Source organism: Pteronotus mesoamericanus, unplaced genomic scaffold (genome assembly GCF_021234165.1).
Source record: "Pteronotus mesoamericanus isolate MK-2021 breed Mesoamerican mustached bat unplaced genomic scaffold, CSHL_Meso_final scaffold_36, whole genome shotgun sequence".
Lineage (NCBI taxonomy): Eukaryota > Metazoa > Chordata > Mammalia > Chiroptera > Mormoopidae > Pteronotus > Pteronotus mesoamericanus.
The window spans coordinates 16,620,642-16,764,820 of NW_026555313.1; the positions used below are offsets into that span (position 1 = coordinate 16,620,642).

Genomic DNA, 144,179 nt, shown 5'->3' on the forward strand with positions numbered 1-144,179 from the left:
GACCTGACATGTTTTCAAATATAAAACCCAAGTGTTGGGAAAAGATAGGGAAAAGCTACATATGTCTAAGAGCCAGAAAGAACGGTAGGAAAAGCAGTGATATTTTTATTTATTCAGAGTGAGCAATGGGTTTACACAGTGCAGGAAAGAAATTACGTAAGGCAGGGTGGATTTAGTTCCAGTAGGAAGGAGCGGTCCTATATCTTTCTGACAGGTGTTGTGTGTGGGCATGTGTGTGTGAGAGTGAGGGGGAATAGGTGGTGGGTGCATGAGAAATGAAAGACGGGAAATAATACTTACTAGCTACCATATTCCAGTTCCAGATACTACTGAGAACTTTACATTATCTCACTTAATCTATACAACTATTGTATGAAGTAGCTATTCCTTTCTTTGTTTAAAAAATTTTTGAATTTACTGAGGTGACATTTGTTTGCAAAACCTCACAGGTTTCAAGTGTACAACTTAACAAAACATTTTTTGAGTACTGCATGCGCCCACCACCCAAAGCAGTCTCTTTTGGTCCTCTTGTCCCCACTTTGCCCACCTTCCCCTCTCCCCAGTCCCCCTTTCCCTCTGGCTATCACCACACTGTTGTCTGTGTCTATGTGTCTTTTTGCTAAGACCTTCCCCTTCTTTCATCCAGTTTCCCCTCCCCCACCCCTCTGACAGCTGACAGTCTGTTTCATGTGTCCATGCCAAAAATGAGCCTCAGAGAGATGAGTCCAAAGTACACAAGAGATGTGAACTTTGGCTATGGGACAAGATTCAAACAAGGCTGCATGTCTCCAGAACTCATTCATCTCATTTCGTCACATTACACTGCCTCTTGAAGTATCCACATTATATTTTCAGGAGGCAAAATATAAGGAAGCAAGAACAAACAAGTTTAGAAAACAAAGGGGTGTGACTCAGTCCTTCATTTTCTTAAACCTGAAAAGGCCTGAGACAACTGCTCAGGGATGATGAAACAAAGCTGTTTTTAGGTACATTATGTTCTATATTAATTATTATTTTTGATTTTATTAAAAAGTTGAAGAATTTCAACTTTGTTAAAAGAAAGCTTACAGATAAGATAGCAACACATGATCAAGTCTATTTTTTCTAAGACGCAGATATGGACAAAAAAGTGGCCACATGCTAAACCTGACAGGCTCAGTGGAGGCTTGCATAGCAGGCCCTACAAATGAAGAGACCAAAAGTAAGCACACAGGACGGGGGGAAGATAAAAATTCCTAACTAAAAGCAAGTCATGGTGGATAGTAATGTCCTAGGTCTTTAGCTTCCTTGACAAAGGTCACTTGTTACCTTAACTGAGCTTGTCTATTGTCTTTTTGAATCTAAGATAACATACGGTGGACTGTCAGATAATCCCCTTTTTTCCGGACCCCTCAGAGTACACCTACTGCAACAGAGCACAAGATCACAGGAGCCTTCGTTGTTATGTTGTTCCCTGCATACCATCTCTACGTGCTGTAAATGTTGTTAACTGTTAACCGTTCTAACCCAGCAATGTAAAAGAAGTATGTGTCTCTGTTTTGTTCTTTATCCAGTCTCAGAGGTGTCCATGTTTTGCTTTCTTCCGCCTCCCTAATTTACCACCAATGAGTTTTATGTAACTCTCTTACACCTTTTCCTTTGGGTCTAATGTATAAAATAAAGTGTAAAACTGCCTTTCTCTGGAGCGTGTTCTCAATGCTTTGATTTTGCTTCCCAGCAATTGTCATTAGTTTGGCTCAAATAAACTAATAAAAATTATCTATAACTTTGTATGTTTCTTATGTTGACATAGGCCTGTGGTAAACTGATTTTAGCTTCTAGCTGATTAAAAATGATCATATTATATAATTAAGAGAAAAAGGGTATAACAATCTGATTAATATGAACCTAGTTTCATATTTCTTAAAAAAGTACTCTCTCTGTCTGTTAAGATCTTGTTAAAATTGGCTCAAACACTCATTCTATGAATTGAAAAAAAGTCCAATGTTCTTAAAAGTTTCTTCAGATTCCTGAGACTCAGGGCGACCTTTAGTTTTAAACTCCTGCTTTCTCCAACAGTGATTATTCCGATATCCAAAGCATGTCACTCTTCTGTTCACACTGACTCAGATGTGAAATTCAGCTATTTCACCTAATTTCCACAAAAAACAAGTTACAAGGCACATAAGTGCTGTGTGTTCAGCAGACTGTATTAAAGGTTTATGGACATGGAGACATTTACATTAAAGTAATGTAAATAGTTTTACATTTAACTTCAATTCTAAGACATGCAACTTTTCACATTTTAATATCTCTGAAGTAAAACTGCACCTTATAATTGAAGATATCCCATAGTTTAGTTGGCAATGTCTTCTTTTTCTTAGTGGTACATAAAGTAATGGTATATTTTACAATCAATAGCATCTTAAATTCAATAAAAAGAAGATTCTACTTCTCTAGTTTTAAAAAGTCCTCTGGTAATTTCTACTACTTAAGCTCTACCTTCTTGCCATGGTGGCTTGATCCAGGCTGGTGTCACTTTGCTTCAGCCCACTTCTGATTCTAGCACTTAAGTGCTGCAGACAGCTCCATACCAGCTCATGCTAACAATATTACCTTGAGTGTACTGTGTTATTTTTCTCTTTGCTGCAGATAAATCTGCCTGGCCAAGCATAACACAGAATCAGCTCAGAATGACCCTATCTTTTTTTTTTTTTTTTTTTAACAAAACAATAGAGCAAAACTGAAAGTCCTGCAGGTGAAGCTTGCGCAGAGGAGAGAACTTTGACCCCTAGTTGCTCCTAGAACAAAAGTCTTGCCCTCCCTGCCCCAGAGAACTAAAAGAGTTGAATATAACCTGATGTTGAACACAAGAACCCCTTCATAGGTGATGGGTCCTTGCCCAGGAAGATCTGGTGCTAACGCCCCTTCACTGTAAATGACCAAGCTCAAAGGTTCTCCAAATAAAACCTGCCCACCAGCAATTCCACCTACCTGTTCTCCCAGCCCCTTAAAAACCTGCCTGAACCCTGGAAAAGGGAGTTTGGGCTTCTGAGCATTAGCTTCCCATTCTCCTGGGTGGCACCATTCATAATGAAATTGCCAATCTTTCTCCACTACAATTCTCAGTGTCTGGTGTTTGACTCTACTAGTGCTGGGTGAACAAACTCCTTCTGTTTGGTAACACAAACATAGCTCAGGAGTGTGGGGCTAGGGACAATGTTCAATTAATGGGTGTCAGGAGCTGGTGGGTAAGTGTTCTTGCTTCCCTTGCTCCAGGGGGATGATTTGGGGGCATTCTTTATGCTTCTCAGGAGGTTCTGGACAAATCGGGCCCACAGTGACAGCCTTGATAACATACCTTGTACTAGGTTTTGCACCTTCCCTTTCTCACTCTCCTGGCTTCTCACTCCTGCTCTCCGGGATCACCTCTCAAACAAAGGACCTGCACACAAATCCTTGTTTCAGACTCTGGTGTGGTTTGATTGATTGACTGATTGTTTTTGATTTTTTGATGGGAGCAACTCAAGCTAGAACTCCTTTTGTGCTTTCCCTTCTCAGAGCCCCGTCTTTCTAATCAGGACCATCAGTTCTTTCCATTTCTTACATCCAGATTCAGCTCCGGCTCTCCCTTTTCATATCCAGGATTTCAACTGCCGCTTTGAAAGGTATACAAGATTTTGTCTAGGACAAGAAGTAAAGGGTGTCTTAATTTTTCAGCCTAAATTCCTATACAAAGAAAAACTATAAGGACCTACACTAAAATGTCAAAAATGGTTGTCTTAAGATAGAAGGGTGGGTGGTTTAATTTTTCTTCTTTTGTTCTGTTAAAAAAAGAGAGGCAATGGTCTCAAATGGAGTCATTTGTGCTAAGCCCATGTCACTACACCAAGACAACACCTAAATTGCAGTTCCAGCATCTCCCAGTCCATCTGGAGTTTCTTGGTCAGCAGTAGTGAGGTCACCCACCTGACAGACCCAAAGAAAGGTGAGGTAACCTGCTTTCTTAGTTTCTGCTCACTCCTGCCTATAGGAACCTCCAGTTTTGTACAGCTTCTCAGAGCTCCTACTTGCTAGATGGGATGGTGCCTGATTCATGAATCACTAAGTTAAGCCAATTGGATACTCAAATTTACTCAATTGAATTTTGTTTTTTAACAGTTCCTTTGTATTTTCTAAAATTTTTATGATGAATATGTCGATTTTGTAGTAGGGAAGAAAAGATAAAAGTTAATATAAAAATTGATCAAACTGACTCTTTTCTTTTTAAAATAACTTTAGGCATAATTTATATACCATAAGTTTGCCCATTTTAAGTATACAATTTAATGGTATTTAGTAAATTTACCTGGTTGTGCAACAATTACCATATCCAGTTTTAGAGCATTTTCTTTTCTCCAAGAAGATCTTTCATATCTGTTTACAATTAATCCCCATTGTCATCACAACCCTAGGCAAACATGAACCCACTTTTCTGCAGATTTTCCTTTTCTAGGCATTTCATATAAATAGAATCATGTAATACATAATCTTTTGTGTTTAGTTTCTTTTATTTAGCATCTTTTTAAAGTTGGTTCACATTATAACAAGTATTTGTATTTTATACTGTTTTACTGGTATTGGTGTTCCATTATGGATATAGCACATTTTGTTTATCTCTTCACCAGCTGATGGGCTCTTTCCACTTTTTGGCTATTAATAATAATGCTGACATGAACATTACTGTATGGATCTTTGTGTGAACATGGTTTATTTCTCTTGAATTGGTATGTAGGAATGGAATTGCTGGCTCATGGGAAAAATTTATATTTAACTTTCTAAGAAACTGAAAATCTTTTCCAAAGTGGCTGCACTTTTTCACACCCCCTGTTTCTTAACATTTTTGCTACTTGTTATTGTCTGTCTTTATGATCATAACCATCCTGGTGGCTAGGAAGTGGTAACTCATTGTGGTTTTAATTTGCATTTCTCCAAGGACTAATGCTGTTCATCTTTTCATGAGCCATATACTTGCTTATGTATATGCTTATGTGCTTATGAGCCATTTGTACATCTTTTTGAGACATGTCTATTCAAATCTTTTGCCTATTTAAAAACTGAATTGTCTGCTTATTGAGTTGTAGAAGTTCTTTGTATATTCTGGATACAATTTTTTTTTTTTTTGGCCATATATGTGATTGACAAACATTTTCTCCAGTCTGTGTCTTGTCTCTTCCTTTTCTTAATGATGTCTTTTGCATGCAAAGTTGTTTCTAAAAAATTTTTAATTTTGAAATAATTAAGGATATAGGAAGTTGCAAAGATAGAGAAGTCCTATGTACCTTTCACTCCCAAATTTTGCATTTTGATTAAGTCCAATTTATCAATTTTTTCTTCTATGGACCACACTTCTTGGTTTGGCCTAAAAAAAATCTTTGCCTAACCCAAGGTCTGTCATGTGGTGCGTGGAGGGAGCGCCGCCGCGCGCAGCTCATCCCTGGACCAGACTGGTCAACAACTGCCGTCGGGGTATGGAGCATGTCGCGGGGAGCTGGGAGCTCCGGGATCTGAGCGTTACCCTCGGGGGCCAGCGGAGGTGGGAGCAGGGACTCTGAACCCTGTAGAGCCTGTCCCAGGGGTGTCACAGATCGGGGGGGGGGGGGGGGGGGCGATAAACAAGAGTCGTTGCAAACACATCTCTGTTTGCCAGGAGAAGGGACATGGCACATCCCCCTAGTGGGGAAGGCCCCCGAGTCCCTTTGGTTCAAAGGCTTTTATTGAAAAGGTTATCAATGGGGCCAGGTAACAGGAATGCACAGGTTATCTCATTACATCCATATGTTAATGTTTACAGAGAATAGGTGATGCTTTGAAGAAAACAAGTGGCAGGAACACACCAATTTACATGGGTCCCAGAGGATACTAGTAAACAAGAGAGAAGACTAAACAGGAGAGTGTAAGAAACATAAGAGTGCCCAAGAGTACATGGTTAGGGTCTGTGAATAATGTAAATTTCCTTCCCAGCAAGAGCTGGCTAGAGCTTCCCAGGAAAAAACAAAGCATACTTTAAAGAATTTACTTTTAGGTCTGATTTCCCTGGGAACTGCCAGATCTGGTTTAGGACTGTCTCTGGTATTGTTTTGAGCCTGAGTCAGGTGAGGGGAGGGAGCCGCCAAGAGACAAGGAGACTGCTTTCAGATAGAATGAGGACTCAGGCCATGTCCAAGCCAAGCTAAGGGGTGCAGGCCTTTTTGCCCTTTCTCAGTGTCCCCCAATTTCTTGTCTGCCTCCCATACCAGCCAATGTCTGGCTTAGGTTGCCCCTTCCATCGAGGGGTCTTACCTGTCATCAATAAGCGACCATTACAAGGGCCAGGGGCAGAGGTTATATCTCCTCAGGGGCCTATTTCTCCAAGGCCTTTCTGATTACTTACAGCCTTGGGGCCCTCCCGCTTGTCAGTGGGGGTTACAGTTTCTGAAACCAGACAAGGTATTTCCCAACAAATGTCTTGACATTTTCTCCTGTTTTATTCTTAAAGTATAATAGCTTTAGTTTACATTAATGTCTCTGATCCATTTTGAATTAATTTTTGTATAGTGTTAGGTAAAGTTTTACGTTCATATTTTTGGAATGTGGATATCCAATTGTCCCGCACCATTTGTTGAAAACCCTCCTCTTTATCTGTCTTTGTCAAAAATCAACTGGCCATAAATGTAAGGATTTATTTCTGTACTCAAAAATCTATTCTATTGATCCATTTATGCTTATGTCAGTACCAAATGGTTCTGAGAATTTATATAAAATTTTAGGACTAGGAAATGAAAGTTTTCCAACTTTGTTCTTTTTCAGAAAGTTTTGGCTATTCTGTGTCTTCTGAATTTTCATGTACATTTTAGGTACAGTTCATCAATTTCTGCAAAAAATCCTGCTGGAACTTTGATGGAGATTGAATCAAATATATAGATCACTTTGGGGAGAGCTGTTGTCTTAACGATGTTGAGTCTTCCAATCAATGAATGTGAAATGTCTCTCCACTTACTTAGATCATATTTAGTTTCCCTCAGCAATGTTTTAAAAATTTTATTTTACCAATTTTGCCCTTATTCGGTTAAATTTATATCTTTTTTAGAACTATTGTGAGTGAAATTAATTGTACATTCTCAAATATAGAAATACAGTTTATTTCCATATATTAATCTTGTATTCTGCAACCTTGCTGATTTTCTTTCATTTTAATTGGGGTTTGTGGGCATGTGCACACATGTGTCTATTCAGATCTTCTACATAAAGAACCATGTTGTCTTCAAATAAGAACAGTTTAACTTCTTTTTTTCTAATCTAGATGCTTTTTCCTTTTCTTATGATTGTACTGGCTAGAACCTCCAGTACATTGAGTAGAAGATGCGAGAGATGACATTCTTGAATTATTTTCTGACCATTAAGTATGATGTTAACAGTAGGTTTTTCACACATGCCCTTTATCACATTGAGAAAGTTCTCTTTCAAGTTTGTTGAGAATTTTTACTATGAATTTGCTTTTGTCAGATGCTTTTCTGAATCTACTGGGATGATTGTGTGGTTTTTATCCTTTATTAATACAATATGTTACATTAATTGATTTTGGAATATTAAGGCATTTGCATTTCTGGATTGAATGCTACTTGCTCAGAGTATATAATCCTTTTTATATGTTGCTAGATTCAGGATCAATCTGAATTTTAAAGATATCTTGACTTTGGAAGAAATGCAGAAATTAGTCAACTGAAGTGGTCTCTTTACAAACTCTTGATGGCATATATTTTTTAATCCTCATCTGAGGATATGTTTATTGATTTTAGTGAGAGAGAAAAGGAGAGGGAGAGAAGTAAACATCAATGTGAGAGAGAAACATTATTTACTTGCCTCCTGTAGACGCCCCAACTGGGGATTGAACCTGCAACCTAAGTATGGGCTTACTTAGCAGCCGGGGAACAAACCTGCATGCTTCTGGTGTATGGGGTGATGCCCTGTCCAACTGAGCCACTCAGACGTGGCAAAATCTCAATGGTTATAATGATATTCTTAACAATTAGAAAATTCAAATATCAATATCTTTCAACATAATCCAAAATATTCAAAACACTTCTATTGAGTATGATCTATGTTCCAATCAACAATGTAGAATGTGTTTTCAAACTATGCACTTTTTTTACATTATGCAAATATTTTATTCATGTGGATAAGGGGGAGTCAATTCAATTTTTTGAAAGCTTATCATTCATTTCTTAGTAGTATCTTTTGAGATGATTGTACATTTTATTTCATCCCTACAATTATAGGTTCAAACTCTCCACAAAACTCAGGAAGTTCAAGCTATACAATTTTAATATCTAGTTCTTGTTTTGAACAGTGAATATTACAGATTCATCTCCATATTCATCGTTCTCTTTCAAAATGAGTTTGAAAAGATCATTCTCCTTTGTACAAGCTAGAAAGTGCCCTTTGTACAATGAAGACTCAAATTTTATCTTATTGCGATGTCCTGGAACACTTCTCATAAAGAATATGATGTCATTTACTTCATCTTTGATATAATCAGGAGGAATCATTTCCTGTAGAGAAAAAATTATTAATTTTTAGTGCTCTAGCAATTAGAATATATGCAGTTTATTTTGAAGTATATTACTGCACAGAACTAAAGAAGTTTGTATTATCATGAGTTAAGATTAAAAAAATCTCTGAGTATAAAAATATTGATCTCTCCCTCTTAATTCCTAATCTCCTTTTCTCCTTGTCCATTTGGCTTTTCCCACCAAGATATGCACATTCAGGTCTAGGTCTCTAGCTTTTCCCAATTTATTAATCTTACAGCTTCCTTCTCTCTTCTCCCCTTGAGTGAAGTTCCTATCTGCTGAAGATGGAGTTGGTTCTAGCAAAGACTACAGCCTTTCTGGGCTAATGTCAGTTCCTGTTTTATCCAGCCATTCAGAACTGAAGACACTGATGCCCTCCACCCACAGGCCTAGGCCAACTCTAGTTTGTGAGCCAACTGTGAGAGAGGCAGAAGTGGCACGAATCTTAGCTGCTTCCTTCCTTCTGTGGAGGCTGGAACTGAAACTTACTGTAAACAGACCCACTACAGCTATTCTGGGGCTAAGTCCTTGATTCCTCTATAACCTTGCCATAGTGGCTTAGTCGGCAGCCTTTGACTTTTCCTTACCAAGCACTCCACTTCCATAGTAGTCCTGAATTTCTATTCTGAAAGTATTCTATTGGCTGGGTTCTGCCCTGAAGGACCAAATTCTTATTTAAAAATTTTTTTTGATTGATTTGAGGGAGAAGGAGAGGAAGGAGGAGGGAGAGACAGAGAAACATTGATTTGTTGTTACACATATTTACACATTCATTGGTTGATTCTTGCATGTGCCCTGACCAGGGACTGAACCCACAACCTTTGTATATTGGGACGATGCTCTAACCAGCTGAGCTACTTGGCCAGGGCAAGGCTAAATTCTGATTTCTGTATCTTTCAGGCACAAAATAGGGTTTTCTCAAGAATGGTGAGATCACTTGAAACTATAATCTTGCTGGTCACCTAACTCACAGTACTGCCTACATTTTTTTTATTTTCGTATCATACCTATTTTCAAGAGGGATTAGAAAATTCAAGGACCAACAAAGGTCTTTTCCATGTTTATTCTGGAACCAGTAGACATTTGAACTTAATTTTGACCCCATGGTAGCAAAAATTCTCATGAACCTAACTAAGGACTGATGGAGAGATCACCAGATCTAAAATATTAATAGCATTCCAGTTTCATTCTACAATACCTGAAAGAAGTTTGGGTACTTCCAAACTTCTCAATCAATTATGGAATTTATAGTCATAAATCTTAACCTTTGCCTTGTTAGAGAGAGACAATCCTGTTAGTTCAAACCTAGCATGAAAAGTTGTAGTTGAAAGTGGGGGTATGGGTAGGCGTTTAAGAAAAGGGGCAAGGAAATCCCAGGGCAGTAGCTTTCCTTGGTTTTGGTGTTGTTTATTCTTAGCCATTATAGGGAAGGTGCACAGTAAATGGATGTGGAAACAGCCTTACATAAAGAAACTTGAGTGCTCCAAGGACTGGGGGATTGTTTACATCAGGAGGGGCTGAATATCAATCCAGGGAAAGTTAGGCTTGACCTAATATCTGGTTTGTTTTCCTTTTTGCCTCCTTCCAAGTTTATTAGCAAGTTTGAAAGAATCTAGACCATGCCTGGATGTATATACAAGAAATAGATATTAACAGCAACTAACTCATTGAAGAAATCTCCGTTGGTGTCATGAAGGTTCTTACCCAAGAAAATAGAGGTAACCATAAGCTCTAGGACTTAATAGCTAGTAATCAACACAGAAAGGTGAGCACATTATGGCAGCCAGTTGTGTTTTATTATCTAGTAGAATTTTGTCTAAATTTATAATCACTGCTAAGATCCTTATTAGTGGGGGAAAAACAAATTAAAGAGCACGAGCTAAAACTAGCCCTTTCTCTCCCTCCCTCCCTTCCTCCAACTAATATATACTGAGTTCCTTTTGGAAGCAGATTTGCTACGAAGCTAATGAAGTTGAAATGTCAGAGCATCCTCACCCCCCACATGCAGAGGTCTCTTCTAAAGAGCCTTCTTTTCTTACTCTAAATAAATTGTCAATTTAACACCTTTGGTAATTTTACATTCTCTTTCTTTAAAAGGCCTGCCCAAATTATGTAAGCTTCAGGATCCCCTGACCCTGGATTTGCCCAAATTCCTACTATATGTCAAGCATTATTTCCATTTCTTTTAACAATCCCCAGATTCTCTCAGTAATAACCCACTTATAGTTCAGGCTTATCCCTGGTTCTGAATCTGCCTCTGCAGCTGAACTAGTTTTCCTTTACTCCACATGGCTTGAGCTTGGCCATCTCCCTCCTTCCCCTCTGATTTTGTTGCTAAGTAACAACATGCTTAATCCTCTCCACCCAGCAGGTCAATCCTCAGGCCTGGAAAGCCATTATGATAACTAAGCTTCCTGCTTGCCAGGACAGAGAATGGGGACTCTAAATTGTCACCCAAAAGGGTGGCACTTTGATTAGGAGGTGATGGCTAAGGGATTTGTTTGGAGGCTATATTTGTGCCATACGGATTGCTTTTACTTGGATTTTAGAGAGGCTTTTTCCTCCCTCCCAAGTTGCCCCTTTGCATGTCCACTAAGGTCATACTCTAAACTTCAGTTCCCACAGCAGAATTTTACTGGCAAATCCCCACTCAGAAACTCTTTAAGAGAAAAAACAAAAATGGAGAATAGATTAAAAAAAAAAAAGCAGTGACCAGAAATAATTTATACCTGGCTTTGAGATATACTATTGCTTTTACAGCTAATCGAGTTAATTTTATCCACTTAGATTTACATTTAAAAGAACATACATTAACTGAAAGATGAAGGATGAAACTGAGAAACAGGAACAAAAAATTAAGGGTTAAAATATTATCATAATTCACAAAGTACGTAGAGGGTTTGCAGAAGGATAATTAGCTTCATTTTAAGCCATGCAATTCTTAAATAAATATAATAATTCATATATGTCTTCTATATCATTATTTATTATAGAGTGATTATTCAGAAGAGCCAGGTTATGAAACAAAGGTTGTACATCTTCTTCCCTATGGCAGACTTAGAAAAAAAGCATGATGTTACAATAGATTAAAGAGCTGGACAATTTTTAATAACTATTATAAAGGTTCTTGGCTTTTTGCCATCCTTGTTCTAGACAAAAAGGTGAACTGAGGATATTTAGGTTTTATAATTTTCCACATAAATATGACTAAAACAAATTTAAGTTCAGTCTTACCTTAAAGGAAATAATTTTGTTCTTACAGGACAGAGTATACATTTTATTACACTTCACAGAGATGGATACTGCCAGGCCTCTAGGGATGCTGTCTTTATACATATACATGATAATTTCAGTCCGGGGTGCATTACCTGCAATAAACATTAATAAATGAGAACACTAGTTATAAGAACTTTTGCAAATCAATATTTATGAAAATTAGCCAAAGGATAATCCTTAGTAGGCCCATTACTAATTCCACACTCTGAGATTCAGCCTGTTAGCTGGAGACTATACACATCTGTTCATATATTCCTTAAAACACATTCAAATATGTGTTACAACACAAAAGCAGCAAATTTTGAGTGCTTAAGAGATATTCTGAATTCTAAAAGGTTGTCTTTTACTTTTAAATGCTAAACAGAATATTAAAAATCTCTTAAGGTTAAAAAGTTAGGATTTTTTATTGTATTTTTTTTCTATTGCCATTTAGTCCCCTTACATCCCTCCTACCCTGAAATCACCACAGTTATCCATGGCCATGAGTCCTTTTTGCTTTTTGCTCAATCCCCCTGCCCTCCTCTGACCCACTTAGCTGTCATCCTGCTCTCTGAGTCTGTCTCTATTTTGCTTGTTAGTTCAGCTTGTTCATTGGATTCCACTATGACTGAAATTATATGGTATTTTTCTTTCTCTGGCTGGCTTATTTCACTTAGTATGGATGGATCTGGAGAACATTTTGCTAAGTAGTTTTCAAGAGTGCATATTCACTGTATCAACTCTGCCTAAACTCTGATATTTGAATTATACCTTGGAAAGCACAGTAAATTTACTCATTTTCTAAGGCTCTCTAAATTTCCGGTGGAAGACAGACTTATTTGAAATGCTTGTGTGTTTGTTTTTAATTCTGAGTTTTGAAAGTGCTATCAGCAACTTCAACTATAAGCAGCAGGTATTAAGGATCCAACTCTATAGAGATCTTACACAGTTAATGCAATTGCAATGAAGGAATTGGTGATTCAAATGTAGGCCCAGAGTCACGTGACCCCTACCCATAGCTTCCAAAACATTTTTAAAATTAAATCAATTGGGGCAACATCGGTTAACCACATTACATAAATTTCAGGCATACAATTTTTTAATATAATATCCGTACACTCTATTTTGTGCCCACTGCCTGAAACGCAGTTTCCTTCTGTCACCACAATTTTGATCCCCTTTACCATCTTTGTCCTCCTCCCATACCATGGCAATGCCTTTATTGTTTCAATTTTTCATGCCAACTAAAATATTCGGATGTCTATAAAGTTTCTTGTAAGTGAAATTATTATGACTTCCATGACTTTTCATTTCAGGACTAGGGCTATAATAGAAAAATGTAAGTGGTCAAATGGAATAAGAAGTAGTTTGTCATTTCTATGTTTGTAAACATATTTAAAAAAAATACCAGCGCTCTCAGCATCAGTCATATCTTCAAACAGAGGTTGGCCTTCCCGGGAAATGAAGAGAACTTGGTTGTTTATATTTCGTATGACTGACAATCTAGGTTCAAGCTTGCCAAAGAAATCTGATTCCAGGTTTTCTAGAATAAACATTAAATCTCATTAAAAAATAAGTTTTTTTCTAAGTTTACAAATAGGTATATTATATATTTCAGTTTTCAATAACTACTGATCACAATCTTCTGCTACAGAAGCAGCTGAGGTAGTTACACAATGTATTTTAATCTACTTCCAAGGGCACACCCTGTTTCTTGTTATCACCCAGAACTACTCTACCTCTGAAATTTTAAATTCAAATATCCTACTTTCTGATCAAAATCTCCTATCCTAGTTGTTTTATACTTTCTTACACTTAACTGAATCCTCCTTATTCTAAAAATGCATTTCCTCCTTATCTAACTGTCCTGTCTTCCCTTCATTCTCTATGCAGTTTGGACCTTTATTGTTCATCATTTTATTTATACTTTCGCTCATCTTCCGGTCCTAACTCATTTGTTCATTTGTCTTTCTACTACAAAACCCCAAACCTGGCTGCTCAGTAAACAATTATACAATTGCGCAAACTGGTGCCATTACAAACACAATTGTCAATACTTTTTTTTTTTTTTTTACAGTTCAGCACCCTCTTCTGAGCCCATAGCTATAATATCAAACCTTCTTTACTCTCCTCAGAATCTCTACATCATTGTCTTTGCTTTCATTTTCAATAAATGATTTTCTGTTACTCTACTTATAAATTTAAGTCTGCCACCACCAGTTATTTCCTTTATCCCTCTTGTCCTAAGGGAGAATATAAAAAAGGTGTCCCTTCTGGTATTCAAGGCCAACCCAATCTGTGCTCTGATGTAGCTTCTCTGGAAATCTTTTTTTTTAAAGATGCGATTAAAAAAAAAGATTTTATTTATTTATTTATTTATTTATTTATTTATTTATTTTAGAGAGGGTGGAAGGGAGGGAGAAAGAGAAGGAAAGAACATCAATGTGTTGTTGCCCCTCAAGCACCCGCCACTGGAGACCTGGCCTGCAACCTAGGCATGTGCCCTGACTGGGAATCAAACCGCAGGCCGGCACTCAATCCACTGAGCCACACCAGCCAGGGAGCTTCTCTGGAAATCTTGATTTACCAATCATCCCTTCTCAATAGAACCCAGAAATTCTATTTTCTTCATTTTTTCCCTAAAGAAACAATAAAAAAAGACTTCTGATCAAGATGGTGGCATACGTAATCATGGTTGCTGCCTCACACAACTACATCAAAACAACTAAAATATAGAACAACCGTCACTCAGAACTATGGAATTAAACCGTCACTATGGAATTAAAGGAATGACATCCATCCAGACTGGTAGGAGGGGCAGAGGCATGGAAAAGACCGGTCCCACATTCACATGTGATGGATAAAAATTAGGGAGGGATATCTCGGGGGTGAGGAGTCCCAACCCCATACCAGGCCCCCTAACCTAGGGATCCAGTGCCAGGAAAATAAGTCCCTACAACTGCTGGCTGCAAAAATCCTGTAGGTTTTGAGTCAGTGGAAGAAACTTCTGGAGTCCTAAGCAGTTCCTATTAAAGGATCCACACATGGACTTAAACAGATACACTCCCTCTGAGCTACAGCACCACCAGTCTAGCAGCTTGAAAAGCACCAGTAGCATACAGAGAGGAGCTGAAGCTGCTGGCATCAAAGCAGGAGCTGAGATTTTCTCCTAGACAGAAAGCGGGGCAGAGGCCATTATCACTTTTCTGAGCTTTCCCTCCAACAGAGCCACAGAGCTGGCAGCAGGTGCCATATCTGAGACTCCATCAACCTGGCTAACACTGTTTGCCCTGCCTGGAGGTCCCCTGAGACTCCATTCCACCCAACTTATGGGCCCGCCCAAACTGTTAACTGTGAATTTTCCATATGAATGGCTGGGCTTGGTTCATGCTTCACAACTTCCTAAATTCTATCAAACAAGTAACAGCTAAGTGGCCCCAGGCCTGACATTAGCAGCAGCCAGTCTAGGTTCGAAACTTGGCTTTGCTTGGGAATCTCCAAGTGCAGCACAAGTAGCAGCCATCTCAGATTGCTTTATAGCTCATGTAGGGTGGCCCTGGGCAGAACACAGGTGCAGGCTGATGTTGGCCTGTATCGTCTGGGAAACCCCAGAGCCTGTGTACCCAGTGAACAGCTACAGACCACTTTTTGCCACCACCACCTTGCCCCTGCACAGCTCATCTTCCACAGAGGGTGGAGGTTGGTGGTCAGTGGTCACAGCTAGTCCTTGCTGCTGACTGGTTTGGGTAAATCCCTCCCATTGACCTACTAACAGCAGCCAAGCTCAACTACAAGAGGAGGGTATACTCAGCCCACATGAAGGGCACACATTGAGTACCCAAGTTGGGTCATACGGGAGGCTGTGTCATTGGACCCTACAGGACACCTACTACATTAGGGCACACTACCAATCAGGGAGTCATAGCAGCTCTACCTAATACATAGAAACAAACACAGGGAGGCTGCCAAAATAAGGAGACAAACAAATATGGCCCAAGTGAAAGAACATGTCAAAACTCCAGAAAAAGAACTAAACAAAATGGAGATAAGTAATCTATCAGATGCAGGGTTCAAAACACTGGTTACGAGGATGCTCAAGGAACTTAGTGAGGACCTCAACAGCAGAAAAATTATCCAGTCAGCAATGAAGGATATGCTAATTGAAATAAAGAACAATTTATAGGGAAACAACAGTAGAATGGATGAAGCCAAGAATCAGGTCAATGATTTGGAACATAAGGAAGCAAAAAACAATAAATCATAACAACAAGAAGAAAAAAGAATCCAAAAAAACACAAGGATAGTGTAAGCAGTTTCTGGGACAACTTCAAGCATTCCAACATTCACATCATAGGGGTGCCAGAAGCAGAAGAGAAAGAGCAAGAAATTGGAAATCTATTTGAAAAAATAATGAAAGAAACCTTCCCTAATTTCCTGAAGGAAATGGACATGCAAGTCCAGGAAGCACAGAGAGTCCCAAACAAGATGGACACAAAGAGTCCCACTCCAAGACACATCATAATTAAAATGTCAAAGCTTAAAGATAAAGGGAGAATCTTAAAAGCAGCAAGAGAGAAGCAGTTAGTTATTTACAGGGGAGTTCCCGTAAGACTGTCAGCAGATTTCTCAAAAGAAACTTTGCAGGCTAGAAGAGATTGACAAGAAATATTCAAAGTTATGAAAAGCAGAGATCTACAGCCAAGATCACTCTACCCAGCAAAGCTATCATTTAGAATCAAAGGAGAGATAAAGAGCCCCAGAGAAGCAAAAACCAAAGGAGTTCATCATCATCAAGCCATTATTATATGAAATATTAAAGGGACTTATTTAAGAAAAAGAATGAAATCAAAACTATGAACAATAAAATGGCAATGAATACACATCTATCAACAATTGAATCTAAAAAGCAAACTAAGCAAACAAAAAGAACAAACAGAATTATGGATACGGGGAGCATTTTGGTGGGTGTCAGATGAGAGTGGGGCGTGGAAGAATGGGTGAAGAGGTGAGGATATTAAGCAGTACAAATAGATAGTTACAGAATAGCCATGGGCATGTAAAGTACAATATAGGAGATGGAGTAGCCAAAGAACTTACATGGATGACCCATGGACATGAACAATGGTGTGGGAGTTGCCTGAGGGAGTGGGGGTTGCTGTGTGGAGGGGGGCTAAGTGGGAAAAACTGGGACAACTGTAACACTGTAATCAATAAAATATAATTTAAAAAATAAAAAAAGAAACAATCAGAAAAATGTGTAAAGATTTCTCTACAAGAATGCTTATGGGAGCACTGTTGATAACAACAAACTGGAAACAATTGAAATATTTATAAATTGGGGTTGATCAAATAAATTTTGATACACTGTTACTATGGAATATCATGAATTTAATATAACTGTAATTATTCATTGCCATGGAAGGATGTCCATGTGTATAAACTAGAAAAAGCTTAGTTATAGCATTACACACACACATTCACAGGGGTAGGAAAAAGTAGGTTTATAGTTGTAATACAAATAAATAATATACTAATTAATAAATAGCAATACAAGAATAAGCTGTGTTTTATGTGCCCCCTACTGTAAACTTACTTTTGCCCACATATATACCTACAGTATAGAAATATTACATCAAAATGGTAGTAATGATTATTTCTAGTTTATTTGCATGTTTTTATTTTTCTTTATGTTCTTATCTTCATTGCCTGAATTATTTATATAACAAACACATTATTTTTATAATCAAAAAAACACAAAGCTCTTTTCATTCTGAGATTTAAAACTCCTCCATCAATCATATCCTATTCAATAGCTAGCCTTGTTTCTCCTTTTAATAGTGGAGCTTCTAGCAAAACTGTATCATTTCCTTATTTCATTCACTCTTCTTCTCACTGCAATCTGTCTTTGCCTCCATTTCTACCAAAATTCTCTCACCAAGAGCAACAAACTCCTTATTGCTAAATGTAATAGTTGCTTTCCTACCCTTGATTTTTAAGCCTGCAAAATTTAACACAGTGCCTATTACCTGTACCTTCACCTTGAAAAACTCTCTTGGGATTCTAAGACATTCTTTTGATTATTCTTCTTCCTCCTAAGTTACTCTCTGTTATTTATTAACTTCTTTTTCTACTGCATCCTCAAACATAAATATTCCTCTGAGTTTAGTCCTTGGCTTTCACTTTTTCAATCTACACATTTCCTCCGATTTGTCTTTTTATTCATGTAGCTTCAGATGTCATTTCTATACATAAGCCTCTTATAGCTGTATCTCTAGCCCAAATTTTCATCCTGAGCTCAGGACACTTATGTCCAAGAGCCTACTGGACATTTCCACTAGGATGCCCTCAGACAAGATACAAAACTAAATTCAACATCTATCTTCCTTCTTGCTCTGTACACCACTTCACCCTGCTCTTCTTTTGTTACCTATTTTCACTGAGTGGTACAAATCACCTAAGTGAGAAAACATAGGCATCATCTTTCTCTCTATCCCCTTCTAAGTCCAACCCCAAAATACTTGATTCTTTCAAGTATTTCTAAAATCTATTCACAGCCCTTCATCGACACCCAGCTGTGCCTGCCTTAATTTATGTTCCCAAAATTTCTTATAGGGACTACAATAGCTTCTTAATCGGCACCCTGATTCCTTTAAGAATCTGGGCATCTGTCTTTTGCCCCCTGGCTTATTTCGCTTAGCATAATGAAAGACAAATACCATATGACCTCACCTATAAGTGGAACCTAACCAACAAAACAAAAATGCAAGGAAAATAAGACCAGCAACACTGAAAGGAAAAAGAAACCAACAGAGACAAGAGGGAAGGAGGGAGGGGTGGGTGGGGGGAAAAGAAGGGAAGGAGCAAGTCAATGTACATATAGCAAGGACTCATGGACAAAACCAAAGTGGGGAAGGATTGAGGGAGGGAGAGAGGGGAGGGGGCAGGGGAAAGTGGTGGGGGGAAGTCAGAGACAAATGCATTTGGAAAAATAAATAAAATAATTTTTAAAAAAAGAAAGAAGAGAGAGAGACATCGATTTGTCCCCCGCCCCCCATTTATGCATTCATTGGTTTTTCTTAAAAAAGAAAAAAAAAAAAGAATCTGGGCATCTGTTAGAGGATCACAGGCTCGATTATAGCCATGATCCTCCCTGAATACCAGAACAGCAAGGGCTGGGTACACCCACTTCTTAAGAAGACTTAATGACTCATGCTCATAGTTCTTGCTTGCTCCAACCTTCCCCACCTTCTCTACTTTGAAAAATTTTCTTTCCCTGGGAACTTCCCAGGCTTCTTCCCAAAGCATTTTTGAGAGAGAGGGTTGAATTAGATGTTCTTGATTTTGGACTACAATTCTCATGTTTCAACCCCCTTTTCCTATGTACTCTGGAGAAGCCATGATGTTTTGCTAACCTCAAAATCCGTGTAACAAGCAATGTCTGTTTTGTAGTTTCTAAGAGCTGGAGAATTTGCTAAAGTGTAGAGAAGCAATTTTTTAAAAGATTTTATTTATTTATTTTTAGAGAGTAGAGATGGGAGGGAGAAAAAAGGGTAGGGAGACACTGATGTGCGAAAGAAACATCGATTGGTTGCATCTCACACGTGCCCTGACCAGGGACTGAACCCACAACCCAGGCATGTGCTCTGACCAGGAACTGAAACGGTGACTTTTTGCTTTGCAGGATGATGCCCAATCAACTGAGCCACACCAGTCAGGGCTAGAGAAGCAATTTTGCTAGAGGTTCTCTTTTGTATCCTTTATGATCAGCTTTATTCCAAGGCTGTGCTATTGGATCCATATTCCTTTGAAGGAAGATTAGCTTCTCATATTTGGTACCAGTTTCTCTCAGCTGAATGGTGATATGGATGTTTCTGTGGGATGCTTACTCAAGTAGCTATTTTTACTTTTGCAAAGAAAGAGAAATAAATTTATACTTTACCATCATCTTCGGCTAAAGGGAAAAAGAAGAGAAACAAAACATGTTGAATTCTGATTTGAACTCAGACTCTCCTCTCACCCTACCATTTATTACTCTCTTCTGCCACTCCCCGATCTTTAATCCCTGCCTTACTGGTGATGGCCTTTGTTGGTGTCCTCATCAGAAATATTACATAATCAAGAATGTCCCATAAAATGAAGCTCACTAGACTTAGTGTGTTCTCTGGTAAGTTAGTTATGAAACCTAAATCCAGGGTTTATAAATAAAAATTTGCAGCTAAAAAGAAATTTTATAAAGTGATAGATTTCACTCTTAAATTTATTGCTTCAATGGAAGGTTGCCTCAGGATTTTCTTTGAAGCTTTCAAATGAAGCCAAATAGCCTATGGAAGACTAATCATAAGAATCTGTTGTATTTGTCAAATATATTTACATTATATGGTATAGCTAACTCACAGAGCTCTAGGTTTAAGGTATCTCTCATATAATTTGCCAATTTGCTTTGGGAAATTGTATTCTCTGAATATACCTTATTTTGTGGAATTTTCATGATGTGCACTTGCTGCCACCTTGTAAGTGGGCTACTGCTAATGAAAGTGCAGGCATGTGGTGGAACAAGGTGCTGGAGCCTTGGATATATTATGGTTAATTTCTAGAAGCCCAATACTTTTTTCCTCCAGAGAATATCATTAGCATTACAGTGGAATTTGATGACAGTAAGGAGTCACTTAATAGTTCATCTCACAGCACTTCTTTCTAGCTGAATACATTTATCTGATCCCTGTATTTGGCCTATTGCTTCAGACTTACCTACAAAGTAAAGTGTGTTGTCAATAAATTTCATTTCCACAAAGTTGATGCAATTGTCTTCTACTGTTTCAGCAGCCATCTCTATTCCTAAAGAAAGTAAAGAGTCATCTGTTAAAAGATAGTGATTTTTCCTCTTACACAAAAGGAATCTTTTCTCCTTACTGTCTTGTACTACCTCCAAACTCAGAGGTCAGCAAACCCAGTATGCTGACGAACGCTGTGGACATTTTATAAATGTCAGGAGTCTTCATCTTATGAATATACAGGTTCAAACATTCTCTTGCAAACCATCAGATACTTGGAATCTAGAAAGCATTTTCTCATTAAACAATGTTACAAAGGGTGGGCAAATGACCCATTATTGAGTTGAATTATTGCCCTATTATTGAACTGAATTATATTATCAATATAAATATAAGATGCCAGAAACACACCTAATCCTGTCCTTTAACTACGGATTGGTTCTACCTTTCAACCAATGGATTCCTGTGCATGAGAAAGCAAAGGTTTGTTATTAAAGTGCTAAAGATGAGGTAATCATAAAAATGGTGCTTCCACCTGGGAGTGGGGGTAATTGGGAGGAGGCTGAGGGGCTCTGGCATCTGAGGCACTCCATCTCCTTGAGCAGCGGCAGTTTTTTAAATCTGGAATCTGATTGTTATGCCTTTTATACAAGTAATACATAAGTGCAGTATTTCTGTTAAGAAATGAAATAACACAGGATTTGGAAATGCCAAAAATCCTTCATTTGGCTTTTCTCCTCTGCCCCAGCCGCCCCACCCCTCTCCAATATGGTAGGGATACTTTTAGATCTTTGGCCATGGAACAGGTGTTCTAAATCTGGGAAATTTGTGAACTTAGATGGGAAAAAATTACATACAGGTGGAGCAAAAGTAGGTTTACAATTGTTCATATGGAACATAATACAGTAATTATTATTAAAAATAATATAAGAATAAACTCTGTTTCATGTAGTCACAACTATAAACCTACTCTTGTCACACTCTGTATTTATTTTTTCCAACTTCTAATTAAAATTTAGCAATTCCTTTCATTATATTATAGGAAACAAACCACAGTATTATTATAATAGTAGTAACTGTCACTAATAGGAATATAGATTTTCTATTATGTTGTAGTGGTTGCAGAGATCTTGGAATACATGGTTTAAACTCATTCCTACTTAGAAATATATGGAAGTTATTAGTCTCACCAGTAGATCTTGTTATTTAATGTGTTAATAAAGAAGTACACATGTACTATATCAAAATTTGTTTTAAAATTTTGTTTGACAATGTTATTTTAATATAATGAGTTTCCTTTATATTCCTAGGTATTTAATTTTATGTAGGTAAAAACATGATCTGAGAAGAGGTCCACAGACTATCAGATTGCCCATGGGGGTCTATGCCACATGAATGATTAAGAAGCCCTACTCTAGAGTTCAAGAGTACCTTGAATCCCTGAGGGTAGTTATGGTTGGGGCTCCAAAGAAGGTGGTTGAGTCACAATTGTCATTGGTGTATACAGGGGCACTTATAAGTTTATGCTTATAGGTAGACAACTGATCCAAATTTTTCTAGCATAGTCTGCTAAGGCCAAATATATATGGTAGAGGAATCAGGAAATTAAAACCCAGTTGCAAAAACTTAATCCAAATGAAGCTAACCCAAAATACTTGTTAGTTGGTAGATATTTAACAGTTATATCTAGGTGCAGTTGCTTACACACATACAAATGTGGATAGATATTAAATTGTAGATATATAATATATAAGCATATATGTATAAAAATTGGTGAAATAATCTCTAGGGTGGTCTTCACTACAAACTTTAATATTATGTAATGCACAGATATTTTATGAAAGTAATTTATCTGAAAAGTGCTAAGTAGTATGTGTAAGATTTGGATAAAATTAATAGTATTTACTACAGTATTTGGTTAGTCAATGAGTGAATGGATTTAGAGAACAAAAATTATCTTAAAAATAATAATAATATAATAATACACAATATTTGAATTCATTCATCTATTCATTGTTGAGTATCAACTATGTATTAGGCTTGGGTCTAGAAAGCTGACAAAACATACATGCTGGAGACTTAGTTTCTACCTTTCAAGTACTCAGAATTTAGTGAGAGAAACAAATATATAAACAACCACAAAGTGGTATGATAAATGTTGTAATAATTGGATTTACAAGAGATCCTCTCTGCCTGGTGGTGTTGAAGAAGGCTTCTTAGAGGACAAGATGATTGTGCTGCCTTGAAAGAGAGGCAGGCATTTTCAAGGCCAGGGGGAGGGCATTCCACAAGGAGAGAACAATGTGAGCAAAAGCTGGGAAGCAGGGAGCCTGAGATAACAAGGCTTGTTTGGAGCTTCATGATTTTTACCATAATTAAAGCAAATGCAGTCACATTTTACAGGAAGAATGCGTTTTTGAAGATCTCACCATAGTTCAAGATTAACTTTTCCTTGGGAATAAATATAAAAGTATATGAGGAGATATCTTTGGAGTCCATAAATCTACAACAACCAAAGTGTTTTCTTCCTTTTCTTTGAATCTTCTCAGCATTATTACTAATGTTTTGCACAGTGTTCTCTCTACATAGCCAATCATCATGATACTCTGGCCTTTTTAATATTGTTTACTTGCATCTAAATTTTGTACCACTTTATTTCTTTGTATTTCAGCATAAGCAGTAATAATACCCCTTAACATTTTGATAATATCATTTTCATATATAAACATATTTTAAATTATAATAGTAGTGAATGTTAAAAAATTAACTGCACAATACCTGTATGTCTCACTAATTTCTGAGATATTTAAAGAATAGCTTTGCTTACATAATACTGACATGGAAGCAGAAAATTCTACCAAGCATAAGAGACACTTCCATGTGGCAATAGTGTTATAGTGCACAACTCACTTGGCCTACTACTTTGAAATTATGTCATTTTAGATGAACTAATTTGGATCACATATTTCCACTTTGCCTATAAAGTGTGACTATTATTTTTATATTACATCAGTCTGATTCTGCCTAATTTAAGTCACAGAAAATGCAAGTTGCAATGAAATTTGGTTTGACAAAAGCTTGTAAAGAACAGTCAGGTTATAAAGACCTGTTTAGGCTAAGGAGTTTGAAACTTTTTTCTGAAAAAGTACTGTCCTACTTTAAGTAGGAGAAAAGTGTGGTCAAATTTATGTTTTAAAAAGTCAATAATCTGGCAACAGTGTAGAGAATAGATTTGATGGGGCAAGACTGCACAGAGGCCAGAAAACAACCTTAGAAGCAACTTTAACAGTTAAGAAAGACAAACGAACCAAAACAGTTAAGGAAAGAGTTGATGAGTCTATACAAGCTAAGGTGGTAGCTGCAGGGATGAAAGGGAGAGGGTACATCCAAGAGAGATTCAACAGCAGGATTTTTTAGTTGATTGGCAGTCGGTCAAGTGGAAGAAGGAGGAACTGAGGATGACTTCAAAGTTTTCTACTTGAGGAATTTGAGTGTTACATCATTAAACAGAGAATGATGGACTGGAGTGGAAAATAATTAGTTTAGTTCTGCAAAACTAATAGAGAAATGTCACAGAAGTCAAGGGAGAAAGGAGCATCAAGGAAGGGCTGCTTGAAATCAGATACTGCAGAGCCCAAACTTAGGTACAAGCTTAAACTTGCTCATTGAATTTGACAATTACGAAGTTTTGGTATCCATAGAACAATTTGGGGAAAGTGGAGGTAGCAAAAGGCAGGTTAACAAAGATCTAGGACAATAGGGGATGGGGAAAAAGTATAGACAGTAAATACAAACTATTCTTTCAGCAAGTTTGACTGAAACTAAAACTAACTAAACTAAAGAGAGACAGTGGTTGTTATCGGAGGAAACATGACTTGCAAATTTCAATTTCTGGCTCTAATTCACAGTTCCAACTGTAAGATATATTGTACTAATGGATTACTTTCCCAAACATGCCCAAATGACCTGTTCAAAACTAAAACCTGGAAGTCCTTCTTGACTCCTTTGGCTATTTTTTCTCTGTCTCATAACTCAGAAATGTCTTTATTATTTGGTATAACCTCTCCATCTCCACCAGCACTGTTTTAAATCAAGCCCTCATCATTCCTGGCATCTTCTACTTTAATACTCTTCTCACTTTTCTTGCTTCTAGACTCTCCCCCACTACATACTGTTGCCAGAGTTATATTCCACCCCTCCGACTAGCACTTCCTCTGCTTTTTATTTCCCCCCTGCCAAACCCTTCTTCATCCTTTAAGTCCCAGCTCAAACGTCTCCTCTAGGAAAACTTCCCTGACTCCTACATTTCTAGCCAATCATTCCCTTCTTAGTGCCTACCTCCCCCAACTCTCCCCACTTCAGTCTTCTGAAATAGATTTTACATTGAATTAAAATTATTTTGATGACAAGTAATTCTGGCCAGCTTTAAAGTGAATTTCTTTAAGACAATTTGTCCTTTATAAAATATCTTCAACACCTGAAAAGAACTTATACACAGTAAATAAATAAATGCTTGCTATAACAAAACTTGTCATCATGACAACAATGTGTAAAGAGCTGGTAGAGTTCTGTCCTAAAACTTTCACTCCATCTTAAAGCCAATGAGAAAAAGAAAATAGGAGTAAGTCTGAAAACATATTTTAAAAAAATAGAGTAATTCCTCTAATATTTTTCCTCTTCTTTTTTTCCCTAGTAGTTTCTCTTTACTTGATATGTTTATTTTGAATTTTTTCTTCTCCTACCACTCTTTCTGTTAAGTCTTAATACATCTATGATTACAAGTATCATGTCCTCTTCCTTTTCCTTCCTCCAATTTTCCTTTTCCTTTCTCACCTGTATTCCTTTGCTTTCTTAACTCTAATCTTGAAAAATTACAGTTTCCATTGGATAAAAATACTTAAAAATATTTCTCATAAGATACTCAGGTTATTGACTTTAAAAAAAAAGTCATAAACCATCTCGGAAAGATCCTTCTAAGAATATGCTGGGACAATTGGCTCTCTGAAACAAACAAACAAGAAAGTTATAGTTAATTCAAGCCTTGGAAACTAGCTAGAGGTTAATGGATGGTAGAAAATCATGATGGAAATGAGGCCACATGCATTCCAAACTTGTCTGGCACTAGTCATTTAACTCTGAGGGTCTCAATTTTCTCATCTGGATAAGCAGGGAGTTGAATGATCAATCTTTAAGGTTTTTTCTAGCACAAACATTCTTTAATTCTAGATTCTAGATAAGGTTGCAAGGAAAGAACCATTTATTTGTGGCAGCACATTTAAGAAGCATGTAAGAGCACACATATGATTGAAATTGAAATAAGTTTTCATCCTCCAAGGGTAATGTCCAATTAGGCCAATTAACATGACTCAGTCCAGTCAAATGCCTGAGTAACCACTTCCTCATAATTGTGAAATGATATGTATTTATTGAATATTTAGTACATAGCCAACATTGTTAAGCTAGTAGGAGTTTAAAACCATGCTATTAGGTTAAGAGTAAAAATGCCTCAAACTTGAAAAGCAACTATAATTATGTTTAACCTTGCTGTGGAATTCCAATTCTGTGGAATAATATGGGATTAAATGAGGCAGCATATTACCTGAAATCAGATATGTAGTTACCTTGACAGCAGTAAGATTCAAATCCCAACCTTTCAGTTCTATAAATTATTTTGTCTTAGAAAATGTTGCCATCTTATTAATGTATGTATGTGGGTGTGGTGTGGTGCAGGTGTGGGTAGAATAAGACCTAGGTAAAGATCTAGATAAATAATGATTAATAAAAGATACATAATTAACTGCTAAATACACACTAAAAGCCAAAAGCCAAAACAGAACTGATATAGTTGAAATGGCCTTGTTTGGAATGAAAATTAAATTTAATCTTAAAGAATGTTTAAAGTTAAACACATTTATGTAGTAATAAAAACAACATGGGGGGCTGGACTGAGTGGGGCCATATTTTTTATTGTCTCAGAACAATCCTGCTGCCTGCACTGAACATAAAGTAGGGTCGGGTTAAATTAGGGAGAGCTTTGCAAGTCATGTACAAGCATTTGATTTTAACCTCACAGGCAATAAAAAAGCAGGTTACTGAGCTGACAGTACATTATGAAAAAAATTAGAGACATTTTGTGAAATTACTGTAAGAATTCATGTGGAAATTCAAGTAAGAATTCATAGTATTCATATGAGGATTATATGAATAAATCACAATTAAAGAGAAATTTTAAAGATTTAGTAGAACTTGAAATAGCTGGATATTGACTGTCCATCATAGCAATGTCAGAAGACTTAAATTTCTCTCAATCACTTTTCTAGCTTGTTTACCTCTAATCACCATGCTTAGGTTTCCAAATAAAGAGGAAATATATTTCTTACCTGTGCTCAATAGTTTCCTAGAAGAAAAAGTGATCTGGAAAGTTTGAGGTCTTTTTTTCTTTTCCTGAGGCTGTGGAGAAGGTGACAGCCTCTTCAGCAGCCAAAGCAGGAATGCAAAAAAAAGCTTTGGAAATCAGAACTCCTAGCTGTCGGAAGGAGGAAGAGAACTGGAGGAGGAGACTGTTCTTGGGCCCGCCTTCAGCCATAAGCTCTTTCTTAAGGCAATAGACTTTAAACAAATTGTCAGAAAATATGGGTATTTCTTTAATGCAAAATCAGTATTTTAATGAAATAATTTCTTCTGTAAATGTTGGAATTCTGACTATCCAAAGTTTGTACCTCTTTCAGAAGTACATCCAAGCAACTTTTAAAAGAGCACCGACTTGCTCAATTAAAATCATCTTTCTTACATTAATCTATTCTACTTACACTTCAGGACAAAACTTTCTTATCTAACAGCGCTGAATAATTAGCCTTATTAAAGTAATTAATATAATGTGATTATACACCTAAAACATAACTTTCAAAAAGCAGAGTACAAATATCACAGCCAAAAATAATTAGAAGAAAACAAAGTTTTTAGACAATTTTCTCTTGAATATATGCTAAATTGTACTACCTTGCTAGCAAGGTAATTAGTAAGGTGACTTTTGGTTTTTGTTTTTTTGCTGGTACAGAGACTGGAGGGGAACAGACAGGTTCTGGAGTTAGGAAACACAATACTTACTTTAGCAACTTGCTGAAATTTTCTTGTTTTGTTTATAACGAGTGTTTTCATTTTATAAGGTCATAAAAATATCACGACCACAGTAGTGATTACAAAGGAAGTCTGTGGTAGGATGGCTGGAAGTGCTTGGTATGATGACTATCAGAAGTAAAAAACAGCACATTTAAGAAGCATGTAAGAGCACACATATGATTGAAATTGAAATAAGTTTTCATTCTCCAACGGTAATGTCCAATCAGGCCAATTAACATGAAAGTATGACAAGCAGTCAAACAATGATCAGTAGCAGAGGACCAAACAAATTAATTTTAAATGGCCTTTTGCTAATTATTTTTCTTTAGCTATAAAGATGTAGAATGCATAACTTAACCCATTTCTTAGTCTTGTGACACAATTTTTTCTTTGATATTGAGTAACCCAAATGTCTCTGTCCTGCCTACTTCATAGGGATATTTGTGAAGATTAAATGAGATGATGATAGCCCTTTTAATTTTTTTAAAAAGATTTTATTTATTTATTTTTAGAGAGAGAGGAAGGAAGAGAGACAGGGAGAGAAATATTGATGAGTGAGAGTGACTCTTGCATGTCCCCAACAGGGGACCTAGCCTGAAAACCAGGCATGTGCCCTGACTGGGAATTGAACCTGTAACCTTTTCGTTTGTGGGACAATGGCCAAACCACTGACCCAAACCAGTCAGGGCTCCTGGAAATATTTTAAGAACTGGATAACTACCTGTGAAGCCTGGGAGGGCAATTAGATCAGTATTTTTCACTCTTTGGGATTTAATGACCATAAAAATAATAACAATAATGGTAATAATGAAGACTAGATAAACACTGAGTGGATAATTTTATATTTTACTAGGGACATTAAAAATCTAAAAATCTTTATACTTTCATTTCATGAAAAGATACTTTAACACCAAAAAAATTAAGAAATAATATCAGAATAAATGACATTTTAAAAAAAGCGAATACATTAGCTTTATGGGATTTTCATTACTTTTTCCCTCACTTTACCACAGATGGGAAAAATTTCAACATAGATTAACATCCTTTAAAGAGTGTCAATAATTGCACCATAATTATCTAGCCTAGTTTAAGTGATTGATAATTCACAATATTAGCAAATAAAGTTAAATTGAGCACGTTTTCTAGGAACTTATTTAAAAACAATTGGCTTTTTAACAGCCAGTAAATAAACATATACACACAATGCTTACAAGTCTGCATGACAACTAATATTTAAATAAGCCAAAGGAGCCCTGACCAGTGTAGGTCAGTTGGTTGGGCTGACCCCCAAAGCAAAAGGTGGCTGGTTGGATTCCGGGGTCAAGGCACATGCCTAGGTTGCGGGCTGGCCTCATTTGGGGCACATGTAAGTGGCAACCAATTAATGTTTCTGTTCCTCTCTTTCTCCTTCCTTTCCTTTCTCTCTAAAAAATAAGCCAAAGGAGAAAAACATTAAATTTTATATGTTAAATATAATTTCCAAAGGATGTCAATTATAAACAAAAGTGGAGTAGGTATTCCCTCACAGAAAAGTATCTGTTTAGGAAAAAGAAAGGTCACAATACAAAATGTGCAGACATAGACTACCATGTGGAGATTGACGCCTGGATAGAGGAGGTATTTTATAGAAGGGAAGATCAAGTTAAGGGGAGGGACTGTTACAACCCTGAGTTCTGTTGTAAACAGAGAGCTCTTCCCGTAAGGTTTTTTGAGAGATAGGGTGTGAGAGCTTCTCCTATATGTCCTCCCTGTTATGATAGGTTAAGGTATGGGTCATAAATTTTGACAGGTGTAAGACTGCATACCTGGAATTTATGGGGGGGGGGGGTTATTGACCTTTGTTTTATGAGCTGATATCCTTTTTTCCTTCCATATCACCTAACTGGGCTTAAGTTTGAACGTCTAGCTTTGAAATTGCAGGTCAAAGTCTCCACATTAAATCACCCAATAGGCTAGACTTCAGGTATGTTGGTCATGCGTGTTACAAAATATTTCTTGAATACCGTCAATTAAGTGGACTAAACTCATCGTCATATCAGGAAAGCAGTTTTCTAAAAACGGCGTGATTCTCAAAGCTTGGTTGCACCAACAAAAAAGAGGTCAAAGAATGGAGGTTCTGATCTCGAAGTCTTAGGCCACGGGCATTCAGATATAACCCTTCCATCACAGAAACCATGTAAAATAGGATGTAAAAGTGACGGTAGTGTACTATTTTGTGTCCCTTTTCTGAGATTCCAAAATTGCCGGGACACAATCTAGTCTTGTTCTGTCAATTCTTCCACGTTATTTCCGAAGACATGAGTCTTAGATTTTTTTCTCTTCTTCCCCAAACACACACTGCGAGGCAGGGAGAGATTTTTTGTTTCGTGCAAATTCCAAGTCCAACAGACGAGTGAGAGAGAAGCGGAAAAAAACCGGTTTTGCGCGACAGCACGGGAGGACCGGGACCAGACTCCTGGCGGGACTCCAGGAGGTGGATGTGGCATCACGTGATTAGCACGCGCTGAGTGCGGTGGTGGGGGGTGGAGGGGTGGGGGAGGGACGTCCGGAGCTTCTGGCCTCCGCCCACGCTCACGGCGTCTGTGGCGTCTGCGCACTAGCACTGGCACGCGTCTGGCCTTTTCATTCCCGCGTGTTCGCTGAGGTGGTGAGGTCCTGAGCACAACGGGTGGTAGAGTGGTTTTGGGGTGAGGCCGGAGGGATGACGGCTTGTGAGAATGTGAAAGAAGACAGTGAGGGAGGCTTGTTTCAGGGTTTCTTAGTGGGGCTGAATAACCAGCAGGGAGGAAGGAGAGGGGGCAGGAAGTGAGAAACAAGGTAGGTGAAATGGCCTGAGGGACTGAGGTGGCATTGAGGAGAAAAAGACTGGAGGAAAAAAGTTGTATAGGGCAAAGGGGTCGTGCTTGGTAATGGCTAGGTCACCGAAGCCTTAGGTTAGCTTGCACAGCCGAGGTAGGTGGCTGTGAATCGTGTTTGTCACAGGACAAGGCCCAGTCTTTTGGCCAGCCCGAGATTCATCTAAGGCCCTATATCGTGACAGAAATTTTTTCTTCCAGAAACAGAATTACCTAATTATAAAAAGTTTTAATTTGACATATGTGCACATGCAGTTATTTTGAGAGGAGAAGAGGTGAAAGAGGAAAAGGGAAGACAAAAAGGGGAAGGGAGAAGAGCAACTTTCATGTTGGTTTCTGTGAAATATTTTCAAACTTTACAAGGCAAAATGAGCACTACAGTACATGTGTAGTGTTTTCTACATATTGCTATTATGACACACTTACATACCAGAAAATTACTGACAGGAATGTGGAAGCATTATACTGAATTTACTAAACATTTATTATTTGCTGTTACTATTATATATATGAATATTACACATGACTAATCAAACAGTTTAAAATTATTGATGTCAGCATAATTTCTCAAAAACAAGCCAAGTTAATTGATAGCTTGAGTGTAAATAGGGCTCCTCTTTTAAGATGTAGAGCCTATACAATTCTAGGTTAAAACATTTTCTCTTTAAGTTTAAACTTAATCTTTCAGACCCCTAGGGAAATTATCTTCAGAATTTATGGGAAAGTAATTTAAAAGTAAAATTTGATGGTACGTGAAGGTAGGAGAAAACCTCAGCCTAGAAAAGATCTGGTCTAGTCCATCCCAGTTTTACTTGTTTGAACTTGGTGCTTATCTCTGCTCCTGTTTTTGTGTCTGTAAAAAAAATGAGATTGACTTACATGAACAATAATACCCATTTGAACATTAAGATACTGTGAAGGTAGAAGAATCTTAAATGAATCCTGGCACAAGGCAGCGCCAAATATACTGGTTTGACTGACTGTCTATAGAAGCAGTAGAGGAAAATCATGGTAACGGTAGGTTGGCCTTATGGGATATAGGACTTTGGATGGAATTTGAACTTATTCTGGATCAATGAACAGTAATGGCAAAGTTTTTGGGATAAGGGAATGCAGTAACAGTTTTGAAAGGTTAAGAGAATATGGTAATCAGAGTTTTGAAAGATTGCCCAAACAGTAGTTGGTAGGATAAATTAGAAAAAGGAAAAATGGTGTAGTTTAGGTAAGTGACAGATAATAAAAGCCTAAATTAATAGTGGCAGTGAGTGGACAGAAAGGGGAAAGTTTCAAGAGAGCTGTGTAGCATGGAGTTGGTACTTAAATTTGGCATTGCTCAAAATTTTGCAGCTCTTGTCTCTAGAATATGATGGCAAGTCACCTTGTAAAACCTGATACTGGAAATTGCAAGAGACCAAGAGAGTTGGAGGTAATTTATATGCTCCCTGAGCCTTAATGTTTTATTTTAAGATTCTTTAAGATTTTATTTATTTATTTATTTAGAGAGAAGAGAAGGGAGGGAGAAAGGGAGAGAAACATCTATCAGTTGTCAGGGCTTACTTTATTTTATATATACCATATTTTGCCATGAATAATGCACACCCATATTTTGTATGATACATGGGATTATCATACCCATTATTATACCCATGTTATGTAATCATTATACCCCAAATAATGAGCATCCTTATTTTTCCCTCAACAATTTGGGCAAAAAGTACACATTATACACAGCAAAATATGGTAATTCTCAAATTTCTTCCAGTTAAGAAAGTTCTATTGATAAATGTGATTTAAGTTTTCATATTCCCAGAGCTGGGATTGTCCCAGCAGGAACAATGCTGACTCCAGCTGCTTTTTTACTAAATACATAGTTTACCAAGAAACTGTTGAGAGATTTCTTTGTGGTAATTTGTGATCTAGAGACAGAAGCTGATTCATATATTTATGTTATATAGGACTTTAAATAATTATTTTGCTATAATAAGTAGGATACCTAGGTACCAGTTGCTGACCTTTTAAAATAAGAACACTGTATTCTGCCCTTCTTCACTACCGTCCCCACCAATTGATATTTTATTTGGGACATTATTTGCTTGTTTAAAGATTGTTACTTGCAAAAATTTTCAAGCGTTTGTTGTCTAAATGAAAGTTTTGTTACATTGCTATGGAAACATCTGCTGGTTCAATATACAGGAAACTGGTTCAGGATACAGGGGTTTAATACCATATTTCAAAGTCTAATAAAAAAATTAAAATAAAATTTAGTATGTTGAACAAGGTACTTGTTGAGATTCATAGTTTCCTTGGTAATAAAATTTCAAATGACTTATTAGGACAGAAGAGCATATAATTTCTAGCATGTTTGCTTTTTTCTGAAAGATGTTTTATTTGCTTTTAAAAAATAGACTGCATATATCCTAAGGATCTTGTTGACTGTTTACCTATTTTCTTTTACTTTCTTGTATTAGCCTCAAATGCCAGATAGTCCTCAACTGTCCTCTCTTGGAAAATCAGATTCCTCTTTCTCTGAAAGCTCTGGACTATTTTATAAAGATGAAGCCCTGGAGAAGGATTTGAATGGTGATGTATAAAATGCTTGTATTTCTATATATTTATTTTATAATAAATACAGAAAGGTTTATTGTATTTCATAAGTTAACTTAGTGATTTTTTTATAGATATGAGCAAGGAAATTAATCTAATGTTGTCTACATATGCAAAGATCTTAAGGTAAGTACTTACAGTACATTTTCTTGAGTCTTTATTTTAGAAGTTTTCTTTTGGAAACTCCATAACGGGAACTTTAGTTCAGTGGCAGCAGAACCTGTCCAGTTATTATAATTTTGGGATTTTTAAATTCTACCTCAATTTCTTATAATAAGTTAGTTTGTTATTTTCAAAGAATAACCCCAACTTTTTCATTTGCTAAGCATCCTTCATTTGCTATTACCAGAATGAATACTAGGCTGGATATATTTTGGCCTGTAATTAGATAATATAACATTTAAAATTTTATGATAAAACCTCTTTGAGAAAACTACCATTTGGTGAAGTTATTGATAATAATAGAGTGATATTAAGGATAAAGTAAATATACTCATGAAATATTTAAACATCCATACATGTTTGAAGGATGACTTTTAATATTTTATTGACCTGAGATTATCATGTTTTATAAAGTGTTTTTTAAAGCTACTGGACAGTCATTGTATTTGAATAATGGTTAGTGTGGCTGTTAAATAATGTATAGTCATGCTCTATATAATGATGTCTCAGCCAAAGACAGATCACATGTACAACAGTGGTCCCATAGATTCTAATGGACCTGAATTTCCAGTAAGAAATGGAAGGCTATGTAGCTCAGGAGGAATTTTATTTTCCTCTGATGGGACTTGTATCTGTGGGGCTTAGCAATAGAGTCTCTCTCATTCATGGAACCTGTTTTGAGTGCACAGATTACAACCTAGTCACTCAGGCATTCACCTGATTCAGCACAGAGAAGCCTTTTCCCCTAGTCCTACATGTTCAGAGAGTGCTATAGCCATCTCAGATCTAGGTTGATAGTCTTCAGAGTACTTTGCCATAAAAATCTTTGTTGAGGACCTAAGATCCTATAAAATGACATTGTTTGGAAGGAGCTATCTTAACAAATATAAGTGCCACTGCCACTTTAAGTAACAGCTTTCTGTGATAGTGTGGAGGCAGCCTGTCCCTGTATTTTGGAAATATTTTCAGGTTATAATGATGTAAAATATAGATAAACTTGATGTATTCCCTCAATTCAATGCCAGAGAGAGCCCTTTATGCCAAATAAAGTCAATGGGACCAAAAATAAATTCCAAAGTCAAAATTGAGTCCTCAGTTCTATACCCCTCAATGTTAAATAACCTCTTTTTTTTTAAGTGAGTATCACAAAGTTCTTTAATGACTGCTTGCTACAACATGCAATAGCCAAACCTCATTACCATGACTATCCCCTTTGTCTTTCCTTCTTGATTTTCTCTTCCTACTGATTCTCAGGCCATTTTCTGACAGTTACTGTTATGGTGATTTACGCCTTACCCAGGCAGTTTCTCCTTTTATTTTAAGTCAGTGTGCCCACATTTCTGTTCATGGAGCAGCATTGACAGCTTCAATGTTCTATTTTTGACCATATCAGAAGGAAGTAGGGGGGGGCCTTGTGGGATAGTGTTTATAAGGTCTGCAGTAGTGTGCCGTAATGTTCTAGGCCCTCATATTCACTCACCACTCAAACACTGACTCAACCAGAGCAACTTTCAGTCCTCCAAGATCCATTCATGCTAAGTGCCCTATACAGGTATACCACCTAACATTTTTTTATACTGTATATATACTGTAATATTTTTTATGTTCAGGTAAATACTTACCTATGTGTTACAATTGCCTACAGTATTCAGTACAGTAATATGTTGTACAGGTTTGTAGCCTAGGAGCATAGACTATACCATGTAGCCTAGGTGTGTAGTAGGCTATATACCATCTAGGTTTCTGTAAGTGCACTCTGTGATGTTTGCACAGTGATCAAATCAACTGACAATGCATCTCTCCAAGCTTATCCCCATTGTTAAGTGAAGCGTGACTGCATATTGTTTGATACTAGAATTATAATTTATAATATACACAATCTGCTGTGTAAGGAGAATTTGAGTAGTCAAAATATTTGTGGATCTAATGTAACTTTAATTGAAGAGTGTTTGAAAACTGAAGCTTTCAGATGTACAAAGCTGTTTAAATGAAATAACTACCAAATATAGCATAATAAGGAACATTACTATGATGGTATGTTTGATATTGTAACTATTTGACTTAACTTTAATTTAACATAAAACCTTCTTTCCCCATTAGTGAGAGAGCAGCAGTAGATGCATCTTATATTGACGAGATAGATGGACTCTTCAAAGAAGCCAATACTATTGAAAACTTTCTAATACAAAAAAGAGAGCTCCTAAGACAAAGGTTTACAGTGATTGCAAACACACTGCACAGATAAAATTGTGTACTTAAAATAAGCTGAGAATTTAAACCCATTATTGTTGTAATGGAAGAATGACATGTATGCTCTGAAAGCTCTCTAGTTATTAAAGAAAATGTGTACCTTAAACATAGAAGGGGAAACTCCTAGAATTTCTTTTCTATATTTAAAGGAGGCTTTAAACTAGACATTAATGTGGAATATGTAGCTTTTCTTTTGAGGATCAAATATTTGGTGTATTTTATAAAAGTGTGAATTATTTAAATTACATATAGATTCTTATCTTTCTTTTTTTCTTAAATGCCTTTGCCTTCAACTTCTAAAAAAGGACTCAATGAGTTAATTTGATAATGTTCAACAGTATTGTACTTAAAAAAATTTTTGTTTAAATAGCCGATAGCTTTGAAAATAGTTTTGAAATGTTTTTCATGGTCAGTATTATAAAAAATTAAAACCTAAAGGTGATTTGTCCAGTTTCTCAATATATAATAAACTGTATGTGCTCTTGCTACTTAACATTATCATTTGATTATTTTCACTATTATTATACATGATTAATAAAAGTTTTTCATTTAAAATTACTTTCTTGTGGTAAGATAAAAACCAGAAATAACCAGAACCTCATATGACTTGCTTTTTGTACAACCATATCAATGATGTGGTTAATGAATTATACTTAAAATTTTTAGCAGTTGTGTGGTATGGGATAAAATTAGTGGTCCAGAAGTAAAGAGGCTGGCTAAACAACAAGGCAACTTTGGTGAATCATTTCAATCCTGTTATAATTCAGAAAATGAATTTGGACCAGTGGATCTCTAATACGTATCTTAACTAAAAAAAAATATTCCTCCCTTTGATGGAAAGCACTACTATGATTTTTTTAATAGTTCTGTTTTTATTTTACTTTTTTGTTTTTAAAGGTTTTATTTATTTACTTTCAGAGAGAGGGGAAGGGAGGGAGGAAGAGAGGGAGAGAAACATCAGTGTATGAGAGATATACTGATTGGTTGCCTCTTATATACCCCCAACTGGGGACATGGCTCACATTCCAGGCATGTGACCTGACAGGGAATAGAACCAGAGACTTTTTGGTTCACAGGCTGGTGTTCAATCCACTGAGCCACACCAGCCAGGGTGGCACTGTTATGATTTCATTGAAAATTTCCACTGTGTTATGTAATTATATGTAATAGCCATATTAATCAGATTTTAAAAACCATAGCACTCATTTTTTAATCAGATAATTCAATCTTTTATATATGTGTGTGTATATATATATTTTGCTGATATAAGCAATCACAAATTTGGACTTACTTACAAACAATACCCTAAGGAATTTGGTATTCTTTGGGTGGACAGCATGTTTGCCTTGCTGCTTTTTAAATGTTAAAATAAAATCATATTTCATAAAATTATTTCAAGGTATATATACCTACCACATAACATAAATACTCACACAAGAAAGGATTACAAACAGTAAAGTAATATTTACTAAAATATTATTAAGTAGAAAAATTATTAGATTTGTAAAGAGATACACTAATGAAGGTCAATCAAGTAACTATTAGAAATGGGATTTAAAAATATTAAATGCAACCAGAAGACTATATTTGAATTGATATACCATATCACCTGGATTTTGAGTTATTCTGTTACCTTAGAGAGTTCTTGAATGCTCTAGATACAAAGATGACTGTCTTGGCCCATCACTACTAAAATGTTCTTGAGTTATTTTTTTCCTAAGTATTTATTATTAATGTGAAAGCCAAGGCTAACAGGTTGTTTCAGAATGGATTTCATAATATACTTGTTATATATCTTGATGGTGTCTTCATTGTTTAGCATCTGATTCTTCCTGTGCAGGTTCAGAAAATTGATTTGATTTCATTGTTTGATATGATTAAGGCTAACTGATTTTTACTGTCAGAAACCATGTGTTGGTGGTCAGAACAGAGACCTGTTAGAGGAAAAGTTCCTGAATGCCTAATTTAGGCTTATTTGCCCTTTAATTTACACTTCTAACATCACAATGCCCTTTAGTTTACACTTGTAATATCACTCTTTAATTTCAATAAAATTTAACAAATTTATATTTTTCACTGATTACAAATGAAAACATACATTGACTATCTTTGTACATCATATTTTGTGAGGTACTGTGGGAGATACAGAACAGTTTATTATACTTTTTTTTCTCCCTTCTGACAATTTTAACCACTCCTTTTCTTGAAATTGCACTTACATGCCTTTGTTAGGAAGACATGATACGTAAATGTTAAGAGTCTCTATGGCAGTGCTAGTAACTCCTAGTGGGAGTAAGGCTTTTTAGCAAGGGGGTCAGAGAGAGAGATTTTAAAGTGGGTTTTTGAAAAGGGAAGAGGGAGGATATTTCAGCCAGGGAAAAGTTTGTTCAGAGGCCCAGAAGAACAAAAATGTGGTACATTTATAGTCATTTCACTGGACTGAGAATTCACAAAGGGGAATAATGTATCATCTAAACTGCTAGAGAATCAGAACTAAATTTTGTTTCTTGATTTTCTCAATTTGTAGCACAGTATTTGATACCGTGGTGCTCAAAAATGTTTGATAACAATAAAATTAGATATGGTTAAAGTTTTTAAGTGCATACCTTCACAGGACCTTATTCATACTAACTTGTCAGAAAATGTTTTGTAAATTAAATGAATAGAAAAGAGAAGGAAGAATAAAATGCTAGAGAGGCAGAGAGACAAAGGGTTAAAGGTAGGTTTGGGCCAGACTGTAGAGCCCTTTGTTGACAGGTTGCATTTGGACTTTATTCTGTAAAGAAAGAAGATCTGGATCTTTCAGGGGAAAAGAGTAACATAATGAAATTTATCCAAGAATCAACTGACTTAACTGAAGTGTGAAGACAGATTTGAATGAGGAGAACTTAGGGAGGGAGACCACTATTGATAGTCTAATTTTGTATTTCAAACGCTACTTATTATAGATGGATTGTTGGGGTACTTGAAATGAGAGTGAGAGTGATTGCCGGTGTTTTGAAGCCTCAGTCCCATCCCCCTCCCCTCCTTCCCATTTTTTGTTAGTGAGCCAGGGACTGCCCAGGAAGTTTATTTTGCCTCACTGCTAAAGAATGTGAAGATTTGGAAATCACAGCATCTCCTGCTGCTTAACTCAACACAGAAATGGTTTTCAACTCTTTCTCCATTCAGTCCACAATCTTTTTACCACTGTGGTGGTTTTCCGATCTGTGATACACTGGGTACCAGGTAGGGGATTTGCCCTTTCCTCCTCCTCTCCCTTCCAGACTGAATTTGTAATTCTGTGCCTTTTCTGAAGAATACTGGGGGCTTCTGAAGTTTTCCACTGTTTTTGAAGCAGATACAGGCACAAAGTGCAGAGCTGGGAGTTCAAGAAGGTAGAGTCAGGATTTGTTTATTTGTCAGGGAAACAGCCTCTCCATTTGTATATTTTATATGACACATAAGGGCAGGTTTCAGGGTTTTGGGATTCTCTTGGATTTGCAATAGGAAAATTATTCACTATTTAGACCTTTCTTAACTGAAAATCACTGCTATACATTCTAATGTAAATATTTGGTTCTTCTATTTGCATTCTGGGAGACTTCCCTAAACCTCTGTTGTTTTGAAACTTTCTATTATAGCTACTATTGTTACATGATTTTATTTTTTGAAATTGTAACAGGGCACAGCCAGGGCCCCTCCCAAAGGGTATTTGTGATGGGGTCCAGAGATTGGGGTGTCCAAGAAAAATATATTCTTCCCACTCCAGAGCAGGCCGCCAGGGGAGATGGGAGCCTAGAGCAGGGCCCTAGAGAGTCATTTTGCATGGCAATAACAGGATAGCTTCATTCCTCATATGCAAAGAGGGTTATTTTGCATATCACCAAGGCTAGTCAGAAAGGTTTAAAAGATTTAATACAGAATGTAACTGGGAGAGGGAAGAGGAGAGACAGGGGCAGGGGCCTTCCGGAGAGACAATGGTACACAGACTCGAGAACAGTGTGAAGACCACATGGGAAGAAAGAGGGGAGAAAGGACTCTTGCTAGTGGGCCATGAGAAGGTGCCACATGGTTATGGATGAAGAGCTGGAGATCGCGGTGGCGCAGTGGATGGTGCTGAGACCTGCGAGAGGCCTGCCTAGCTGAGCCCCGGACTTCTGTTCTTTCTGAAGAACGGTACCCCTGACAGGCCTGACTGGCCTAACTGGGCAAAGCGGGGGAAGGCAGAATTGTGTGTGTGCTGCTGGTCGTTTTAAGGGAATTTTGAGATTTAAGAGCAACAGTTAGCCATTAATCAAACCTGTGTAACTTTTGAATAAATAGTTCCTTTCCTTTTCACCAAACTCTGCCATTTGGAGCCATAATTCCAAAGGCAGTGGACCTACAACTGAGGGACCCTGGAGAAGGGGGGTGTCATTTTGGTAATAGCATCTGGGCAACACCCCTCCCTTCCACAACAGGTCCATTTGTTCGGTAACAAAATGGGCTGATATGGTGCTATGAGAAATCATACTGATGTATACTATAAACTTTAAATTATTTAATTCAATAATTAAATGCAAGACAATGTGTTAGATGCTGGGGTGAAGGCAAAAACCAAGACCCTGTCTGTACTCAAGGCATACTGGTAGTAGACGTCATGAAGTATATTCATCTTTATTGCACAAGATAGAATACGAAAGTGCCAGAAGAAAGCTATGACAGTTGCTGTGTGAGTTCAGACTAAGGAGAATCAGTTCTTGCTGTAAGAAATAGGAATGTTGTATTTATAAAACATGTGACATGGGCACTGGATCTTGAAGGATGAGTAAGGTAAGCAAATTTTACCTGAAGGATATGAGAAATACCCCAGGTGAAGAGAAGGGTATGATGAGGAGATGAGAAGAGAATGGGGAATGGTCCAGATTGGCTGCAGTGAGAGGCAGAACTAGACAGGCAGGCTGGTGTGAGACTGTACAGTACCTTCACCAGTGCCTGACCAAGGAGTTTAGACTTGACTTGTAGACAGTGAGGAGTCATCTGTGGTTTTATTGAGGAGTATGTGAAATAATTAAATTTGTCTTTAAGATTAGTAGCAGTGTTTCCCAGCCTTTCCTCTTTATAGCACACATAGAAAATGATAGTATTTTTACCTCACATTGGAGTAAATTGGATGAAATCTGGAGCTTCAATGAATTACTTAAAACAGGAGGTGATTGGCCTGGGGCCTCTGGCCATTCCAAGGGTTAAGGGGATCAAGAGCCCTATCATTTAGGAAGCCCTGGTTAGGAAGATAGTTTCCTTATCTGATCTCTCCTTCCAAATAAGAGGCTGTGATATATCCACCTAACAGGTTGTGAGGGCCTAAATTAGGACAGTAGAAAGGAAGTGACTGATAGGCAGGAAAAGCTGAAGTATCAGTGCTGATGAGGACAGGCTCAAGCCAGAAGGAAAACTTGTGGGGTTGCCTTGGAGAGGTTGTTGGGTACGTGGAGGCAGTTTGGCTTCCTCACCCAGATGCTTGGGTAGCTACCGGGAGCAGCTTCTCACGGTCTTGAAGGAGTCTGATAAAGCAGTGTTCCCACAGCCTTGAGCCTGGGTCTCATGGCCTTGAGCCCAGGTGCGATAAACTGCACCATAGCCTTGAGTAGGCTTGTGTGCTCAGCTCATGCTAGGTTACTTCACTTTCTGGCCTGCAGCCGACTTTGGGCTCGTATGTAAGGGGTAGAAGCTTTGAACTAGGGAGGGACTCAGGTGCCGACATAGACACAGGCTTGTGACCTGTGTGACTCTCCCAAATAAAGCCATGTCAAGCATCCCCACAGCTCCACACATCTTCTGCCTGCCTGAGTCTCGAGTGGACCTGTCCAGCCTAGAGAGGCTGCAACACAGAGGTGAACTGGTAAGTTAAAAGAAAAGATTTTTATCCATTGATTTGGGGAGGGGGGATATATTTGTTGTTTCACTCATTTACATATTCATTGGTTGATTCTTGTATGTGCCCTCACTGGGGATCAAACCCACAACCTTGGGGTATGGGGACAATACTCTAACCAACTGAGCTACCTGGCCAGAGGATAAGTCCTTGCAAAACATTTACTCCAGGCACTGCAAACTTCTGAGCCCTAGTACTTTACACCATCTATCTTATATCATCCCCCTAGCATCCTCTTTCTAGCCCTATGTGGGTATAGTCAGTAGAATTTAACATGTTGGTGAATGTTAAGGTACAAGGTCACACCTTTTTAACCCTCAGCAGTGTCCAACACTTTGTAGAATAAATAAATATGAGGGAGACACAAAAGAACCCCAAAATTATCTTCTGGTGGGTGGGCCCCTTGTAGTACAGGCTTCCCCTGCTAGGTGAGTGTTCTAGGCACCCATCTGTATCAGTGTACCAGTTTTTGTGAGAGGCTGCATTTGGCTTTAGTGAATTTTTGTTGATTGTCCATTTGTCCATTTCATGATGGGTGATTTACGAGCGCACCTGCCCGCACTGCGATGAATGTTCAGCAGTTTTTTTACCAAAAAACAGCATGACCCCCCCATGCCCCACTCTCCCTATTCACCCGATCTCATCCCGAGCAACCCTTTTGTTTCCCTGGATTAAAAAGTCCTCAAAGGGAAAGGTTTTGCCAATGTGGAAGAAATGAAACAAAAAATGGCAGAAGCACTAAAAGATATTAAAATCCAGTTTAAAAACTGTTTTGAGCAGTGGAAAAAACATTTGATAGATGTATTGCATCAAATGGAGAGTACTTTGAAGGTGACTGAAGTTTAAACATGTAAGAATACACAATTTTTTAATAAATAAAGTCTGGTTTTCTTGGGCCCCCCTCATAATCTTAAGAAAGATGGTATTACATCTTGTTGGATTGGCCCTTAAAAGGAACATAAATAGCCCTTGCCAGTGTAGTTTAGTTGGAGCATCAATGCATACACAAAAAGGATGGTTTGATTCCCAGTCAGCATTGATGTTTCTCTCTCTCTCCACTCCCCTCCACATCCCCACCGCCATCCCTCCCTCTAGTCCTAAAATCAATAAACATATTTTTTGAAAAGCTACATAAATAATAGCTAACATTTTAGAATATTCACAGTTTCTTGAATCTTTGCATTACCTAATTCATTTATTATTTATAGCCTTAGGAGCAATAAGAATTATAGTTATCCCCATCTTAGAAAGGAGAGAGATTACACAGAGTTTAATTGTCTTGCTTAAGGCTATTTATTTTTAAAATGGTAGGCAAGATTTGAACCCAAGCATTCTGAGCCAGGCAGAGGCTGGGCCCACACTCTTTTTTCCCCCATCATTGTGTATTATTCATTCTGATTGGGTACCATACTTTGTCTTAAACCAATTCTTGTGCTCTGACTGGCCAGGCTCATCACTCACCCAGTCCTGGTAGTTATGGGTGGAGTCAAGTCTGTTTGCACAGCACAGAAACTGGGGTAGAGGAGGTGCCTCCCCAGGGGAAAATCCTAGAGGTACAGTTGCCAGGAGGGAAAATGGTTTCTGGGCAGTGAAATGGGGGATATCTATTAAACCCATGTTTGTATTGTATTTTTATGTCTATGTCTCATGTGCATTATTCTGCACTAACTACCTGACCTCCTTGGGCCCACTCTCTTAAGCATCACATTATGCTGTATCTTAAAGAAAGTACTATTTGAAATAGACTTGAACAATAGGTAAAATTTCCTTAGAGACAGACTATTGGGAAGGGCATTCAGGGTAGAAGTGAATTTTATTTGTGAAATCAGGAAATAGTTGAGTTTGACTAAATTGTTATGTAAAGCAAAGTAGAAGGTCTCATGTGCCTTAGACCAAATTTTTGGAAGAAATGGGATAATAAATATAAGACTGTAAAATATTTTGCTACACGAATGCAAATTCCACTTCAGAGGACTAGCATCCTTATGTCTTAGTTGTTCTAGTTTAGACTTTTATCTCACTGTTAAGGTTTTATGAAATAAAATAAATGGCTATTTTATAGTATCTCGTTAGTGATATATTTGACCACCTCTCTGTATGAGGCAATACTGCCTTGTGAACACTAAGTAAGTATGAAATAATAGGAACAATTTTCAGCTCTTTGTTATATAATAATTATTTTTTTCTTGTGGCTTTTGAACTTCAGGTAATTTTAGACTAGGATATTACTGCATAGTTAATTTATGACACCCTCCTCCTGGAAAATGCCATGTAACATTTGTGTGTACATTAAAATAGAAGAACTTAAATTGTAGATCTTACTAAATGCTCTCCATAAATTCTTATGAAACTTTTGGGATTACATTCTGGTGTATATAAAGTACTGAGATCAATGTAATTATGGTAATGTTGAATGGTGGTCATTTTTTTGTCATAACAATGAGGTTACTATTAGCATATTTAGGGTTAGAGTCCATCATATGAAAAGATGAGCATTGTTGAACTATGAGAAATGATAATAATAATTAAAGTCCTGAGTTAATTCTTAAACAGATTTGTACAGCAAAAATACAAAAAGGATTGTTGTTAAAAAGTAGAGAACCAAAGAACTGATCTGAGAATGGGGAAAGAGAGAAAAGAATTTGGAGACTATATGTGGAGCTATGCTTACATTTCCCTGACCAGTAGGGAGAAATAGGTGTATCTATAGAAAATTGGTAAAAATTTATTTTGTTTTTGATTTCTTCTTCACAGTTTTGAAGTTTCTACTAGAAACTTCACGTAGTTTCTACGTAGTTTCACGTAGAAAGTAGTCATCAGACAAAAGCAATCTTCAGTAACCAGGAGAGTCTTCCCTGTATTGCACCACTACTAACCACAGTGGAAGAGACTCCACAGATCATCTTTGCTCAAGTCCAAGGACATTTTCCTAATTGCAATGGATCTCTCCTTTGAATTAGACCTGGGAAATTTGAATTTGGCAATGACAAGTAAGCCTTGATTTTTGGAAGAATGCAGATTCCTTAGCATGGACTTGTTCTATTGAATATGTATTAGTATCTGTTTCTTCTCTGAGGCTGACATTGCCATGAGATCCCTTTTCGTTGCAGATGAGGAAAGTAGTCTATAGGGAAAAAAATAGAGACTTAATTTTGTTTAAAAAGGTGACATTTCTGCTCTGTAGATATTATAAACCTGAATTTCTCTGAAGGTTTATGCCAAAAGAGAAGTGTCATAAACTGTCTGTACTGAGCTCTATTTCACCATAAGTTCCTGAAGGAAAGGGAAGTGTCTTCACTTCATACCACTCCCGTACTTGGTACTTCCCAGACACAATGCATCTTTCAGTTCCCCAAACTGGACACATTTATTTCTGCTCAGAGTCATGGCTTTGCTCTGTCATCTGTCTTCTCAAGTCTGATTCTTATCATTCAGACGTCAGCTCAAATTTCATGTCAGTGAGACTCTCCTGATTGCTTAATCTAAAAATGCTGTTATTTATTATATTACCTATAATGTAATAAGTATTTTAATTCTCTGCAAAACATGGTCAATGTCATTTTTACATTTATTTATTAGCTTTGTTTCCCCATTAGAAAGTAAGTTCCATGAGGGCAGAGACTTTTTCTTGTTCACTTTGTATCCCCGATATCTAGGACAGTGCTTTGCACTTAAATAGCACTCCATAAATATATGTAAATAAATGAAAAATAAAACCCCAATAACTTTAGTGTATCATTTCTCTGTGTGTCTACTAGGCATATGAAATGATGTGAAGAAACCCCTGTAGTCAGGAAGGAATCTGCATTCCTTTAAACATTTTTAAATATTAGACACTTTTTTCATTTAAAAATTTTGATTTGTATGAAACTTTAAAATATTGAAAAGCGTGGGGGGGATGTACATATCACATCCTCTGTTAACACTTTGGTGTATTTCCTGCTAGTCTTCCCATTTCTATAGGTTTTAAATAATTATAGTCATATGATGTGCAGAATTTTTTATTGCAGTATAATTGACATGTAACATTAAATTAGTTTCAGGTATATAACATAATGATTTGATATTTGTATATATTGTGAAATGATCGCCAAAATAAGTTCCAGTTAACATCCATCACACACATAATTACAAACTTTTTCTTTTGTGATGAGGATTTTACTCTTAGTCACTTTCAAATATGCAATACAGTATTACTAAGCACAGCCACCATTTTTGTACATTACATCCCGTGTCTTATTTATTTTATAACTGGAAGTTTGTACCTTTTGACCACCTTCACCCATTTTGTTCCCCACACCTCTTGCAACCACCAATAAGTTGTCTGTATCTATGAACTTGCTTTTTTAAAAAATTTTTGTTAGTTTGTTTTGGTTTAGATTCCACATATAAGTAAGATCATATGGTATTTGTCTTTCTCTATTTTTCTCTGACTTATTTCACTTGGCATAATGACTTCAAGACACAGCCATGTTGTCACAAATGGCAAGAATTCCTTCTTCTTATAGCTGAATAACATTCCACTGTATATATGATATGTATATATATCATATGCATCACATTTTCTTTGTCCACTTATCTACTGATGGACACTTAGGTTCTTTCCATGGCTTGGTTATTGTAAATAATGCTGCAATGAACATGCGTGCATATATCTTTTTGAGTTAGTGTTTTTGTTTTCTTCAGATCAGTACCCAGAAGTGGGATTGCTGGATCACATAGTATTTCTATTTTTAATGATTTTTAATGTTTTGAGGGAGCTGCCATACTGTTTACCATACTAGCTATGCCAACTTAGATTTCTACCAACGGTGCACAAGGGTTCCTTTTTCTTCACATCCTTGCCAAAACTTGTTATTTCTTGTCTTAAAAAAATATCCTTAGCTGAGAATATGTTTACTGGTTTTAGAGAGAGTGGAAGGGAAAGGGAAAGAGAAAAGAGAAAGAAACATTAATGTGGGAGAGAAACATCAATTGATTGCCTCCCATACATGCTCTGATCAGGGATCAAACCCGCAACCTAAGCATATTCTCTGACCGGGAGTTGAACCTGCAACCTTTCGGTGTATGGGACAGCACTCCAACCAAATTTGCAACCTGACCAGGGCTATTTCTTGTCATTTTGATAATATGTAGTCTACTAAGTATAAGATGATATCTTATTGTGGTTTTGATTTGCATTTCCCTGATGATTAATGACATTGAGCATCTTTTCATGTAGCTGTTGGTTATCTGTATGTCTTCATCGGGCAAATATCTGTTCATATCTTCTACCCAGTTTTGTGAGTGTGTATGTGTATGTGTGTGTGTGTGTGTACCTGGATATATGAGAGTGTGTGTGTGTGTGTGTGTGTTTACCTGAGTATATACATATGGATATCTGAGTATATATATGGATATATAAATATATATGATAGTAATCAATTTTTTTGTCCTGGTTTAAAAATGTTTACACTAGCATCAGCGTTTTTATCTATGTTGCTATGAAATCTGTATGATCATTATTTTTAATGGCTGGATGATATTTCAGGAATGATGACCTTTTAAAAAATGTGATAAAATACATATAATATAAAATTTACCATCTTAACTATTTTTAAGTGTACAGTTCAGTAGCATTAAGTACATTCACATTGATACTTTTATCACTGCCGTCCATCCACTTTTTATCTTGCAAAACTGAAACTCTGTACCCATTAAACAATAACTTCTCTTCCCCTGGTAACCATACATTCTACTTTCCATTAGCTACAACTTCCTTACAGGCTTGGGGAGAATCTGATCATGGTCCAACTGTGCTTTCCTAGCTGTTGTTGGAAACAGATCAAGAATTAGGGGCATGTTCAAGATATATTTCTTACTATTTGAAGTATTTTAAGTTGCTGAACCTATTGCACTTGTCTTCACTGAATAATAGACCTTTTATGATAATTCTAAAAGGCAATAAAATGCAGTGGTCCCTCACACCAACAGCTGATACAGGAAGCCCTTAGGAAGTTTAGATGCCCTGGTTGGAGACTAGGGTTGGGGAGAAGGGTATTGGGGAGGTGGTTTGGGTATAGATAAAGAGTGTGAATGAGCTGACCCTACCCCTAACCAGATAAACTCTGCTTTTCTCTTTTTACATATTTTGATTTTATACAAGTTATAATTTGAAAAAAGATTATGAGGCAAAAAGAAAGGGGAGGAGGAAGAGGAAAAAAATAAAACTACTTGTTCAATCCCCACAGAGAAACAGTTTCTTCAAAAAGCATATGGTATTTCATCTGCTACAGAAGTTGTTCTAGTAAATTTTAAACCAAGCAGCAGAGCTACTCACGACCTAGGTTTTCACTACAGGTCTCTTTTAAAGATAACATCTTTGTGGGTGGTGTGGGTGGTATAGCTGATTCTCATGAGTGTCTGATTTCTCATTCAAATCAATTTTTCTGAGCCAGCAGTGGGAATTTATAGCAAGAACAAGGTATCACCTTCCCCTTGGGTGAGAGGAGACACACAGACTTAGGTTAGTGGTTGGCTGTCAGATTAAAGGGGAGGGAGAAGAACTAGTCATTGTAACCCTTAACTTGTAAAGAAGAACAGGCCCACTCAGCTGTGAATCTCTGATCTCTTTGTTTAATGCCATGTAATAGGTCTCTGTCAGCATGCAGACATACGAGTGACATGACAGAGGACATTCTGCAGATAAAAATTTTTGTCAGTGTTTTGACTGAAGGCATACTTATCAATTTTTTAAGTTATATGAATCTGGGCAGAGTAGTAAATATCCTCAGCATCTCAATGTCTACCAGTGTCCTGGAATGACGTCTGGATCCACGGTGAAGCCAGTGGAGAGTCCTAGTTCCTTGACCAGCCCCAGTGCAATGATTGTCCCCATTTCTGCCACTACAACAATGCCACATAGCAAGGCCACATCTTGGAACTTACTCGACAGAATTGCCCTACCCTAGAAATCGTGAACTCTGAAACTCTACTCTTTGCTTATGGAGTTGAAGGGCTTTTTTTATACATCAGGCAGTGGGAAGAGAGATGTAAATATTTTTGTAAGAATTTATAGTGGCTAGAGATAAGGTGGGTGGGATCAGGTGAAGAAGGCTCACTTCTAGGGTAGATGCAGAGTCTGTAAAGGTGAAGTGTTTGCTCCTTTGGATTGGTTGTGGAAAGTTCCTGTGAAAGCAAGGAGCAGAGGCTCCTCTGGTGGGGTGATGCCTGGCTAGTCTCTTTTAGTTAATGATGGAAATAGCCACCTGGAAGTTACCTCAAAGTTCCAACTTAAACTCAGGAATGTAAGCAGTCGTTTGTTGGTTTTGCCTTGAAGTTAACTGATTACTCCTTCTTGTCTCTTCCTTCTGCCCTCTGGACTCCTGTTATTTAATTTAGAACATCTCAAAATTTTCTCCTCATCAAAGGCCAAGGTCAGAATTGTTTCAGGTGTCATCAGCATAGGGTTTTTCTTTAGCCTTCTGAAGTGTGAGGGTTTTTTTTTTTTTTCTTAATTTTATTTATTTATTTTTTAGAGAAAGGGAGAAAAACATCAGTGTGTGGCTGCTTGTCGCGCCCCCAACCAGGGACCTGGCCTGTAATCCAGGCATGTGTCCTAGACTGCAATCGAACCAGCAACCCTTTGGTTTGCAGGCCAGCACTCAATCCACTGAGCCACACAAGCCAGGGCTGAAGTATGAGGTTTTTGACAAGGGTAAGGGTCAGGAGGATATAAGTATTGTACTCCAGGTTACAGTCAAGATATCATCCCTTAATTTTATGTTCTCAGGTTATGCTGGGAACCCATCCCATTTCCTTATCTCTGTATTTGAAATATCTCATTTTGACTGCATGTTTTTCTTGCTAATATTTGTTTATTTATTTTTGCTCCTATTTGAAGGTACAATCACTGGTTCGATGGAATGGCTTTGCTTCAATAGTTTAGGATGGAGAGGGGCACAGTGACATATAGGAGCAAGTTTTTACAGAGTGATATATATAAGGCCAACAGTGCTCATAGTCGAATTGTGATCTCAGAATTTGGCACACTGGCTCTTCCTCATCCATGCAGGAATATTTTTGAATGTTTCATGTCCAAGTTTGAGCTGCCTGGTAAGTGGCTATTAATGTGCATAGAATTTCCATGTGATACTGTTGATTATTTAAATTGCTATGATATATGACAACATATATAAATCTTGAAATATATTTTTTTTTGGTATGAGAGGATGCTTAAACTGCTTTCTTTCTCCTTTTGCAGTGTTTAAATAACTCTGATGTTTGGTTTCAGCAATAACTGACGATACCAATGTCAACTATGTGCGGTACAAGGGTGATTATTGTGTTAGTACTGAGACCAACTTTATGAATAAAGTGGACATTGAAACTCTGGAAAGGACAGAAAAGGTAAAATGTAGTTTTAAAAAATGAATAAAATAGGCCCCCAGATTTCTTTCCATTCAAAATAGTTTTCAGTATAGTAGATATCTGAATAAGAAATAGGAACCTTAACCAAACAAAAACAAAATTACTCATGGTGTACCCTCTGTCCTGATTAGAATGACCTGTGGGGTTGCTTTTCCATAATTCTAGACATCTTCCTTAGTCCTAATAATCTGAAGATTAGGGTAAAGGAAAAATACAATAGTACAGATCTACTTTGGCCAGCTCATGTGTTTGCTAGCTATAGGTAGAATTGGACTGAAAATTGTCTGGACCCATACTACTTTCGCTTAACACAGTAATTAAAAGTTAAATGAAATTTTGGACTAGAATTTTGATTTTAATTCTTATTCTTTTGAACTTTCCTGTGATCTTGGGCGGGGGGTGGGGGGGGGATTCACCCTTATTGGATAGTCATTTCTGTCCACTTTTTTGTTAGTGGTAGAGTTTTTGTTTTTCTATTTTTGGTCTTAGTTTTTTTTTTTAGTAGGAAAAATGATTTTTGATTTCTCAGAGGTGAGATATTAGGGCTTAGGTTGTAGTTTTCATATCTTATTTTAAAGGCACTTGACACATCTCTATTCTCTATGCATCTAAATAGAGATCTGCCCATGTAATATTTAAAAGTCTCTGATGGAATTGAATTTGCAGGTAGACTGGAGCAAATTCATTGCCGTGAATAGAGCCACTGCACATCCTCATTATGACCCAGATGGAACAGCATACAACATGGGGAACACCTATGGGCCACATGGTAAAGTGGGATGGAGGTATTTTTAAAAATAATTAGGAGTTTGCCCTGGTTGGGTGGCTCAGTTGGTTAGACCATCATCTCATACACCAAAAGGCTGTGGGTTCAATTCCTGTTCAGGGCACACATAACTAGGTTGCAGGTTCAATCCCCAGTCGGGGTATGTATAGGAGGCAACTGATTGGGTTTCTCTCACAGATGGCTGTATCTCTGTATCTCTCTCTCTTACACACTCTCTCTTTCTCCTCCTCCCTCCCCCTTCCCTTTCCCTCTTTCTAAAATCAATAAACATATCCTAGGGTGAGGATTTAAAAAATAATAACAATTAGGAGGTAACTATCTTCTTGGGGTTCCATTATGGTTTAGATGTAAACTTATGAAACTTCATTTGAAAGGTTCAGAAAAAAATCTCTGAAGTGGCATTACTGAACTTAAAGTATATAATTTATCTTTGAGTATGTGTCTTGTGGAGCTTTTGCACATATGCTTATCAGCTGATTTTTTAACCTTCTTAGCATAACTCACAATTATGTTCTATTGTGTTTTTTGGCTCATAAGCATTGTAGGGATTTTCAATATGTATTTCTCAAACTTGAATTTTTTAAGAAGTACCATATTGTAAGTTTAAGAAAGTTAGAATTCATCAGCAAAGATATAGGGAATATACATTGTCTATCACATGGGAATTTCTTTTTATAATCGAACAATAGATCCCAAGTTACAGTGCAGTTGCATTTACAACCACGTATATCACATCTCTTTCCTGGACATCCTTATACTTCTCCAACTGCGTACCAATCTGCTCCATAATATTCTAATAGCTAATAATGAAACCTAACATTTATTGAATGCCTAGTATGTGCTGTTAAGAATTTTTCAATATATTTTCTTTTCATTTTAAAAAATGTATAATCTTTATTATATTTTTTCTATTACCATTTAGTCCACTTATACCCACCCCTTAGCAATCACCACACTCTTGTCCATGAGTCCTTTTTCCTTTTTGCTCAGTCTCTAACCCCAAACCTCCCCCTGCCTCTAGCTGTCATCTGCACCCCATCTATGAGTCTGTCTCTGTTTTTCTTGTTAGTTCAATTTGTTCATGAGATTCCACATATGAGTGAAATCATATAGTATTTGTCTTTCTCTGACTGGCTTATTTCACTTAGCATAATGTTCTCTAGGTCCATCCATACTGCTGCAAAGGGTAAAATTTTCTTCTTTTTTACAAATGAATGGAATCCCATTGTGTAAATGTTCCATAGTTGTTTTATCCACTCATCTATTGATGGACACTTGGGCTGCTTCCATATCTTTGTGATTGTAAATAATGTTGCAATGAACATAGGGGTGCTTGTGTTTTTTCAAATTAGTTTTCAAATTATGTTTTTGGGTTCCTTTGGATGTATTTCCAGAAGTGGGATTGCTGGGTCAAAAGGCAGATACATTTTTAATTTTTTGAGGCATCTCCATATTGCTTTCCACAGTGGCTGCACAGATCTGCATCTACCACCAACAGTGCAAAAGGGTTCACCTTTTCCACATCCTCACCAGCCCTTGTTTTTTCATTTATTGATGATAGCCATTTTGACAGGTGTGAGGTGGTATCTCATTGTAGTTTTTATTTGCATTTCTCTGATGATTAGTGATGTTGAGCATCTTTTCATATGTCTATTGGCCATCTGCATGTCCTCTTTGGAGAAATGTCTATTCAGGTCCTTTGTCCATTTTTAAATTGGGTTGTTTGTTTTTTTGGTGTTGAGTTTTGTAGGTTCTTTATAAATTTTGGATCTGTGTATTTTCTCATTTAATCCTATAATACCTCTCTAAAAAAGGTACTGTTAGTACTCAATTTTACAGGCAAGGCCAGTAAACCTTGAGAAGGTTTAAAATACTTGGTTAGGCAAGCTTCTAAGTGTCTGAAACCAGACCTGGCACTAAGTCTGAACCACATACAAGGTCGCTATTAGCCACACTCTGTTAGACTACCTTAATAATTATTCATCTCTGGGTGTAGAAGACTCTCAGGACAGCAAATTCATGTTCCTATATCTGAGTACACATGTCTCTGTTTGAAAAGAATGTGTAAGTATTAGATCTTTCTGACTATCTTAACTGTCAATCAATCTTTCATCTATAACTTATAAAACTTTTATATAGGTTAATGTGTAATTTTGGTGAGTAATTGGCTTTGAGGGTTGTTCATCTCTACCTTTTCATATTTACACACGTGAGTGTGTATGAAAGAGGATACTGCAGGGTTGATTTTTACTGACTCCAATAGAGATGGCGTACGCAGTTCTCTCTTCTTTATTACTTGAACTCAGGTAGAGATGTATTCTTCAAAGATGTAATAGGAAACAGCAAACATCCTTTTAGGTAAAATGTTTCAGCAAGTGGGATAACTGACTCAGCAGTTTTTTTGTCCATCTTTCTGTTTTGAATAATATAAAAATCCAAGTGGATAATTTTGTAACTGGTTCATAATGAGAAATGCTGTTTCACCATTCTGAATTACATATTCTAAAATAGCTGTTAGATCAGTCCTTCTCTGCCTGTAGAATGTCTAAGAATTATCTGGAATGCTTCCTAGCAATGTAGATTATTGCACTTCATAGATTGTGGTTCAGTAGACCTGAAAAGGGGCCAAGAATTTAACAACTCCCTCACCCCTTGGTGCATTTTAATAAGGTCCTAGGTGATTTGGGGGTAAGTGGCTTCTGGATCTTTCAGAAACCCTACCACCAGCCACCAGAGGCTGTGTTTGTTACTCTGCCTCAATTTGCTGTTTATGAAGTCCTGAAGAGTCTCCCAGAGTTAGACTCATGGTATTGGGCAGGTCGCTCCTATGGGCAGTCCCCTGCTGGGTGTTTCCTGGGTGTCTGTCTCCCTCACTCATGCCATCATGTCTTACTGTAGAACAGTTCATTAACTAGTAGTGTTTGAATTTAGTGAATTGAGTAATTGTCAATTATCCAGTTGCCAAAACAGGAAATATCTTCTAATCTCAACTGAAACTAAATTTTTTCTTTTCTTTTCTTTTCTTTTCTTTCCTTTTTCCTCCTCCCTCCTTCCTTCCTCCCTTCCTTCCTCCCTTCCTCCCTTCCTCCCTTCCTCCCTTCCTTCCTTCCTTTCTTCTTAAATATTTGGTTCAATGAAGAGGTTTTGAACGGGAACTCCAATGCACATGTAGCTGCAGGGAGCTCAACAACCTAAGATGTGTTTGGGGGAAATTTAGAGATTCTCATTATAATAAAGTGCTTGCTAATAATTTCTAACTTTAGTAAGTAAAAGTCTTTTAATTGTTTTAGCTTTTCTATATATTTAAAAAGTCTTTTAAAAACTAACAAAAATACTCTAAAACATTAAACAATCCAACTAGTTTTTAGTAATATTGTAAAATATTCAGTTACTTAGTGATATAGTACTCTTGGAATGATGGAGCTTTTAGTTTTTTTATAACTCATCACTGTATAAAGCATGATATTTTACATATAATGGGCTCTGAAAACACATTTATATTCCCAACCTAGACCTCCTCAGTATTTTATGTTTACTTACTCACTCACTGTTTTTACTAGAATGTCTAACAGGCATTACAAAATTAACTTGTCTAAAACCAAACTCCCGATCATTCCCCTTACACTTTCCCTGTTTAAGGTATTTCCCACCTCAGTTGATGGTAACTTCCTCCTTTCAGTTGCTTAGGACAATAACTTGGGAATCATTCTTCACATCTCTGTCTCTCATAGCCACATCCAGTTGGTCAAAAAGTAATTATAGCAATGCCTTCAAAATATTTCTAAAATTCAACCTTACTTACTCTTGGCTAAGACTCTGCATTTGTTCATTTCTCCTCTCAGAAGGCATTTCTTCCAGATATCCTCGGGACTCTCTTCCTCGCCTCCTTCAGATCTTTACTCAAATGTCATCTTAGAAAAGCCTTCCACGCCTACCATATTTAACATTGTAAATAATAGCACCCATCTTTATGCACTTACTCTGGATCCCCATTGCCTGGTTTATTTTCCATTCTTATCATCACCTTATGTATTATATTTTTACTTATTGTATGATTTATTAGAACTTGAGCTTTATAAAAGAAGAGCCTTTTAAAAAATCTTATACACTGTTATATACAAGTGTCTAGGATATGGTACTTATGACACTTAGAAAAGTGCCTGGAATATAGTTAGCCCTCAATAAGTAGTTGTTGAATAAATGAGAACTGTATGGTTATCTTGTTCCAAAAGAAGCTTTTATGATTGCAAAAAACTCTGTTACCCTAGTTCTTTAGAACCTACATTGGCAATTCTAATACCAGGAAAAAAATTTAATATGACCTCAATATTTGCTCATTCATTGAATGATTTAACAAACATGTTGTTAGTAAATCCATCAATAGCTATTTATGGTGTACTTACTAAATGCTAGTCCTTGTTTGGTACTGAGGATGCAAAGATGAAGCAGAAAAATCTGCTCTTAAAAAGCCCTACTTGTTTATCTGCTTTTCCCAGTAGCAGATAAACAAGTAAGATAAACAAGTAGATAATTAATGGTGCAATGAGATAAGTGCTATGACTATTTGAGAAATAATTAGGGCATAAAGGAGGGGCAACAAATGACTGGGGTGGGGAAGACTCAGGGAAGGCCACTTGAGGAGTGGATGGATACCTGAGTTGATTCTTGAAGGAGCAATAACAGTCCGATGAATGATTGCATGAATAAATGCTGATGAGACAGGATGAAATGGGACCTAAAGCCATCCCAGGGATCCAGAGGACCATAGTGAAGGATTTGGACAGGGATGCCCATGAAGATTGCAGTTGTTGGGATTGAGGAGTGGGGAGAGGGACAAATAGAATGAAGGTATTCCTGGCTGCTATCTTATCTTTTCCTATGAAGTAGAGATTGAGTTCATCTTCAGGGAACAAGAGGATAACCATTTGAGAATATTAAAATATAATAAACTATTGGCGAATTACTTTGTGTGTGTTGTTTCAAAACCTAAGCTAATGACTTCCATAAAGCTTATGTATTTTTAATATCTAAGTATTTGAAATAACCTTTCATGAAATATGAGTGTCAGGCATAGTGTATAAATCTCTTAATTGCTTTTGACTAGTCCATAAATGCAAGAGTTATCTTTTATTCATAGAATATATGTAAAAACAGTTAAGATGAAATTTCCTATTTTCCAGGTTCTTGGTATTATATTATTTGGGTTCCTCCAGAGAAGGTGGATGTTGGGGATACAATCCAAGGAGCCCAGGTGGTATGTTCTATTGCTTCTGAAGAGCGTTTGAAACCTTCTTACTACCATAGCTTTGGTGAGTACAGAGATGAAGCAAATTGCAATGGGGCCTGCTAATGTCACTACAGCAGAGGGACTCACTTTGGCAAGTACTGTGTTAATACAGTTTATCAGAGTATGATGATAATGAGATCAAGGTTGCATTTTAATGCTAGTTACATTTATTCTATTTAGTAATATACTTTTTACCCTAGCCAACTTGCTGCTTGAAAACATAGTTATTTTAGTATAAGCAATTACTAAAAAATTAATTGACAACCACTAGAGTGAACCATATGTAAACTATGGACTTTGGGTGGTTATGATGTGTCAATGAAGGTTTATCAGTTATAAGAAATATAACACTCTGGTGCAGAATGTTGATAATGCAGAGGCTCTTCATGTATAAGGACAGAAGGTACATGGGAAATCTCTGCACTTTCCCCTCAATTTTATTGTGAATCTGAAACTGCTCTAGAAGGGTAAAGTCTTAATATAAAAAAAAGTTTGACCATAAAAAATTAATTGACAGGATTCAAAATTTCAGGTAACTTTAAAGACGACAAATAATCATGCATGAAAAGATCTTAACTATATTTTTGGGGAAATTCATACTCTAGATTGCTTCAGCTTTTTCTAAGAATATTTACCTTTTGCATTCCAAATCTTTATTACCAATCTGCTACTGGACACTTAACCCAGTATAAACAGCAAAAGGATTAAGGAATAAAGGTTCAGATCAGAGGAGAATCAAGATGGCGGAGGAGTGACTGGAAGTCACACTGACCGCCTCCGAGGACCAATTGGGAATTAAACTAAATTGTGGAGAAATCACCTGGAACAAAAAACTGAACAATAGCGAGAAAGGAGCCTTATTACCTCAGACAGACAGAAGAATCAGCTTTAGCACAATCTACCTGGTAAGGAGTGCAGTAGAAACTCACAAAGATGGGTTGGGTGCCCACAGGCATTAGCACCAGAAGGATATTGAAATGGCCAGTTGGATTCCCCTGAGAAGAGCAGGGTCTAAACCATAAGCAGGGATCTCCAGCCTATAGCACCAGATCCCAAAAAGTACAAAGATAACAGCCAGCTGTGAAAAGCACCAAGATTGCCTCTGCCAGAGACTTGCAGCTGGAGACTCAAAGAACCGCTTAAAGGGCCAATGCATAAATTTGCATTTGCGGCCACTTACCCTGATCTCTGGCAAAGGTGGAGGCAGAGTGGGCTAGAGACACCTGAGGAGAGACTGGAGACGGAGGCTTTGGGGAGAGAACTGAGGGAGTAGCCGGCGGAATCCTGGTGCTGACTCCTCCCCCATGTGGCAGCAGCCATCTTGCTCAGGCAGACCACTCCCCTGAGCGGCAGCAGTGTGAGAGCACCCAATAACCCCACCCCTAGGAGGGATTCTGCCCTTCCCTATGGTGTCTAAGCCAGCCTGCTGAGTGCAGAGTGACTAGATTAACCGCTGAAGGAGACAGCCACAGAGAGTAGATTCCTGGAAGTCTCGAACAGGCTGCCTAAGGTCAGACACGGTCAACAGCTGACATCATCAGAAGCAATCCAGAAAGAAAAAACAGTGGTCTCCTACCATAAACGTTCACACCACAAAGTCAGGAAACCAGGAAAGATCAATTTAAGAAGCAGAAGCAAAAAAGAAGTCTCACAAATAATGGGAAGACAAAGAAATACGCCCCACTCGAAGGGAAAGGAGGGATCCCCAGAAAGAAAATTAAATGAAACAGAGGCTAGTAAACTATCAGATATTGAGTTCAAAACAATGGTTCTAAGGAAGCTCAATGAGCTCGGTGAGCTCAGAGAGAATTACAAAAATCTACCCGGAAACTATGAGGAACTTAACGCAAACTATATCAACATGAAAAAGGACATAGAAACTATCAATAAGAGACAAGAGGAAATGAAGAATACAATTTCTGAATTGAAAAACACAGTAGAAGGAATCAGAAGCAGGCTAGATGAAGCAGGGGAATGAATCAGTGAGCTGGAGGATAAGGTAGAAAAAAGCTCCCAGAAAGAGCAAAAAAAATTTTAAAAAGACTCAAAAAGAATTAATAGGAATTTAGGATAATGTGGGACAACCTGAAACATAATAATATCTGTATAATAGGGATACGAGAAGGAGAAGAAAAGGAGGAAGGGATAGAGAACCTGTTTGAAAAACCAATGATGAAAAACTTCCCTAAGTGGAGGAGAGAAAAAGTCATGCAAGTCCAGGAAGCACAGAGGGTCCCATTCAAGAGGAACCCAATGAGGCCCACCCCAAGATACATCATCATTAAAATGGCAAATATCAAAGACAAAGAGAGAATCCTAAAGGTAGCAAGAGAGAAAGAGGTAGCAACATAAGGGAGCCCCGATGCGGCTAGCAGCTGACTTCTCAACAGAAACACTACAAGCCAGAAGGGAATGGCAAGAAATATTCCAAGTCATGAAAACCAAAGGGCTGCAACCAAGACTGTTCCACCCAGCAAGGCTCTCAATTAAAATGGAGGGTGAAATAAGGAGTTTCCCAGACAAAAGAAGATTAAAATAATACACCTCCATCAAACCAGCATTACAGAATATGCTAAAGGGACTGCTTTAAGAAGATGAAGAAAAAGAGTATATGAATACCCAGTTCCTTTCACAGTCACCAATATTTGATATTACCAATATTTTTAATACTTATTAATCATATTATGACAATGATGTGTTATTTTAACTGTTACTTTATTATTTGTTGAAACTAAACCTGTTTTTGTATATTTTTTGCCTATTTGTATTATTTTTAAAAAGCTTTAAATAACTTCTTGGTATTCTTTATCCATTTTTTTTTGATTAAATGTTTGTAGAATTTTTTCCCTAAAAAACAACTATTAACCTTTTTTTAGATGTGCTGCAAATACTTTCCTATTCTATTATTTAGAATAATTCTATTAAATTATCCTTTACCTTTTTTATATGTGCATTATTATATAGTCTTACATGTTTAATATAGTCATATTGCCAATATTTTACTTTATAGCTTCTGGGTTTGAATATGTTACTTCAGTGTAGGAAAAATATTATTTTGTATTTTCTCCTAAAACTCCTTAGATTTTACATATTTATTTTTAACTCACCTGAATATATTTTGTATAATATTTTGTGTGAAATAGGACTCTACATTTGTTTATTTCAAGTAATAGTGGTCCATGCACCTTATTTGTTGAATAAGCCTTATTTTCCTCATTGATTTGAAATATCATTTAATCATATATTACATTGTTAAACAGATAAGTACATTTGTTTCTAGAGTGCTCATTTTATTTTATTGATCTACTTTATTATTTCTGTGCTGGTGTCATTTGTTTTAATTGCTGAGACTTTATAATGGATTTAAATGTTTTAATATTTTATCATGGATTTTGACATTTAAAAAACAAATATAGATAAAATCAATATGCATTTAAAAATAAAGAAAGAAGGAACTCCTATGTTTTGCGACAACATGGATGGAACTGGAGAATATTACACTAAGTGAAATAAGTTGTTGAAAGACAAATACCATATGATCTCACCTATAAGTGTAATCCATTCAACAAAATAAATTAACTAACAAAATAAACCAGAGGCATGTAAACATGGAGTAGACAGAAAGTGACCAGAGGGGATAGGGAAGAGGACAATGGTGAAAAGAAGGAGAAGGGACTAGACAAAGAACATGTATGAATGACACACGGACATGAACAACAGAGTGGGAACTGACTGTGGGAGAGGGGGGTGAGGGGGATGGGTGAAGGAGGGCAAAGGGGGAAAATTGGGACAACTGTAATATAATGAACATGATTTAAAAATTAAAAACAACAGCATTTGATACTATTAACACTATAATTTTTAAAATTCTTTCTTATCTGGACCTCATAGAGCACAACCTTTATTGACTTTCTTTTTTTTCAAGTTAAATTCACCGGGGTGGCATTAGTTAATAAGATTATATAGGTTTCAAGTGTACATTTCTATGATAACATAAAAAAAAGATTCAGATCATAAATCACACTTTAATATTATATTTCTTCTCTTTGTTTCTAAACCAAAACAATTTTAAAATTAAAAATAAAAGGTAAAAAGCAAGTTGAGGGTACTGAACCAAAGTGTTCTAAGCAGTTCCCTTTTTCATGTAGGAACAGGAAACTCGTTTAACGAAACTGGGAAGCAGGGAAGTATTGTTTCTGGCTTGCCTGTGATTAGGTCAGCGGTACTGTGTGCGAGCATTCAGACAAGCCCCCATAACAGTCACATTTCCGACAACTCTAGTTTACCAAGTAACATGCTAATGTTTGCTGGAACTTTTTAGGAATGACAAAGAACTACATAATCTTCATTGAACAACCTTTAAAGATGAATCTGAGGACAATATCACTTCTAAAATTTGGTGAAAGGCCTTTTCTGATGGAATAAGCTGGGAACCCCAGTATAATACGCGGTTTCATATGGTGAATAAGTACACTGGACAGGTGGAGTATTTTAAGTATATTTATCATGAAAGTGATTGGAAACAAAGGCAAATTTTCATTTGATTTATTTTTATCTTCACTGGGTATTACTTGCATGACTCTTAATCAAGGATATTATCTTCCATAGGTAGGGCTAGCTACTTATTAATACAGTGGATTTACCTTATTAGAACATTGTAGGAAATGGCTACAATGTAGCCAATGTAGGAAATTAAAAGGGTAATTATCCTTTTAATTATATGAATCAATTAAAATGGCATCTACAAGCACTCTTAACATGTGTTTTTCTATATAATATTTGCAAAAGAGGATGTTCATGAAAAGGTCTTCCATAACCTTTGCAAGATGTTTGTTGTTTTTTTTTTTAAAGATTTTTATATGTTGATTGGTAGAGGGGTAGGGAGGGAGAGAGAAAAGGAGAGAAACATCAATGTGCCAGAGATCAATTGCCTGCCTCTCTCATGGCCCCAAAAGGGGGACTGGCCTGCAACCCAGGCACATACCTTCATTAGGAATTGAATCAGTGATCTTTTGGTTTGCAGTATGACACCCATCCCACTGAGCTACACCAGTCAGGGCAGCAACAATGCTTTAGTTAGTTGCTTCTACAACTTCTTGATATGTAAACATGATAATTATACTAAAGTCCAAAGCACATTGGCTAAATATCTTTCTATACCCCTGATTAATAGCAGTATGATATGTTTATTTTTCCCCTCTCTAAAGAGACAATGTCCTACATTTACTGTACTCCAATTTTATTACAAAAATTTGACTTTAATAATACATGCATTTTTCAAAGAATTACTTAAATTTATCATAAGTTACTTAATAGCAGTGTTTTCTATTTAACCATGTAGAATCTAGGAATTATTCAGCCTTCAAAACATTGGGGCATATTTCACGAGGACTTTTAAGTTAGTTGTAGCAATTGATTGGTTTATATTAAACAGCCCCAGTTTGTTGGTGGATACAAGATGAGGTGACTTAAGCAAGCAATGCTTAAATCAAAGTATATTTGCTTCTGCATTTCAAATTCCACTTTTTGCACTTACCTGGTCTGTCATGTAAGGGGGGCATGGGGAGGGGGGTGTCTTAATTTGAGCTTGGTGCATCTGTTCCCTAAAGGAAAAAAATGAAAATAAAATAAAATGTTTCTTTTTCATTGTTTGATTTTCCCCTGCAGCTTCTTCCAGGGATGTCCTACAGTAAACCTTTTGTTACTTTTCATCAAATCAATGCTTTTGAGGACCAGGGCTGTGTTGTAATTGATTTGTGCTGTCAAGATAATGGAAGAAACCTAGATGTTTACCAACTGCAGAACCTTAGGAAAGCTGGGAAAGGGCTTGCTCAGGTACACATCTCTGATTTGTCAGAAGTTGTCAAAATAATTTTTAACTAGCCAAGTCCTGGTTTTGGCTTTGGAATTAGCTGTTTCTGTTGCCCCTTTGGAAAATAAGGAGGGAGGATGGTTTTAAAGACACAGGCTTGTCATTTATTTAATACTTAAAAATAATATGAAGTACTTACCTAATATCTAATAAAAAGCACTTGTTTTGAAGCACATGTGATTAGCTGCTTATTACACTTGAACACTAATTTTTGTAAATTAAATTTACTGGAAGAAATAGCAAAGTGGATTATAACCTTAATTCTCTGATAAAGTATATTCATATAGCTGAAGGATTTCATTTTTTTCTGATATTGAATCCAAGGCAAAATTTTTTCCTGGGATTATAGAATATAAATTGTTTTTAACTATAGTTTTATTGTTAAATCTTTTGAAAACATTGTTTTTAAAGTTTACTTATACTTATTTATTTTATTATAACTATATGATAGGTCTTGATATCTGCAGTATGAGCCAATTAACTCATTTATTTTTTATGAGTGCCTAAGTTTTTCTTGGCGTTTTCATTTCCATAAATTGAGTATATCAATCTTTTCCTTTATGAGTAAAACATTGTATATCCTGTTTCAGACATTGTCCTATGATAAAGTCATGAAAATATTGTTTTATATTATCTTCTCAAAGAAGTTTTAATTCTAAAAAATTAAGTATCCATATATGTATTATTATTTTTGGACTCTATATTTTGTTTCAGTGGTATACTTGAACCAGTACCACATTGTTCTAATTACTATCATTGTATAAAAAAATCTTGATGTTTAGTAGATCAAGTCCTCCTAATTCTTTTTCTATAGTGAGTATCATGGTCATTCGTGGCCCTTTAGAATTTTGTATAAATTTTAGAGTCAGCTTGTTAGTTCACACACACATGTGCACACATGCACACACCAAAAACAATAAAACCTTTCAGATTTGAATGCATTTTTTGTTTGTTTGTTTTTCCTTATTTTACTGGACTTCAAGTACAGTGTTGAATGTAAGTGGCATCTTTATCTGGTTCTCAGTTTGACAGGAAAAATTTTCAACATTTTGCTGTTAAATATGCTATTTGCTGTAGATTAAAAAAAATGAATAGACTTTGTGTTATAGAGAAGTTTTAGGTTTAAAGGAAAATAAAGCAGAAAGTACAGAGAGTTCTCATATAATCCCTTCTCCCTTATCTCCCCAGTTTCTCCTATTATTAACATCTTGCCTTGGTGTGGTATGTTACAACTGATGAACCAATATTGATACTTTATTACTAAAGTGCATAGTTTAGAGTTCACTCTGTGTGTTGTACATTCTACAGGTTTTGACAAATGCATAATGTCTTGTATCCATCTTTATAGTATAATTTCACTACCCTAAAAATACCTCATTCCAACTCTTTTTAACTCTCTACCCACTTGAATCCTTGGCAACTACTAATCTTTTTACTGTCCCTATAGTTTTTCCTTTTCCAGAATGTCATATAGTTGGAATCATACAGTATGTAGCCTTTTCAGACTGGCCTCTTTTACCTAGCAACATGCATTTAAGGTTTCTCCATGTCTTTTAGTGGCTTCATAGCTCATTTCTTTTCATTGCTTAATAATATTCTAGTGTATATATGTACCACACTTTATTATCCATTCACCTACTGAAAGATGTCTTGGTTTATTTCAGTTTTTGGCAATTATGAATAAAACTGCTATGAACATTTGCATACAGTTTTCAGCTGTGTCTGTTTTGCTGTTAAACCTAGCTGCTAAGTTGTTAAACTCATTTCATTTTTCAGCTCCAAAATTTTGACTTGCTTTTCTTTTATAATTTCTAGTTCTCTGTTACAATTCTAAATTTAAAAGAATTTCCTTCAACATAGTCAGAATTATTAACGTCTAATAACTGTATTATTTGTGGCTTTGTTTCTATCATCTGTTGCTTATCTTTTTTTAAATCATACTCTCTTGCCTTTTCATGTGTTGGTTAATTTTTATCTTAAACAGAATATTGTGTTACAAAATTGTAGAAATATTTTGAGACCTAGGATGATGTAATTTTCCTTTAGAGAAGATTTTTATTTGCTTCTGGCAGATGGCTAGGGTACATTATCAATTCCATATATATAATTTTTAATTTAATTTTCAATTACACTTTCATTCAACACTTTTTCGTATAAGTTTCAAGAGTATGGCACAGCAGATAAACATTCATATAGGTTACAAATATTCCCTTCAATAATTGGTGCCCACCTGGCACCACAGTTATTACAATGTTGTTAACTATATTCTCCATGCTTCACCTTACATCCTCATGCATATTTTTTAACTACCAGTTAGTACTCCTTAATCCCATCACCTCTTTTAACCCCACACTCCCCTTTGGCCTCCACTGTTTTGTTCTCTGTGTCTATAAGTCTGTTTCTGTTTTGCTTGTTTATTTTGTTATTTAGATTCCACATATAAGTGATATCATATGGTATTTGTCTTCCTCTGTTTGGCTTATTTCACTTAGCATAATACTCTCTAGCTTCATCCATGCTGTCATGTGGTAAGATTCCGTTCTTTTTTATGGCTGAGTGTGTGTGTATATGTATCTCACAACTTTTTTACCTACTCATCTCTTTTTTCTTTTACAGTTTAAAAACAAATCTTAGACAGCCTTACACTTCAATTTTTTTCTCTAAAAGGAGTGAGTTGTGTACAGGGGGGGTTAAATGCTTTATCGACAACAAAAAAAAAAAAACAACTGCACTAGAACCAATTTATTCATCATCATCATATTCTTCTTCATCTTTCTCCTTTTCATCCTCTTCATCTTCCTCCTCTTCCTTCTTTTTCTTGCTTTTTTCAGCCTTGACAACTCCCTTTGTTGCAGTGTCAGGCTTTCCTTTAGCTTGGTATGCACAATATCCTTTTCATATTTCTCCTTCAGCTTAGCAGCCTTATTTTCATAAAGCTGCTTGTCACCAGCAGCAGTGTGACTCCACATCTCTCCCAACTTCTTTGCAACATCACCAATGGATAGGCCGGGATGCTCTCCTTTGATTTTTGGGTGATACTCAGAACAAAAGAAGAAGAAGGCCAAAGGAGGCCTCTTGGGTGCATTGGGATCCTTGAACTTCTTTTTTGTTTCCCCTTTTGGAGGAATATAAGTTTTCATTTCTCTTTCATAATGGGCCTTGTCTGCCTTTGCTATGTCTTCAAATTTTCCTTTCTCTTTAGCAGACATAGTCTTCCACCTCTCTGAGCACTTCTTAGAAAACTCTGAGAAGTTGACTGAAGCATCTGGGTGCTTCTTCTTGTGCTCCTCCTGGCAAGTTTGCACAAAGAAAGCATATAATGACATTTTGCCTCTTGGCTTCTTAGAATCTCTTTTGTCTGTGTTTAATTACTTTTTCTCAGCAAGCACAGAGTTGCCCAGTGCCTGACCAGCTTGCAATTGCCCTGGTGCTGTCTCTATGGAGCTCAATGTACTGCAATGGCTGTGAGAGTGGGAGCCAGACTTACCTACTCATCTATTGATGGACACTTGGGTTGCTTCCCGTATCTTGGCTATTGTAAGTAATGCTGCAATGAACCCATGGGCGCATATATTCTTTCAAATTAGTGTTTAGGGTTTCTTCGCATATGTAGCCAGAAGTGGAATCTCTGGGTCATAAGGAAGTTCCATTTTTAATTTTTTGATGAGCCTTCACACTGTTTTCCACAGTGGCTGCACCAGTATATTCCCACAAACAGTGCACTAGGGTTCCCTTTTCTCCATACCCTTGCCAGCACTTGTTTGTTGATTTATTGCTGATAGCCATTCTGACAGGTGTGAGGTGGTGTCTCATTGTTGTTTTAATTTGCATTTCTCTGATGATTACTGATGTTGAGCAACTTTTCATATGTCTATTATGAATCTCTATGTCCGCTATGAAGTATCTCTTCAGGTCTTCTGCCCATTTTTTAATTGGATTTTTTTCTCGTGTTGAGTTGTCTGAATTCTTTATAAATTTTGGAGGTTATCCCCTTATCAACATGTATTATTGGTGAATACTTTCTCCCATTTAGTAGGTTGTCTTTTCATTTTGTTCATAATTTCAGATATTCTTAATCTCATTATAGGGATTGAGATAATTTGAAGCAGGATACAGTTCCTGGAAGAACTGTACTATTTCTTATTTATTCTTACTCCTTGGGTATAGAGCTAGGGGGTCTTGATCCAAACAGCTAGAAGTTTATCAGGGCTTCCCCTAATTTGTAGACCTTGAATTCTAACTTTCTTCTCCCTAGCTCCTCAAAACTATTAAAATCTTTTTTCATCAAGGTCCAATGATAGGGGAGTTGGTATGTCTACATTCTTATAAAAGGGTAGCCAACATGAAGGATCTTTGCAATGACGGAAATGTTCTGTATCTTGAGTGTGGTAGTGGTCACATTAATTTACACATAACAATTGCACAGAACACAGACACAAACACACACACACGTAAGTACATGTTAAAATGGTGAAGTCTGAGTAAAGTTAGTGGATAATGTCAATGTAAATTTCCCAGTTGTGATATTATAATGGGTAAAGATGGTTGATGGAGACATAGGGTTTCTCTCTATATTATTTCTTTTCTTATGTTGTTAAATATACATAATATTTACTATTTTAACTATTTTAGGTGTACAATTCAGTGGCATTCAGTACTTAACAATGTTGTACATCCATCACCATTATCCACTTCCAGAACTTTTTCATCATGGCAAACAGAAACTCTGTACCCATTAAATAACAGCTTCCTATTCCCCTCTCTCCCCAGCCCTTGGAAACCTCTATTCTACTTTCTGTTTCTAGCAATTTGCCTATTCCAGCTACCTCATGTAAGTGGAATCATACAAGATTTGTTCTTTTGTGTTTGGGTTAATTCATTTAGCATAGTCTTTTCAAGGTCATCCATGTTGTAATGTGTATCAGAACTGCATTCCTTTTAAAGGTTGAATAATGGAATATTATACATACTATATATTATTTATTTATCTGCTGGTGGACATTTGGATTGTTTTTACTTTTTGACTATGGTGAATAATACTGTTAAGAACATTGGCATACAAGTATCTCTTTGAGCCCCTGTTTTCAATTCTCTTTGGTATATACCTAAAATTGCTGGGTATATGATAATTCTATGTTTAACTTTTTGATGAACTGTCAAACTGTTTTCTAAAGCAGCTACACAATTTTACATTCCCACCAGCAGTACACAAGTGTTTCAATTTCTTCACATTCTCAGCAACAGTTATTTTGTTTTTTCTTTTTTAAAAATTTTTTAATAATAGCCATCCTAATAAGTATGAAATGTTACCTCATTGTGGCTTTGATTTGCATTTCCCTAATGACTAATGATGTTGAACATCTTTCTGTGTACTTATTGGCCATTTGTATATATTGGTGAAAGATATTTCTTTCAGTCCTTTGCTCATTTATTAAAATTGTATTTTATTGATTATGCTATTACAGTTGTCCTAATTTTTCCCCCTTTGCCCTGCTCTATGCAACCCCACTTCAATTCCCTCAGGCAATCCCCACACCGATGTCCATATCCAGGGGTTATGCATATGTATTCTTTGGCTACTCTGTTCCTTATGCTGTACTTTGCATCCTCATTGACTATCTGTAACTAACAATTAGTACTTCTGAATTCCTTTACCTTTTTCACCCATTCCCCTGACCCCCTTCCCATCTGCCAACTATCAAAAATTGTTCCTTGTATCTATGCTTTTTTTAAATTTTTAAGTATATTTTGATTATGCTATTACAGTTGTTCCATTTTTTTCTCGCCTTTATCTCCCTCTGCCCTGCACCACCCCCTCCATCCAGCATTCAAGCGCCCCTGCCCCCTTGCCTAATCATGCCCATAGGTCGTACATAAAGTTCTTTGGTTTCTCCACTCCTATACCATTCTTAACCTTCCCCTGTCTATTTTGTGTGTACAAATTGTGCTTCTTATTCCCTGGACCTTTTCTCCTCATTTTTCCACTCCTCCCCACTGATAACCCTCCATGTGATCTCTGTTTCCGTGCTTATGTTCCTGTTCTAGTTGTTTGCTTAGTTTTAGTTTTTGTTTTTTAGGTTCAGTTATTGATAGTTGTGACTTTGTTGTCATTTTTACCATTCATATTTTTTGATCTTTCTTATACAAGTCCATTTAATATCTCATATAATAAGGGCTTGGGAATGATGAACTCTTTTAACTTTACCTCATCTGGGAATCACTTTATCTGCCCTTCCATTCTAAATGATAGCTTTCCTGGATAGATTAATCTTGGATGTAGGTCCTAGCCTTTCATGACTTTGAATACTTCTTTCCAGCCCTTTCTTGCCTATAAGGTTTCTTATGAGAAATCAGCTAATAGCCTTACGGGAACTCCTTTGTAGGTAACAGTCTCCTTTTCTCTTGCTGTTTCTAGGATTATCTCCTTATCTTTAATCTTGGGCAATTTAATAATGATAATGTCTTGGTGTTTCTTCTTGGATCCAACTTCTTTAGGATCCTCAGAGAGTCCTAGACTTGCATGTCTAGTTCTTTCACCAGATTGGGGAAATTCTCCTCCAATATTTTTTAAAATAAATTTTCAATTTCTTGCTTTTTCTCTTCTTCTGGCACCCCTATGATTCAGGTGTTGGAATGTTTAAAGTTGTCCCAGAGGTTCCTCAACCTCTCCTCATTTTTTAAAATTCTTGTTTCTTCATTCTGTTCCAGTTGAATGTTTATTTCCTCCTCCTGTTCCAAATTGTTGATTTGAGTCCCAGTTTTCTTTCCTTCATTGTTGGTTTCCTATATATTTTCCTTTATTTCACTTTGTATAACCTTCATTTTTCCCTCTATTTTGGAACCATACTTAACCCTTTCTATGAGCATCCTGATTACCAGTGTTTTGAACTCTGCATTTGATAGGTTGGCTATCTATCTCCTCATTGCTTAGTGCTTTTTCTGGAGTTTCAATCTGTTCTTTCATTTGGGCCATATTTCTTTATCTCAGTGCACCTGTTACATTGTAAGGGGCTGAGCCTTAAGTATTTGCCAGGGTCGGGCAACCCACTTGCTGCATTGTGGTGCTGTATATTGGGGAGGGGTCAGAGAAGGAACAATGCTGCTTGCTCAGGTCTCGCCCCTCTTTCCGTCACTTCCCTTGCTACCCGCAAGCAGAATATGTCCTTTCAGGTGCTGACTCCTGGGTGGGTGGGCGGACCTCTGTCCTAGGATCCCGTGGGCCTTTCCAATAGGCTATCCTGTGAGACTGGGAGTTTCTCCCCACAACTGCAATCCCAACAGGTTTTTACAGCCAGAGATTTTGAGACTTTATTTCCCTGTGCTGGGACCCTGGGTTGCAGGGTTTGTCTTGTTCTCCAGTTGTTCCTCCCAGCTTATCTGCATGTGAATGTGGGATATCCTGGTCTGCCAGCCACCACCTCACCTGCCTGGTCCACCAGCTGCCGCCTTGCCACGTGTCATCACTGCCCTGGTTGCTTGTCTCTGCCCCTCCTACTGGTCTGGATGAATGTTTCTTCTTTAACTCCTTGGTTGTCAGACTTCATACAGTTTGATTTCCTGGCAGTTCTGGTTGTTTTTTGTTTTTAAATAGGTTGTTATCCTTCTTTTTGTTGTGTGAGGAAGCGAAGCATATCTACTTATGCCTCCATCTTGACTGGGAGCTCTATTTTGTTTTTTAGATTCAATTGAAGACCCTTTAATATTTCTTATAATACTGGTTTGGTGGTGATGAGCTCCTTAGCTTTTTATTGTATGGGAAGCTCTTTATCTTTCTTTATATAGGTAAGGTAATCTTTGTTGTAGATCCTTGCTTTTCATCACTTTGAATATTTTTGGACAATTCCTTCTAGCTTGCAAAGTTTCTTTTGAGAAATCAACTGATGGTCTTATGGGAGCTCCCCTGTAGGTAACTAATTTCTTTTCTCTTGCTGTTTTTAAGTTCTTTGTATTTAACCTTTGGCATTTTAATTATGTGTCTTGGTGTGTGCTTCTTTGGGTTCTTCTGATGTTGGACTCTCTGTACTTCCTGGACTTGTGTGTCTATTTCCTTCACCAAATTAAAGAAGTTTTCTGTCATTTTTTTCAAATAGGTTTCCAATTTCTTCCTCTGTTCCTTCTCCTTCTGGTACCATTATGAATGATTGAATGTTGGTGTGGCTGAAGTTGTCCCAGAGGCTCCTTACACAATCCTCATTTTTTAAAAAATTCTTTTTTCTTCTTGCTGTTTTGATTGGGTGTTTTCTGAGTCCTTGCATTCCAAATTGCTGATTTGATTCTCGGCTTATTCCACTCTACTGTTGATTCCCTTTATATTGTTATTGTTCTTTATTTGAATCAGCGTATCCTTTGTTTCTCACTGAATCTTTTTTATACTGTTGAGGTTCTCACTAAATTCACTGAGTACCTTTATAACCTGTGTTTTAAATTCTACATCTGATAGATTGCTTGTCTCCATTTTGTTTAGTTATTTTTCTTGAGTTTTGTTCTCTTCTTTCTTTTGGGCCATGTTTCTTTGTCTCCTCATTTTGGCAGCCTCCATATGTTTGTTTCTATGTATCAGGTAGAGCTGCTACATCTCTCAGGCTTGGTAGAGTGGCCTAATGTAATAGATGTCCTTTAGGGTCTAGAGGCATGGCTTCTCCAAGCTGGGTACCCAAGGTGCACCCAGTGTGTAGGCTGTGTACACCCTCCTGTTGTAGTTGAGCCTTGATTGCTGTTGGCATGACCAAGGTCAGTCGCTGCTTGTGTTCTGCCTGGAGTCACCTGGCATAAGCTACAAAGTGATCTGCAGATGGCTGCTACTTGTGCTGGGCTTGGAGGTGCCCAGGCGAGGCCAAGCTTTGAACCAAGGCCGGCTGCTGCTTGTGCCAGGCCTGGGACAACTTAGTGAGAAGTACAGGGCTCACTGAAGCCAGATTTTGCTTGAGAGAATTTAGGAAAATCTGAGGCATGGGCCAAAGCAAGCCATTTGTATGGAAAAGCCACTGGAAACAGCTTGGGCAGGCCTGAAAGTTGGGTGGGGCAGAGTTTCAGTAAATTACCAGAGTGGAGCAAACAGTGTGAGCCAGGTTGATGGAATCTCAGATAAAGTGCCCATCTGCTGGTTCTGTGGCTTTGTTGGGGGAGGGTTCATAAAATGAAGTGTCCTCTGTCAGCACTTCTGTCTGGGAGAAAGCTGCTCCTCAGCTCTTACCCTAAAGCTGGACAATTCAGTTCCTCCGTGTATGTCTCTGATGCCTTTCAATCTGCTGCTCTTGTGATGGAGTTCAGAGGGAGTGAGCTTGCATAAGTCTGTTCATGGGCCCTTTGAGAGGAACTGCCTGGGACTCCAGAAGTTTTTGTCTTCCATAATCTCAATCTCTGCTGGTTTTTACAGACAGAAGTTATGGAGACTTATCTTCCTGGCACTAGAAACCTGGGCTGGGGGGCTCGGTGTGGGGCTGGAACCCCTTTCTTTTGAGATATCCCTCCTGATTTTTATGTGCCACATGTGCGTGTGGGACCAGCCCATTAGGCATCTCCACCCCTCCTACCAGTCTTGATATGGTTTCTTCTTGAATTCCATAGTTGTAGGACTTCCTTTCATTCAGCTCGATTCCTGATGGCTCTGAATGATGGTTGTTCTATGGTTTAGTTATAATTTTGATGTGGTTGTGTGAGGAGGCGAGCTGTGTTTACCTATGCCACCATATTGACTGCAAGTCCCCTTTGCCCATTTTTTAATCATTTGTTTTTCTTTATTTTACAATGCATGTGAATCTGCAATGATCTCAAAATAAAAAAGTTCACTAAAGAAATTTCTTGAGTTTCTTCAGATTTTTAGTTGCCTTTTCCTAAAAGCAATCTATGCCCTTAAGGGAAAAATTACCCCCAATATCTAGTTTACCTACTCCCAAATTGCCACCCATGTTTCTTCCCTGCCTTTTTAGCTCACCAATGCCTTCCAACAGTTGTTTTAAACATTTTGTCTAGCTTTTCTAGCTATTCTCAAAGGGAGAGTTGAACCACATTATTTAATCTACCATTATTGGAAGTCTCTTTTTGTTCAGCTATGGTTTTGCAAAAAAAAAAAAAAAAAAAAAAAAAAAATTAAATCAATTTAAAAGTAATTTTTTAAAAGCTAACTCTTTATGCAGATTAAAAATAGCACTAAATCTTTACTCAGTAAAAGTATTTCTTGAGATGGAGATAATATGAACTAGGTATATAGGGAGAAATGGCAGTTTGTTCTACATCTTACAATATTGTTTTAAATTAATTTTTAGAAAGAGAGATAGGAATGGATTGAGAGAGAGAGAGAGAGGAGAGGGAAACATCAATTTGTTGTCCCACTTATTTATGCATTCATTGGTTGCTTCTTGTATGTGCCCTGACTAGGAATCAGACCCTCAACCTTGGCTCCCTCTTACAGTATTTTAAGGGAGAAATATGTACTTGAAACAGTCTTACTGTCATAAAAATAGTTATTTTATTAGGGTATCTTGCTTAAACATCATCTCTGTAGAGAGGCTGTGCTGAGGGTCACTAAGATCACCGGCTGATAATTCACTAGGAAGATTCACAGGCCCCAGAAAAAGCAGCAAAAGGAAAAGGTGCAGGGGGTAAAGTCTGAAGGAAACCAGAGTCCTTGGAAGCATGCATCTGGTTGTCCAGGGTTTTTGTTGGGGATTTGCACATACATATAGCTCCTACATGGGTAACCTCGGTTGCTGAAGCTCCACACCCCCACAGAGAAAGCAGAAGTTCATTATAAGTCACATTGTTAGCATAAACCATCTGGATTAACTAGTGCAGTGTGATTAAAGGCATCAGGCATGCAAAAATACTTTTATCAGACGGAACCCAAGGAAGAGCTTAATTCCCAAGTGCCAGACAAGGCCAGACATGAAACAGGTCTTCCTTGAGAAAGTGCAGGGTTTGAGCAACTTAGGCCTGCCAAGGTAACCCTTTTTCACACTGAGGACTATCCTGACCAAGCCCGAGGAAGGAAGCAGCCCTTGTTACTCTCCAGTCCCTCACCCTGCAGTGTGTTTCTTAATGTCACTTATCACTCTCAGACCTTGGGCTAATACAATCATTTGCTTATTTGACACTAATTATTTGTTTATTATTTATTATCATTCTTTTTCCACTAGACTATAAATTCCATGAAGCCAGAGGCTTTATTTTGTTCACTGCTATATTCCCAGTGTCTAAAACACTACCTATAGTAGGTACTCAGCAGGTATTTGTTGTATAAATGAATGAATGAAAATGACCCTTTATGCAATTACTTAGGAATACCAATAATGTTGCCTCGATCTAAATTACTGGGATATGCTGTTATTCTATGAATGACAATTTTCCATATGTTTATTTCTGTCTTGTGAACAGGTCTACAACTCAGTAGCTAGATCTTTCCCTCGGAGGTTTGGAGGTTCGTTTTGCCCTTACAAGTCAGTTTGAATGCCCCTGAGGGGAAGAACCTAAACTTACTGTTGTATTCTTCAGCCAGTGCTGTGAAACAGGCTGATGGCAAGGTAGGCTATGAACGGACATTAGACTAAGACTTTGAATTTTAGTGGTGTCTTTTTATTCATTGGCTGTTCTCCACAGTGTTTGTTCACAATAAGTTTCATAACATTCAGCTGAGCAGGGTAAGGTCCTGGTACATTGCTTGCACAAGAACCGCAGAATTTTGGTTGGGAGCGAGCACTGTGTTTACCGATCCTTTTGTGTTTTGAAATAGCTATCTGCAACTTTGTAATGGTTGTAAAATGTTTAAACATTTGAGATTGGCATTGACCATCCCCACTGTTAAGATAATTTGTGCTTATTACAAGCAGATCATTGTGTAGCTAGAAATATTTTAGCTTTAGTAGAATAAAAAGCCTGCTTGTACCTCCTATCAGCTAAGTCACAAAACCTGATAATCTTTTATGCATTCATATATATGTTGGAAAGAGGAAAAATACTAAAAAATTACATAGAAGCTCTGTTTCTAAGCCCTGTTAGAAACTTAAAGAGTGTCAGCCCCGCTCACAGACCTGCACTGAAGAAAGTACGTAAGAATTAAGCAGTCACTACAAATCCTTCTGGGGCCTTTTTTAGATTTGGTGCTCTTATGAAAATCTATATCCTGAGAACTTAGAAGAGGAAGGAGGTGTTGAATTTCCCCAGATCAACTATGGTCAATTCAGTGGCAAAAAGTATCATTTCTTCTATGGCAGTGGCTTTCGGCATTTGGTGGGGGATTCTCTGATCAAGGTTGATGTGATGAACAAGACATTGATGGTAATGAAAATCTCTTTTCTTTTATACACCGTTAAAAGACCTGTTCTGCCCTTTGAATTAGTTTCTGTTTTGTTTAAGGTAGCTTTTGAGATTCTTTAATATTTAAGCAGCTCAGCCATTTACTTTTATTAAGTTTGAGAACCATGAAATTATGTAGGTAGGGCTATGTTCCCTCTAGGGAATCTAAATGAACCACAAGTCCAGAAAAATAATTCTGTGCTTGGTGTTATTTCAAGAGAAATCATGGGGTTAAGGTATGGCATACCTATATTTCAGGTTGATGGGAAATGGTAATTTCACAGATTGTGTTTGATGATGGAATCTGCAGCTGCAAAAGCTCCTTCTATCTCTCCTATATTGAACTCAGTAAGCCTGATTTTTTTTTTTTAAACTGTTGGGATACTATATTGACAGCCACATTCATGCTGGGAGGGAAAAAAAGCTGTTGAAAGCTTCCAGCTCCGAACTAGTTTTCTATCAAATACTTTTTGGGGGGACTTACAGGTTTGGAGAGAAGATGGCTTTTATCCTTCAGAACCTGGTTTTTTTTTTCCAATACCAGGGACCAGTGAAGAAGATGGTGGGGTTCTTCTTTCTGTGGTGATCACCCCTGACCACGTAAATGTATTTCCCTGTCACTAGTCAGAAAGGAAAGTAACACTGAGCCTTGTGAATGTTGTATTCAGTGATGCTGTTGATAGTTTATTTTACTTCCCATGTACCATCTTCTCTCTTTTCTTCCTCTCCTTATTATTTATGTACTCTTTTTATCATAATCATGCTCTTTTTTTTAAATTTCTATTTGTAGAGCTATAATAATTTATAGTTGCATAAGAATGCATTTACAAACTACTTTCATACATTTTATCTTATTTAGTCATCAAAACGACTTTGTGGGATACCATTTACACATGTGGAATTTGTAACTGAAGGTAGTTGAATGAGAATTGTAATAGATCTCATAGTAGTAAAGCCAGTATTTAATTTCAGTCTTCTCTCTTCTGATCTAATATTCATACCACAATCTGTGCTGCTAATTTCAATTGAGTGACCCAAAGTCTAATGTGGTAAGCCCTGACATGGTATCTTAAAACTATCTAACTTCTTATCTAGGGCAATCTTGTGGCAAATAGGTTCTCCCTGAGTACCAGGGTTTTTTTTCTTTAAGATTTTATTTATTTTTTTATTTTTAGAGAAATGGGGAGGGAGGGAGAGAGAGACAGGGATAGAAACAACCATTGGCCTCTTGCACAACCCCCAGCTGAGCACCTAGCCTGCAACCCAGGCATGTGCCCTGACCAGGAATCAAACCCACAACCTTTTGGTTTGTGGGACAACGCCCAACTTGCTGAGCCACATCAGTCAGGGCTGAGTACCAGTTTTGATCAATTATTAGTGGCTGGCTGGTGTGTAGAATTAAGCCTTGCAAAGGGTTTGGTGAGAAATATGCTCTGATCAATCTGTCAGGTCTGCCATGGGCTTAAGATGGGTTAGTCCTCATCCCATGGACTTGCCACTCCTGTAATTATACCTGGGAAGATCTCAGTCTGCCTGGTAATGTTACATTTGAACAGCTCTAAATCAACAGAAATTGGAGATATTTTTTTCTTTTTTTTAATCCTCACTCGAGGACCTTTTTTCATTGCTTTTAGAGAGAAGGGAAGAGAGGGAGGAAGGGAGAGAGAGAGAGAGAGACATCTATGTGAGAGAAAAACATTGACTGGTTGCCTTCTTGTATGAGCTCGATCAGGGCATGCACCCTGACTGGGGATCAAACCCACAACCCAGGCATGTGCCCTGATGGAGAATCGAACCCTCAATCTTTCAGTCTAGGGGGAGACGTTCCAACCAACCGAGCCACACTGGCTTGGGCTGGACGCATTTCTTATTTGGAAGAAAGAATTTCTGTGTCTCAGAAAATTGAAAAGGGGCAGGTAAATCCTTAAACTCAAAGAGATTCTATGAAGGTGATTGATATAAACAATGTAATTTTTTCACTCTAGGTATGAACTTCTGCAGCCGTAATTTCCTTTCAGTCTAATTCAGCATTGAAGCAAATGTTTAGCGAATGGATAGGCAAGGCACTATGTTGGGTGCATGGGACAGATAAGAAGATGAATAAGACATGGTCTCTCCCTTAGGAATTTTATAGATCAGTGGAGGAGAGACATATTTTTAATTGGGAAAAAACCCGATAACTTTCAGTATTGTCTTTTCTGTTCTAGAATAAAAGCAATTTCCTCCTAGTCTTGGATGCCAAGAACTTTGACGAACTAGGCCAAACAGAGGCCATAAGGCCTGTGAAAATGCCTTATGGGTTTCATGGCACCTTCGTCACCATGTGATAGAAGAACCACAAGGTTTGGGAACTAGGTTTAAAATGAATGTGCTCTGTACAAAAGAGAGACCAAAAAGGCCACCTTACCTTACAAACCATAAATATCTGGTTTTTAAATTTCTGTTAAGAACAGAATACAGGAGATAATTAGGGTTTTATATTTTCTTAGGGTTTTTCCTTGAATACATTAAGGTAGTGTTAATACAACCTTTTGAAGAGAATTTTAAATTTGTATTTACTGGATATATCTTCCTCTAGGTAACAAGAATACATGAAAGAAAAACTAGAACTGGGTCATTACCACCACCAGATAGGTGGGTGACAGAGATCCTCACACTTGGGAGAAGAAATACAAATAATTGTAGATAGTAAAATGTGAATATCACTCTGAAAAGTACCTGTTTTTTTTTTTTCTATCACAGCCTGCCTGTTACCACTGGTCCTCAGGTCCTCACAGGGGACAGGAAGCCAGTTAGGTCATGCTCGATGGCTCCTTTTAAACTGGCTGTTTCTTTGCAGCTGCAGTTGAACCACCTACTACCACCTCCCACTCTGCCCCCAACTCAGCCTTGGCAGGATGTTGTTTTGAAGGACACTGCTAAAATCTGGCATTTCTTCTAATCTGGTATATATCATATTTTGCCATGTATAATGCACAGTTATTTTGAGGGAAAAATGAGGATGTACATTATATATGGGCATAATGGTTACAAACCACGGGCATGATAATGAGTATAATAAACCCGTGTATAATGCGCTAAAAAATGTGGGTTTGCATTATGCACGGCAAAATATGGTAGTTCTTCAGAGAGTAATGCAAAATCGGTGGTTCTTCATTTAATTGGGCAATAGGTGGCATTAGAGACCATTTAATCTTGACATTTCTAAACCCCCAACAGTTTTTACTAATAGCGCACGTCAGCCCTAGGTCCGTTACTTAATCCACACTTTTGCCAGCACCCTCAAAATCCCTTGTTCCCTTTTCCTTCAGTTATACTCCTTCCCTCCAGTGAGTTCCAATCCTGGGCCAGTTAAACCTTCCATGCTTCCTCTGCATGTTGTATATTGCTGTAGACCACCCCCAAAATGTCTTTCAGGAGCAAATGTGAATTCACGGTTAGGCTCACTGCATACAATCCTGGACCAACATAGTTCCTTCTCAGTCTTCTTTAAGAGTTTTTGTAAACATCACAAACCCCGCCTCTTTAGTTAAGTGTTCCATACAAACAGATGCCACATGTGAAGGTTTACATTGTGACAATAAAGTAAAAGTTCTAAGTCTTGTGTTTGGGTTAGTGAGAAACAGAACAACAGTAGTAGGTACACAATGGCAAGAAGATGCCTAAACAGAACTAATATATCAAATGTGGGAGCTTAGTGGCCAAAGTAATCATAAGAATATAAATCCCCTGATATCTCACAGAAGTCCTCAAAAAGGCATGGTACTCCCCCAGACAAGACAGGGAGCTTTGATTTTATCTTGAGCTGAAGGGTGAAGGAAACTGTAGTTGACATCTGGGAAGTACACAGATCTGATCATGTCTTTCCTCTGTTTATAAACCTTTACTCCATCCTACTACATGGGGAGTGAGGCTTAAACATATAAAGGTTAGTAGTATAATCATAAGACTTTGACCCAAGGATGCCTGAATTCTGCTTTGGCCCTGCCATCTATGAAGTTCTTGAAGAAGACAAAAAGGGATCAATGATATTTTATAATCTAGGTGCGTATGCCTAGTAATCCAATGCAGAAAGTGTTGGTAAAACCGAGTGATCATGTAACTAAGGCTCAAAGCCTCAGCAGGGCCTCTTCCTCTCCCAAAGCTCAACTCATCACGGGCCAGTGTCTAGACACTCAAGGGAAATGTGGTCCACAAGTGAGGGGAAAAGGAATTAGGGTCCATCTTAATTAGTGACCTTGTCTTAACTAATTATATCTTCAAAGACCCTATTTCCAAATAAAGTTATATTGTGAGGTACTGGGGTTAGAACTGTAACATACTCATTTTGGGGGAGTACAATTCAACTGATAACTGGATCACTGAGGGTGAATATGGTGAGTACCTTTATATAGAATTAGCTTTAATAAAAAAATAATTTAGAGCAAGAACTACAAATTCAATGACATATTTTATTGAAGCAAATATGTAAAACAATTTCTCAGAAATTACTTCTCTTACCTTTTATTTTGATTTTTTAAAACTTTTTGGAATGAGTACAGTGTTTGTGTAACCAATGACTGTTGGAGTATCTCTGATGTAGTCAATGCCCAAGAAATATTGTTTATAGTATAAGTGATCTTGGTTAAGTAATTCACTTCTCTGGGCCTGTGCTTTCCTATCTGTAAAGATATTTTCTATATTAAATAAATTTCTGAAGTTTATAATTCTTTGAAGTTCTTTCTTTACAGCACAAAGGGGAGATGAGAAACATTTTTGAAAAATGTGTGAAGAATGTTTGCTACATAACATATTAATAATTTAATGCAGAACAAACACTATATAGCTGGAGACCTGAGACATTTGAAAGAAATTACCATTGGGGTTTATATTTCTGCCACACCCATGATTTCATCTATCCTTCCCAGTGTTGCAACAGTTCCAGTCTCACAGTAGATATTCAATGAATATTTAATGAAAGCATGAATGGAAGCAAGAGGTGACATGGTATTGGTGAGGCGGGAGATAGTCAGGAAGGAGGAAACTCCAGAGGTGCCCCAGGAGATAAAGAACATGGATAAAGGGCGGAGACCCTGTCCTAAGCCTGGTAGTTTCTGCATCTGGAGAAGCATTGAATCCTAGTGAATCAGGACTGCCCCTGCGCAGAAGATGCTACCTGACCCCTACTTCATTATAATCAATTAGCATTGTGGGACCCTCTTCCAGTAGCCCATGAAGGAAAGGAAGGCCCACCCTAAGGAATAAAAGTCCCCTAGCCCCTGAGTTCCGCCTTTTTTTTTTTTTTTTGCCTTGCTCCTGCTGCTCCTGCTGCCCCTGCTGCTGCTGCTGCTGCTGCTGTTAGGCTCTTCTCCTTTCTTCTCTGCTCCACTCTGCTCAGAGTTGGCCTGTTCCCATGTTCTGTGTGGCTTAATAAATCTGCTTTTCCTCACTTTCTGCTATAAACTCTGTGTGTTTGTCTCAATTTTTTGTCTGCGATCACCAAGAACCTGGTTACCTGTGCCCACCTGTGACAGTTTTTGGCGAGCCAGCCAGGAGTAGACACTGGAGCAGTAAGCCCCTTTGCTTCTCTGCCACTCAAGGATGCTCCTTTCTATTGCCATTTATTCTGTTTTGGTGAGTCTGATGTTCCCTGATGGAAGGTCGGCTGCTAAATTGCGGGCACGGGTCAGGCAGTTAAAAGCCACAAGGGCGCCCGCCGCTTGAAGACACTCGTGATAGGATAACCTGGGTGCGGAACGGGGTTAGTCTTAGTCCCTGCCAGGTGCAAGAAAATGTCCGCACACCGGTCAGGCACACTGTGAAAACCATAACACACTGCCCCACCCTGCGGCCGCTCCCTCATAGGCATAGTTTGACCTTCCACATGGGATATTAGTCACCACCTTGCCTGTGCTATGATTCCCTTTTTCAGTCTCCTCAGCAAGTCCACAGAGGATCTTCTACGCTTGTCCTCCTGAATTAGTTTTGGCCTTTATACCTGCACCCATATTCCACTTGCCTCTGTTTAGGTAGGGTTCCTGCTGTCTTTGTACCCAGAATGTTACCAAATATTAGACCTATTTGAGAAAGGGACTAGTTGTTCAAGGGTTGTGTAGGTTTTGGGTAGTGAATGTTGCTGTTGGGTGTCGGAGTCCCTTTGGGACATTGACCAACGCACGGTCCTACCTTCCCCTGCTTTGCCCCGTTAGGCCAGTCGGGCCGGTCTGGGGTGCATTCCTTCAGAGTAAGGGGAGTGTGTGTCCAGAGCCCAGCTAGACAGGCCTCTCACGGCTCCTAGCACCATCGGCTGTGTCGCAATGATCTCCATTACTTAGTCTGGAGCCATGTGGCCCATTCTCATAGCCCACTGGCGGGGAATTTTTCCTCCCCTTGCTTCCTGCTTGGTCTTTGCATTGTCTCTGCTACCCCATCCCCCATGGCAGCCCTTGTCCTGTTAGTGTTAAGGAAAGTGATTCACTGTGTCCTGCTTCTTGACTCCCATCCCCCATGGCAGCCTGCCTTGTGAAGGAAAAAAATGTCCTGGTTTTTTGGTACAATCTCTTAAAGCTTTATAAAATTAGGTAGAATACATGAGTGACCTCTTTGTGATTTGAAAAAGAATAATTTTGTAATAAGGTCACCTTGATGTCTCTCTTGGTAGTTTATGGGGCCAGAAACCATTTTGCTAGTAAGACACCTCTTTTTCACCAGACCTGAAGGCTATAGATGGAAAATACGAGTCAGAACATGTTCTGATGCCTTAGGTAGAGCAGTGGGTCTGGGATCATCAGGATTATAGGCAATTGCTCAAGAATGCTGGGGTGGTTCCTCCCAATAATTCTACAAAACTAGACTGGTTATCCTCTCAAGTCTTTGATTTCTGTCGGCCGACACTCGCTAGGATTTCTTTCGCCAGAGACGTCTGGTAGTTCGGTGGGATCCCGGGGGACGCCTTGTGGCCCACTAGGACAGCTCCTGAGGCAACCAAAGAGGGACGCCTCTAGGTTTCTAGGGAGTATCTTTCTCACTAGGATTTCTTTCGCCAGAGACGTCTGGTAGTTCGGTGGGATCCCCAGGGGACGCCCTATGGCCCACTAGGAAAGCTCCCGAGGCAAGCAAAGAGGGACACCTCTAGATTGCAACGGAGTCTCTTTGTGTTTCTCTTTAGGATCAGCGCAGTCTAGATGGGAACCACACCTTCCATCCCTTCCAAATCACCACTGGGTTGCATTCTTAGAAACTGGAATAAATTTGACCCTGAAAATCTAAAAAGGAAGAGATTAGTTTTCTTTTGTAACACCTTTTGGCCCCAGTATAAACTAGGAGATGGAGAGAGATGGCCTGCAAATGGGAGCAGGAATTATAACACTATCTTACAACTAGATCTGTTCTGCCGGAGGGGAGACAAATGGTCGGAAATTCCTTACGTGCAGGCATTTATGGCTCTGTACTGAGATCCCTCCTTTTGCCCCAGCACTGCCCCGACAGAACCTAAGGGCCCAAGTGTTGATCAATTAGAAGATACCCTCCTCAGTTCCCCACCTGTCCCTCACAGGAGATTGGGGGAACCCCAGAATTCAGGAACCTCTGCCCCTGCCTTAGAGGAATTGATCTCTCCACCACCTTGTGCTGTAAACAACCTAAAGCCGCCCGGCTGAGGAAATACTCATCCCAGCAGGACAAACTAGGAGTGGAGCTTTTTATCTCCCTACCACGCCCACACTCTTACCCGTGAGGGAGGTAGCAGGCCCTGAGGGTGCTGTAAGAGTACAAGTGCCCTTCTCTATAACTGACTTACAACAATGTAAAGACAGGCTAGGGAGTTTCTCGGAGGACCCTTCGCGTTTCACTAGTAATTTCCAGACTCTTACTTTAGCCTTTAGTATGTCATGGAGAGATTTGTACATAATTCTGAGCACCTGCTGCTCCCCAGATGAGAAAGAGCGGATCTGGGAGGAGGCCCGTAGACATGCAGATCAGAAAGAACCCTGGCACTAACCAGCCTGCCGCCCAAGCCGTCCCAGACCAGGATCCTGACTGGGGATACAGTACTGAGGCAGGTATCTGGAGTAGGGACGCAATGATAGATTGCCAACTGGCAGGAATGAGAAACTGCATCAAGAAACCTATAAATTATGAAAAGATTAGGGAAATCACACAGGGCAAGGAGGAGAACCCAGCTCTCTTCAGAAACAGACTAGTAGAAGCCTTCCAGAAATATATGAACTTGGATCCGTCCTCCATGGAGGGTCGAATCTTAATAAGACAGCATTTTATAAGTCAGTCTGCTCCTGATATTCGAAGGAAGCTTCAGAAGTTACAGATGGGCCCACAGACCCCCCTAGACCAGCTCAGGGATACGGCCTTCTCAGTCTTTAACAAGAGAGATTTAGAGAAAAGAAGGAAAGGGAGAAGCAAGCTGAGCTCCTTGCACTAGCTTTTAGTAGTGCAATTGGTGGAAACCAGCCCCATCAGGGGAGCTCGGGGAGGCCTCAGATCAGGGGCAAAAGGATCAGATCTATTATAAGTGCAAGTACCCTGGATACTGGGCAAAGAACTGCACTCGAGCACCTCCGGGACCCTGTCCTCTATGCAAGGATACCAGTCCTGACCCCTGGCACTGGAAGGGAGACTGCCCCCATTCCCAGAGTGGAAAAGGGTGATCACCCAAGGCCATGGCTACTTTTGAGGACTGAGGGTACCTGGGGAAGAGGTTGGCCCCAGGGAATGCTCATATTCCCATCTCTACCGAGGAGCCCTGGGTAACTCTAGATGTGGCAGGTAGGAAAATCAACTTTCTTGTTGACACTGGGGCCACTTACTCTGTCCTTAACTCTTACTCTGGACCTCTTTCCTCCAAATCAGCTAAGGTAATGGGAGTCAAAGGATATCTTAAGACCTATTTCTGTACACTCCCTATTATTTGCCAATTTGAGAGTCAAATATTCAAACACTCCTTTTTGATTGTTCCTCAGTGCCCTATCCCTCTGTTAGGCCAGGACCTTTTAGCTCGAATGGGAACTATTTTGTTGTTCCCTGAAGAGCCACTTGAGTTAAGCAAGGTCATGATAAGCAGTAGTAGCCAAAACCAAGAAGAAATTCCAAGTTTGGTTCTGGATGCAGTAAACCCACTAGTTTGGGAGTCAGGGATTCCAGGAAGAGCAAAGACTGCATTACCGGGTAGAATCCAATTAAAGCCCAGGTCAGCTTATCCTCACAGGAGGCAATATCCTATTAAACGAGAGGCTTTGGAGGGGTTACAGCCTATCATAACTAAATTTATACAGCATGGGCTCATAGTTCCTTGTGAATCTCCTTGCAACACACCCATCTTACCAGTGATAAAACCCACCAGAGAGTATAGGCTAGTGCAAGATCTAAGGTTAGTCAATGAAGCAGTAGTTCCTTTACATCCCATAGTAGCTAACCCTTATACCTTGCTCTCACAGGTACCTGACAATGCTCAGTGGTATTCAGTGTTAGATTTGAAAGATGCCTTCTGTGTCCCCTTGCATCCTGACTCTCAGTATTTGTTTGCTTTTGAATGGACTGATCCAAAGACAATGGTGCATCAGCAATACACTTGGACTGTATTGCCACAAGGATTCAGGGACAGTCTTCACCTCTTTACTAGGGTATTAGAGAAGGATCTTAGAGAGCTACAGTTACAGGAAGGAGCCATTTTGCAATATGTAGATGATATACTAATCTGCAGCCCCTCCAAGGAGACTTCCGATCAAAATACCATCCAGACTCTGAATTTCCTAGCTGAAAGAGGATATAGGGTACCAAAGAAGAAGGCTCAGATTACCAAACAAAAAGTAAACTATTTAGGATATATTTTGACTCCTGGGTCTAGAAAATTGTCACAGGAGAGAATTAAAGCCATCATTGAGTTAACTCCACCTGCTACTAAATAGCAGCTTCGCTCCTTCTTAGGAATGGCAGGGTTCTGTAGGATTTGGATCCCCAACTTTGGAACAATTGCCAAACCTTTGTACGACGCTACTAAGGGGCCAGACACTGAACCCATTATATGGGAGAAGGAATGTGATCAGGCTTTTAATAAACCAAGCAGGCCCTAGCCGAGGCCCCAGCCTTAGGCATCCCTAACTTAAACAAGCCTTTCTCTCTATATGTAGCAGAAAGGCAAGGAATAGCCTTAGGGGTCTTAGTCCAGAGACTAGGGAATGAACCTCAACCGGTTGCATATTTCTCAAAGAAACTGGACAGTGTAGCAACTGGGTGGCCTCCGTGTTTAAGAGCACTTGCAGCCACAGCGATACTAACTGAGGAAGCTGGTAAACTAACTCTTGGTCAGAAGTTAGAGGTCTTAACCCCACACCAGGTACAAGGAGTTTTAGAAATGAAAGTGCAGCTCTGGCTAACTGGAAATAGATTGACCAAATATCAGGCCCTTCTTCTGGACAGTCCTGAAGTAACTGTAAAGACCTGTAATACCTTGAATCCAGCCTCCTTAATACCTACAGAATCATCCCCAGATTTGACCCATTCCTGCTCAGACATTATTAATCTTACTCACTCCAGCAGGACTGACTTGTTAGACCAATCGTTAGAAAATCCTGACAACGAATGGTTCACTGATGGGAGCAGCTTTGTACAGAATGGGCAGCGAAAAGCAGGATATGTCTCTTAAATGCGATAGTACTATAGGATGCACCCCATGTTATAATAATACTCATACCGGGGCTATTAACCCATTCGAAGCCCTGGCCTCTCTTTCAAATTCCAGATTCCTAGGGAATCTTTCTGAGGGAGACATTGTTAAACCTTTAAATTGGTCACATATATTATGCTACCCAAATTATGATTCTAACTGCATTCCTAATAGTACCCATTGCTGCTTTGACAAAACTCATAATGCAGATACCAATGATACTTCAAAATGTGTTAGTTGGAAATTGAACCAACCTGTTCAAGGGGTATTAGCAAAATTCCTACCACCCCCTGCAGGAAGGGAAGATCAGGAATATAATCTAGGCCCCCTTAAAAATTGCCTTTCCCCCTTGCCATTTACCCTCCTTAAAAAATATAACTCTGCTGAAGCCACAGTCATAGCAGCATCCCCAGGCCTTGTCTGGCTGTGTGGGACTCCTAGCAACTGGCTAACAGATCATTCAGAACTGCAAGAAGCTATTGCTTACACACATCTCAGCAACTCTAAACATGGAGGTGACTGTACCTTAGGGACCCTGGCACCCCAAGACCTTACTGCTATAAACATAACCCAGGGTCCTAGAAATCTGTCCCTAGGGAGAGAAAAACGAGCTTTTGGCTTTGTAGTGGCTGGAGCTGTTGCCACTACAGCTGCTGAATCCCCTGGGGGAGGTTTCGCCTACCATGAGGGCACCCTAAGGGAACTCACTAAGATTATAGAAGAAGTTTCCCAAGGTACTGCTGATGCTCTAGCTGGACTATCAAGATCAGTAGACTCACTGGCAAATGTAGTCATGGATAATCGCCTCACCCTTGACTATCTTCTGGCAGAACAAGGTGGGGTATGTGCTGTTATCAATAAAAACTGCTGCACCTATATAAATGATTCTGGAATGGTTGAAACTAACATAAGGAAAATTTATGAGCAGGCAGAGTGGCTATACAGATATAATAAACAGGGCCAAGGAACTAGGGATACCCTGACCTCCTGGTTCCCTAGTTTAACATGGCTACTACCTCTCCTAGGTCTCTTAATAACATTGTTGATATTATTACTTTTAGAACCTTGTTTGTTTAATTTACTTGTTAAACTTGTATATTCTAGACTTAAGCAGTTCCACTTCAAATTGATGATGGTCCAGGGTTTCCAACCCTTCCTGAGAATGACGTCGAAACTGACCAACATACAGTGTCTGCGATGGCCTCAGGAGTCCCTCTTCAACCTCTAGATAGAATAGGGCGAGAGTTTCATGGTTCTCGATAGGCAGGGACTACTGCCCCATATAAGCCAGAAGAAGTTACAGAAGGATGACCTTCACCCTTCAACAACACCAAAAATATTTTCGAGAACCGTGCCTCTCAAGGGGGAAGTTGAGGCAGGAGATAGTCAGGAAGGAGGAAACTCCAGAGGTGCCCCAGGAGATAAAGAACATGGATAAAGGGCGGAGACCCTGTCCTAAGTCTGGTAGTTTCTGCTTCTGGAGAAGCATTGAATCCTAGTGAATCAGGACTGCCCGTGCGCAGAAGATGCTACCTGACCTCTACTTCATTATAATGAATTAGCACTGTGGGACCCTCCTCCCAGTAGCCAGTCAAGGAAAGGAAGGCCCACCCTAAGGAATAAAAGTCCTCTAGCCCCTGAGTTCCTCCCTTTTTTTGCCTTGCTCCAGCTGCTCCTGCTGCTCCTGCTGCCCCTGCTGCTGCTGCTGCTGCTGCTGTTAGGCTCTTCTTTCTTTGCTCCACTCTGCTCAGAGTTGGCCTGTTCCCATGTTCTGTGTGGCTTAATAAATCTGCTTTTCCTCGCTTTCTGCTATAAACTCTGTGTGTTTGGTTCAATTTTTTGTCCACGATCACCAAGAACCTGGTTACCCGTGTTCACCTGTGACATTGGGACCTGTAGGTTGTGTGGATATTCCCTATGAGCAGCTATGAGGAAACAAGACCTTTTCATTCTGGAGGTTTCTACATTCAACATAGAATTGCTGAAGTGTGTGTGTTCACTGATGCATGTATTCACACTATGCCAACCCAGAGTAATAAATGATTTCATGCATGCATGTGCATGAGGACAGCTTGAGAATTTTCCTAAGTAAGAATCTTGAGAAACAATCCAAAGGTACTATAATCTCTGAAAGCCACGTGGTCTGGCACTTGCTCTGGAATTCCTGCTCCATTTATGCTAAGAAGACTGGCCCCTGGGTTAATTTGAGTAACAGGTTACTGGAGGTTTCTATTGTAAACCAGGGCTTTCTAGAAGTGAATGAGAGGGGCGGCTCACAGAAGTCCCTCTGCGGCCCAAAGTGTACCTGGAGTGACATGGCCTCAGGCTGAGCAGAAATAAAAATCGACATTAAAACCCTATTCATTTGACCGCGGCTAAGCATACCCACCTACCTGAGATCTGACTATCCAGAGATCCCACTCGTCAGGGACTCCTGTTACATCCTCCAGGCCGGCAGAGGGAGCCCAGCCGCACGGCGTAGCTGAGAGCGTCTTCGGGGTGGGGGCTTGCGCGCACTGCGCAGCCGCGGAGAGGCTCCGCCCACCGCAGTCCCCGCCGCCCACACAGGGAGGAGGTAACCGTCGCGCGCGAGGGTCTGCAGGGCAATGAGTACCGTCTCCGGCCGTTGTCGCAGGGCCCGAGTCTCCCGCCTGGTCTCCTTCAGCGCGACCCACCGGCTCCACTGGTGGGTTGTGCCCACAGTGTCAGTGGTGGGGGCGAGGCCTGGCCGGGGAAGGGCAGGCGTGCGCAGCGACGCGGGGGCAGGCTCGCGCATGCTGTTGTTCGGTGGCCCCCAGGTCTCGTGGGTGGCGTTGTAACGTGACTACTGGATTGACCAGGCTCCTGAAAAGGCCGTGAGGTGGCTGAGTAACCCGAGCCGACAGCGGAGTGAGACGGCTCTTCGACCTGAAGCAAATTCAGTGTCCCTCAGGTTCTCCTCGTTACCTCAGAGGGTTGCTGTAACGTTCACAGAGGTTAAACTTGCCCAGATTACACAGTGCCAGTCACATCGTAAACAGTAGGCTACTACTACATGCCAGGAGGTACCGTAAACAATATAAATAATTACAACATGCAGAGTTTTATCCCCCTTTTACCGAAGATAACATGAATGCAGATGTTCACTTTCCTTAGGTATCTCTGAGAGCAAGCAGCACAGTTGGAATTTGAACCCATAGCACGATGAGTGCTTGATAGCACAAAAGAATAGATTCTGAGGAGAGATTTGCCACTCATTAGTAACTTCCACCCCCTGAGCACCCGCTTCCTCGGCTGTAAAATAAGGATAATAATGTATTTCTTGGGTGCTTGTCAGATCTTGTGCTAGGTAACAGGATGCAGCAGTGATCAACGCGCACCTGTCGCTGCTTCTGTATGGAGCGTACAATCTGGTCAATGCTGTGGAACGTACAGAGATAATTTCGTGCAAAAGCTTTGTGAACTGCAGCACTCTAAACCTAACGTGCAGGAGCAGGAGAAGGTGAAGGTGGGGGAAATAATAAAAGAGGGTCTCAAAAAGAAAGGGATGGTATAACAACGCTTAAATGTATGAGGGTAGTAAGGACTCATTAAAGATGCAAAGATTGGACAGATGTGGGTATAAAAATCCATTAAACAAAGTGTTCTCTGCCTAGAGCAACAGTTAAGTATTGTAATTTTAAAATTTCCCTTGTCTGCATGCCCCCCAGTGGATCGGTGAAGTTATCAGTAGGCAGGCATAATAAAGCAAGATTGGTAAAGAAGAGACAAACAGGTAATGTAATTATTTTTCAGGAGCAATGAGATTTTAAGCCACTTAAGGATAAACATCTTTTGTTTATCATTCAGCTGTGCGTAACATGTAGTAGGTACTCAATAAATGTTTGTTGAATTGAAAAATGGAAGGACCTTGAGCAGATCAGTTTTTGGAATCTTGCTGTGGAACAAAGGGGGTTGAATTTGTTTATGCTAATTTGTATGGTATGTTAGTCTTCCTAGGGGGCATACTGTGTTTCCTGACATAAAGCTGAATAATGAAATCCAGTTGATTTATAATTCTTCATTTGGTGAGCTAAAGTATTAATGATTTGTGAAGTGTTTCAAAGGCTAGAACAAATAATAAGTGTAGGGAACAGGGAGGGTGTCTGAACTGGTCTCATGTTGACTTTTTTTTTTTTTCTGATCAGCAAATCTCTGAGTAATGAAGAAAACTTGAAACTGTTTGGGAAATGCAACAATCCAAATGGTCATGGGCACAATTACAAAGGTGAGAGGAAAATGGATGCAATTTTAGCCCTTTCAATAAGAGTGGAAGAATATTTAGCAAATATAATCTTAATGAGTAAAAAGTCTTATGGAGAGAACATAAAGCTTTGAGCCTTTAATGAGAAGTTAAATGGAAGTTCAAAATGAAAACAGCTGTTGCCTTCATTGGATGTGCCTTAACTTTTACCCTGCAATTAATTGTCTGCTCTGTTACAGATAGTCCTAAACAATGAGTGGTTTAAATAATTTTTCTTTGGCCTTAGTGTACACGAGATTCTTTTGGCACCGTGTTTCATTCTAATTAGGTGTTGCTGAGGCTAATGTTAAAATTAGATATTCTTCGAATAAGTAATCACTGACAAAAGGGGAATATTGGTTGGGAATATGCTATATGGTAGGAAGATAGGTTGGATCTAAAGCTTTGCCAGCAGTGTTCCAAGAAAGAATTTATGCAAGAGTAAGAGAGTTGATTCTTTTAGATAAAGCTGATACCTCAAAAAACAGGTGCATAAGCCATTGAGTATCACAACATATGGTATGGTGGAGTAAAACAGGAAAGGTGTCAGAAAATCAGTATTCCTCATTTAGTTACTGCTGCTTACTGATCCATTATATGATACCTCTCATTCTTAATTGTTCACTTATCATATAATATCCCATGGTGTCTGTATGGAGCTAAAAAAATATAGAGGTTATTAAATTGTAAAGCATTCTGATTATCAAGATTTTTCAAATGCTTTATACAACCACTTGTTAATTTACAAAGCATTACTGTAAACTGTATACATTCATCTAAGTACAGGGATAGAGTTTTAGCTTCCCCCCACCCCAAAAGAGTTTTATGTCCAGTGGTAGTTTTGATTCCTTAGAAAGGTACTGTCCCAAATTGGACCAGACCCATGTGTGGCTGGACTTCTTCCTGTACATTTTTTACTTTTACAGGCAGTGATTGAGCAGCATCTTGATCCTCTCTCTTGGAGATTCCTAACTAGTACATCAGCATTATAAGTAGAATTATATACTTACTGGCTTTGGCTAAGCTCCTCTGCTTAGCTAAAGCTCCTGCTAAGCTCCTCTGTCTTGGTTGACTCTTGCTTTGGTTGATAAAAAGGTCATAACTAAGAGAACAGATGTTTTGGGAAAAATATAAATACAGCTTTGTGGGGTAGAGATCTAATAATTTATGTTGCAAACTTGTGCTTGGATGTTAATCTGTTGAAAGTCATGTTGGTTTTTGATATTTTGTTTTCTTTCCCATAGTTGTGGTGACAGTACATGGAGAGGTATGTGCCGAATATATCTGTATGGTTTGTACAGATTGCTGGACCCTCTGTCTGCCAACGTGATAGATTCTATATTGAAAAATTCTGTTCAAATCAGTATTGTTTCATTGTTGTCCTTCGTTTGTGTGAGCTGCTACCATTCCAGGCCTTTCCCAAAATGTTATCTTTAATGTGCTATATGTAGACAGGTAGAAGAGTAGTACAGTGAAAAGGATGCCTGGAGCATTTGGTGTTTCCATGTTGAGACTGATGACTTTGTTGGGGATAAAGGCAAATGTGGGCACAATTTCTGCGCATTGTATAGTCTCTAATAATTTAACAGAAGTTTAAATATCATGAGCATATTGTAGTAATATTTACCTTTGTTTATTCTTTAGATTGATCCTGTTACAGGAATGGTTATGAATTTGACTGACCTCAAAGAGTGTATGGAGGTAATGACATGTTTAGTGCTTATTATGTGCTGTATAATATTTGATGGTTCCCTTTTCACTTCACCACCAGTATCGCCAGAGGTTTCATGACAGTGTGAGTCGAGTAGAGTGTGGGAGTAGGGGCATAGTTGGAGGAACTACTTTCATGCTTTTCCAATGGTGTTTGGGTGTCTTGATGGAAATGAGTCACAGTTGTATTAACAATTATGGGAATAAATGTAGCACGCTCATCTTGTATTGCTTGTTGGCATATCCTGATTTCCTGTGTTTAACACATTCTACTGTTCTTTCAAAATGCAGCTTGCTTCTTGAAGCTTTTTTTTTCCTCTAAATTTCCCTTATGACTTTGATCATAGATTTTAACTTTACCCTGTTTTATTCATTCTAGCATTATTATGAAGTCAATGGGGCAGTTCATCATAGAGATAACACAAAATTATGTGTTCAATAAAGGACTTATTAATTGTATCCTTTTAGAATTCTTTCATTGTAAGAGACCTTAGATAATATCTAAGCCAATTTATTCATGCCATAGATTGAGAGTTGCTTAGTAGTTAACTAACTTGCCCTAGGTCGTATGGTTAATCCTTTACAAAGATGGGAGTAGAGTTCCTTCAGCTTGGTTTTTTATTATGCCATCATTTCACCTGTTTATTTAGTTCTTTGCTTCAGGTCTGCTCCTTACTGTTGTTCTAAAATTTGGTATTTGTTTCATAAAATGCTGCTATTGATTGTCATTACTTCTTTCATATTACTTATCATACATATATTCAAGTTTGCCTATTTTGCATCAGTGTTTGAGCTAAGTCCTAGGGGTGCAAAGATGAATCAGACATGGCCCTTACGCACAGAGTGCTCATATTCTTTTTTTCTAGAAAGTAAAGAGTAAGTTCTCACAGGGTGAAGGGATTGAGAAATACAGATTGGTAGTTACAAAATAGTCATGGGAATATGGGAATGTAAAATACAGGAAATATAGCCAATAATATTATAACTAGGTATGGTGCCAGATGGGTTTGGAAATATCAGGGAGAACATTTTGTAAAGTATATGATTATCTAACCATTATGCTGTACATCTGAAACTAATATAAAATAATATTGAATGTAAAGTATAAGTGAAAAAAATTTTTAAATAAAAAATTGAAAAAAGAATAAGTTCTCACTAGGTTGAATACATGAATAAGAGAATGAATAAATGAACAAAGAGCACTGTGCTCAAAGTACTTTTGGAAAGCTATAAAGACAGTTTTTGCATTTATTTGGGACATAAAATATATATACACTGAGTGTTAAACAATACGAAACAACAGTATGAGAAATATGAGATCTCCCAAGCAAGCAGTATGATTAAACACACCTTTGTATAGCACTTTGGAGAACACCACACATTTCCATCAGTAAAAGTGGCTCATCATGGCATACAGAGCTGAGTTAGAAAGAGCCCTGTTGAAGAGGTTTCAATGGAAAAGTTGGGACTTGAACTGGAATTAAAGATAAAACAAAGGTGGTCATTTTACTAATATCCATGTAGATATCATTTGATCTGTTTTAAAGTTTGTTTGGTTTAGGACTTACTATTTTTATATGATTCTGGTTTTGCTCAAAAATGATTGCTATTTTTATTATTAATATAACTTTGCTGGATCATACTATATGGAAAATTAGATTGTTTAGATTTTGTACAATATAGCTAAAAGTAAATACCTAGAAAATACTTAGTTTTGTATAATATAGCTAAAAACTTAGAATAAGGCAATAACAATTCTTGCTATTCATAAGGGAAATATTATGTTAATATATATAAGCACTAGGAAACAATAGCTTTTATGTTTTATATTTTTTCTTCTAAGGGTTCAAGATTATTCTTAAATTACTTCTTATAGGACAAATTCAGAACTATTAACATAATTTCAGTCTTAGCCTGCTTTATAAAATGTAGTACTCACTGAATCTTTGTCCATTGACATTGTGGCATTGTCTTGAAGGTAAGACTGTTATGGAGAAGTATTTCTGGTAACTTTTTGGACAGAATGCAGGAAATATTAAATTGAATTCTAAATCACAGTGGCTTGTTATGAGAAAGCTCCAGTGAATTCTCTACTTTTTGGTTTCTTCTTTGCATTCAGTAACTAGGATAAGCAGCCATTATGGAGAACTTTATTTCACAATTTTAAGCTTTCTGAAAATGTTTTGTAAGACACAGGTAAAATACTTAAATGTATTGAATTAGTGGTTGATTGATAAGTGTTAGAGGCAAAGGGGGAACACTTTGGGATTTGAGTCATACATGGAATTGGTGTTTTTCCTTTGTTTTGCCTATAGGAGGCTATTATGAAGCCCCTTGATCATAAGAATCTGGACCTAGATGTGCCATACTTTGCAGATGTTGTAAGGTGGGTGTGACTATTTTATGTAATATAGATAGTAGGAAAGAAGAATTGATTTTAACATTTTATCTAATTATTTTGTGATTTCTAACGTTTTAGTTTAATGACACCTTTTAAAATAGAATTTCTGTTCTCTGAAAATATTAAACATGAAATTTTATTTATTAGTCTTTTGATCTTTTCTTTTCTTCTGCAGCACAACAGAAAATGTAGCTGTATATATCTGGGAAAACCTCCAGAAATTTCTTCCTGTGGGAATTCTTTATAAAGTAAAAGTACATGAAACTGACAACAATATTGTAGTCTATAAAGGAGAATAGCCTTTAGGGGTTAATACTATAGAAAGATATAATTTCTTTCCAAATTTGAAAAATATCTTTATTCCCTTGGACTATTAAGAAGTCATCACATAATTACTGCATTTCCACATTGTGTTCTGGAATGCCTCATTTTTTGAAATCATTGTGAGTAAAACGTTTTAAATTCAAATTTATTTTAAAGCCAAACATGTAACTTACCCTGAGTATCATTTAGAGAGTCTGTTTTGTACAGATAAAAATCACTTCATTTCAGCCCTAACTGGTGTGGCTTGGTTAGACATTCTCCTGCAAAGCCAAAGGCTGCCAATTTGATTCCAGTCAGGGCACATACCTGGGTTGTGTGTTCAGTTTCCAGCCAGGGCGCATGTGAGAGGCAACTGATCAATGTTTCTCTCCCTCTCTCCCTCCCTCTCCATCACTCAAAAAAAAAAAAAAAAAAAAAAAATCACTTCATTTCAGCAAAATGTTTTGGTGTAGAATTGTTGAAAGCAGAAACATTTTTGTTTTACTTATCTTGTTTTTAGTATTCATTATTTTTCTGGTCTAATATAAATGGCAGAGGTGTTGATAAGACTTACAGTAGGCGAATCTTCTGAAAAATTAAAATAGAGGTAACCACAAAGTCTGGAAACATATATTTCTGAATAGATTGAACTCTTTGATTACTTCTAGGATATGCTATAGGCACAAGTTTATTCAATGAAAATTAGAAACACCGATCATCTGAGGCAATACATTGTGGATAGATACACAAGGATTAATGAAAGTGCTACTTCAGTGCACATTGTTCATTGCAGTTTTGGATAGCTTATTATTGAAATGTGCATTGCTAATGAGGAACAGCACATTGAATGTCTCAAAGAGTATCAGTAAACTACTTATTATGTATATTTGTTCATGTTTCCAAACCTTATGGCCATTTGATGAATTTTAATTCAGAAGACAAAGCAGGGACCACAAATTGTTATTATCATGTTAATTAACTGTTAATGGTCCTATACTCACCTATGTAAAAGAAGTTTGTGTCCATTTGTTTCACTTTTTATGTAACCCCAGAGATTTCCATGCTTTGTTTTCTCCCTCCTCCCTAATGTATCACCAATGAATTTTGTGTAACCCCATTACCCCATCTCCTTTGATTGTAATGTATAAAATAAAGTGCAAAACTGCCACTTTCTGGAGCATTTTCTCAAATTTGTTGAGATTTTACTTTCAGGCAATTGTTGTCGGTTTGACTCAAACTCAGAAATTCTTATGATACACGTTTGGACATTTCTAGATAAATATAAATCTTTGAAAGATAATTCTTGAAATTAAAACCAACTCCAAGGTGAGAAGTTAAGAAAAAATTATATTGACTATATTACTGTGAACAGAGTGACCAGAATTCAACAATCGTTTTTATTGTCTTAGTTGATGTAGTCTCCACCACTGGGTTATAAAAATGGCCAGGATAGTATCAGCTGTGTATATGTGATCACTAATAGACTAGACCCATAATAAGTGTCCATTAAGTTTTTTAAACTCCAAACTTTTATATTCTTTCTGGAAATGGAATTACGTTAAAGATGGGAAACAGATTGTGTTCATTTTGCTTTTGTTATGTCTGGTATTTCTAGCCTCCCTTGCACATAGAAAGTTTCACACAATTTAACTTTATAGCAAGATTCTGTTGTTGCAAGACACTTGGAAAGTGCCCCAAGTAAACACTATGTCCACATAGCTACAGAAAGAACTGCTTATCACCACAAAAGAAAAGCAGGGGAAGGTGGTTCTTGCGCTGGTGGGTTTTTAAGCTGGAGTTATACTTTCAAGTAGCTCTGCAGTTGGTGTGTGTTCTTCAAAAATCCACCCACCCTCTCCCACCGTGTTGTGTCACCACCGATACAGGAGTAATACTAGCATTTAAAAAGAGAAGTAGAACACTGCTTTTCTCCCCTGCCTCCCTTTTTTTTTCCTTTTTTTTCTTTTTTTCGGTTGTTGGCTAAAGAAACAATATCCGAGGCTTTTATTCTTAAAGATGCCCAGGAAACAAATCCTTGGTAATTCAACCCAAGTTCACCTTCATCCAACCAGTTTAATAATCAGTAAAAATTCCCCATTTAGTATGATAAATATGAGCTAAATTGAAAAACCCTTTTCATTTTCCACAAGTATCCTAAATATGAGCACTGTGGCCAATAACAACCTACAGAAACCGAAGGGCTAGTTTTGTCTTTTACCTTTCAAAGTTATTTGCCCACAGATAGAGCCATAGATGGGTAGCAGGGTATCTTGTGGGCATCTCAAACTTAACATTCGCAAAGTGAATTTCTGATTTCTCCTTTAAAATTTGTTCTTCACCAGTCTTCCCTAAAAATGCCACTACCATCCATTTTTTTTTTCAAGCCAGAAATCTGGGAGTTGGTCTTGATTCTTTTAATCTGTCAGAAAGTTATATATGTTTTACCTTTAACATATATAATGATTTTGTGTATATTTCCAATGTTATCACCTAAGTGCAACGGCCACCATTTCTTGCCTGGGTTACTGACATGGCCTCTTAACTGGTCTGCTTTCACTGTGGTTCTCTCCCACACTCCTGTCACCACCCTTCCTCTTCCTCCCATGTTATCCCTTGAACGCTTCCTCTTGATGCAATCCAAACTCTTCCCATTAGCCTGCCAAGCTCTATATGAACCAGCCTACTCCCCAGCCTCAAACTGTTGACTATGTTTTACATTCGCCTTTTCTCAGGTCCTAAGGCACACCCGTTTCCTCCCTTCATCAAGATCTTTGCATTTTCTGCCTGTTAAACAAAAATCTTTAAGGCTGAGAGTTGCCCTGAAAGAAAGGGTTTATTGAGCCACATCCTAGCCAGAAAAAGACCAGGTCCTGGGGCATGCAGTCTAAACCAACAGCAGCAGCAGGGTAAGATGGAGAATACAGATGCGTTGCCATCCTAGGGTTGATGGGGCTTTTTCATACAAAGAGTTGGGGGAAGAAAGATGTAAGTTGTTTTTATAAGAATTTACATTGGCTATAGATAAAGGGGGCAGGAAAAGGTTCTGAAGGGGAGAAAGTTCTAGGATAGAGGATAGTCCATAAGGAAGAAGCATTCTATGTTTCTGGATTGGTTGTGGGCAGCAGTATGGAAGGTTTATGCATATGCAGGATGTGGTTGGTGGAAGGCTGGTCTTTCTAGATAGCTGCCTGGAACTTGATGCAGAGTTTCAACATATATTCAAGAATGTGAGCACTCTGATTGGTTTTGGTCTGCTGTAGTTCACTGGTTAATCTTCCTTGTCTCTTCCTCTAGCCTGCTATAATTTAACATAGGACATTCTTAGAATTTTTCTCTTGTCATGCTCTTCTGCTTAGAATGCTGCCCCTGTCCTCTACCCCACCCCCTTCATAAAACCTATCAGTCTTCAGGTCCCAGCCTAAATGTCAACCTTGTGATCACCCATTATAGGTAGAAACCCTGTGTTATTTTCTATTAATAACATCTATATATGCCCCATCTTGCAGTTTTAAAATTATGTGTATGTTTTCTTTTATCTTATTTATTTGCTTATTAGTTTATTATCCATCCCAACTGCAAGGATGTCAACTTCATGAGGACCAGTGCCTTGTCTACCTTATTCACTCTTGTTGCCTCAGGACCTAACTCAGTGCCTGCTGCATTTAACAGATGCTGAATAATTAGATATTGAATGAGCAACAGTGCCTGCCATCTCTGGAAATTTTCCATTTCCATTTGTGGGCAAAATTTATTTTAGTTCCCAGCTACTAATTTAACTAAAGGTAAACTGGAATTCTGAATCAAGGATCTTTCAGTAAACTGCCATCCTCAAGACCACACTGTAATTTGTTAGCCTGGATGCAGGGCTCATTGACAAGGTTGGTTCATAATTACTGTCCTAGCTTGTAGGGAGTAAGTTTGACACAAGTAGAGAGGGCCTCAGTTTGTCTTGCTGAGAATGCTTCTTTTTTTAAATTATATTTTATTGATTATGCTATTACAGTAGTCCAAATTTTTTCCCCTTTGTCCTTCTCCACCCAGCACCCCCACTCCCTCAGGCAATCCTATTCCATTGTTCATGTCTATGGGGTCCATAAGTTGTTAGGCTACTCCTATACTGTAGTGTACATCCCCATGGCTATTCTGTAACTACCTATTTGTACTTCTTAATCCCCTCAGCTTTTCACCTGTTCCCCTGAAACCCCCTCCCATCTGGCAACCATCAAAATGCTCCCCCTATCCATGATTCTATCTGTTCTTTTTGTTTGCTTAGTTTGTTTTTTAGATTCAATCGTTGATAGATGTGTATTTATAGCCATTTTATTGTTCATAGTTCTGATTTCATTCTTCTTAAATAAGTCCCTTTAATATTTCATATAATAATGGTTTGGTGATGATGAATTCCTTTGGTTTTTGCTTGTCTGGGAAGTTCTTTATTTCTCCTTTGATTCTAAATGATAGCTTTGCTGGGTACAGCAATCTTGGCTGTAGGTCTCTACTTTTCATGACTTTGAATATTTCTTGCCAGTCCCTTCTAGCCTGTAAAGTTTCTTTTGAGAAATCAACGAACAGTCTTACGGGAACTCCCCTGTAGGTAACTAACTGCTTCTCTCTTGCTGTTTTTAAAATTCTCTATCTTTAAGCTTTGGCATTTTAATTATGATGTGTCTTTGAGTGGGCTTCTTTGATCCATCTTGTTGGGGACACTCTGGGCTTCCTTCACCAAATTAGGGGAGTTTTCTTTCATTATTTTTCCAAATAGATTTCCAATTTCCTGCTCTTTCTCTTCTCTTTCTGGCATCCCTATGATACAAATGTTGGAACGCCTTCTGTTCCAGAGGCTGCTTATACTATCGTCGTTTTGGAGGGTTCTTTTTTCTTCTTCTTGTTTTTATTGGTTGTGTTTTGCTTGCTTATGTTCCAAATCATTGATTTGGTTCTCAGCTTCATTCAGCTCTACTGTTGTTACCCTGTAAATTGTTCTTTATTTCAATTAGTGTGTCCTTCATTTCTGACTGCATCTTTTTTCTGCTGCAGAGGCCCTCACTAAGTTCCTTGAACATCCTTATAACCGGTGTTTTGAACTCATCTGGTAGATTGCTTCTCTCCATTTTGTTTAGTTCTATTTCTGGAGTTTTGACCTGGTTTTTCACTTGGGCCATGTTTGTTTGTCTCCTCATTTTGGCAGCCTCCCTGTGTTTGTTTCTATGTATTAGGAAGAGCTGCTATGACTCCCTGTTGTTGGTAGCATGGCCTGTTGTAGTAGGTGTCCTGTAGGGTCCACCAGCACAGCCTCCTCTATCACCCAGCCTGGGTACTCGAGGTGTGCCCTTTATGTGGGCTGAGTACACCCTCCTCTTGTAGTTGAGTTTTGGTTGCTGTTAGCAGGTCAATGGGAGGGATTTACCCAAGCCATTCAGCTGCAAGGTTTGATGTGACTACTGACCACCAACTTCTGCCCTCTATGAAGGATCAGTTGTGCCATGGCAGGGTGGTGGTGCTCTGACATGGTCTGAAGCTGCCCACTGGGTGCATTGGCCCCTGGGTTGCCTGGGTGGTGCAGACCAAGGTCAGCCCCATCCTATGTTCTGTCCCAGGCCACCCTGTCTGGGCTGTAAAGCAATCTGAGATGGCTGCTACTTGTGGTGGGCTTGGAGATTTTCAGGCAAAACCAAGCTGTGCATCTAAGCTGGCTGCTGCTAATGCTTGGACTGGGGCCACTTAGCAAGAGGTATGGGCATTGGAGGGCTGCTGAGGCTGGCTGTTGCTTGTTTGAGAGGATTTAGAAAGTTGTGAAGTGTGAGCCAAACCAGCCTTTCATATGGAAAAGCCACTGTTAACAATGGATGGGACAGAGCTTCAGGATCTCCAAGACAGGGCAAACAGTGTGAGCCAGCCACTAATTAACATTATGCCAGCCACTATGTGCCCGGTGTCTTAGTCACCACGTTCTTAAGGCAAGAGTTAGCTCTGGTTCACTGACCTGGAATCTGGGGTTACATTGTCCAAGGTCACTCTGTGAGTGGAGAACTGGGATGAACCTGTGTCTGTTTGGCTTAAAAAGAAAACCATGCTCAACAATTAAAATAATGATTTCAAAAATTTTCCCAAGCTCTTTAAATGCGACTTGTCTACATACTTAGTTATTTTAAAGACTTTTTGAGTTTATTGCACTCAAGAATCTGGTCTAAAGCTATTTTTAAATATGGGTTATATGTATGCATTGACAAATATGTAGATGTTTTTGCATACGTTAAATTATTTTCCACTTAGATATATGTATTTAACTTCATTCTATTTATATGATGTAACTTACATAAAGCAGAGTAAGAGTAGTCCATATGTTTTGGTTTCACTGCTGAGCCACATTCAAAGAAATACAGGCTAGCAATCAGAAGTAAAATAATTCTATGCTCTGCCTGTTGTGGCTCAGTGGATTGAGTGCTGGCCTGCCAACCAAAAGGTCACTGGTTTGATTCCCAGCCAGGGCACATGCCTGGGTTGTGGGCCAGGTCCTTGGTTGGGGGCATGTGAGAGGCAACCAATGTATGTATCTCTCGCACATTTCTGTTTCCCTCTTTTTCTCCCTCCCTTCCTCTTTCTCTAAAAGTAAATAAATAAAATCTTTAAAGTAAAATAACTAATTTTCACTTTTCTGATTCAACTGTTTATTCTATAGAGTAGTTTAAGCCCTTTTCCCATTATTTAGATTTTCTAGGAAAAGAAAGAGCCTAGGAGCTGACCCTGAAGGCTAGAGTACCTTCTACTTAAAAGGTACTCTTGAAGGGTGAGCCCTGGCTGGTGTGGCTCAGTGGGTTGAGTGCCAGCCTGTGAACCTAAAGCTCACTGGTTTGATTCTTTGGTCAGGGAATATGCCTTGGTTCCTATTTGGGCCAGGTTTCTATTTGGGGGCATATGGGAGGCCACCAGTTGATGTTTCCCTCTCATCCTCCCTCCCTACCCTTCTCTCTAAAAATAAATAAGTAAAATATTTAAAAATAAAAAAATTAAATGGACACTTTAAAAAAAAAGAAGCTTCAAGGGTGAAGGTGAAGTTAGGGCTAGAGGGAGAAAGATTGTGAAAAGTCACACATTAGCCATTTATAAGTTAAAAATTAGTAATTTTAGTCTTTGTTATAGACACCATTTTATTTGCATATTTTTATATTATTATAACACTTGGCTTTCTTATCCATCAGTGTATCATTTGTGATGCTTTTTTAGGCACTAAATAATTAGATAGTGTTTACTTTGTGCCATGTACTCTTTGAGGTGCCTTATATATATTAATTGATTTAATATCAACACAACCTGTGAGGTGGCTACTGTTTTATTCTTTATTTTACAGATGAAGAAACCAAAGTATACAGAAGTTAAGTAACTGGTATCAGGTCCCACAACTGATAAGGGACAAATCAAATGAGGTTGAACCCAGGCAGTCTAGCTTTAGAGTATATGCTTTAAGATAATTACAAACTATCACTCTTATGAAATAATAAAGCTTTACTTAATTATTAATAGTTTGAACATGTTTTAAGTTTTTAAGAAAAATTTTAAAAAGATTTATTTATTTATTTTTAGAGAGAGGGAGGGAGGGAGAAAGAGGGAAAGAGAAACATCAGTGCGTGGTTGCCTCTTGAGTGCCCCCTACTGGGGACCTGGCCCACAACCCAGGCATGTGACCTGACTGGGAATCGAACTTTGATTCACGGGCTGGCTTTCAGTCCACTGAGCCACATGGGCCAAGGCAATATATTCAGCATTTACTTTACAGAATAATATGGATAATGGCAGACAATAAGATACTGTCTCAATCTTCTGCCTGTCCTGAATTTTTTTTCCTGCTCTGAATGCTTGGTGTTATAGTTGGATTATTGACCAGGGTGAGACTCTTTCTGGGGTGTGAAAATCTTTGAGGTAATGGAATTTGCAAGACATCAGTTTTCTTTCCTGCTTTCTCAGAATGCATTATGATGGGTAAGCAATTGCTTTTTTAGTCACATAATAAAAATGCATTGAATTTACAAAGCATGATGCTGAAACAAGAAAACATAAATAGAACAAGGCTGGGCAAGTGAGTGTGGGAGTGATGGACAGTCCATCTATTGTTTATCTCTTTATTGTGCACAAGGTTAGAGCTTGTGGGCTTCCTTGCAGTATAGCCTGTGTGCATTATTTTTTTCCTTTTGGTGTATCACTCTTTCCTATTAGGATCAGGAGGTTAATTACAAATATGAGAATCAGGATTAGCTATTCCTGAGAATAGTGAGAATGGATGTACTTCTGCAGCTCTTTACTCTTACTCTGTTATCGACCCTACTTAGAAAGAGTGACCAGGAACGACAAATACTTGGAACCTGTGTTGCTTGAATTCCTGTCTCCTGAGCCCAAGGAAGACGTCACTTGTTGAGTGCAACACTATTTCTGAGCCTGGATTTTGCTTCAGAATCCTTAACAGTGCTCCCAGCATCCTCTGTCAGTCAGATATGGCATTCAGATAACATCTATTTACTACCTCTGACTAGGACTTTAGAGCTACATCTAGCTATGACAGAGATCAAAATTGAGACCTGAAAGAGGTATGAGATATCTCTTACCTAACATGAAAAAACTGAGGTGGAAGAATGTAAAGACACTTGTTTAAGTTTACGTTTGTACTTTGCAGCAGAACTGGAATATAATAGGTTTCCCACCTGCTAATTCAGCACTTTGTCTTAGCCGCCTCTGTACTGCTTGTCTGAATTCACCCAGATTTCTCTGAGTCTAAAAATTTCCCAGCTTCAGAGAGTATCTTTGCTCACTATTTGTCCACCTTCCACAGTGACCTGAGATGAAACGTGTTCCTAGCTTGCTGGGGCAGGACTCGCTGCTGGTCATCTTGGAAGTGGCAGCCGGGAAGTGGGGCATGGAGGAGCACTGCTGGAGCATGCAGCCTGCTTGTGTCAGCAAGGGACACCTGTCCCCTCTCCCTGTCACATGACTCAGGGAGTCAGTTGTTCTGGGGGTCTCAGGTGATGCAGGAGCTGTGCCCGGAGCCCTTAGGGTGTCCTGGTTAAGGGTGCAGACTCTGAAGTGGAATAGGCCTCTCTTCAAAACCCAGCTTCATACTCACTGAGTGACTTCAGGCAAATTATATTTCTCTCTCTGCCTGAGTGTCCTCATCTGTAAATGGCTGTATCTCAAAAGGCTGTTGTGAAGATTAAATGAGACAGTGCATGTAAAGTGCTTAGCACAGTGCATGGCAGATACTAATAGCTACTGAGTGATGTCACAGAAAATGGTGAAATAAGGAGTTCCAAGAATTTGTCCCTCCACTGATGCTACCATTAAGATGGCAAAAACTGTCAGTAAACCTTCTCAGAACTCTAGAATCTAACTTAAAAACAAAACAAAAAAGCAACCCAAACCCTCACATCTATTAGGGGAGTGCTTATGAAGAAAGGCTGCCAAAGTTTGACATTTAAGAAAATCTTTCAGGTAACTGGCTAACTGCTGCAGTTACACAAAGGAGACTTCAGTGACCACACAATAAGAATGCAGTCTTTGCAAAAATAGTTTAGAAAAAGTCACTAAACAAATGGATAACTCAACGAGCAGCAACAGCATACCATGAAGAGAAGGGAGAACCTGATTTCCAGTGTTATCACTTAATAGTATTCAAAATGTCCAGTTAAAAAAGACCTACAAAGTAGGAAAATATGGCCTATTCACAGGGAAAAAGAAGAATTTGGAAGGAAGGCCAGTCATTGGTTGTTGGCATCTTGGAATTTAGCATAATTATTAAAAGAAGACTTTGTTGGTTATTACTGGCAATACCATGCTTTCTTTTGGTTTTATATTGTATTATGGATATTATAAATATTTTGCCCCTTTCTCTTATTGGAAAACACCATTTAGGGAAAAATGACCAGTTTAAACTTGAAGAATATTAAAACGGAGAAAATTTTACCCATAGATCAGTCCTTGAAAACATACATACTCTCCTCATTCTGTTATTTTCTTAATGCTCACAGAAATGAATAAAATTAGATAACATTCTCTGTATTTTAAATTATTCACTTATTAAAGACATTTGAATTTATCACATTATTCTTGTTTGAAATACGGTTTATTTGGTATGACATGAAAAATAATGCCTTTATGCCATAATCTTTCCCTATCTTTGGCTGCTCAGACATGCTACATTCCTATTTTCTTGCCGTTCAGATGCTACTGGTGTTGCCAGTAGCATAAGGACAATTTCTCCTTTCCTTGTTGAGTCACGTGAGTCATAGAAGCTCTGTAACCTGCGTGGGTTTGGTCATAAATCACACCAAAGTGAGGAAAGTGAGGAAAGATTCTTCCCACAGAGACTCAGGGATAGCAGGCGGGAATCATTTGTCAATGAACAAAAATTTTAGATTGGCTATGGACCTGGCTGTTCATATGTTAAAACTAGAACCAGAATTCTAGGTTACAGCTAGACCAGGTCTAAGTGGTTACAAAAAGCCTAATTTGTGTCCTGAAAGATCCAGTTGAACACCTGTGTGCCCCAAATCCACCAGTGCAGTGGACTGGCTACTCTCAACCCAGTCTCCTTTTTGGTCCAAAGCAGTGGCAGTAGAGATGTACAATGAAAACTTAAGGCCTTCATTCACACACATGATGGAGCCCTGGCCTGAGCTGGAACGTAGGAGGGTGCAGCAGAAGCAGGAACAGTCGTTCTCCTTGCATCCTCTAGAAGAGGAGTTTGCTGGTGAGAAAAACAAGCAGGATCTGAATGGCATCTGTGATGGGGCTGAGGAAGATTCTGTTGGCCAAGCTTTTGGTTGTGGTTGGAGTTGAGGCTGGATATAGGATTCGGGTTGTGGTTAGGATTGGGGTGGTTGTTCGCCTGGTCGTGGAGATCATGGAGTATGACGGTGTGGTCAGTGCTGGAGAAAAAAAATGACATCAGAACCTCTGGTGGGTAGTAGGTGGGCACTAGAGAAACGAGGCTAATCCGATTGAACACTGGAGCCAGAGTTCATGAACAAAATTCGGTAAGCATGTCTTGTGGGCCAGGTGTTTGTAGAAGAGGGACAAAACTCTGGGGTACAGAATGTCAAGGAAAAAAAGTAGGAACACTCTCAACCGTTAAGGTCTACACAGGAAGGAATTTATACTTAATTATATAACTACTGACTTTGTTGTTGGATTGGTTGTCAGTCCTCAAGTGTCCTGAATATTGTATTAGATGTATCAGTGCAAATATGATCCAGAATGGCACAATTATTTTTTGTTGCTGATTTCAAAGGTTGCATGTAAAGTTTGTAAGAACTGGTTACTGCCCTGGCTGGGTTGCTCAGTTGGTTGAAGCATTGTCCCCGTACACCAAAAGGCTGCAGGTTCAATCCACAGTCAGGGCACAGACCTAGGTTGCAGGTTTGATCCCTGGTCCAGGAGCTACAGGAGGCAACTAACCAGTGTTTCTCTCTTACCTCAATCTCTGTCTCTCTCTCAAATCAATAAACATATCCTCAGGTGAGGATTAAAAAAAGAAGCTAGTTACCATCCAGACCTGAGGATGGCTACTCCTTCTTTAAAGTAAGTGGAAAGAGTTGCTGTCCAAACCCCTGAATCTCTTTCTGTGGTTTCTGAGACACTGGTCATTTTCCCATGCAGGACTTGACCACACATTGGTTTTCTGGGGTTGCCTCCCTGAGAAGCAGGGAAAGCCAAACCTGCAATGCTGGGGTGGGAAGTGGGTGGTGGGTGGGATATCTGATCCAGGAAAAACTGGAGCTTGGCAATGATGCCTTCAAGGGTCTGAGCTGAACACGAGGGGACTTTAAAGAAGGGAAATGTCCAGTGATTTGCTTAGGCCTATGATTCTTCTGCCTGCCTGGAGGGTGCCTTTAAGTCTGTGGCATTGCCTTATCTCATTTAGCATTTTCCCAGACATTTCTCTGGCATCTTACTGAACCAGAAAGTCTGACACAACCACTATATTTTCATTTTTTTCAACTGGATTTTATTGGTTGGATTTTTTAGTGTTTATTAGCTGGATTTATTAGTTTATCTTCTTTCAGGGAGATAAGGAGCTCTGACTAGAGACAAACTCCCCCCTTCCCCCTTTCTTAGCACTTACTCTCCTGTTCATCTTGAAAATGTCCTTGAGGAAGAAAATAACATTCAGTCTTTTCACCGAGGGAAGACCACCAAGAAAACAGTTGAGGCTTTTATGTAATAGTTCCATCAGGCATAATCACTTTAAAATTTGTTTTTGAAAATAGGTATCCCTTTGACCACATTTGCATTGTGTGACTGGTGGGAAAATGGGTAGTGTAGTCAATGTACTTCAGTATTTGGGGGGCTCCTGAGGAGGACTTGTTATCTGGACATTGAGAAAGATAAATGTTTTTTGTTCTTGGTTGAACCTTGTATTTAAAAACTTAATTAAAAAAATATTGTTTTTTAATAGATTTGATGTTAGTCTAAGAAAAGTGTAAAAAGTATAAGATGTGGAATCTGAGTCCTAAGATTTCCATTTACCTTCTGTGTGACCTTAGGCAAGTTACCTATATTTTCTGAACTTCCATTTGAATTTGTTTTAGCTCTAGAGGGAGGTGAGAGAAGGAAGGAGACAGGAGAAAGGAAGGGCAAGGAGCTTCAGGATGGTTTGAAGTTGAGGACTGCAACCTGTGAAAGACCAGTGGAAATTCCTGGTGGTAGTGGTGGCAGCCAAAGGCCATTCTGGGAACGAATGCAATTTTTGGTATTTTTATGCTGTCAATCCTCTGTGCAAACCTGCCCCCTCTTCCCTATAAAGTCTGCTATACCTGTGGAGGTTTTAGGTGAGTCGGAAATCTGTGTGGAAATTGAGGAAGGAGCTGACTTCCATTTTGGTGTCTATATGGCATTGATAGAAATGGCTCCTGAGGAAGCAGGATTCTGGAGCCACAGGTGAATGTGAGAACATAAGGCCTCTAGAAATTGGCAGAAATCTTGGGGATGACTTTTGTTCTTTTTTTTTCTACAGGACATAGGATGAGAGGTTGAGCTAATCTTACTTAGTTTTCAAGGTGCTAGAAGGCTCAACTGGTATCTTGGTAACGCATGACTAGAAGACTTTTTTCTGGGGTACTCACAAAGTAACTTTCCAGGCTGATTGAGTTCACTGTCAGATATATAAAAGGACTGCAAAGGAACTTACCGTGTTTTTTCAGTTTCAGATAAGAAAGTGTAGCCACTTTGTCCGCATCGACAGCAAAAGCTCTGTGGAGGGTAAATCAATGGGAGATAATGGTGAGGACCTCAGCCGTGGAATTCACAAGTTCCACTCACATTTCAATCTTGCCAGAGGATCCCAACCTCTTAGTTCCTTTTGTGCTTCCTTTTTCTATAGCACAGTTAGCAGATCATTAAATACTGGTCTGCTCTATATTGTCTTAACTAAGATTCTTCCTGACCTTGCTCCAGAGGAGATCATGTCCATCCCTCACCTCAACCAACTTTACCACCCTGAACTCCCCACAGGCTGGTGTATGCCTCTGGTCTTTGTTCAAGCCAGTCCTTCTGCCTGTAACATCTATCCAGACCACATCTTCTCACAGACTTAACAGTAACTCTATGATGTTGTTTTTTCTATTATCATTAATCCAGACAGATCTCAATCAGAGAGACATGCCTCTCTACTGCATTGTCTTGCTATGAACCTCTCCCTGCATCGGAGGGCCAGCTCCTTGAGAGCAGATTCTGTTGTCAACAATGACTAACACATAGTAGGTGCTTAATGTTCATTAAATAGTCTGTAGAGCTTGGTGTGTTGTTTTTATACAAATAGGTCCATTGTATCAGCCTCTTGTTTATACATTCAGCAATTAATTAATGAGAGTGCACAGCATGCTAATCACTGTGCTTGGTGCTGAGGCGACAGTGGTGAACCAGACAGGTTCTTACTCTTACCCTTGTGGCACTTATAGTCCCTTCAGAGAGACAGATTTTAAATGAATAATCAACTAACAAATTAAATAATTGATCACAGTGGTGATAGGTGCTCTGACAAAGCAGCAGAATTTGTGAGAGTTAAAACAGGGACCTGGAACTTATCTGGGAGTTTAGGAAATGTTTTCTTGAGGAAGTGACGTTTAACCTCAGTAATCATTTCTGTAAAGGCCTTGCCTCACCAAATCTCATTGCAAAGTTCATGGCCAGGCATCCTTTCACACGGCTTTTGTGCCCTAGCCAGCAGAGTGGAGTTTCCTGCTTTCTTTATCCCCCATCACATGTGCTGCTCCCCTCTCCTTGTCAGCCTTGCTGATCAAGGCCATGTGTGCACATTGCAGACAAGCAGAGAAGCCAGTGCATCATAGTGGGGTGCAAGTCAGGAAGGGTCTGGAGATCACACTGTCAGTGGGAATGTGCTCTTTCTATAGCAAATTGTCACTGCTTGGTCTTTTATCTTTTGTTGCTGTAATGAAGAGAGATGAAAGGAAAAGCTATTGCCCTAATTAGCCTTGGCTGGCCTCGAAGAGACTGCTCTAGCTGTGAGGCTGGATTGTAGCAGCTCCTTTTGGACTCGATTCTTACAGGCCACTCTGTGGGAGCCGTCTAGGCCCAAGCAGGCCCTGGGCACAGCGGGCGAGTGTGGGACGGCTTGACAGCATCATCACCACTGTCCAAAGAGACTTGGTTGCTGTTCACAGTGGACATGCGAGATGGTCAGACTTATGCTTTCAGCCCCAAATGGCAGGCCAAAACTGTAAGGACCTCTCAACAGCTGGTCTCTAAAGCAAACTTGGTAACAAATTCGTGGCCGGGTGGAAGGTTTTTGTTAAGGTGCAACGTGAGCCCCCTGTTTGTTTTACCTCAGAATGAAAGTGTGTCCATTTGGTGTGATATTAGGAAGCCAGTTATTACATAATCACACTTTCTGTTAGCAAGCCATTTCCAAAATGAATCTATGTTTTAAGAAATGATTCTTCAGTTTGAATATAGAGAATTTGCAGCAAACAGGGGGCCCAGTGACAAAGATTATTTGCTTGACCAAATTTCAGCCAGGCTTTGGAACCTCCTCCTAGGCATCTGTGCATTGCTTATAAAATCCACATTTAGCAAGAATCCTTCTAAGTCAGCTTAACAAAACTTCTTTTTTTCTTTTTAAATAATTTTTTGAAGATTTTATTTATATTTAGAGAGGGGGAAGGGAGGGAAAAAGAGAGGGAGAGAAACATCAGTGTGAGACAGAAACATTGATCAGCTGCCCTTTATACACGCCCAGGCTGGGATCTGAACCTGCAACCCAGGTATGTGCCCTGACTGGGGATTGAACCGGTGATCCCTTGCATTTTAGAACACCCAACCAACTGAGCCACACCAGTCAGGGCTAGCAAGAACTTCTTACCCTCGATATCTGATAGCCCTTAATGTTTGATTGAGTTCCTTCTTTTCTATCGTCCCCCAGATGATATCTTATCTTGCCCTTCAGTAATAATCCTGTTAGGTCCTTTTAGCTAGAAATCCCTCACCCACCTTACAGGCCTTGATGTTTCCTCTCAGTAATTTTCCCTCCACTGACTCCCATCCTGCTCTTTGGCTATAAATTTCCACATGTCCATTTTGTATTCATAATTGAGCCTGATTCTATACTGAGGTCTCTTTTCTCCTATTGCAGTAGTCCTGAATATAATCTTTATATATACATATGTATTATGAATGTATGTATGTGTATATTATTCATTCATTCATTTTGCTTTAACCATTGTCCAGCTCTGGTTTTCTCTAACACCAGTTCTTTCTGTTTATGTTGAACATATATGGTATGTGTGTTTGTGTAAACTCCTATAAATAAAAGGTAGGACAAAAACAGTGAGGCAGAAGAGTGTAGGTACTGAATTCTCCACAACATATTTAGATTGTATTTTGAGTCCTCCAAGATCAGTGTAAAACTGTATAAACCCAATATGAAATTGTAAAAGCCCAAATCCTATGTAGATAGGTTCTTACTGTATCTCGACTGTAGTTGTGTTCGTGGAAGGAGGAGATTTCCAGTTGGCCTCAAAGAGCCCTTCACGTGAGACCTTCATGATATACAGTACGCTGCTGTTGCAGGCGAGGTCTGCTTTGTGCCAGAGGCCTATCGAGTTGTTGTTCGTGTCCAGTGCTCGCAGGACCACATAGGTGGTACTGTAATTCACAGGAACAAATACTAGAAAGAAATGATAAGGAGATGATCAGCCATCTGTGTAGCAAGAAGGGATGAAGGTCATGAGATCAAAATTAACTGTGGGAAAAAAAGTTAAAAATAACATGTGCATGTAATGTGGTTCCATTTTTATAGAAGTTGAAAAAAGTCTGGAAGGGAAACCATCAAGATATTAACTGCGGTGATTTCTTGGTAGTGGGATTACAGATGAGTTTTCTTTTCTTCCTACTGGCTTTTTTTGTGTTTTCTAAATTTTCTACAGTAAGAGGTGGATAAAAGGAAACCTATTCTCAGGTCCTGGTTTTGTTACTTACCAGGGGTGGGTGGGATTTAAGGTTGTCTTTTAACTTCTTGAGCCTGGGTCTCATCTGTCAGATGAAGAGGATGAGTGTGCTCTGCCCTTCTTTGGGGGTGGGGGGGGCGTGGAATGTGGGAAGAGTAGGGATTGATGCATGAAAATGTGTCAAGTGCGCCCCCTGGGAAGTGCTTCCTGAAAATTGGGAATGTTATTACCAAGTTAAAGCAAAGCCTGTTTCCAAGTCCTGGAAATGCTGAAATTCTCCGTCTCTGTTGCTGAGGGTGAGGGAAGTGGGGGCCTTTGAACCCCTGGGGCCCTAATTCAGGTAACTATCAAATGACCCTTTAGAGATCCCTAACCTTTTCCACTCAGGTGAGTGTCTTATGACCTAGCCTGGCATGCACTCACAGGGGACCCCACTGACACTTGTTAATTCCACTTGTTAATCTCAGAATTCTGGTTTGTAATTAGAAGACAACTTCAAGAGAATATTTCATTTCCTTCCTTAGAAGATCCCTTCTGAAGGAATTCCTCAATGCTAAGGTGTTCGCTAGGGTACTTTCAGACTCCCAAAATTCCTTCAAGGACTTCTTCACAAAGCAAAGAACATCAGTCGTGTAGCAAAATAGGATCAGGCAGTCCTGGTTCTGAATTTCTAGCTTTAACAAGTCATTTCACCTCTGAGCCTCAGCTTCCTTATTCTTCATCATTCACTCCATGAATATTTATTGAATGCCTGCTTTGCACCAGGCCTGGTTCTAGGTCCAGACACAATGATATTATCCTTTCTGTAGGGAGATCACGATATCTTATCTTGGAAGGAATAGAGAGAACAATGCAAAGACTTTAATAAAGAGTGGATGTTAGAGAAATTGCAATTGTTATTGTTTCTAGCACAAAACTCTAGTCTGTTCTATTTATTTGCAGTTGCCAGTTAACACGGGCTGAGCCAGATTCTCTGGACCCTGACTTACTCAGTGAGAATCTGGCATTTGTCCTAGATGTGGGCAGGATGGTGCGGTGGACTGTGACAAGTGATGGCGTCATCCAGGTAGTCGTCAGATCTGTCAGCCCTCCCGTGGTCATGGTCTTGCCTCTGTCCTTTCTTCTGCTCTGCCTCTCTGACTCTGGCTCATGTCCTCCTTTCTTCTCTCCTGGGCATCTGTTTTATTTGGATTTCTGGTCTTCATGCTCTCCTCCTTTCAGGCTATGGCCAGATCAGACTTGGACACATAACACTTCCATCTGGAGACACTCCTCTCCCGGACCTTTAAAGTCCTCTTATTTCTAGAGCATCAAAACATTTCTACTTCTGTTCTGTCAGTTACAGTATCCAGCAGGCAGCTTTTATGACCCTCATAACCTAGCTCACTCTGCTCTCTGCGCTCCCACTCTAGGGGCAGCCAGTCTTCCTCTGGTTCTGCAGACTCACTTGACTCACACCTGGACCTGGTCTTTGTTCACATCTGGCTGTCTGTGTGGAATCCTTACTTCATTGTCATCACACATTTCATCCCCATTAACTTTCCAGGATCCTCCTTATGATCTACCTCTGGACCAACTCAGTCTTCTTTTCACTCCTGAAACATTTACGTTTTTTACTGTAGAGCTGAGTGCTTAATTACATTCTGGCTTAATTGCATACTGTGGTTTCATCTGCCTTGGTATCTGGCCAGCCCAGTGCTGGGCACCTGGAGGGCAGTAAATAACTACTAATTAATTGATTTTAAAAAGATGTGCATCCAATGCTGTATAGTGAATACCTTTAAAGCTGAAGATGCAGGGAAAAAAACAGGCAAGTTACATCCCTCTTGTCCATAGAAGTAAAAAATGGAGGCAGATGCTTAATTAGTACAATCTTAACACAAATGTCATTGCATTAGGGGTTTCTTTCAATAATATTAAGACAGACCCAGAGAATCTGTTCTAAGAGATTCCCTGAGCTGCAGTTGTGTCTTGAGACCTGCTAAGCCATTTATATATGACTTACCGATGTTGACACAAACCCTGAAATTTAGAGATTTCAAAATCAAACTAAGGAGAAGTTAGTTTGTGTGGGCATTTACTTGGTCTAAAAGTTAGTGCCTCAGCCAGCCAAGTCCTGTAATGACACTCTACAGGGAAATCATGGAGACTGTTTTGTAATCCTAGGTGTGGAATCTGGCACTTCAAACCTCTTGTGGGCACAGGGTTTTGACTCAGTGTAAATCATTCCTATGGTGTATTGCAGAATTGTAGCTCATTCTGAATGAAAGCAGAGGAAGTTTGGGGATGTACATTGGATCCTTTCCTCCTTGCCTTTTCCCTCTGCTCCACCACCGCCTCTGCAAATGCCACAACTTCCCTTTCACCCAGGCTGTTCCCCTTCACCCAGCATGTTCCATTTCAAGATGTCTTTCCTGTTTCAGGTGTCTTATTGTTCATCTTTTGACTCTTTTTTTCTCCTGTCTTCCTGCTTTCAGAAGGCTCATCATCCCCCTTCTCTGCACCCCGTCCCCTACCTTCACAAGGTAGGTTTCTATTTCTTCCATTTCAACAGGAAAATCCTTCACCTTGGGATGTATCTTAAGCCAGAGGTCTATAATCTCTTTTGTAGCAATTCCTCTGGGCCCCCAGGTCTTTCCCAAATACATGGTCACACATATGCCCTCCTTGTCTTCATCTTGAATTACAACATTATCCTCCCTGCCCAGTAGGACAAGATCCACTGCCTGAGCAAGTAGGACACAGTGAGCCTTATCATAACTGAGGCATTTGTGACAGTCCCCATGGGAAAAACAAACAAACAAACTATAAAGCTAGTACAGGTGTGTGAAGGCAGACTATAGCCATTTACCTGCTGAAGCCTGGAATGTGTAAACATGGGTATGGATATCACCCTGGTGGTCTCTGCAAAATTTGGTTAGTTTTAAGGGAGGCAGGATAACATAGTAGATAAGAAGACAGGCTCTGAAGCTGGACAGCCTGGCTGAACATAGCTGGACTGTTATGAGGTTCAAATATTAGTTATGTTACTAATGATCTTGGGTAAAACTTGAACTTATGTGTGCCTCAGTTGTCATCTGCAAAATGGAAAGGTACTAGCATTGACGCTTAGAACAGTACTCAGCACATAGTAAGTATCAGTTCTCGTTACTATAATCGAGAAGCATATAGTGTAGTGGTTAAGGACAGAGTCTCTGAAGGTAGATTCCTCATATTCGTATCCCTCCTCCATCATTTAAGTAGCTCTGTGACCCCCGAGCAAGTCTCTAGCATTTCTACTTCTGTTTTTCATCCATGAAACAGGAATGACAGTGGTCTCTACCTAATAGGCTGTTATTAGGACCAAATGAATTAATACATCTAAGCCACTGTATTAAATGTCATTATGAAAGCAATTAGAAAGCACTTGCCTTGACTTGTAGGTCTGGCTGGTCCCAAAAGGGATATTTATAAAATATTACTCGGTACCTTGAATAAAAGCATTGGATTAGGAATGAAAAGAACAAGATTCAGGAGCCAGTTCTGCCACCTACTAACAGTGAGACCCTGAGCAAGTCATTTATCTTCTCTCAGCTTCAGTCTCCTTATATAGAAGATGGGATATCAATGCTATTCCCGTCCAGTGAATTAGATTTTTCATTTGTGGACTAAATGTGAACAGTGCCTGCTGGAGTGGTGAAATATACAGTCATCCACAGTGGCACTGTTTTATCAAATGGGTGTGAAAAGATTACAAAGTGTGATGTAATTACTGTCCCTTAAGATAATAAACATGCTGATTTTAAGTCAGGACATGCCGTGGGTGTGCTCTTGCTGGGTCTTAGTTAGCCTGGGGGGACTTAATGACTTCTTGTCCCTCAGGTTGGCACAGGGAATATGCAGAAATATTTTCACCCAACCTACTCTCTCACATGTTCTCATTCTTTCTGTCCCCACTGCCCATCCGGGTCAAAAAACACAAAATGAGAGCAGAGGTGGAGAGTTATGTTCCGAAATTCTGGTAAACTCCCCTTAGAGAAAAAAGACAGCAGAGAGAATGGCGTCTACTCACTTGTGTAGGCCTTGTTGTCTTCATAGACATCTGCACTGGCCTTGAGGCCAGTGGTGGGGGTGACTGCCTTGAAGAACATGCAGATGTCATTGTCATTTGCAGCGCTGGCAGAAATAAACAGCATTCCGAGGCACAGAAACAGCCCCAGGGATGGCAGCGTGGACCCACGGACAGCCATGATCTTGGTTGGTTTGGGCACTGCTGGGTCTGGAGCTGGGAAAGACCTCTCCTGTTTATATGCTTTGGGGCTGGAGTTTCTGGGTGCGGTCATACATGCAAATTCATCTCTAACCACTCCCTGGCTTCTGAAACTTGTCACCACGATCCTTTATCAATTCCAACTTTGCTCAAGAAAGAGAATGTACTGATTATGGATTTATTTTGCATCTCACTCACCTTAGTACCTGCTATTTGAAGAAAGCTGTGGAGAAAGGTTTAATTCTGGCAAAATAAAATTACGGGTTGAGTAATCATTACATACCTGGCTCATTTAGAAGCTTCACTCTTCTCCCTGTGGGAAACTCAAGTATAAAAGCCTTCTTTTCTTGGAATATTATGTATCCACTTCCCATTCTCTTTAACTGAACATGTCTCCAATCCCAGTTCATTTTGTGACTAGCATAGAACAAAAAACATTGTGGTTCTGGATTTATAGTTCGAAAGAAACAGCTTTGGTCCATTTGCATTGTATAGCAAGGAAACTACTTCTAAAAATCAGAAAGCATGTTTTTCATATCTCTTCTCTGATTTACTTGCTGGAGGAAAAAAGAGGGCAGAAATATTCTACCATGTGAGTAGAAAGAAAGCAAAAAAATGTAGAGTTGAATCAAGGTGATATTTATAAACTATTTTTTAAGAGAAGCACTCACAGAATCGTGGAGCGAGGACCTCTGAAAAAGTCACTCCTCCAGAAAAGCAGTGAGAACACTAACAAAAATTGTCAAAAGTCAACTTTTTTTGAACTCTGGATATTAATCAAAGCTTGCAACAATCTGGGGAGCATTTGTTTAAGAAAAATGGCTGAATCTTTTTAAGGACAGTGAGTATTATGGCATTTTAATCTGTCTTATTCCCATCCCCTCACCCTATCTCTGCAGTAGCCTTTGAAACCAGCAGCCTTGCAATGGTAGCCATGAAAACCAGCAAACTGACAGCCAGTGTAATGGAACAGAATAGATTTGGAGCTCTCTATAAAAGCTGCATACTCACAGAATTGTCTTTATTTGACCTGACTCAGAATGTGAAAACAGTCTTATTGCTACGGCATTTGTTAAAAATAAAGAATGGGATTTTTTTTTTTTTTAACATTGCAGCTGCCTGAGGCTGTGGTTCCAATTGGGACTAACCAAGAGTTGAGCAGAAAATGTAAAAGAAAAAACTGGGGAATAAAATGATGGTTGGGGTCTTTGAAAGGGTCTGACAAATTCCTGGGAATCCAGAAGGACATGTGCGTGTATAGGGCTATGGACATGGCCAAGAAAGACCCAAGAAAATCTTAATCTTTCATTTCTGGCTCTGTACAGGTGGGAAAATAAGGCTATGGCATAGTTGTAAACTACCTATCTAATCAGTGAAGGTATGCCCCAAAACACACCCACAGAGGAATTTGGCAAAGACTGGGAAACATACTGGTATAAGGCATTAAAGACATCTCTGTCTATTCATTAGGAGACTACTAAGTAACTGAGCAGAGACATCAGTGGCCACACATGATAAAGAATATGGGCCTTACAGAATTAATTCAGGTAAGTCACTAAACAAACAACAACACAAACAGTAACAACCAATGGGAACTGCAGCAACCCCTGGGAGAGAATCTGGTGCCCACACCATTATAATGGCCACATTATAATGTTTAAGTTATTTTTTTTAACAAAAAAATATGACATACCAAAAATGAAATGTATGGCTCATACGCAGGAAAATATTCCAAGCAATATAACCTGTCCCTGAAGAAGCCCAGATGTTGGACTTACTAGACAAAGACCTTAACTCAAGTATTGTAAATATGTTCAAAGAACTAAAAGAAACCACATCTAGAGAATAAAAGGAAAATATAAGAATGACTCACCGAATAAAGAATAGTAATAAAGAGATAGAGATGATAAAAAGTACCCAAAAATCTGCAGTTGAAAAGTAACTAAAATGAAAAATTCACTAGAAGGACTTAACAACAAATTTGTTAAAACTTGGCAGTAGAAAGTTATGGCAGACCCCATCTTGTGGAGTCCTCTGATTGGCCGTGGATGAAGTAATGAGTCTTTCCAGACACCAAGTGCTGTCAAGAAAAGGGGAAGGTGATTCTCTTTGGTGGGTAATCCCCTGAGGCCCTCTCTGTAGTGGTTTTTATTGAGAACGATATGCTCAGGGGTATACAGCATGCATGCATAGCTTATTAATCAATGCCTAAAGGCTGTATTTACAGAAAACAAATAGAAATCATAGATAACAATTGAAGGAACACAGATTTGCATCAGGTCAGGGTCTGTAAGACATGCTGATGTCAGATGGTTATTAAGATATGGCTCCTGAATTCAGGAATTCACTCCTTTTGTTTGGAGCTTAAGCATCCAGTTTTTCCTTATCAGGGCCATGCAAAGCAGAGCAAGCTTCAGTGGGTACAATGCATTATTTAGGCCAGATTTCCCACGGGAATACTTGGTGTTGATATCAGATCATGCCTTCCTCCCAGCATTCCTAGTTTTCTGGTTGAGACTTACAGACCCATTTTCAAGGCCTGGCTCATGTGGGGCTATAATTCCTGATACCTACAAAGTGGTCCTCAACAGAAAGTATCAGTAAACTTGAAGATATTCAATAAAGATATTAAATAAATTTAACAAAAGAAATGAGATTTGTACACTGAAAAACTACAGGAGACCCAGAATAGTCAAAATGATATTGAAACAACTACAATAACAAAGTTGGAGAACTCACACTTAGCAATTTCAAAACTTACCGCAAAGCTATAGTAATCAGTAAAGTGGTATTGACATAAAGGTAGATGTACGGATCAATGGAAAAGAGTTGAGAGCTCAGAAATAAACCTGTTTGTTTATAAGCAACTGATTTTTGACAAGGGTGCTAGGACAATCTGACGGAGGCAAGAATAGACTTTTCAACAAATGGTGCTGGGACGACAGGATATCCAAATGCAAAAGAATGAAATTGGACCTCTTCCTCATACCATGTCAACTCAACATGGGTGAAGAATCTAAATGTAAGAATTTAAGCTATAAAACTCTTAGAAGAAAACACGGGTATAAATCTTCATAACCTTGAATTAGGCAACAGTTTAATAGATATAATGCCTAAAGCAAAAGCTTCCAAAGGGAAAAATAGTTAAGGTGGACTTCATCAATATTAAAAGCTTTTGTTCTTCAAAGGACACTATCAAGAAAGTGCAGACAACCCAAATAATGGAAAAAATACTTGCAAATCATATATTTAATTAAGGGCTAGTATATAGAATATATAAAGAACACTTACAACTCAACAATAAAAAGAAAGATATCCCAATTTAAAAATGAGCAAACGATTTGAACATGTTCCCCACAGAAGATATACAAATGGCTAATATACACATGAAAAGATGGTCAACACCATTAGTCACTAGGAAAATGTAAATCAAAATTACAAAGAGATACCAATTTATAGCCTCTTGATGTATGATGAAAATGACAGAAGATGTGTTGGCAAGGATATGAGGAAATTGGAACCCTCACATGTTGTAAGTAGGAATGTAAAGTAACCCAGCCACTTCGGAAAATGGTTGACATTTCTTCAAAAGATTAAACATAGAGTTACTAATATATGACCCAGCAACTCCACTCCTAGGTATATATGCACAAGAGAATTAAAAACATATGCCCACACAAAAACTTGTACATAAATGTTTGTAGGAGCATTATTCATAATAGCCAAGAAGTGGAAACAATCCAAATGTCCAGCTCCTTAATGGATAAAAAATGTGGTATTTCCATCCAATGGATTATTAAACTCTAAAAAGGAATGAAGTACTGGTAGATGCTACAACATGGAGGAATCCTGAAAACAATGCTAAGCAAAAAGAAGCCAGGCATAAAAGGATACATATAATATGACTTAACCTATATGAAATATCCAGAATAGGAAAATTTAATAGACAGAAAGTGGTTGCCAAAGACCGGGGGGGTGGGGAAGAGAGAATGGGAAGTGACTGCTGATTGGCTTGGAGTGATAGAACTGTTCTGGCATTATTAAGTAGTGATAGTTTCATAATCTTGTGAATATACTGAAAAACAACACTGAATTGAATTTTACAGTTTGTGACTTATATCTCACTAAATTTTTTTCTTTTTATAATATTCTGTGTAGGCAAGTTGGAACAGTATGAAGAATGGAGCAGAACTTGAGTATTATATCTTGTTTAGAGTCCAGGCTTTGGGAGAGTTTTAACCTATCTGAGCTTTAGTCTCCACTTCTAAAAATTGGGGCATTAATACTAATCTTACATACTTTTTATGTATTCTAAGTAAGAAATATTTGTAAGCTGTTTAGGGGGGTGGGGTGAGTCAGACACATAGGTTTATAACATGCTAATTTATTTCCTCCCTCCCTTCTTTTCCTTCCCTCCTTCCTTCCTTAATTTGTACGAGGTTCTAACAGGATCTTGGGTGATGCCTTAAAATAGCAAGGGTTGAACAGTTGCTCTGAGTAAACCAAGTTGGAACTGAATGTCAGACTAATTGGATGAAAAAGGGGCACTGTAATAATTCTAGTCTAAACTAACCTCACAGTATGATATGATCGTAAATTCCTAGCTGGGCAGGTCATTATGGGTAGTCACACCCCAAGCAAATAACTTTTTAGTAAAAGGTTTATCTTTACCTTAAGCAAGCCCTGTCCATTGTTTTTGAGCATCTAGGTCAACACACCTTTGAAATGCCTCTTTTTCAGACCCCTCGAAGTGTAACCACTCTTAAGAGAGCACATAATCCTGATAACTATCCTGTAACCAGCCCCCTCCATTCTTTATCCTGCCCTCATGTAATCACCCTTATGTTCTCTCCTTAATTCCAAGAGTATAAGAGAAACCAAAACTTATTCTCTGGAGCATTTGAGATTCCCCCCCAGCATTGTTACCAGTTTTGGCTCAAATAAATTATTTAAAAATTTATTTATTTATTTATTTTTAGACAGAGGGGAAGGGAGAAAGGGAAACATCAATGTGTGGCTGCATCTTGCCCACCCCTTGCTGGGGACCTGGCCTGCAAATCAGGCATGTGCCCTGACTGGGAATCCCACAGGCAACGCTTTGGTTTGCAGGCTGGCGCTCAATCCACTGAGCCACACCAGCCAGGGGGGCTCAAATAAATTATTAAAAATTCTCTACAAGTTTGGATGTACTTACATCAACATTTATTTGGCGTAGCTAGCAGGATTCCAAAGAAACCCACCCAGGATCACTGTGTGGACCCAGACCCGGTACGAGGTACAAGCAAGGGTCCATTGTGCCCCAGCAGCTCCCTGTTTTGTAGCAGGTGAACTTGGGTGAGTTTTTTCTCTTGGAATCTTGGATCTCCCTGCTTTAAGTAGCAAGTTCTGACCTGCCCCCCAAACTTGCCAGTCTATGGAGAGCTTATATGATAAGACTATTCATATTGTCAAAAGTCTGGTGGGCACTTGAATACCTCGCTTTCAGAGAGAGAGCAGCAGGTCTTCTCAAAGTTAAAGCCTAAAGGGGGGGTTCCTGAAAATCACTAGAAATTACCATTGGTGAATACAGGAATCATCAGTCTGAGGTGCTCCAGGTTTTTTGATCCAGTCTCCTGGGTGTGTCAAACATGTCAGGGAGGCCCTGGCTGGGTAGCTCAGTTGGTTGGAGCATTGTTCCTATGTGCCAAGGTTGTGGGTTTGATTTCCAGTCAGGCACATAAAAGCAGCAGCCAATGAATGCATAAATAAGTGGAAAAACAAATTGATGTTCCTCCTTTTCTCCCCCTCTCCCAAGCCCTACTTCCCCTCTTAAAATCAATTTAAAAAGAAAGGTGTGAAGGGTGCAACATGGCCTCTGTGGGGAAAAGCACATGGGCTTTAGAGTCAGAGAAGCCTCTATTTGAATCCCGCCCCTCATGTTGTAATCTTGGATTATCCTTAACTATACTGAGCCTCAGTTCTCTTATTCATGTTATACAGATAATAATGCCAGGCTTGCAGGATTATGTCAAGGTTTAAGAGATAGGGGACATGTCTGCCATAGTAAGTGGTTGTTCCTACCCACTGATAGCAGGGCACGATACAACTCTAGGAGGAAGGACCTGGAGAACATTTACTTTTGTTTGTTTGCCCACAGTGGATTCTAAAGTTAATGTGTGTTAATTCAGGAACGAATTAGTTTGTACCCTTTAGCTATTTGGTTCAGGGTCATAGGCGTTATACCTTTGGGGATCCCACAGTGTGGGTCCTTATGCTTCAGAGGATAATCTAAGTGGTCAGCTTTTCTGAAGATGCAGACCATCCTTCTCATTCCCTGAGATCCTGTAAATTTTCAGAGAGATGACACACTATTGTACAAGACATTAGGAATTTTCAAGCTGAACTGGTCTAGAGATCATTTTAATTGAACTGAGTATGGAAAGATTAAATTTATCTAAGGCTATAGATCTACTTAGTGGCATATTTGGGGCTAACCCCCAACCTCCTTCCTCCTGGCTGGGTATGTTCTCCATTGTAGTTCTACTATTTAGCTAATACATGCCAGCTCAACATAACATTTTAGCTTCAGATGAGTCAAAGTCAAGGTATAGTACATTTTAATTATAATATGTCAAGTCTATACTTTGTAGTACATTTGGGACTCTTGCCCAGTCAATTTGCAGTTTTTGGAACTTGGAGTTTACTAGAAGTTTACTATTGCCATTGTTGTATATTTGCTTAGGACGTTTTGTCAATCGCCTCTGTGGCTCCATTTAATACTAAACTGTGTCAAGAGCACAGTTAGGTTGGTCCAGTCTTTACCCACAGGCACCGTTTGTATGCAGTGGTCAGTGGGCTCAGGCTGGGGGGCACTGATTGAGCTGCTCAAGGGCACGCAGTGCTGAGGAGAATAACCCTGCTCCAATCAGTTGTTCCCAAAGTCCAGCCTATTGCCGGTTTTAATCAACTGCTCATTTATTTTTATGGACCAAGAGAAATGAGAACAAAATGATGAGAGTTTAAAAAAGAAGGCAAACATTTATCCAATTTAATTTTTGTTCTCACAGTACAGCTTTTTGACATTTTGTAAAATATCCTTCCTCTTATGAAATTAGAATATAGATAGATTGTAGATTATAGACCGGTAGATTCCCCCATCTGTTAATTTTTTAATGTCCTTATTTGGCAAAATGAAAAATTGACACCCTATCTAGTTCCCTGAAATCTGAAGTCTGGAAGCCAATGATCCATTAACCCTGGGAGTTTTTATCGCAACTCCCAGAAATGCCTTGTGTTGCTGCAACAAGAAACAGTGATTGCTGGCATTTAAGTAGAGCTGGAAAGTTGACTCCAGAAGAGTGTTCAAGGACCCCTTTCTTGTTGAGTGGAAAGTTGGATATTCTAAGCTCTTCCTTCCAGTGTTAGAATCCATGGTGCCCAGCCACCCAACCCCGTGATGCTGGAAATCATTTCCATTCATTTTTAAACAGAAATAAAAATGTTGATGGCATCTAGTAGTTTGTCCAGAGAGGGGCTTGGTAGGTGAGGAAGTGAGATGAGACAAGAAGGGAAGTCAGGGCTCAGTGCTTCTCAGTCCTCAAATAGAAGAGGAACTAGAAAAGGTGTCCCCAGCAGAGAAAAGAGGAAGGTTTGGACACTGTCCTCCCAGGGCTGGCCAGCATGGGCTCCTTGCCAGAGAGGCAGCCACTACCTGCCTAGGAAGTGCATTGCAGGGTGCTGAGGGGAGCTTGGCAAACCCAGGTTACTTACCTCTGCAAAGAGTGGCTGTACTTTAAAATTTCTGTGGAGGACATACCATTTTATGAAGCAGTTCAAATGCATTGTCCCTAATGTTTAACCAGACAGCTCAATAGTAAAAAAAAAAAAAAAAAAAAAAAAAAGGTACAATTTAATTAGTGGGGCCTGGATGGGAACTCCTAGGATTAGCTGTGGTCAGTGCATGCTCTGACCAGAATGTAATGGAGACACTGCTCCAAGGACAATGTCAAGGAAATATGCTGGTCATAGAAATTCCCTTACATCCAATTCTTTAAAAGTATATTGGTTTTCTTTTCTTAAAAATATATTGTTTATTTATTTATTTTTAGACAGAGGGGAAGGGAGGAAGAAAGAGAGGGAGAGAAACATCAATGCATGTTTGCCTCTTGCGCACCCCTGACTGGGGACCCAGCCTGCAACCCAGGCATATGCCTGACTGGGAATCAAACCACTGACCCTTTGCTTCACTGTCTGGCGCTCACCAGCCAGGGCAAGAGTGTATTGGTTTTCTAATATCCTACCTTACTCACATGTGTCTTCAGGTAGCTTACAGAAATACAAGAGTTAAAAAGTAAGAAATTAAGGATATAGAGAAAATTAGGATAGAAAGAAAAAGGTAATAAGAGGATGGCAGGTTAGTTATTTCAGAAATGTTTGTTGAGTGTCTCTGTGGGTTTGGTGCTGCTGCAGGCACAGGGAGAATGGGACAAACCCCTTCTCTCATGGAGTTTATGACGTGCTGAAGTGTGTACACTTTTAAGGGGTAGGCTAATATGTGACAACAAGGCTACTAAAACACAACCCTGAGTCCAGCCCATACCTTTCCCTTTTCAATAATATTCCATTAGTTGAGTCACAGGAAGATCCTTTAATTCATTTAATTCCCTTAGGTGCTACTCACTTTAGCCATTAATTGCGAACTATGCTTTTTTTCCTTTTGTGCTAATTCGATACTATGTAGTAGCATTTAAATATAATTACTGTATACTACAGCATCTTATGTTTCCTAAAAATAAAAGAAATGACAGTATCATCTCTCCTGATAACAAATAGTTTCTACTTCTAGCTTTGTGTACAAATGCAATTTTGTCACTTATGTAATTTGTGGGAATGTGAATTTCCCACATTCTTTGTAGCACTGTTTTCTGAAATGTTGAGAAGCACTGATTTAAGAAATTAAGTTTATTTTATGAACATGTCCTTCAGTTGAGGATTATGGCTTCAAAGATTTAAAAAATAAATAACATGAAAACTCTATTTTTAGATGATCATTGAAAATAAAACATAATATCTAAAAATTCTAAGGGACTTGTGGATCCTAAGAATCCAATAGATGCCATTTGGAGATATACTGATTCATTTAAATTATTTATAAGATATTAATGATTAATGATTAATATATAATTGTTACATTTTAAGAACTAGTTCAAATATCACAGTTTTATTTTTGGTATCAATAAAGTTATGGGAAAGATACTATAGCACCTTTATCATGACTAAATATTTGCAGAATTACAATATATACTTTCAAGCCAGAGATTCTAATCTAGCCTGTGTGCAGTGAGGCCCAGACATCAGCATTTTTAAGCCCTTCAGGTGTTCTCAGGTGCAGGGTGCAGCCAGGGGTGAGAACTGCTCTGCTGGATGGTGTGGAGGAAACAAAATTAAGTCAAACATTTATGATGCTCTCAGGGCCTGGTGGGAAGTGAGGAGAGGAAATAGAGTGACCATTTCTGAGCCCTGCTGAGCCAAAGCGTGGTAGCGAGTTGCCTTCTAGTTGCGGAGTCAGACCCTAACGGTAATCCTTGGCATTGTCGCCCGTTTTACAGAAACTGACCCAGTGATAGTGACTGAATCAACCACTTGAAGCTAGTAAGTGAAAAAGTGGATATTTCTGTCTGCTTCGTCCTATTAAAAGCAATGATTTTAGGACTGCAAGCTGGTATTTGAACTCCGGTCTGTCCTCTTTTTGGCTCTGGGCTCCCATCAGTCCTATAAAAAAACTCTATTAAAAAAACTCTATAAGCAGAAAGTGATTGGTTCACACAGAACAGGAACATTATCTTGACTTTCTGATATTGATGCTCTGGGGCTTTTATTCTGTAAGTAAGTCTTAGGAACTCTTATATTTATTAACTATATGTAATAAGAGTGCTGTTTTATCATAGATGGAAATAAGTTTTCTTGCTGTTTTACTCTGAGGAAATAAGCACTGTTATTTTTATTTGCTTACACTAGAGCAGTAGATTCCAACTGGGGGTGATTTTGCCACCCATGGGGTATTTGGCCATGTCTGGAGGCATTGTTGGTTGTCACAACTGGCAGTGGGTGCTACTGGCATCTAGTGAGTGGAGACCAGGGGTGCGGTAAAACACCCTGCAATGCACAGGACAGCCCCCAGGACAAAGAATTATCCAGCTCTACATGTCAATAGGGCTGAGGAGGCTAAACCCTGCTCTAGAGGACAGAAATTGACTTATGTGGTATATGGAACATGAGAGGTTTTAATAACAACCAATAAATAACATTTATTAAACATCCATACTATTTTGAAAGTTCAGTATTTCTATTCTTGGTATCACTCCCAAAGCACTATTAAAAATGATTTCTAACCTCAGGGAGCTCCCACTCCAATGGGAAACCATAATTCTGAAAAGTTGAGCCGCTGTGAAAAGGGAAAAGTCATAGTTCAAGCTATGAAAAGAAGATACACACAGGGTGGTTAAGAGCAGGATCTCTGAAGTCAGGAAGACAGATTTGCTTTTATCCCTGCTTCTCTATTTGCTACCTACATAACCTCAGACCAATATATTGAACTGCTCTCTTTCCTCATCCATAAAATGACGTTAATGTTAGCACCCCCCTCCTAAGTTTGTTGGAAGCTTTGAATGAGATAGTACATGCAAGGCACAGCACCCAACATAGAGAAGGCACTCAATGCTTGTTTTTCTTGTTATTATCACTGGAGAGATTCCACTGAGGTGGTGCCTGGGAGCTGCCCACACCTCCTTCAGAGGAGAATTCCAAGATGCCCAGGTTTCTGCCCATCGTTGAGCAATGAAAGGTGAGTCAAGGCTGCAGGTGCTTCACTCAGGCTCTAAAAGAGTCTGTCCAACCGGAAATGAGCTCACCTTTGCAGCTGAGTTGGGGTTGAGCTGGGGTTGGCTAAGGGGAGGTGGGAAAGAGGATAGCACATTCCTTTTTCTTGTGAATCTTTCCAGATTGAAGACCTTTATCACCGTCTATAGAGCAGAAACAAGGTGGCAAGCAGGTGCTTGAAAGTCTCCATTTGTGAATGGAAATGCTTTAGAGCTGAGGCTGCTGGAAGGCTCCACTGCCTACCCCAGCCCATTCCCCAGGCAGGAAGTGTGCTCTCCTGTTCCTGTACCAGTTAAGGGAGGTAGTAGGTTGTCTTGGCCCCCAGAGATTCAGGTGAGGACAGAGGGTGGGGGTGCTCTTGCCCTGAATACCTCCTGGATTCTCTGCTAATGAGGTCATTCTGGCTTTTCATGTTTGCCTAATAGAGAGTTTACAAGAAAAGGGCACCCTATCTTTACCCTTTGTTATCCATACCATAGCTGCCCTTTCCTGTGTTTTGTCAACAAAGGAGGGTATTTTTAGTTTTCTTTCCCTGGTATTATTCCAACCCTACGTTATTGTACCTTCCTTTAGCGCAATCATCTTACAGCCTAGGAGCCCCGCAGGGAGGCGGGTTTGGGGCCTTTAGCTATATGTACAGTCCCCCTTGTTGGTTGCTGTCTCGGAATGTTGCCTTCATTCTGTGGGTTCCGGACCTTTCCTTGGACTGGCTAGGCTCATGCCTCTGCCTCTTAACTCCTTTGCTGGCTGCCTTCTGTATTTCAGGTACAGGGGGAAGGCTGCTGGAAGGGCCTGGGAGAAAGATAGGGACCTCCCAGGACTTGGCGGCTCTTGTTCACACAGGTCCATATGTGTTTCTCTTCTAATATCCTTTGGATATTCCATGTCTGAACTCCCTGGAGGCTTGCTTACAAGGGAGGAATACATGCACATCTCAGAAGATAGCTGTGAAGTAGAGCTGTGAGAATTTTAGGGGACGTTGGTTGTTTCGGGCCCAACATCTAGATTTAGCTACTGGGCAGCTCAGGCCTGGTACTGCCTGCAATTTTTCATGTCAGGGTTCTGCTTAGAACTAACCATGCCAGGGCCGGAAGTCCATACTTTCTGCCCCCGGAATCGTTCCCACCGTCACTTCCCTAGATTGCTCACACACACCGTCACCCTTAGACTGGTGCCCTGACACGTCATTCTTATCTCCGTCTCTATGCTTAGCTTGTTTTCCAGGTTGTACTTGAAAGAGCGTAGGCCTTAGAGATGGTTTCATGTTGCAGCTCTTCCAGCTACTAGTCTGTAACCTGCTATCTGAGTTTGAGCCTTTTCATTTTAATACCTGCCTCATAGCCCAGCTGTGACAATCAATTCAACAGTTATTTTATGAGTACTTAATATGTGTTGGGCTCTGTGTTTAGCTTTGTGGGGTGTGGGGGAGAGCTCACAGATTATTGCTTTTGAATTTGGTTAAGTGTTGGGAGGTTAAGTGTAAGTCATTTCAAAATAATGGGTAAATGCTAAGGTGAAGATAAGCACAGGTGCTTTAGGAATACAAAGGAATACAAATGCTCTTTGTAGTAAATAGTGTATGAGTCCTTTTGAAGGAGGGGGGAGATGACCCACACAAGTGGGGGGAGGCGGGGGGTTGGTGTTCCTGGATGAGCGAGGTGTGGAGGTATGAAGCAGCATCATGTCAGCAGGGAATATCTCAAATGCAATGTTCCAGACAAAGAAAGATGGGCTGATGCTGGAGAGGGAATAGGGGCCAAGTCACGGGAGGCCTTGTAGATCATGCCTGACAAGGACTGGAAACTCTATCTTATAGGCAACAGGGTTATAAAGCAAGAGATTGACATGCCAGATCTGGGATTAGATGTATAACTTCAGTGATTATGTGGGGAAAAGATATGAGAGGGAAAAATGAGGAGTCCATTTAGGAGGATGATGAAATATCACAAGATAGTCAGCAGTTGTAGGGCTAGAAGGGAGTGGAAATATTTTAAAAATTAGGGCAGTAAAAAAGAGCAGATCCTAGGGCTAGATGGTTGAGGAGAAGGTGCAGTTAAGGATGACTTCAGGTGTCTGACTTGCCTGGGTGGGCGGATGAGGTGCTGGTGACGAAGATGGGCATCACAAGAGGAGCCAGTTTTGGGCTGGGGTGGAGATGGTGAGTTCAGTGTTAGGCAGGGACAGATCGCTTGAGGTTCCTGTGTAATGTGCTAATGGAGATGTCCCGCATGCAGTTGCATATACGACTCAGACGTTCGGAAAGGGAGTCCAGGCTTGAGTTTAAACTTGTGAGTTATCAGAATATTGGTGATAATGAAAACTTCAGTAGTAGATGCTACTGTCCAGGAACACTGTGTGGAATGTGAAAAGCAGTAGTTTAAGGCTTGATGGAAGGGAATACTGGTGATTAAGTGGTGCATGAGTGAGCTGTCAAGGTGGACACCCACACTGACAGAGAGAGTGGCAAGTCACTAGGCAGTGGACAGTTTCCAGAAAGAGTGAGCAGCGGGAAGAATCAACTGCAACAGCAGGAAAAGTATAGAAAATTATCCACTGGATTTGGCAACTGGAAGGTGTTGATGATTCTTGACTGAGGAATGTGAATGGGGGGATCAGAGGTTGCAGTGGATTGAACTGGGAAGGGCACATGAGGCAGTGGGGAGAGCAAGTACAGGTTTAGCAGAGAAGAAAGAGGGAGGTAAGGTGGGGCAAGGAGACCCTGGGGGAAGGAAGGTTTTTGTTTGTTTTTAAATGTTGCAAAAGTTGAGCGTATTTATAGGCTTAAGAGGCAAGGCACACTAGATAAGGAGCAGCTGCAGGATAAAGAGTGAAAACTGGCAAAGGCAAGCTTCCAACATGGAGAAGGCAGAGGGCAGGCCCGGCCAGGGGTAGGAAGACAGCTCACTCTGGGAGACCGGAGAGAGGAAATAGGAGGGGCCAAAGTTTACCAGGTGGCATAGGTGGTGGCTGGAAAGTTAAGGTGGTTATCATTTTATGGGTTCAATTTTCTCATTAAAATAGGAAGAGATGCTGTCTGCTGAGGTGGGGGGTCTTTGAGGTTGGGTGAGTGGAGGGCTTGAAGAGGGCTGTGGAGATGGGAACGGTTCCTGAGCGGAGTGGGGAGTGGGAACGGAGGCCTACAAAGCGCACATCAAAGGTTCCTTGATGTGCGGCACTCAGACCCCGCTGAGTCTGGGGACCAGGTGCCGTGGGGGAATTCTTGTCTGTGTGTTCTTCAGCAGCACTCAACCTGGGTGGAGCAGGGTGAAGGTGGAGCATGGGATTCATCAGCGTTGGCTTTTTCCAGAAAAATGAGATTGAAGACAGATGCTTGTAAGAGAATGGTTCAGGTGGTCCGTTGTGCGGCCTAGGCTGGGCAGGCAGAAAATGAAGGACTCCGGGGACCGGGGGTCTCCGTGATGCCGAGGAGCAGACACAGCAGGAGTGGGCACAGGAGAGACCTGCGTGGAGGCAGACTGCTATTTGGGGCAGGGCTGCTGGAGTGTGAGATTTCTGACAAGGTTCCTGGATGTGGGGGAATCTGAAGGGAGTAGAGGTGAAGGCCACGGGATTGAGGAGGTTTGTCAGCTGTGAGGCTCCACTGGTGGACAAGTTATGGGCATCCGCGCTCCGCAGAAAGGTGGTGAATGTGGAGGCGAGAGGAGGGCTGTCAGTTTTCAGTGATGAGGTTGGAAGCTGATCATTCTCAGGGACCTTAGAGGCTCATATAACCACTTGGCCGAGTTTCGGAGTGGCAGAGGTTTTTACAGGAAGGGGAAGGGTAAAGGTTTGGAAATGGCACTGGGGAGTGAAAAGGGCAACAACCTTCCTTTGACATTGTTGGGAGTGGGCAGTGGGAGGTTGAGCAATCTCCAGGGAAGGTTACAAGGAAGTGGTCAGGCTGAAATTTGTATAGTTTGTGCACTGGGAAGGGAAGGGGCTGAAATCTTGAGCTTTCACCACACTTTGGGTCCTTGGGGACTGGATTGTTTAGAGGGCACTTTTAACCAATGTGATCTCTGCATCCAGAGGGCCACCCTTTTTAAATTTACCCAAGACACCACGGAGCTGGTGCTGGCCTGGGAAGTGGTGCTTTCAGCAGAAATGGGTTTTGTTTAACACCCCAGGGTGCAGGGAAAGGGCCAGCGGTGTTCGGGGAGTTTACCACACAGTGGCGGCTTCAAGTGGCACAGAGGGAAGGTTGGTGAGAGGGGGAAACAGACACGGGGACAGGGAAGGTGGAGCAGCATTGAAGTGTCCTGCGGAGGAGGGGTGGCTGTGCGGATGTTGCTGTCAGCAGGGACTGGGTATGGCAGGCTCTGAGGCATCAATACACTGGCTGATTCTGAGGGTCCAGCCACTAGCTCCCAGGGCCAGGCTGGAGCTCCAGAATGATCCCGTTTGAGTGGACTGGTGGTCCTTGCACATCTGCCTCACTGTCACAGAATGCTTATTGGAAATGCCTTTTCCTGGACCCCACTCCATGTTTAAGGAAATTGCACTCTGTGTGGCATTATAGTGAGCTCCACAGTGACTCTTATGCACTGAAGTCTGGGAACTGCTGATTGGGTGTCTTGGTGGTCCTGAGCATGTAGTTGGTGGTATCCAATGAGGTAACACAGATACAGAACCCAGCATAGGGCCTGCCTGGTCAATGATAGTTATTATTCACGGCAACACCCTTGGTCGTATCAGTGACATATATGGGAAGGGTGTATAGGTAGGCACAGTTCATTACCAGTGTAAACCAAAATTAATGTTAAACTGTATTAGAGAATAAAAAACATTTATTTGAGCAAAAAGGAGCTTTAGGCTGGGAGACACATGACCAGGTAGTGATTTAAATTCTGTTCCACTGAGACAAAAGGCAGGCCGCCTGTTATAGCAGGAGTTCCTGCCCAGGTTCTCAATGAGGTCTGTTTTATGTAAATGAGGTGTCTAACTTGTGCAGCTCTGAGTGGAGGGGGAGGTCTCAGTCCATTGATAGGAAGACAAAACCAGGGTTTCCCTGCAGGCTTGGCTCAGAGGGCACACTTGCCAGTATACAGACTAGACAAGGAGCCCCTGTCAGCACACGGCTGCTAGGCTCTTACTATTTCTGCAACTTGGGCCCTCGGTTGACCATGGGGAGTCCATCTCAGCAGATGAGTACTTTCTCGGGGTTCACATCAATGAATCTTTCTTCTTGGGATCCACACCAGGAGAAGAGTTTATTATTAAGCTGATACACATGCCATCCCAGGAGGTGGGGCAAATATGACTTCACTTTTCCCTTGACAATACCTCACAGTCACACTTCTGGAAATTCCCTTCTTGCTCTGATCTCTCCTTTCCTCTCCCTCAAGCCTTGGAGTCTTTTCTATCTGCCATCCCCTTTCAGGGCCCTGCTGCGTGTCTGAGAGCCCTTGAGGCTGTGTATAGACCCTGAACAGACAGTACTGACTACCGCTCCTCATTTCCTTTGGTATTTTGCTAACAATTTACCTCTTTTCTTTGTCTTACTGAAGACTTCTAAGAAGTGAGCAGGGAAGAAAAGGAAAAAAAAGGAGTGGGTGAGTGGACAGAGACCCAGGACCACATTGTCAACTAAATCTTTTACTTTAAGTCGACTCATGTCTAACCTTTGGCAGCCAACCTGTCCAGCCCACACCAATCTGAAACTCTCTTGAACTGTGAATTAATTCAGTTTAAATTCAAAATCAGAATTTCAATGAAGCAAATGTGTATTTAGTTGAGCTGGCCCTAGATGCTTTGGGCTACACAGAAAATATATCAGTGAATAATAAAGGGAAAACTCGGGGAACGGTCCTGCGTGGCATTCATCACGCGCCTTCAGCAGATGAAAATCGTGAGGTCTGCAGGTCCCAGGAGGGCAGGCAATCCCTGGGAACGTCAGTAAGGCATGAGAAACAGTAAGAAGCAAACAAACCCCACACCCTTGAATATCCCTACATACTCAGTCTTGAAAATGAATTGACAGGAAAATCCTAGGACACTGGCAATTGAAGGGAGTGTGGTGGTTGTTTAATGAAGCCAGTAAGTTAATGTTGTTAATGCTAATTTAATGTATATTTCTAAAACATACATTATTTTTATATTGAGTGCCTGCCTGTGCTTCTGATGCTCTCAGGCATGTGGTGGACTCATATAGGGGTGGGGTAGGCAGTGGGGAGAGGACCTGGCAGGCGTGGGGAAGATGACCTGGCAGGCTGCCACTATTTTACAACACTGAATAACTGTGAAGAAGTTATGAAGTCAGTCAGCCTTCATGTGACTTGACGTAACAGGAGTATGAGTAAGGCGCCACTCCTGTGCTTGAGGCTCTCAGGTGATCCAGGAAGAGAGGTGTGTAAACGTATAGCAGTGGATTAAAGTTGACTCAGAAAGCCGTAATGGAGGTAGAAAGGCTGTTCCATGAAAGAACAGGGAAGGGAGAAATTATTGTACATTTAAAACACTTTCTTCTGTGTTGTTTTTTTCCCTCCCCAACTAGATTACAAGTTTTTGGAAGATAAATATTGTACCTTTTTCATGCGTGTCTCTCATGATACTTTGCATGCCCGCTGTTGAGTATAGGGTAGGTGCTCAATATCTGTTCAATCTCACCCACTTTCATGCCTGCAGGGCTTATAACATACTCTGTTTTAAGTTAAGTGCTTGGTTTTTTAAAATGAATGAAATTAATTTCCCCTTTCTTTCATTTTAATACTTTATTTCTCTCATATATCCTAAGGATTTGTATAAGACATGCTTATTAAAATGAATCACATAATAGTCGATGACATTAGAAAGAAGTTCAACTTCATTGACAAGAAATTTCACTGACAACCTCAGCAAAGATTAATAAAAATGACGTAGTTCCCAAGTCCCGAGACAAAGGAAGCGCCTTGCCGCCTCGGTCGACGCCGCCTAGTCCACCTGGCTGGCTGGGCTGTGACCGCCTAGGACTTTGAATATGTCGGAGATCGCCCTCAGCAGACTTGCCCAGGAAAGGAAAGCTTGGAGAAAAGACCACCCATTTGGTTTTGTGGCTGTCCCAACAAAAAATCCCACAGCACAGTGAACCTCATGAACTGGGAATGCGCCATTCCAGGAAAGAAAGGGACCCCTCGGGGAGGGGGCTTGTTTAAACTACGGATGCTCTTCAAAGACCACTATCCATCCTCACCTCCGAAATGCAAATATGAACCACCATTATTTCACCCAAACGGGTATCCTTCTGGCACTATGCCTGTCCATCCTCGAGGAAGATAAGGACTGGAGGCCAGCCATCATGATTAGGCAGATCTTATTAGGAATACAGGAGCTTTTAAATGAACCAAATATCCAAGATCCAGCTCAAGCAGAAGCCTACACAATTTATTGCCCAAACAGAGTGGAATAGGAGAAAAAGGTTCAAGCACAAGCCAAGAAGTTTGCACTGTCATAAGCAGTGACCTGTGGCAACATCAAAAGGGAAGGATTGGTTTGGCAAGAACTTGTTCACAACATTTGCAGATCTAGCATTGCTCTATACAATACTAGTCACCGAGGAGAGGCAGGCGGGCGCCATTTTCCATTTCTGCTACCGGCACGCAGTTCTCCACTTGCTGCATTGCCCAGTTTTTCATACAGGGTCTCTTCCTTCAGTCTTGTATTTTTAATTGTTATGTAAAACTTGCTTTTATTTTAATATTGATGTCAGTATTTTAACTGCTGTAAAATTAAAAACTTAAGTACTTCTACGAGTCCCTGAGGACCTAATTCCCTTTGCCCGTGGGTGCAGTCACGCTTCCCACTGTCAGAGCTACACAGCGCCTCCAGCTGGCTGTGTGAAAAAGAAATCGGCCTGTCCCCTGCCCTCGCACCTCTCTCCTTCTCTTTGCAGAACCTGGGTTGTGTTGTGAACTTCAGATCCAAAGTCAGCCAGCCTTTTGTTTCTGCACCACTTCCTTTGTGTTTATATGGCGTTTTGTCTGTGTTGCTGTTTAGAGTAAATAAACTATGTGTGTGTGTGTGTGTAAAATAAGGTAGTTTGCAACATTAATGAGGTTACAGGTAAATAGGACTTTTATAAGTTGTTAAAGGGAAAATAATTGTTCAGTTTTGGGGGAAGGCAACCTGATACTATTTTTTTTAATAGCCTTAAGAATGCACATATTCTTTGACCTAGGCATTCAACCTCTGTGAATTTAACCTAAAGAAATAATTATGGCTCAGTGGAAAGTATTACATGGCAGGAAGATAATCATAACATTGTTCATGATAGTGAAAATAGAAAATAACTTAAATGCTAACAGAAGGGACTATGTGATTAATATCTTGAAGGAGCTTTGATAATGTGGTAGAAAAGTATTTGAAAAATGGGAACATGTGAAAAGTGAAATAAGTGAAAGAAGAATCACACACACAAAACCAGCTCAGAAATCTATTCTGGTAGAAACTCTGGAATTCTGGAAGTTTTTGTCCTTCGGTAAAATGGGGACATGGCTGTCCACCCTGCAGGGACTGGTAACATGTACGCAGAGCTCTTGGTGCTGAGCCTGATGTGTATCACATGTTCAGTTAGTGGTGGGTATTATTACCCAGTTTCTGTAAAAAAAAAAAAAAAAAAAAGACATGTATATTTGCACAGTAAAAGAAAGACCAGTAGAAATTACAGCAAAACATTAGCAATTGGTTTCTGACTAGTGATATTGTAGTGACATTTTTCCTTCTTTGGGTTTTTTCCTTTTGTCAAATTTTCTACAATGAACACTATAAAAATGATATTAATATTAATCAGAAACAAAGTACTTAGAAAAGAAATGGTCCTGGGCTTATATTAAAAAAAAAAATAGAACAATTGCCATGACTGGTGTGGCTCAGTTGGCTGGGTGTTGTCTTGCAAACTGAAAGGTTGTGGGTTTGATTCCCAGGCAGGACACATGCAAGAGAAGACTGATTGTTGTTTCTCCCTCATAGCAATGTTTCTCTCCCTTCCCTTCTCTTGAGAATTAATAAAAGAAAAAAAACTTTAAAGAAAAATAAAAGAATTAAAAGAATGAATTACTAATCCATCTGTGTTAGAATTATGAGACCTTAAGGATCATTTGTTTAACTTCCTTTTATAGTTCAGGAAACTGAGGCACTGAGAGAGAAAGTGACTTGCCTAATGCTATACATAAATTATTTACAGGTGTCACATTTCTGGAGCCAGTGCTTTTTCAACTACACTAGTCTGCCTTTGAGGGCATGGGGCTCAAGAGAGGGACTCCTTTAGGCCCGGACCTCATACCACTGGAGTCACCAGTAACACCTTAAGTCTCCTGAATTCCCTCCTGAATCTCCCAGGGAAAGGCTCCTGCAGGGAGCCATCAGAACTGGCCCAATGTTTATGACAATCAATCCTGATCAACAGCAAGGACTGGGTATCAGCCCTGTGGCCCATCATGCTTGGCTGCAAAGGGGCTAGTGTTTCCTCACCCATTGGTCCCCACCACTAGGTTGTTAAGTCATATACCTGCAGCCCCCAAGCTTGGACCTCAGCCTTGATCCCATCTGGGAATACTGGTGTTACCTCCCACCAATTACACTGATCTCAGTTTCTGCCACATCATACTGCGGTCACATCCCAGCCTCTGGTGGTTTCAGGAAGAAACTGATACATACCTAGTCAACAGTTTTGAGGCCCCTCAGTCTGAGAGTCATGGTCTCTCTGATGTCTGGCCATGCTAGACCTCTCTGTGCTGCCCTAGGAGACCTCTGCACACACCCTCCTGCTCCTCCCTGTGAGCACCGGGTGGGTGCTGTTCCAATGGGCTATCTGCATGCACTGCTTGGCTATTGCCCTTGTTTGCATGGCAGACATTATGCCTTCATTTCTCTCTGGAATATCCTCAATGTACTTCTGTGTATCTATTTTGCTGCTTCCTACAACTGATTTCATCTGGATTGCTTCATGTTCAGATTGCTAATGTTTTTGTCTGTTATGCTTAGCACTTGATTTCTTCATGTGTTTTGTAATTTTGGATTTGCAGGCTTATTTGGAATTGGATGATTTTGGATTTTGTTTTCTTTATATATCTTCAACTTTACCTGCTTAGAGTTGTTCCTCTTGGCCCCCTGAACCTCTTCTGGAAGTAGTCCTTGTACTGGTGGCTGGTGATTGGAGATATTATATCTTTTGGTTTCCTCTTTATATATTTTACCTGCCTTTGCAATGGGTATGCAGCAGCTGGGATGCAAAAAAGCCAAACACATTGTGTTAACCTGACCTAACAGGTAGTTTATTAGTTCAGGGTGGGCTCTGAACTCCCGAGCTGTGGCCCTAAAAACCTCAGTTGGTTACGCTTGTTCTAGAGCAACCCCGCCCTCTGGTGGCTTTTAGTGGTATGGCTGGCAAAGAGCCTCCCTGAGGCAGGGGGACATAGACCACTTCTCTCCTTCCTAGGGACTCAGAGGTGGAAGCAATCTCAGAGATCATGAGACCACACAGTATAGGCGTCCCATTTACACCACACCCAGAAGATGGTCAAGGTCAGTTTAATCAGTTTCCTGTCCAGCAACCCACTCCATGGCTGGAGAACTCTGTTTTCAAGGAGCCCTTATTGTATTGAGCAGCTAAGTTCCTGTAGCTCTCAACCAAGCGTCCTATTCTGCTCTTCAAAGCAGCACGGAGTAGGTGTGCCCTTCCCCTCCCCGTGTCCTCTCCGCTGTTTGAAGCAGCGTTGGAGTTCTCCCGGCTCCCTCTTTCCTCCTCCCCATCCACTCCTGCTGCTTTGTTCTGTGTAAACTCTGGGTTACAACATGAATTTTGTGACATTTATTCATGTTTCGACCAAGGCAAGGAAGGACCCCATTTGGTTCCTGAGAGTGTGCTGCCTTCTCACGTCTCTAAGAGGAAAAAGGGAACCAGGTCCCCTCATATATTCTGGTCTTCCCCAAGGAGGAATCTTCCCTGGTTGGGGGTAACTGGCTGCCACGTTTCACGAGGAAACATCTCCCTCTAGTGGCCACCAGGGAGTATTTCAAGATGTTTTTCTCCGCTAACTACTCCAGGATTTCTTTACAACTCAAGGTCATCCCAATTAATTCAATTAAAAAAAATCCACTGAGATGTGGGTGGGAGAGCTGTAGATTGCAAAGCCCCCTCATCTGTCTTTTTGATTAAAATGAATTGATTTTGCAGTAGTGACTGGTGAGAGAGAGTGAGCGAGCAAACTTGGTTTCAATTCCCATGTTTCTCAAAAATTTTCCAAGCCAAAATTTGCAAGTGGTTATACATATATTAATTAACCTTATTTCCAGAAACTCCAGAATAGTTGTTCTTCTTTTAGGTGGTTCCCTTATTAATTGGCTCCTTTCACGATTTTCTCTTTCCATCTCTACTTGAGAATAACTCTCTTAGTGGAGTTCTTTTAATTGCAGTAAACAGTCTTTTTCATACCAATGGAGAGAAGTTGAGGAGGAAGTTAAAAGGACAGTGGCACAACTGGGGAGAAAGACTGTCCAAAGAGGTCATACTAGAGCAGGAGCCCCAGGGCCTTGTTCTAGTTGTCCCCAATAAGGTGACCTGCCCTCTCTCTGTAGGTCTCCATTCTCTACTTGCTGCTGACCAGCTCCCTTGATGGAATTCCATGGTTGGCTTCTCTCTGTATCATAGCTTCCGTTTATTCATACTTTTGATTTATCCTTACCTCATTGTGGTCCCTCTGGCATCTCTCTTCGCCTCATGACATTTAAGCGTTGGTGCTTGCCACCAATGGACTTAATTTTTTGGGGGGCATTTTCAGTTGTTTCCTGAGACAAAAATCTAATTAATGCGACCCCACCCCCTTTTGTTCTAATGTTAGGCCACATTAAAAGTCTCTGGCCAGCCAGGGAGATGGCTGTGTGTGGGGCTGCTTCCTGTTTCAATGATCTGGGCAGGGGAATGGGATACAAAAAAGAAGTGCTCGGGGATGCCTTTGGAGCAGGGGCCCAGGGCGGGCAGCTTCCTTTAGGAGGGCGATGAGTGTGGCACAGCACAGGGCTGTCCATCTGCAAGCTCATAAGTAGCTGCTGTGAGTGGGAGCCCTCGTAGAGGGCTGGGGGTTTTGGTCTGCACTGCAGGGGGCTGGCAGCTCCCAGGGAATGGAAGCTTCAGGATATCTCTTGGTGGGATTCGTCTTCTCCATTTCTCCTGCTGTGTTTCTCATTCTCATTTTGTGTCCTTGGGATGGGCACCATTAGGACTTACCTTGTGGGCAGGTTGATTGGTTGGCTGATGAGAGACAATGTCACATTAGGGCAGAGGAGAGAGGGGGTAGAAGTTGCGCCCTGCTGCTGGTTGACAGAACAAATTTGATTGAATTTAGGAAAAGACACCACTTCCTCAAGACACTTCACTGACATCTTCCAGAAAACTGTTACAGTGATCAGAAAAGCCTGTGATGACGTGGAGGTGAAAGGAGCCCTCAGGAGCTGGGCAATGCAAAACTTGCTCTGTATTAGTGGCTGCCTTGCCAGGACCATGCTGAGCGTTGCCTGCCTCCCACCTGCCTTGCATCTGGAGGTATCCTTGCAGGGATCTCGTGTGGCTATGGAATAGCAGCTCTTCCCATTCAGAGGACACAAATGCATGGGTCTAAGGGTATAGAAAACTTTTAGGGGGAAAGTGGGAGAAAACAAACATTTATTGAGCACTTCCCACATGCTAGGTGCCACGCTGTTTGACGTACACTGTTCATATTTTTGCATCAAATCTGTGTCAAGACTATCATTATCCCCATTTTACAGCTGAGGAAACTGGGCTCAGAGGTTCAGCCAGGGCTGCTGCAAGGTGGATATTTCATTACTCCAGGACGCTCTTTACTTTGTAGTTGAAGTGGCCACATTGGTTAGAGGTAGGGCCAGTAAGTCACTTGCCCAAGCCACACAGTGAGGGAGGGGAAGAGCTGGGATGGAAAGCCCATGTTCTTTCTCCTGCATCAATCTGTTGGAGGCCCCATATGAGTAAAAAGCAACTGTTTTTAGTGTTTTTTCTCCTTAGAGAAAGTTCCATTCATGCATTCTGAAATCAAATGCAGGAAACATGGAATTTTATTTAAAATGACAGCAACCTCTCAGAAGAAAAAAGTGGGCATCTACTAGGTGTGACACCTACTACTGTCCTAGGCATTGGACTATAGAGAAGACACAAAGTCCACTGGAGGCTGGTCTGCAATGTGATGGGAACAATTTAGCACTAGGGTATGAGAGTGTCAATCTGAATTGACTGAATTTAATGCTTATGTTAGAGATTTCCCCCCACAGAAGTTTGGTTTAAATTGGTCTGGCATGAGACTAGGCATCTCAATTTTTAAAAGTTTCCTGGGCAATTCTAATGAGCGGCCCTGATCAGATCCAGCGCTCATCACAGAGGAGGGGAAAGGGGCAGGCAACTTGCTCAAGAGCACTCAGCTGGTTAGTGTTGCTACAAAGCGTGCGTCAGTCCTATGGATCCTCTGTTGTGCATCAAGGGGGCAGGGAAAAGGTGAAGCAAGAGGCAGGAGGAAAAGAGGTGGATAACTGTTGGAAGGGAGAGAGAGGCCATGCTTGTGTGTGAGGTGGTGGTGGGGGAGGCACTGGGGGGGCACTTGATCATTCCCAGGGAGTGCTCAGTATGCTCTTACCCGCCACTTTATATTAAGTCGATCCTTAGAGGATATCACTGTTGTGTGCTGAAACCAGATGTGACTCATGCCAGGAAATTGCCTGCTCCTGTTATTAGTTAGGGTGAAAGGCAAAGCTGTTGTAAGAAAAACACCTAAGAATACAGTGGCTTAAAGAACTCCACAGTGGGCATGGCCTGAAAGGAGGTTTCTTTCTTTCTGTTAACAGTCTCTCGTGAGCAGATGAGCTCACTCATTCCACAAGGTCATTCAAGAACCCAGCATCATCCCCTAGTACATTAGAACCTCTGACCAATGCTGGGATTCAGAAGGAACATGGAGGTGTTTTAAGTGACATATGTCTCTTTTGCTTCTTGCACAATGATGAAAATTTAGTCCCATGGAAGCAAGGGGCACTGACAAATGTAGTCTCTTCCTGGCAGTAGTGCTCAGCTGCAATTCTATTCCTGAAGAAGGAGAAGACAGATTTTGATAGCTCTCAAGGGAACTTATTGCTGGTCCCGTTTTCAGCCCCCTTACAGCCCCCTTCCCGTTAAGAAGCCTTTGGAGCACCTCCTGTGAGCGGGCCAAACACGGGAGGGAGCACAGAGTGGGCACCCGGTTAGTGTTTTCAGTCTAGGAACATTCCCCAGGGACAGTGTTTGGACTGAGTTGTGAAGACAAATGGGCGTGCAAAGAAGGGTACGCCAGGCAGAAGGCGCAGCTGTCCAAAGGTGTTGAAATGGATGGGATGAGGGACGGAATGTGACAAAGTGCCTGGCGATGGGCTGGAGAGAACCGCAGGGCCAGACCATGCAGACTCTTGTTGTGAAGCTCAAGGGCACACTTTTTTCCATGGATGGTTTTGAGGAAAGAATCCTTTGGCATCTATATGTGAAAGGAAACTTCGGTGGTATCAGCCCCCAGGTTTTAATGTTTACTGAAAAGCCAGTAAAAGGAATGTGGACTCAGCTTTTTCAGCTCACGTGAGCTGAGCTTTCGACCTCTCCCACACATGGCTTTTTAGGAACAATATCAGCCAGGCTTTGGGAAAAGGTACTGTTGAGCTCTTTGGGACTACAGGGGGAGTGGCAGTGGCCTGGAAGAGAAGGGTTTGGAAGGGGGCAATCCAGGGCATATATTGGTTTTGGGATGATACAGAGAAACCTGACCAGGTCACTAGGGAGAAGTAGGGAGGGGCTGTAGTAGGAGTTTGCCAAGGCAGCGGCAGCCAGTCTAGGGCAAGATTGACTGAGAAGCTGAACGAACACCTCCAGAGCACATGGAATTATCGGCTGGAAGATTTAAAATAAAAGAAGCATTCTCGGGCTCTCGGGCTTTTCTTCCTCCAGGCTGGATGATCGTGCTGCAGCTGCCTGTGCTTCGCAATGGATGGTATTTTGGATGGGAAGGAATTCCGGGCACAGCCTAGGATAGCGGTGGCCTGGCAGGGGTGGCAGGTTTATTCTTTGGGTGTTCTGCAGCAGCGGTCCCCAACCTTTTTGGCATCAGGGACCAGTTCTGTGGTTGACGACTTTCCAGGAGGAGGGGTGGCGGGGTGGGGCAGGGGGCAGAGCTTAGGTGAGCTTCGCGCTCGGCCAGTTCCTAACAGGCTGCAGATGGTACAGGTCTGGGGGTTGGGGACCCCTGTTCTAGAGGGAACAGGCTCTGAGGCAGAAGCCTGCAATTCTTCCAAAATTGTGTATCTTTTGTGTCTCATGTTGTTTTAGTTTGTAAACTAACCCTATAGAAATAAGATAATTAAAACTGGGGGAAATGCTAGAAGAACTCAGGTGTTAGAGTTTAGCCTTAATTGATAAGCTTAAGAGACTGATGCTTGTGGAAAGCTGTTATTCCAAAAATTGTGACGTTTTTAAATAAAGGTTCCTTTCCTTTATCATGAAACTTTGTCTCTGGAATTTTGCCTGGAGGGTGGTAGCGGGTAACAGAGAGGCAGGCCTTACATGGCGGGAGGCGACATCTCTCAGAGCACAGAGATGCCTGGTGTGTTTCTGGTGGTGGGAGATGAACGACCCTCGGTCCCGTGATGGTGGGTGGGCATGAGGGGAGAGGCAGGTTGGGAAGGGGCCTTAGGGCATACCGGGGCCTATGGAGGTTCCTCCTGTACCTCCAGTCCTGCAGGAAATCCATGGTGACTGTAGCTGGTTTCGTGCTGGGTGGAGGAGGGCGGATCCCGCAGCTCACCGGGGAGTCCGATCGGCAGTGGTGGAGGCGGCCTGGGGTGGGGGTGCCCGGGGTGCCCCGCAGAGCAGTGGACCGTGGGCACCAACGTGGTGGCCTGATGGGAAGGCCAGGCTGGAAGGACTTCCACTTCAGGGGCTTGTTCTTGAGTCCCTGGGAGACAGCCATGGCTCCTGTCAGCTGTAGGGTGTGGTGACAGGTTGGTGGGGCACCAGAACCCACGTCTTAGGTGATCAGGTTTGGGAGTTAAAAGTAAATGTGATTTGGCCTTGTAGTTACCAGTGAGGGTTATAATCTCATCATTTCCTCCCAACTTCTCAAAGGGATCCCTCACACTTTCACGATTCTCATTGATTGTGCAATCTCACTCTTTATTTTTTCTAATAACAATAAAAAAAATAAATACCACCCCCCCAAATTCCACCTTCTGTTTCAGCTGTGTCTGTCTCTTCCTCTGCCCTTGTTCTTTCTGTCTGTCCCCCTGTGGCTTTGCCCGTCAGCGGTTAGTGGCTGCATCTCCCTCAGTGTTTGCCCTCGCTCTTGCCTGAGTTCTGCTGCAGAGGGGGCGCTGTATCTCCACGGCAGTGGGAGGCTGCCTTGCTCCTGAGCCTTTTTCCCTCATCATGGTTTCAGAGGTCTCTGCAGCGTCCATCCCAGCCAGACTTCCGGCCCGTGGTGAAAGGGGGTGCTGTGCTTTCCTGAGATAAAGCATCAGGGGCAGAGCCTCATGACTGAAGCCCCGGTCCCCAGGAGCCTGGGTGCCGGCTTCCCAGGGCAGGCCATTGGAGGCTTTGCCATCAGGAGCACCTCCTCTGTTCTTACATGCTGTTTTCTCATCACCTAGTCTCATGTTAATTGCTTTTCTGACAATTTTTGTGGAAAGCTATTTTTGCTGTAAGGGAGGCTGGGGTTGCTGCTGCTGGTGCAGGGGGAGGTGATGTGACAGGCTCCTGAGGGAACACTTGGTGACTTGTTGCAGAACTCAGGGGTGCCCAGGGCTCCTACCCAGAGCACAGGATGGTGAAGTTGAGTCACGAACAGTTTCTTCTAAACAATCAGTGAGGCAGGCTCAAGGCCTTAAGAAATGACAGAAGCCTGTGGTCAAGTCTTTCCCAGGGTGTCATTCTCTTGCCGTTTGTGATTTTAACAGTCCGTGCTACCAGTGCAGGGACCTCAGGACAGGTATGGGGCTAGGTGACCTCCAAGGCCTTTTCGAAGATCCTATGAATGCTGACAGCACAGAAACTAGAATTATGGTGACTGCGTCTTCCCAAACACGCACCAATACACGTGGTCTGGTAACTCAGTAACTGATTCATCACAAATATTTAGTAAATACCTATTAGTGCTAGGCATGGTGCTGAGAGACAGCAGTGAGTAAGTTACAGCTCCCACCTCAAAACAGCTCACAGTTTGGTTGCGGATTCAGACCCACACACAGGTAATTATAACGCAGTGTGGTGAGTAGCAGAATCCAGTTATACGGGCATATTTTCAGTGCAGAGGAGAGATATCTAGCCCAGTCTCTGGGGCTAGAGCAGGAGTTAACTGGGCCAGGCAAAGGGAGTGAAGAGAGGAGGAGAGGAAAGGTGAATTGATTTTCTGCCTGACCCCCCAGATTAATAGTAATGTGGTAAAAGCAACCATACAAAGAGGGGAAAATGACAAAGTACTGGTCCCTTGATTTTATTGCCCAAATTTGAATGAAGGAGAAGGGCCCTCTTCTTCATACGAGGGTCTTAAACTCAGGGGCTAGCCACCCAAAGTCTGGCCTGTGTGTCCCCTTCACAGCTCCTCCCAGGGGTTCATGACAAGCTAAACTTCCCCAGGACTGCAGATAAGTGTGCCTTGCTTCATTCATGGACTGTCTAAAATGTGGGCGCCTTAGTACCCAGCGCAGTGCCCAGAGCTTGAGGTGTGTGGGGCAGTGTGTCCTCATCAGATCCTTGACTGCGGCCTTGTGTGTTCGATGACCACCCGTCAGGGTGATTAGCAGGGCCTTGGCAATGAGAGGCAGCCACCAGTTACACATGACATTAAGTTTACAGCAGAACACAGGCCAGGCTATAAGATACACTTTCAAGAGGACTCTCTGTGCCTGGCTGGAGGAGTCAGCGGCAAGACCTGCCCAGGGAGGGAACCTCTGCTGGTGTCTACTGGAAGTGAGTGGCTGGGCCTAGGCCATTTTCTCTCCTAAGACTTTGGGGATTAGCCCCCAGGATCCATTTCCTGACTTTGCCACGGGCCTCAGCTTTTCTGAGCAGATAATGAAAGTCCAGGGAAGGCAATGTGGTTTTATGAAACGCAGTGTTGGAGTCAACCAGACCGGAATTTAAATCTTAGCTCTGCCACTTTAGCTGTGCAGCCTTGAACACTTAACTTCTCTAAATCTTAAGTTTCTCATCTATTAATGGGGTTAATCACATCGCTTTTTAAACATCTCTTGTGAAAAGCAAAGGGATTAACACATCTAAAGCACCTTCTTCATACCTTTATTTCTCTGGGCTGAGGGTAGCAGCTGTATTCATTCATTCAACAGTTATTGATTGCTACTTATTGCTAAGCATTGTTGTGGGTTCTGCGGAAACAGTAATGAACAAAATTCCCTGCTCTTGTAAAGCTCACATTCTGATAGGTACAGCATAAGTAAACCAATAAATAAATAAAGAGTATAATTTCAGATAGTGATAAGAGCTACAAAGACAAGGAAACAGGCTGATCTAACAGGGAGTGATTTGGCGGGAGGCTCCAGGAGGCTTCATGAAGTGCGGTGATATTTCAATAGAGACCTGAAGGCTGAGCAGGAGTCTGCTTTGCCAGGGCCCGGAGAAGGAAGCGCGTTTAAGGCAGAGAAAACAGCACGGACAACAGGATGAAACATGTTGAGGAGGGACTGCATCTGGCACCTGCAAGGGACGAGGGAAGGTCCTTGCAGCTGGAATCCTGGGGAACGTGGTTTGAGATGAGATGGTGAATGGGGCCTAAGTCCACACCTGTTCTCAACCTATGGAATGAGGTGCCCTAAGGGCCTGCAGTGAAGTCACGGGGGCCCCAAGGGGCATTTTAAATGTTTAAGGCGACTCTCGACATCTGTCTGATTCCAAGCAAACTATAACTTGCTCAGGATAGTTTGCAGTTTCACCATTAGATTGCCTGAGATGCTTTTTGATGACATCATATCTTTGGGAAGCTGGCTTTGTGGTGGTGGTTGTGATAAAAATCAAGTGCTTTGGGAAAATCAATATAGAATAGGAAATGAGCGTGGTGGTGTCTAATCTCATTGTGAGGCTTGAGATGCTGTGCAGTGCCCAACCAGCACACATCCCATTAGTAAGTAGTTGTTATTTAAAAATCAAATAAAAATATTTTCC

General features: G+C 39.8%; 5 protein-coding genes and 2 pseudogenes across 7 annotated transcripts; 4 read left to right on the forward strand and 3 right to left on the reverse strand.

Moving 5' to 3' along the window:
* Positions 1-8,067: 8,067 nt before the first annotated feature.
* Positions 8,068-87,568, reverse strand: IL18 (interleukin 18). Of its 3 annotated transcripts, XM_054592427.1 has the most exons (7): positions 87,179-87,568; positions 61,502-61,568; positions 20,574-20,660; positions 19,765-19,776; positions 13,234-13,368; positions 11,805-11,938; positions 8,068-8,549 (listed from the first exon to the last, which is right to left on the reverse strand). In XM_054592427.1, exons 2-7 carry the CDS (start codon positions 61,524-61,526, stop codon positions 8,328-8,330), a joined length of 615 nt encoding a protein of 204 aa, XP_054448402.1. In that variant the 5' UTR covers positions 61,527-61,568; positions 87,179-87,568; the 3' UTR covers positions 8,068-8,327. The 3 variants fall into 3 exon arrangements, with proteins under 3 accessions (XP_054448402.1, XP_054448405.1, XP_054448404.1); XM_054592430.1 differs by lacking the exons at positions 61,502-61,568; positions 87,179-87,568 and adding an exon at positions 27,704-27,752; XM_054592429.1 differs by lacking the exons at positions 61,502-61,568; positions 87,179-87,568 and adding an exon at positions 26,977-27,080.
* On the forward strand, positions 30,365-35,581 carry TEX12 (testis expressed 12). Its single transcript, XM_054592433.1, has 5 exons — positions 30,365-30,402; positions 31,918-31,996; positions 33,039-33,150; positions 33,249-33,300; positions 35,437-35,581. Exons 2-5 carry the CDS (start codon positions 31,934-31,936, stop codon positions 35,579-35,581), a joined length of 372 nt encoding a protein of 123 aa, XP_054448408.1. The 5' UTR covers positions 30,365-30,402; positions 31,918-31,933.
* BCO2 (beta-carotene oxygenase 2) lies at positions 49,372-76,455 on the forward strand. Its single transcript, XM_054592425.1, is given in 12 exon segments — positions 49,372-49,580; positions 49,747-49,870; positions 50,558-50,660; positions 55,859-55,987; positions 60,287-60,346; positions 60,349-60,446; positions 61,633-61,800; positions 73,211-73,243; positions 73,246-73,356; positions 73,928-74,110; positions 74,615-74,728; positions 76,336-76,455. Coding segments are annotated over 12 exon segments (1,437 nt in total). The 5' UTR covers positions 49,372-49,386.
* On the reverse strand, positions 64,580-67,525 carry LOC129085976 (high mobility group protein B1-like; annotated as a pseudogene).
* PTS (6-pyruvoyltetrahydropterin synthase) lies at positions 87,323-94,621 on the forward strand. The gene is made up of 6 exons (XM_054592432.1): positions 87,323-87,471; positions 88,952-89,031; positions 90,291-90,313; positions 90,691-90,747; positions 93,072-93,142; positions 93,333-94,621. Exons 1-6 carry the CDS (start codon positions 87,392-87,394, stop codon positions 93,454-93,456), a joined length of 435 nt encoding a protein of 144 aa, XP_054448407.1. The 5' UTR covers positions 87,323-87,391; the 3' UTR covers positions 93,457-94,621.
* A 9,012-nt stretch (positions 94,622-103,633) lies between these two features.
* Positions 103,634-114,137, reverse strand: PLET1 (placenta expressed transcript 1). Its single transcript, XM_054592426.1, has 4 exons — positions 113,960-114,137; positions 109,427-109,628; positions 106,635-106,696; positions 103,634-104,373 (listed from the first exon to the last, which is right to left on the reverse strand). The coding sequence occupies exons 1-4, from the start codon at positions 114,135-114,137 to the stop codon at positions 104,177-104,179; spliced, it is 639 nt and encodes a 212-aa protein (XP_054448401.1). The 3' UTR covers positions 103,634-104,176.
* Positions 114,138-131,966: 17,829 nt separating this feature from the next.
* On the forward strand, positions 131,967-132,443 carry LOC129085981 (SUMO-conjugating enzyme UBC9-like; annotated as a pseudogene).
* Positions 132,444-144,179: the final 11,736 nt, after the last annotated feature.

Bases quoted from the DNA above. Each gene is read 5' to 3' on its own strand.
- TEX12 (XM_054592433.1), top strand. From the start codon at position 31,934: ATGATGGCAAGTCACCTTGTAAAACCTGATACTGGAAATTGCAAGAGA. The intron at 31,997-33,038 runs GTAATTTATATG...TTCTTGTATTAG, and splicing joins AGAGACCAAGAGAGTTGGAG to CCTCAAATGCCAGATAGTCC. The intron at 33,301-35,436 runs GTAAGTACTTAC...TTTCCCCATTAG, and splicing joins ACATATGCAAAGATCTTAAG to TGAGAGAGCAGCAGTAGATG.
- IL18 (XM_054592427.1), bottom strand. From the start codon at position 61,526: ATGCCCCCCTTACATGACAGACCAG. The intron at 20,661-61,501 runs GTAAGTGCAAAA...TACTTTCTTTAG, and splicing joins CCCCTTACATGACAGACCAG to GAATAGAGATGGCTGCTGAA. The intron at 8,550-11,804 runs GTAAGACTGAAC...TTTTCTCTACAG, and splicing joins ACAAAATTATTTCCTTTAAG to GAAATGATTCCTCCTGATTA.
- PTS (XM_054592432.1), top strand. From the start codon at position 87,392: ATGAGTACCGTCTCCGGCCGTTGTCGCAGGGCCCGAGTCTCCCGCCTG. The intron at 89,032-90,290 runs GTGAGAGGAAAA...TCTTTCCCATAG, and splicing joins TCATGGGCACAATTACAAAG to TTGTGGTGACAGTACATGGA. The intron at 90,314-90,690 runs GTATGTGCCGAA...TTTATTCTTTAG, and splicing joins TGGTGACAGTACATGGAGAG to ATTGATCCTGTTACAGGAAT.
- PLET1 (XM_054592426.1), bottom strand. From the start codon at position 114,137: ATGGCTGTCCGTGGGTCCACGCTGCCATCCCTGGGGCTGTTTCTGTGC. The intron at 109,629-113,959 runs GTGAGTAGACGC...ATTTCTTTCTAG, and splicing joins AGACAACAAGGCCTACACAA to TATTTGTTCCTGTGAATTAC. The intron at 106,697-109,426 runs GTAAGAACCTAT...TACCCTCCACAG, and splicing joins ACAACTACAGTCGAGATACA to AGCTTTTGCTGTCGATGCGG.